The sequence below is a fragment of the Pollachius pollachius genome (assembly GCF_949987615.1).
Source record: "Pollachius pollachius genome assembly, chromosome: 5".
Taxonomy (NCBI): Eukaryota; Metazoa; Chordata; class Actinopteri; order Gadiformes; family Gadidae; genus Pollachius; species Pollachius pollachius.
The window spans coordinates 26,559,749-26,682,314 of record NC_136938.1 but is presented as its reverse complement, the minus strand read 5'-3'; the positions used below and the strand labels follow the sequence as shown (position 1 = coordinate 26,682,314).

The 122,566-nt window shown below is 49.2% G+C and overlaps 2 protein-coding genes across 5 annotated transcripts; both read left to right on the top strand.

Moving 5' to 3' along the window:
- The first annotated feature begins 1,223 nt into the window (after positions 1-1,223).
- On the top strand, positions 1,224-82,284 carry lrp4 (low density lipoprotein receptor-related protein 4). Of its 2 annotated transcripts, none has more exons than XM_079737375.1 (38): positions 1,224-1,381; positions 34,419-34,565; positions 44,040-44,156; positions 49,056-49,169; positions 49,586-49,702; positions 50,045-50,173; positions 53,814-53,933; positions 54,069-54,194; positions 55,093-55,218; positions 56,240-56,374; positions 57,382-57,507; positions 59,033-59,263; positions 59,538-59,694; positions 60,699-60,916; positions 64,689-64,865; positions 65,382-65,507; positions 66,579-66,787; positions 67,049-67,130; positions 67,346-67,451; positions 67,808-68,009; positions 68,205-68,394; positions 69,332-69,463; positions 69,910-70,050; positions 70,406-70,492; positions 71,091-71,262; positions 72,162-72,324; positions 72,803-73,028; positions 73,516-73,819; positions 74,861-75,079; positions 75,737-75,871; positions 76,174-76,282; positions 76,739-76,883; positions 77,399-77,512; positions 77,739-77,847; positions 78,039-78,103; positions 78,224-78,311; positions 78,641-78,782; positions 79,801-82,284. In XM_079737375.1, exons 1-38 carry the CDS (start codon positions 1,324-1,326, stop codon positions 80,140-80,142), a joined length of 5,706 nt encoding a protein of 1,901 aa, XP_079593501.1. In that variant the 5' UTR covers positions 1,224-1,323; the 3' UTR covers positions 80,143-82,284. The 2 variants fall into 2 exon arrangements, with proteins under 2 accessions (XP_079593501.1, XP_079593500.1); XM_079737374.1 differs by having other exon boundaries at positions 76,691-76,883.
- A 623-nt stretch (positions 82,285-82,907) lies between these two features.
- On the top strand, positions 82,908-112,390 carry LOC307076245 (cytoskeleton-associated protein 5-like). Of its 3 annotated transcripts, none has more exons than XM_079737176.1 (46): positions 82,908-83,018; positions 83,334-83,418; positions 83,714-83,907; positions 86,380-86,586; positions 86,738-86,909; positions 87,432-87,570; positions 87,684-87,781; positions 87,875-87,988; positions 88,074-88,178; positions 88,565-88,654; positions 89,081-89,245; positions 89,418-89,546; positions 89,832-89,975; positions 90,221-90,325; positions 90,629-90,739; positions 91,370-91,462; positions 91,856-92,041; positions 92,144-92,238; positions 92,346-92,403; positions 92,566-92,691; positions 92,807-92,946; positions 93,085-93,259; positions 93,857-93,970; positions 94,707-94,835; positions 95,557-95,751; positions 96,367-96,487; positions 96,634-96,737; positions 97,371-97,484; positions 97,738-97,860; positions 98,109-98,258; positions 99,116-99,319; positions 99,650-99,785; positions 100,040-100,233; positions 102,081-102,244; positions 102,685-102,864; positions 105,262-105,361; positions 105,942-106,121; positions 106,744-106,931; positions 107,347-107,419; positions 107,509-107,697; positions 109,465-109,575; positions 109,657-109,731; positions 110,127-110,262; positions 110,371-110,484; positions 110,888-110,988; positions 112,107-112,390. In XM_079737176.1, exons 2-46 carry the CDS (start codon positions 83,362-83,364, stop codon positions 112,287-112,289), a joined length of 6,081 nt encoding a protein of 2,026 aa, XP_079593302.1. In that variant the 5' UTR covers positions 82,908-83,018; positions 83,334-83,361; the 3' UTR covers positions 112,290-112,390. The 3 variants fall into 3 exon arrangements, with proteins under 3 accessions (XP_079593302.1, XP_079593304.1, XP_079593303.1); XM_079737178.1 differs by having other exon boundaries at positions 110,888-110,996; positions 112,107-112,277; XM_079737177.1 differs by lacking the exon at positions 97,371-97,484.
- The last annotated feature ends 10,176 nt before the right edge of the window (positions 112,391-122,566 follow it).

The window sequence follows — 122,566 nt, the reverse complement described above, 5'->3', positions numbered from 1 at the left end:
AAGTGTTCTTCAAGTAAGCACAACCCCACGCCTAATACCGTAGCTTAAGGGTGATGCATGGTTGATTTATTTAGTACATAATCTAAGGTAGCCGGTTTAGTGAGAGTGTCACTTGGGAAACACGAGGGAGGACGTGTTATGAATAAGCATTTTTGACACATAGAGCATTGCCATGTAATTTGCATTTTATGCCTTAATTTTAAATAATTACGCAAATCGTATACACAATAACTCCCATGCCATGCCACACAACGTCCCTGTATATCCCTGGTGCATTTCAAACACTGATTTAATGCGTGCAAGTGATCTGCTGCAACTACAAAATACATTTCAAATTTCAATACACTAAGTTTATCACTTACAATTTACACTACACTTATTACCTATTACTTATTATGGCTTATTACCACTGTCTTAGTTTCTCTTATTATTACTCACTTAATTATATTTTATTTTTTACGTATTTTCCTTTTTACTTTTCTTTATTTACCTCATCTTGTATGTTTGCTGCCATGGGACTGTTGAGGAACCAAGCCTAAGAATTATGTAATAAAAGTAATTATGTTTCTGATTCTGATTTTGATTTATCACTAACATTCTATTCCCTTTAAGAGGGTATTTCGTTGAAGGAATTTGCACAGTCAAATTATATCTAATACATGAACCTGTTCAGGAAAAAAAGGGAAAAAACATAAACACGCAAGGGAACCGGTTTCTCATGCGTCCAGATGCTAACAACTTATCCTATGATTTGCTGACCGCCGGTCTTTTAAAAGACATTGTAACTTTAGAAATGACACAACAGGAGCAGCCCCTGGGCGAGGCCAACTCTCTGTACGACAGTTGGGCGACAGTGAGTATAAAACAAAGACTGCGTAAAACACTTTTGTCACCCTTCAGAGTATACACCCATCCTTAATATATAGAAACATAAATGAACGAGGTGGCAGTGGTTCGTTTAACGCAGATTTCCTTCTTAAAACGTGTCACATTGTATTCCAGTCAACCCCCCCATGAGAGAGTTGGTACGACCCACAGCCTCTTTTGATCGCTGCAGCGCTGGAACTGGAGCACAACATGTTGAGGACTGGGGGAGGCGCGCTGCTTTCCACACTAACTTTTTAATCTCGCTTGTGGGTTCATAGTGCAACTGGAGAGCTTACACCCAGTCATGGTGTGAGGCTGTTAGCCCATAACTGGCTTATTTTTGGTTTTTTTTGGGGGGGGTGAACGTTGCATTGCTCACCAGATCACAGCGAATAGTGATCAGTGGAAGAAGGAAGGACGCACCGCGACCAGGGAGCTAGAGAACCCGGGTCCGAGATGCTGCAGCTCGCCGCGGTGTTGTGGGGCTCCCTAACTTTGTTCATCTGCTGTCCAGGTAAGAACCTCTGCTCGTTTGGATTCTCTTGATGGGAAAGCGCACGGACACTACCAAAGAGCGCGTAAAGGGAAGGCATTGTGCACCAGAGTGTATGTCCATCGGCTTTGTATTGTTAGTTATGTTCAGCAGTCGACCGCTTTGATTCGTGGTGAGTTGTCACAGATGTCTTTTGAAGGGACTTCAAAAAGCCAGCCGACGGGTTCAAGAACGGGCTTGGATGGTGCGTTCACCAGGTTCAGCTTCTGTAGACACGGAGCGTGTGTGCGTGTGCGTGTGCGTGTGTTTGTGTTGTCCTCTCTGACATTATGCACTATCGGCAGGTCTTGGAGATGCATAATACTGCCAGTGAGCGAAACAGATTGAAAATAGTGTTGCTTATTTTGCACTTCATGCCAACTTTTTTTTTTATGATGGATGATTTATGATCAGGTTTTGAACTTGAAGGTTTGAGTTTGATTGAAGTGTTGGGTTGAAAACTGTGCGTCCACAATCAGGTTTGTGTCATGCATCCTTGTGTACTTGCACGCAAGAGGACAGAAGCCGTGATTGCAGGTGGAGATGGACCGGGTCCAGTGGTTGGAGATGATTCAGCCCGAAGCAATAGTGCCTGTGTTACGCTTCAGTAAACTAAATGTGGCTATGTTTTCTCTAGCACCTTGTATTTACAACATGTTAGAACAGCCGCTGGAATGCATGCAGACCTTTATCAAGACACACACACACACAGACACACACACTCACACACACACACACACACACACACACACACACACACACACACACACACACACACACACACACACAGAGACACAGACTCAGACACACACACACATACACTAAAGTTCGCGGCACAGTCCTTAGACATGTCATGAAACGACTTATATGACACAATAGTAAAATTGGACCTGTAATTGGCTGGGTTTGGTCGTGGTGCTCCTGCCCTGATATGTGTCATGTGACAGATTCTTAAATGTCACCATGCGACTCTTAAATGTCACCAAGATGGATTCAATATTATATTGGAAAAACAAAGGGACCTTTAGATGATTCTAGACCTGTGGTTAGTTTAGGTTCCGTCGCAAAATCGACCTCCTTTATCTCTATCTGACACACACACACACACATACACACACACACACACACACACACAAACACACACACACACACACACACACACACACATTGATTATCGTAGGCATGATTTGTCATAAAGCAATTAAGTCCCTCTTGCCATTACTTGTCTGTCTTGCCTTGGACTCTGTTTTCTGTGCCATGCGAGCTTTTCCCTGGCTTTCTTTTGTACGCGTTCTTTCTGTATATATTCCACAAGATTGAATACTGTCGTTTTTATGAAAACCGTCTTGTATTGCTGTCCACTGTCCATGGCCGTGCAATGTCTGCTCAGCTGATAATACCTGGAATGTGTGTGTGTGTGTGTGTGTGTGTGTGTGTGTGTGTGTGTGTGTGTGTGTGTGTGTGTGTGTGTGTGTGTGTGCGCGCGCGCACGGTCGAGGTGCCTCCTCAGCTGAGTCTAGTGGTCTTGGAGTAATGGGCTGAGTTGGACTAATGGCTTGTTGGCGAGGGTATTATGCCCTTTAATGATGTGCTGTGGGAAAGAAGGCCGGCCCTTATTGTGCCACTAATAAAATCAACTGGCCCTGCGCATTCCCCCCCGGACCAAGCTCATTTACAAATCAACTATTGATTGCGGCCGGAGTCCTGGAAGGGAGCGGGGAGCGGCGGGTGTTTGTTCTGGATCCGTGGCCGAGGTCAGCCGCGCCGGTCGGCACAAAGGAGACGCAGGAGATCCATAAAACGGACCGCCACGATTTCAAATAAAAAGATGTCTCTCCCATAGCGGTTAGCCCCGTACCAGTTAAGAGATATTGGCAAAACACACAAAGACTCTGGGGACGTTGCATGGGGGGATGAATCTCTTTTTTTTTCCCCGCATGTCCTTGAGGTTGAAGCCTTAGGGCTCCGTTCCAGGCAGACTAATGGCAGCCAGGGTGGGGGGGGCTTAGCGCTGTAATACTAACTGTGTAGACGGGCTGGAGTCTGAACGGACTGTAGTTACAGTGCTGGGGGGTGAGGTAGGCCAGCACGCTGATGATGTTGATGATGAGAGGGAGAAGTAATAGCAGGGTTGTAAAACGAGGACGGGGTTACTGCTAAAGAACATGTGAATGGACCACACGGGCCGAGTTGGATTGTTAATAAAATAACGAAAGGTATAAAGTCGAATCTCGATCCAATCGGATGTGTTGACGTCCGTTAAACATGGCGTCCTCTGTGTTCGCGGTTTTCCGCCGCACCGACATCCATCAGTGAGTCCCGCATCAAAAGCTGGACCAGGATGGAAGTGGAGCCCGTTGTGGCCCAGCGACTCTGCCTCTGTTGGCATTCGCCGGACAATCCAAACACAAACGGCCGCAGCGGCTGTAGCCCCTCGGTGGATCCAGCTCATTGTTGTTCCGGCTAGCTGTGTCCGGCGGCGGCCATTGTTGCAGGCCCCTGCCCCTTTGTTAACCATCTCCTGTGCTGTACTCGGCTTCACCCCAGAAAAAACGACCAATGAGGGCACAGGGCCGTCCGAATGTGCGGATACTCCGAGGAAGTTGTTTACAGAAGTTAACTCAGCCCTTCTGCCCATGCAGCTCTGCCATCCACTGAATGGATTGATGGCAATGCAGACAATCTAGGGACTGTGTGTGTGTGTGTGTGTGTGTGTGTGTGTGTGTGTGTGTGTGTGTGTGTGTCCCTGGTCTAGCGGGTTAGGTTGGTGTGACTTGGCCTTTTAGCATAGCACCAGGGGAGAGATGGCCAGGCCACCTGATACCCCCAGTGGGCCCTGTGTGTGTGTGTGTGTGTGTGTGTGTGTGTGTGTGTGTGTCTCTGCAGAGGGGATGGAATTGCACCTCCAAGGTAGCAGAGAGAGGTAGCCTACCATTACTTGACTCCTAAGACACACACACACACGCACGCACGCACGCACGCGCGCGCACACACACACACACACACACACACACACACACACACACACACACACACACACACACACACACACACACACACACACACACACACACACACACACACTTAGCCCTCAGGGATGGTGTTCCCCCCCGATAAGGTCTTGGGGGGGGGGGGGTTGCATCTGATTGCAGCACCCGCCTCTCTCTCTCTTAAATCTCCCCCTTCCCTTGAATCACCTGGTCCTCTGCGGTGAGGGGCTTTTCTCAACAGTCGTGTGTGGGTGAAGGGAGTGGTGGGGGGGTGCTTGTATGTGGTTACCTAGTATAAATCCCCGGAGCCCATTTTGAGGCCATGTTCACTTGCTGACTATATTGTCACCCATGTTGTCTTTCGGACGGACACAAACAAACATGGAAGCCAACAGACCTCCGCAGCCCCCTCAATGCGGGCACACAGCCGGTTGTGTGTTTGGAGAGGATTAGTTGAAATCTGTGGCTCTCGTTGTCTCAATGGGGGACTGCTGTGGAGGACCAATATATAAGTGTTACTGTGTGTGTGTGTTACTGTGTGTGTGCTACTGTGTGTGTGTTACTGTGTGTGTGTGTGTGTGGTCTTGCTCGATGACAACTCAAGGGCACATACTTATAGATCAGAGACATATATAGATCCGTGGTAACCCAAGTCTTTGGTTGTTATGTGAATGAAAGTCATCTTTAATTTCTGTGAATTCTCGGTGATGTCAGCTGTGTCTCGTCTTCCGTCACAGCACCATATCACTGTGAGGAGAATTGCCTACTGTTCAGATGTAGCGGCCGTAAAGAAATATTACAACTGAAATATTACAATTGTTGCCCAAGGTATGTGGTTCCTTGTTGTGTGAAATGTGACGCATGTGTGATGTATTTATGTTCCCTATGGGTCAAGTTTTCTTTTCGTAAGAATCATCTTGGGAAGGAAGTGTTTGCCCTTTTGTAGGGACTTTTTATTAATGGGTAATGGGCATACCCATACTATAGCAACACAGTTGCTCGTGGGTTATTTTGGGATAGAGGGATGGTGGAGGAAGTTGGAACCGGCGTCCTAGATTAGATAAAGGGGTCCAGGGGCCATAGACAGATATTCATGGTTGGGAGACAAGGGAGACAAGTCTTGGCTCTCTGAGTCTGTATACAATCGACTGACATCAGAGTGGATAAGAGGTCAGGGTATGAAATACTCCCCTTGCCTCTGGCTTTGTGAGTCACTGTTCTGTGCGATGAGGGCTAAGGGGTTTGCATAGTACATGAGGGTGTGCATAGTACGTGCCCATGTGAGCGCACGCAGGCTGCCCGACACATGGTAGGCCAGCCTACCAAACCTCAGCGTATCTCCCCTTGCCCCGAGGCTTTGGACAGTAAAGAATAGGAGGCAAGCGATTGGTGACTCTGGGTCCAAACGGGCGCACAAACACAGGTTCTTTGGTTATTTTTGTACTTTTGTACTGAACAACTAGCTGAACATTAAACTGATGGCCATGGGACGAGATGTAAAGTGGTTATAATTGTGCACGTATGCATGCATATGCTGCTCTTGTCCCACAGAATGGGCTGTAGCAGATGGATATTCGAGAAGGTTGCATTGATTGATTCCGTGTGTACGTTTGTAGTTCTTCAATTTAAAGTATTTGAATTTCTTATTTTTTGTCAATCCATAAGTTTGTTTGAATCCTTATCAGAGCAATCTCTAAAAGATTGCTGCAGCCCCCATCTACATGCCTTTGTTTACCACAAGCACCTGTGGTTCTGGCCCTCAAATCGCCTGCAAAAGGTGGTGGGCTACATACTGTTTGAACACACACACCCACACACACCCACACACACACACACACACACACACATTCCCGCCATATACATACCATAACATCAACAGACGCGCGGATAAAAGTCCCTTCATTCAAGCTCAACACACCTGCTCACACATCTGATTCATTACTGGAATAGCCAAGGATTCGGTGACACATTATCAACCCATGGTGGATTTATGGTCACTTTTCCTTCAATCCCCTGCTCGTGTGCCCAGGCTCTGCTGCTGCCAGAACACACCTGCTCGGTATCTGGTGTCGTTTTTAGAGCCAACCTGGGGAAACCAAACGGGGCACACTATGTCGCCTGTGCTGCTGAACATTCCGTTGTTTGGTGTTGTCTGAGCACGCACTCGCCACGCTGTTGGTTTTCCGTACCGCTTGAAAAAGGAGGAAGGCGCGCTAAAGAGAGAGAGAAGCTCAGCTAGTGAACTAAACTGAAGCTTTTAAAAACGGCACACACTCGCCCCACACATTCACAGCATTTAGGCCCGAAGACGTGAGATTTCCTGCTGGCTTAAATGACCTCAGAGTTAATTTGCCCTTCTCGAATAACATCTCACTGTTGTCCTGTGAGCATGGAGGAGAGGTGATGTCACCAGGAGGGAGAGCACTGAAACCTTACTCCAGATTTAACACAATGGCCGTCTCAGGTGTAGATAATGAGGTAGTCTACATAGGACCTGTGTTGTTCCTACTAAACAGAACCTTTTTTCCTTTTTTTTTTTAAATACGTTGCATTTCCGTCAAAGATCTGTCCAACTTGTTTGCCGTCTTTGTGTTTTTTTTATGCTAATAATCGACATTATCTTACAGAAAACTACATTCAGGCCTGAGGAAGACGAGGGTGGTGATTGCTGGTGGGGTTCTTGATTAAACAAACTGGATTCTCCCATTCAGGCTGGGAGCTGAATTAAGGGAAAACGGGAGCAGGGGAAGGTCTGGCCTCCAGAGAAAGAGGGGGAGTGCTACTGAAAGTGCTGCACTCCCTAATGAACTCGAGTGGGCCATAGAAGTGGGGCCTTTTCACAGAGAGGACAAAGTGTCAAAACAAGCCCAGCCCTTCTTGCTGCTCGCCGGGGCTAAACACTGCCTTTTAACTCTGGGAGTGTGGGCGTCTGAAGTGCAGGCCGGCCGCTGCAAACAGAGGAGGGAGGCGGAATGTTCTTGCTAAAACAACGGCCTCTTAAATGAAGCCTCGCTTTTTTTTTGGGCTTTTCCTTTTTTTTTTTCTCCATTTAGCTCTCCTGTTTCCACCGGCCCCCACGCACCCCTCCCCCCGTAGCTTGTATCCCCCCCGACTTCTAATTAGAACTACTCTTGCACAGGGAGTTGAAAAGCCCATATATTTCACGAGTAGGGGCCCTCAAAAGGAGAACCCCCTCTTTGGACTGGCAACTCTGCAGCACTGTCGCCCCTGATGAAAGGGCCTTGAATGCGTCACCGCAAAAGCCCTCAATCCACCACTAAAGACTTGTGTACTCTCATGTCCTCTCCGTTCAGGCTATTCACCTCCTGTTTCTGAGGTTCCACAACGCCACCCCGCCCCCATGCCTTCCCCTCAGCTAAAACTCTTTCCTCTGTTTTTTTGACCCAAGCTCAGGCTTGCGTGGCTGCTTGGAAGAGTCTGGGAGTGGGATATTGTGCCCAGCCCTGGTCTTGTGCTGGGAATAAACGCTGCTATGGCTCATTTAGCCATGGGTGAAAAGGCAGGAACAAATATGTCTGCGGCTCAAAGTCCATCCCGGCAATTACAGCGACAGATTAAAGAGCTGGCCTGGCAACTATGTTTTTATTCTCCTAAAACCGGCTGGTTATATCATAACCCCAGCTGATAAGGCCCGTGGCTGAACTATTTATGATGCAGCGAGACTACAATGTCGAAATACCATAAACCCAATGGCTATTTCATATAAGTAGGGCAAGGACAAAATAATTTTAAATCCCAAAACGAACGGCACTACAAAAGTTGTCTTACTTTTGACCTGTTCAAGTGTCTTTTTTATGCTGGGTTAAACATTGTTTTCATTCTTTTATTGCCTCGCACATTGAGGCGTATTGCAAAAAAATATGACATTGGGTCATAAATAACACAATGGTCCATCTGTGAAGGGAATCATTCTCCGGATCCATCTGGGGGCAAGAGTTTGAATCTGCTTTGTATGTTGATGGATGGTGACCCAGCAATGGTACAAACTCATGTCTGATCAAAGACAGTTTGTCTGTCGGACGGGTCAAAGCTATTCAGAGAGAGTATCGTATCCTACTGAGAGTCTTCTGAAATGGGTCGCCATGATATTTCTACTTGTGGCTCTGGTGATGCATGGGGTTGCTATCGTAATTAGCTGCCTATTTTAGTTGTTATCTTGTGTCCGCCATTAGCGGATGTCTCCCTAGATATCAGGCAAGGTTGACTGTCATACGTTGTCCTCGTTTTAAATTTGGTCCAACTGCTGTCACGGTCCAATATGGTTCCTCTTAAAGAGTTGTTTCCGCTCCTGGGAGATTAATGCGTGTTGCTGGCTTTTAACTGGGAGGCCTCTGCTTTATGTGTGCATCTGCTTACCGTCATTGTCACCCCCAGTGGAAACACCACATGGTCATGGAGATAATTGTTTTCTTGTCAGACTGGGGGAGAGTAGCCCTACTGAACCATTTGCCGGTAGGTAATGGTCACCAAAACGTCTCTGTTTTAAGGTAGGCATGGTAAAAGGCCATTTGGAACTCAAACCTTTTTTATGGCTTGTAAAAAGTTATGGACCAAATCTATCCCACAGACCCATTTGGTTTTTCATCCGTTTAGTTTTGGCTCACTCCTGTTTCCAATTTGTGACTTGGCCGAAAAGTGCTGTCCCGTTCAGCTCTGTTTTTGCGTCTTTGTCGTGCCTAACGTTAATCCAGGCCCTCTGGTACCCAGGCATAGAAGATCTTAGCTGTTCCAGGCACCCAAGGTGCTCCCAGATCCTAGCCAGGTGTTTGCCCTCCAGGGAGAGGAAATCCTACACACAGGCTTATCAGAACCATGCGGCGCTAGGACTCGATCCTTAGTGCTGGAGCGGCACATTGTGTAACGCTGCAAAGACGTTTTATTAAGGATGAATTTATCGAAGGCTTGAGCTGCCGATATTCTTCCGCAGTCGCTCATTCTGCTTGCCAATTGCCCTTGGGTAATGGTTTGAATTTGACGAAGAAAAAACATCAGTAAAACCTAATGGAAGTTTACACTATGAGAATACAGCGACGGATCCGAACAGATCTGATACAAAGCTTTGCTGTACATGTCAGCCAACTCTGTTTGCATGCCAGTGATGCAGCAAAAAGAAAACTGCACCAAATTATTTTTAAACCGCAGCAATCGTTCTACCTCCATGATCATCCATATTAATGCACTGACAAATCACCGTCCGGGCACCGCACTTTTGATACATAGAATTTGTTCATTCCAGTGTTGTATAGGCCCTGTGAGTGAACAGTATGTCGAGTAAGCACAGGCTTTTGGACATTACGTCAGGGAGCAGTCTCCCGTCGTTGACTCCCGGACTGCCTGCAGGCCACTTTAGACAGTAGATTGATCACCATAACCTTGGCAGATGGCAGAGAGGCAGGGACGCTACTTTAGCCGGCCGTTCATAAAAGACCTACACTTCCCAAATGGCTTATTTAATGGTGGTGGCTGTGCACACAAACACCTTCTACTAAAGAACCATGAATCGCGGGGGGGCCTTAATGGCACATTTCAAGGTGTATTCTGTTGTTGATGTTGTTGTTATGTTGCCATCCGTCCCGCTCGTCCACACGGCGTTACTCTGCAGTGGCCCCGTTAGAGGAAGCCCTTGGGGTCAGGGTTAGACTCTTATTTGGACCCGGTGTGTGAGCTGTTGGTCATGGCGTAAGCTGTGCTAGCCAGCGCCATGTGGTCAGGCGTTTGTCTGATCTCTCCTAAATTACGCTAGCAGTAGCGCCAGTTGTTGTCTGAATGCCAGCGGGACTCTTTAAAAGGGAGACGGATCAGGAGTGGAGTGGAGGAAAGGGCAGGGAGAGAACAATCATGACGCCAATAAATCTGGCACGGTGTATGTTCCTGCCCGCAACCCATCCCTGCTCCAACCGCACATCTCATGCCAAAGCCCCCACAGGTGCAATAGCTTAAAGGTGTGTGTGGCTACCCGTCCCTGGGCGGTTGTCGACACCCTGTGTGTGTCGGCTGGTGTGTTTGGATTGTGTGCATGCATGTGTTTGACAGGTGTCAGGGCTCAGGCCAGTTGCTGTGCAGTCAGGGCAGCTCGCTGAATAAAGGGCCTCAGCTGGTGCCTGGCGCCCATAGTAGTCTACTCGGATATGTCTCCCTGGCAGCGCGCAACACACACAGACACAGACAGACACAGGAACAGAGACGCACGCACACACAGACACACACAGGAACAGACACACACACACACGGAGAGACGGACACACACACACACACACACACACACACACACACACACACACACACACACACACACACACACACACACACACACACACACACACACACACACACACACACACACACGCGCACAAACACGGAGACACACACACACATATGGAGACACATGGAGACAGAAACACGGATAAGACCACATTGGGAATAATGGGCACACACTCCTCTCACTGAACAGCTTTTCCTTCTTTTTCCACGCTCCCCTGTCACAGCTGAAGCCGTCCTTGCTGGCTTCACACCCCCACGTCTCCCCATCCCCCCTGTGGCTTTAGGTAGAGACAGTCATCAGGTTGAGTGGTGCCAGGCCGTGGTATAATTGGATTTAGTGTTTGGCACGCTGCCCCTTCCCAGCCAATTCCCCTTCTCCTTTATGCCCGAATGGCATTGATTTATTAGCAGCGGGGCCCCGGGACATACTGTATGCTGCGATGGGCGTCTGTTCGATCCAACGGCCACCCAGCCCCGCGGCGGACGTGTGAGTGCTGACTCCCCTGGTGGTGCCTTCGCACCTACGGTCCGTTAGGCTTGGGCCCGATAGTTCGGTAGACTCTGCCCGATAGTTCGGAGGCTTTGTCGGAGAGTTCGGTAGACTTGGTCCGATAGTTTGTCATGCTTGGTCTGATAGTTTGGTAAACTCAGTACTCTGCTCTTTACTCATTTTAATTTAAAAATATTTCAGTAATAACTGGCTGAGTATGTTTTAGAATTTCTAGTTTGCGGCAAAAGTGTACCTTCAAACCATGATGCAATGTTTTTTGGTTTGCTTCCTAAGTTTAGGACTCTAGGGTCGGATCGCATTTACACTTAAAGTGAACCGAAGCAGAGTTCACTTGGAGGCTAACCGAAAGCCTCGTTTTCCAGCAGACCATAGTTTGTTGGTTGGATCCACACCAGATTGTGAATGAGCGTTCCCACCACCCCGAATGGATCGTACTATCAGGAGAAACGCTCCAGGGTTGGATTTAAAGCGGACCAAACAGCTCTGGTGTGAAAGCACCCTTAAGCTCACCCCAGATCGATTGTGGGCCAATCTTAATCTCTAGCTGGAAAGGAAGATTCTCCACTGAAGGATGAAGTCTCAGGAAGGATAGGGTTGGAGGACTATGCCGTGGCGGTTTTGGGCTGGATTTCCTCTCCCCTGCCTTCCTCAGTGTTCTCACTGAAAGACAGAGAGTGGCTAGCCTAAAAAACTACACCCGTGCCTTTTGGTGATTTTTTTTTTTTTCAGCCCACTAAGACTGCTGTCAGCTATTTAGGTGCCCGACCGTACACCAGCCTTGGAATGCAAACAGACAAACAAAGCCCACACACACTGAGTACAATGTGTCTCAGAGAGACATTTGGTTAGGCGGGGTCATTCCGGAAAGTTCTCCAAATTAGCTTTCCCCAGTGGTAAGAACGCTCGTTGAGCGTCTCGCTCTGAGCGTTGACCTTCAAGTTGACCTTGGATGAAGTCGTCCCTCTTCTTTTCGCCCGTAGCGGTTCGCCCTTTTGGTAGTGTACTGCTGCTGAGAACATACACACATCCAGCTCGTTCAAAGAATCTCTTTGTGTGGAGTATCGTTCTTCAGTCGTGTAATCAAATTGTTTTGCCTTGGCAATTATTCGGGCGTTCAACATGATTATATTTATGATGTATCGAGTGCCACGAACATCAGAGAATCGGGGGCCCTCCCCGGCCCCAGCCCTGCCGGCCCCTGGGGCCCACATGATGCCTCCCGAAGCTCTCAGACGTTGTCTCAACAATGTCTAACTCTCATCGCCGCCGAGCGACGTCCAACCAGCGAACCCGTGCTCCGGATCAGTCGGACCTCTCTGGGCGCGTCCGTCCCTCTTCAACAGAGCAGTCATTATTCACTCTGCTGTCGCGCGCACACGCGCACACGCGCACGTAGAACACTTAATTCCACTGTGAGACACTATGGTGAGGACATGGGCGAGGGAGAGGGAGAGGTATTGAGAGAGGGGAGGCGTAGGAAGGAGAACTGACATTGGAAGGGAGGAATACTTAATATATCCATGGCATGCATACATGATGATGCCTCATGCGCTCAGAGAGAGCCGGTTGTTATTGTGGTTGCGTTGTTGATTTTATCTAAAATATATGTATTATATAAAATTAGTTTATTAAGTGGTTGAAGCAGTATCATATGAAGCAAAGTAAACGTTTCATTCGTAAACAAATCTCATTATCAATCCTTATCCTTTCGAAAATAAATTGCTGCCGAACGGCAAGCGGTCCATGCCTGGCGGCGTTCCATGGGTCAAGCTTGCTCTGAACGGTCGTTCTCCCAAGGAGAACGCTCGCTGCCGTTACAGCCATCAGCAGACTGTTTTTAAAGATCCTTAACTCCTTGCTCTCGGGGGCAGTCAATGAAGCCTGGTAAAATGGGAATAAAACCGGAGTGAGAGAATGGATTCGCTTATAAGGGCTCTTAATTGTAAGATTATGCAAACACTACACTGCTACAGAACCCAAACCTGCCCACTTCTACCAGGGTCGTCGCTCACCAGTTATAATCGCACCTACTGTAGATGAGTATTCTCGGCGGAGGAAAAAGATTAAGCACAAGCACTCCCCTGGCCTTTTTCTATTCTGCCTCTTCCCCACGACACGCACGCGCACACACACTGCTCTCCTTTGGGTGACGTTATCTTGCCGCCAGAATTTTGGATTAAATCAACATTATTTTTTTTCTTTTTCTGGCCCCAACCCTTTGCGTTGGTTCATCCACTGGTCTGCGTATCCTTTTAATCCTCCTTCTTGATCGACTGGATTTGATCTGGACAATGTGCACGAGCTGGAACCTGCTCCAGTTCTGCTTTTGACTTGGTTCCAGAGATTTGTCTGGACGGTCATTGGTGGGGGGGGGAAGCAATCTGTGACCTCGGCATGGGTACCAACACACAGTCTGCTTCTCTTTCTCCTACGTTCCACACAAAAGGTTTTTCATGAAACACAGGAGCGGCACACTGAATCTGACACATTTTGGGGAAAAGCCCAGGCGCCTTCTCTTTCGGCGGCTTAGTTTGGCTTGTGCGTTTAGTTGCTGCTTTGTCTGAAAATGTAAAGTGTTTTTTCTTTACTCTTGTTCTCAGATGTAAGTGCTCTTGTTCTGTGCTGTAGCACCCACTCTGATCTTCTACAGGCGTCGGGCAGTAGAGGTTGACCTCTCCCCAGATCTGGCCTGGACACAGTTGTGGACATTGTGCGGGCAGTTAATGATTCTGCCCTCCATTTTTTTGACCTTTTGTCTCCCTGAGTTCCGCTCGGCTTTCTTTATAGAGTCAGGCAATGGCCGCCCCCAAATGCACGTTGCTTCCAGGTCAGCGGGCGGTGGGGTGAAGGGGTCACACCGGGGGTCTGGACGACCATAAATCACGTGACAACTTTATTTGATTTTTTTGGGGCGGATTCCGAAAAAAACAAAACAAAACAACATTGCTGTCATTCAAACACTTAAATGCTTAACGCAGATGTGTTTGGCACGTGAACACAGACCAGACATATGTATCCGGACCGTGTGAAATGTATATCACTATGAAGCATTCATGACTATGAGAAATCCATACGAGTATGAAGTATGACTAGTCATAACTCATTTTTATTGTTTATTCTCTATATTCCCTAGTGTCCCGGGACTATTGTCTGGTTTATTTTCCTATATGGATTTCTTCCCCTATCCGCATGCCTCTATTATTCGTCTCTCCTGTCCATGTCCACCCTCTCCCTTCTGCTCGCCTCAGCGCTTAGCAACGGCGACAGCCGTGACCAATCGGATCTGCGATCTTTGGCCGGGAGCGCCTGATTTGACTTTCCCCGGCACACCTCCTCTCACACAACAGTGTGTGTGCGCTTAAATGCGTTTGTGTATGTACACATCCAACACATAGGAGCCAGGTCTGGCCCACTTTACAATGTATCCCCGCCTCCTTCCCTTCCTCCCACCCCCTCCCAACCGAGGTGACAGGAGGGAAGCGTCCAGCTGGATGGAACTGATGTGTTGTTGTTCTCCTGAGGCCTTTGATCCCTGAGACACACACACACACACACACACACACACACACACACACACACACACACACACACACACACACACACACACACACACACACCTCTATTGCTAGCCCAAGTTCCAGGCAGTCTTGCCAGCAGTGGGGAATTGAGTGGGGCACCGACTTGATTTAAAGCTTCTGTGTGTGTATGTCGAGGGGGGGGGGGTTTGATAGTACATTCTTGGCGTTTGACGTGCGGCGTGGCAGCTGGGGTGAGAAGGCAGCAGGGTGGGGCCCTCTTTCTTTTTTTACACCCCACAAACACGACATAAAGATTCCAACTTGCATACAAATACATCCTCCCTGCCTGGACTCACGGGGCCCCCACCCCGCTCCCCTCGGTCCCAGCGGCAGCACGGCCCCATTGTCTACCGGCCCCTCGTCTCTGGGGAGTTGTGGTGGAGCCGGGCTGGGGTGGTGGGGGAGAAGGAGGTGGTGCCCCCCCCCACCACTTGATCCTGGCCCCATTTTCTTTTTTTTAAGGGCTTTAAGGCTTGCCTGTCAGTCTCTCTCTCTCTCTCTCTCTCTCTCTCTCTCTCTCTCTCTCTCTCTCTCTCTCTCTCTCTCTCTCTCTCTCTCTCTCTCTCTCTCTCTCTCTCTCTCTCTCTCTCTCTCTCTCTCTCTCAGAGTCAATTCAGCCCGGCCCCCTCAAAGAGAGGTCCGCACTGGCCTTCTGTTTGAACAGGCCCCCACCAAAAGGACCCCTTGTGCTGCCTTTTGTGCGCCCATAAATAAGATCAGAGTTAGAGTCCCAGTGTTCTTGCGCCTGTAAGACGGACCCCTCAGGACCCCGGGGGGACTAATGCCGCTTGGCAGGACCTATCGATCACCGCCCCCACCACCTCCCTTTTCCAAGAGCCTGAGCCAATGCAGCAGTGACTAGCCCCCCCCCCCCCCCCTCCCCTGACCGCAGAATAAAACCGACTCTTTTTAATAGATGCGTCCACACATGGAGTTAATCCCGAGCATTAGACTAGCAGTCAAACACAGGAGTTTCTATAGCGACCCGACCCCTATTTAAGCTTTACACTCTCCCCCTGACACCTCTCGCAGCTGGGACCCGCTGGGCCTCATCGGAGTCATCTGGAGCCGGCCTCGCTGTCGCCGCCGCCGCTCCCTCCGACCGCCAGGAAGCGGCCTTTCCACGGCTAAATCAGGCCTAGATTTATTGCCCTGCCCGCCGCTCCAGGGATCCTCTGCTTTAACCATTGTCTGTCCGGTAACCCAAGAGGACCGATAAAGAGAAGGGGGAGACAGTGGAAGACGGCCTGTGTGTTGTTTTTTTTTTGTTTTACTGCAGCTGGCTCGGAGGAGCCAGGCCGAGAGGCCTCGCCGAGTCTAGATGGGGAAAATGGAATGGCTGCCTCGCCTGTGAAGAGACACTGCACCCCCTACTGTCATGGGTTGGGGATTGGAGGAAGTTGGCCCTCCCGAGTGCGTGAAGGTCAAGCGTTGCATTGGGACGCCGCCAATTTCTCCCCAAACCTTACTTTGCATCTATGGGCCCCTCTATCAGCATCTGCCTGAACTCCTCCGCTAGAGGGAGGGGCCTGAGAGGAAGGTTACTGCGGGCGGGGAGTGAGGGAGGGTGGGAGGGAGGGAGGTGGGAGGCTGAGCCACGGTTGAAGCACTCGGAGCTGGGGTATCAGACTTCTACAAAGGCGTTCGCAGGCTTGTCTTTCTGCATGCAACGATGCACTTTTGTATCCGTCTGCCGAACGTCAGAGAGGGAGAGAGAGCGAGCGCGAGGGAGAGAACCTCGCATGTCCCCGTCCCGGAGTCCGACCGGGCTCCAGGGGTTCTAATCCCCTCTGTCATGACGATTACACGCGCGTCTGCGGGGTCTGGAGCCCCACGCCCACCTGTTCCCATTCCTCCACCCAGGGGGAGGGCGTCGGAGCCAGGCCGACAGGCCCGACAGCGGTGCGGGCCAAGGCTGTAAGTCCAGACATTAAAAGCTCTCGCCAACTGTTGTCCGCGACCCGTCACGTCCCGAGTTATCACCCCCGCGAGGGAAGCGTTTGATTTATTGGGGATCGTTGCTACATTTTAGTTTTTTTTCTTTTGGGTGTCTGCAGACGAGCCAGGGTGAGACGCGGCCGGCGCCTGCTAGATCTTCATCTCCCTCCGGCGGAGACAATGCCTTGGAAGACTGTCTGCAGACTGGGAAGGGAAGGCCTCTTTCATTGGGCTGCCTCGTTTTGTCCTGGGAGTCAGTCACAGTCTATCTGTGACTGTTTGGGTTAGAAAGAGCGAGAGAAGGATGGAGGGAGGAAGGGAGGGAGGGAGGGAGGAGAGAAAGAGAGGGATGGACGCCACTGTCTGGTCTTTAGAGCGTGCTTTTATAAAGCACTTGAATGAAGTCATCTAAGGATGCACCGCGCGCCTTGGGAGAATTCCGTTCAGCTTTTACATTCTCCGCCTCAACGTTCGGCGTTCTTCAATCTCCAATCAATCTCCTCTCCTCAAAACATTTCTCTTTATCTCAGTCCCAGGCCTGGATGTTTTCCTCCTCCATCATCCTCTTTTCTATCTGCAGAGTTATTTTCCCCAGCCTCCCTTTCCTTCCTCCCATGCAATCGGGGTTGGAAGCGGTTGTTAGAATGGGGATTAGTCAAAATCAAGAGACCAAAAGTGTTAAGGCGGCCAGGAAGTCCCCTCCTCGCTCTCCTCTTTGTAAGCATGTAGAGCTGTGTCCCGGGCTGCCCCCCCCCCCCCATCAGGGGCTTATGTCCATGGTCTAGAGACCCCGCTGGGTATTGTTGCATTATGGGTAACCAAAAAACCAGTGAGCTCAGCCCTGACAGTGGGAGTGGCCGTATCCACTCCTTGTATTCTCTGTGCTTGCTTAGGGTTCTACTGGCCATTTTCCTTAAACTAGAGTTGTTTGTTTTCTGTCCACTGTGTTCGTTTAGGTGGAAAGCTTTAATAATCTCTCAATTCCAAGAGCCGTATTTGCATGGGAAACTGACTTGTGCAATGCCCAACCTCAAGAAGAATAAAACAATGGTGATTACAATAAGAATAGATCCAAAAGTGAAGTAAAGTTGCCTAAATACTTAGAGATATGAGCATATGTCTGCCTCGCTCTGACCCTCTCTACGCCTCTCCGTCTGTCTCCCTGTCCATCTGTCTGTGTCTCCCACGCGCACCTTCCTCGAGCTTAACCGCGCTGCTAGCTAAGCTCAAGTTCATTGTAGTTGTTGTGGGGTTCTGGGAAAAGTGTAAGCAGGGCCCCATGTTGGAGGAGGAGGAGCGTTAATTAGGGGGATTTAAAAGTAGAGGTTCCCCTACATTCGCCCGGACATTTCCCCCCCCCCCCCCTCCCATGGCTCCTGATGCCCATAATCCCAACAGGAGTAAACAAATTGGGCTTTTCAGACCGCAAGCTGGGCCTGATTGTGGGTTTGTTTGTCGGGGCGGGGGGTTTGGGGTCGGTGTTTAATGGAGTTTCATGTGTTTGCGGGGTTGTTATGCGATTGTGTGAAGTAAAAGAAACGGGTATCAGAGTGATGAATGTTCCCCGTGGGTTCCCTTGAGGCGCCGCGGTGATGGCCGCCTTGTTGCCCCGGGCAACCAGAATTGGGGCACTTTTCAAACTTTTTGTGTCTTGTCGTCACTCTAGTTGGCAACGGGTCCCATTTTTCAGATCAGAGAGTCTCCATCGCAGGGAGATTCATTACTTGGGGCTGAAAGTATGAATATCGGCGTGTGGTTCACTATTATCTGTTGATGTTATTTGTGGGGTGAAGGGTGGGAGTGAGCAGGGGAGGGAGTGGGGGGGCAGTGGTGAATGGTTTCAGCTCAGTCCTCCTGAGCTTCAAGCACCTCTCATTTCGCTGGTCGTCGGCGCAGCACTTGTTTCAAAACAAGCCACTCCGCCAACCCCCACCCCTGCCCCCGAGATCCCTTCCACTCTAAGGAGAGACAGTGATTTACTAAGAGGTCCTTTAATCATTAGAAGCCCCTGTCTCCGCCTGTCTCTGTGTGGACGGGGTTTGGGGGACGGCCGGCTGGGATTAAGTGGTCTGATGTAACGCTCGGTTTCTTTGAGCCTCGTCTCTGCCGAGTGCTATAGGTGAGACGTTTAACGGGGCTATCAGTGCAGACACACGGAAACAACGTAACAAGACATGGAGGTATAGCTTTAACAACTGTGTGTGTGTGTGTGTGTGTGTCTGTGTCTGTGTGTGTGTGTGTGTGTGTGTGTGTGTGTTAGCATTAACAAAAACGGTTGATATCCAAAATGAAACGAATTACCTTGGGCATCAACCCTTAAATTGTTGTACCCTTAAAATCTGTTCCCTTTCAAACCCACAACCCAAAATAGCCCTGAAAGAGATTTTAGTGAGGCTAAGGGGAAAAACATCTCCGGGCATCAACATCCTGCTTTGTTTTGTGTTAAGAGGTTTTTCTCCATTTCTGCTGCGCATCAGTTGGTGCTCTGCCTATCTGCAACCAATTCCATGTTAGTAAAGTATTTCATACACTACGTGAACCTTTCTTTGGTGCTGCTGGGATGGGGGTGTAATGGGGATAGGGTTGGGGGGGCAATAAAGGGGAATGAGGGGTGAGACGGGCGAAATATGCTGCAGTTTTAATCAAATGTCTGAATATTCTGTTAGAGGTGTTCGCTGCTCTGTTCCAGATAGATGTATCTTCACTTGCTATACTCTAGTCTGCCTGTCTCTTGCGTCCAAAGCATGTTTTTCTTCTTTTGGCTTCTTTTATTTCTTTGTCCATCTCCTTCTCTCTCTTCCTGCTGTCTGAAAGCTGTCTGTCTGAACGTGGAATGCTTTTGTAGATGCCGTAGAACAAGGTAACCGTGGCGCAGATACGTCAGTGGATTTCTGGAGGAGATGAGAGCACGGAGGGGAGACAGGAAATGCAGCGACAGCGAAATAGTGAATTATTCGCTCACTTTGATTTTCACACACCAATATATCAAATAGTCAGTCCACTCCTCCTCCGCCCCCCACCGCCTCAAAAGGTTGTAAGGCCGGTCAATTTTTTTTTTTTTCCGCACCACAAAAGCCAATGATTTAAACTCATTATTCACTTATATTATGGGTCATTAATGAGGGCTCTTCCCTGGTGGTTTTAAAGTGTGGTGTGTCGCACGGTGATAGAAACAGCCATGTGTTGTTATCTCTCGGCCGCTTGTCTGTCCACACCTCGACGACCGAGACGGTCTGGGGGCCTAACACGTCTCAACAGGCACCTGCGAGCTGGCATTCTGTCCCAGCGGCTCAGTGTGTGTGTGTGTGTGTGTGTGTGTGTGTGTGTGTGTGTGTGTGTGTGTGTGTGTGTGTGTGTGTGTGTGTGTGTGTGTGTGTGTGTGTGTGTGTGTGTGTGTGTGTGTGTGTGTGTGTGGGGGGGGAGGATGTACTTTGCTAGCCAGACTTACGAATAACCCAGACGGATGGACGGACCAGATTCCAAGTCTGGTGTGGCTGAAATCACACAAGTCTGCAACATCAGGTCCACAGCTGAATCGTTGTCATTCAGCTTCAGAGACGCATGAATGATGGAAGGAGAGAGAGAGAGAGAGAGAGAGAGAGAGAGAGAGAGAGAGAGAGGAGAAGATGGCATCTTATGTGCAAACAAGGTTAGCCGGAGATTTCGGGATGGAAAACCGGGTGTAGAGGAGTGACAAGTGTAAGTTATTGAGGTGTGCGTCTGTGCCCTTGTCTCTAATAATAAAATATGAGGCTGTCATTCAGTTTGTCTTGAGCGCAGTGTGGTCACGTAGGCCTGGGCGTTTCTTATGGCCACACATCAATCATCCACCCAAACAAATGCAGGTAGACGAATGATTCACCGAAGGGGAAGGAAGAATCCGTCAAACCCACAGACGCAATTAAACATCTCCTTCGTTATTTAACATTTGTCGGCATAGGAAATGTATCCACCTTTTATGTTTCGTCCCGAATGGAAACCACAGGTTATTGTCAGCGGCGGAGTCTCTGATGCGTTTTCTATTTCTATTTATTTTTTTCTGTGTTAGTTCCTTTGCTTTCAGCATGGCGCTCCTTAATTACTGTGTGATGAGCTCATCTGCGATGCTGATGGTGACAGGGGCAGGACTGATGTCTTCATATCTCATTTCCACTCATTGACTGTCTTTTGGGATCTATTTTCCTTCTATTCCAAGACGTCATCATGCGGGCTGGATCTGGGGTTTGACGTGGTGTAAGCAAATGAGGAGGATGAGATTCTCTCATCCTCCTCTCGATTTTCCCCTCAAACACCACACACCGACTCCTCTCTTCCCTTAATTAGTTTGAGTTTTTATAGTTATTCTTGGATCGTGGGGATTCATCAAGTTTACGAGGCAGGGTCTGGATATTTGCAATATTGCCAAATTAAAATCGGTTGACTGCTGTGCTGTGATCTTTTAACAGACGTAATGACACTGCAACAAAATTATTTCTCTCTAGGATTTGGGAGGGGCGAGGGGGGCAGTAAAAGGCAGGACTCCTTGAGATACTAACTATGGTAAATAGACTCCACTTTTCTAACCAGTGGCCACTCAATGTGCTTTACAATATTGCCTTACAATCACACATTCATGCACACATTCACACACTGACGACGGTGTCAACAATGCAAGGCGACGGCCAGGGAATCAAACTAGCAACCTTCCGGTTACCAGCCGACCCGCTGTGCCTCCTGAGCCACATGTTGCCTATGGACAACAGGCAGCATGGTACATGTCTTCGGCGTGCTTCTCTAAGCTAAATCAGATCGTCTGACTGAGGGCACGGTCATGGTTCACACTGCAGATCGTAAATAGACGTCCTTCTGGAATGTGGTGGGCCGACGCGAACCTGTGTGTGTGTGTGTGTGTGTGTGTGTGTGTGCCCCACTAGCTTTCATTTTTCGAACTTGGATTGATTTAGTGTCCGCCTTGAATTCTGAGAATTCGGTTGGCATAAGTGTGTCAAAAAAAGCCAAGCTCCGCACAGGTCTGAATCAGTCGGTTCCTTGCCTGGGTGTTGGGGGGAGGGGGGGCATAGCTAATACATCCCCTATATGTTGTTGCTTGTTTTTCCTAAACTCCTAATGATTCAGACGTGACAGACGGACAGTAAATGTAGCAAAGAACTGCAAGAGTATTGTGGAAGAACAAACAATTTGACAATTTTCAACCAGAGGAAAACAATTTTCCTCTGGTTGACCAGTGGCAGTCTGGCGGTGAGGAGTCAACACGCGGGTAAATGAATGACTTCTCCCCACATTGTCACACTAAGCAGGTGTCCGTCATTTCCTCCACCAACAGCCGCTACCTCCGGCTCATTCTGCCCTCTCCCTCCGCCTCGCCCGGCCCGCTCCAGCTCGACGCTCCGTGTGAAATTCCTCACTGCCTCGCTGGTCATCTCCGCGTGACTCATCCGTGGCTGTGAGGGGCAGCGCTTGCCTCCCGGCCAGCTGCTGCAGCTCTAGGTAGGGCAGCTGACTGGAAGGCCCTGAGGCCGGATGAATGCGACGGCCGTGCCACTCTGAGGGGGGAAAAAAGTGAATCTTCTAGTGAATCCCTTCATTGAAGAATCAGTGACAATGTCTCTATAGGGTCTCTGTTGGGCTGGCAAGAGGTGTGCTGTGGCGCCCCTCTCTGTGTGTGTGTGTGTGTGTGTGTGTGTGTGTGTGTGTGTGTGTGTGTGTGTGTGTAAGGGGGGGGGGCGCACACACACACACACACACACACACACACACACACACACACACACACACACACACACACACACACACACACACACACACACACTACTCTAACACTTTCACCCCCATCCTTCCTGTTTTGTAAGCATTTGACAGGTGAAATAGTGTGGGAACTGCTGGGAGCGTCGCTCTTAAAATGCTTTTTTTGTCGCGCTTGTCGGAGATGTGGAGGTGCCTGGTGAATGCTCAATAGCTCGGCTGGAGCCGGCCATGAATGGTCCCAGAGGACGGAAGAGGTTGCTTCCTGCGAGAGCCTTGCAGAGCGCTGTTGTTGATGAAGATGTTATTGATGACGACGAAGAGCAGTCAAACGGAACCTGTTTCTGTCTCCGCCTCCGTCACCTCACATACTCCAGGAGGCGGCGTTATCAAGATTTATTTTCCGCACGCAAGTTGATTGGTGATTATCCCTCAAGGTTTTTGTTTCAGGGACTCTTTGGCCATGCCCGGTCTGGAAAGGGGCACCCCCGATTAACTGATTAGACACACGTTCCACCAGAGCCCTCTGAGGCCTCCCCACATCCACCAAGCCAAACCCAAGGAGGGGAACCGGATGTGGACGGTCACGAGACAAAGCCGTGTCCGTCTCTGACATGCTATCTTCCTCGCTGCGGCCGAAGGAAATGTCATAGTTCAGGAAGACTACATGGAGTAACCTGTGTGGGCAATGTGGGCTTACGGTTCTATCTATAGTGGGTGCACCGTTAAACCCAGCGGGGGGTCGTTGTGTTCCTACTCCCGACCCCCTAGTCGGCTTCCAAGCCTCTTAAGCAACAAGGAACCAGCAGGATCCTTTACTGGAGATCTGGGCTGATGAAGGCAGGGTGGTGGTGGAGGTTGTGGAGCTGGTGGTGGTGGTGGTGGTGGTGGAGGGGAAGGACTCCTTGGTTTCAGTAAAGCCAGCCATGGAGGCGGGCGGGGGAGCATGGGGAGTCGCCCCACAGTTTCGACGATTCGTGCAATAGGCGGGGTCACAGAGGGTCCTGAGAACTCGGTAGAAAATGTGAGCACATCCTCGCCCTCCTGGCTCGTTCAGGGGAGCCGTTGTCCACAAACGCCAAGGACAACAAGCCGGCCGCAGACTAATGGACGGATGCACTGAAACGAAACCTAAAGGCTTGAGCGAGGTCGGAGAATGGCTTGATATTTGCTATAATGGTCTGCATATTTCCATTTCCAAGGTGAATTATAGAATTGCGGAAGGATATCGAGAATGCGGGGGGAGAGGGAGAAGGATTGTTTGGATCCAGCGCCCGAGCATGGCCCATTGTTCATCCTTTTCCTTTGCAGCTAAAGGAGACAGAGTTTCACACGCCACTCTCTGGACGTCCTGCTGGGCGGCCCCGGATGGGGGCTATTGCAGTCCGTAAAGGAGGAGCGACCGTAGGGATAAATTACTCTGAATGGAGGCCTCCCCGTTTTCTGTTTGCCCCTCGGTTTTCTCAAAGGAGCCCGCGAGGGGAAAGAATTTACCCCCAACCACAGGTTGTCCGCTGTGCTGCTTCGGCACATGGGTCTGCCTTCCCAGTCATCCCCTGAACACCCCCACCCCCACCCGATTCACAACATACCTCCCCCCGCGGTCTGCCTGAATGTGGTTTGTTGGGTATTATGTGGTGTGTAGGAAGCTTGTGAGATTGAATTTGAACATACAGATGTATACGCCCTAGAAATCAGTCACTAGTTGTGAGACTGCAAGAATATTCAAGGGTTGCATATGGTAAATGGTAAATGGACTGCATATTTACAGAGCTTTTCTAACCAGTGGCCCCTCAAAGCGCTTTACAATATTGCCTAACATTCACCCATTCACGCACACATTCACACACCGACGGCGGAGTCAGCCGCTCAAGGCGACAGCCAGCTCGTCAGGAGCAGTCAGGGTGAGGCGTCTTGCTCAAGGACACCTTGACACTCGGCTAGGAGGAGCCGGGAATTGAACCAGCAACCTCGGGTGCGTTCTCTGTGATTGTCTCTGCTCTCAGATGCTGTTCTGTGCGGTTCGGTTCAGTTTGGTGGTTCACTCCACAGTAGACAAATGTGGAAATCAATGTGGAGCAGTCAATGTTCTCCAATTGGCAGAAAGTGCATTTGTTTGCCCCCCAGTCCCCCCTGGTCATCACGGGCCCGGCGCCAATGTTGAGTCCGTGAGCCAATGGCGAACCGGGGAATGTTGAATATTTACACATCCACTCCGATTCTCCTCCTCGTCCAATCCCGCTCCACCCGAGGTAGGTCGGATGGAATTACATTTAGCGTTTTAATATTTCTGCATGGCCGCGTTCCCAGACCGATCAACGTATTGAACGGGGATGTTAGTCTGGCAAACGATACTGCAATCAGTGCTGTAGGTGGATGTAGTGCTACTCTGTAATGTGGAAACCATACCGATTTACCACAGAGTCTCTCGATTCATTTCACATTTCACAGGGTATCATAAGGTCTACGTTAATGTTCAGCGGGTCTCTCTGGCGACGGCCCCCTCATTAATCATTTCTGATGAGCCGTGATCCTCGGGAACAAGCAGCTCATCAAATTATGTATTTTTATACTCGGCCTCACCTCAAGTTCAGCTTGAGCTAGCGCTTGAGTGACTTTCCGTATGTCTGTCAGGGTTGAGTCTGTATCTGGCTGAAGGCCTGTGGCATCGGCTACAGCCAGTCAGGACCCATGGAGAGACCACCGTCTCTGGGGAGGCTCGGGTTGCAGGGAGGACCCGGCCTGGAAGTCTGATCCCGGACTACAGGACTTAGCAGAGACTGTAGTGGGCCGCCGTGCAGGACTGGACCTGGGCCAGACCCGATGGGTGGTAAGGCCAATAAAAGACGAGCACACACACACACACACACACACACACACACACACACACACACACACACACACACACACACACACACACACACACACACACACACACACACACACATGACCGACCCCAGACTGCCTTGTGTGTGCTGTGGAAAGGACTTGTGGAAACGGTAAGAGTTGGACATTCAATGACTATCTGGATCCACCCAATAATTTGCAAGCCCTCTGTGCCCCTCTCAATTCGAGGCCCATTTCTGGGCTGCTCTCGCCACGTAACCCTCCTTCAACCTCGCAACTTCCGCTGTTCTCTGGTATTCATCCTTAACTTCAAGCACGACGATGACAACATTCCTGTTTTGCAGTGAGATCCACCTATTTTTGTACCACAGAAACATGGTTTTCATTTGTCTGGAAGGACTTATTAAAGAGTTATGGGGATTGGCATTTTTGTTTGGACATCTTATTTTCTTTGAGTCTAGTGACATCACTCGTTTTCTCGTTTTTGTTCCCGAAACGGCTTCATTTTCCGTTGCAACTGACTCGGACCGTAAAATGGGACACAAACACGCGCACACGCAAGTGTGTGTGTGTGTGTGCGCACACAGACAGACAAACAGACAGACAGACAGACAGATCGTATTTACAACCTGCTTCTCCTGTCTCTTCACCTCCTTGCCCACATCTTGGGCGGGGTCCCTGGTGAAATCCCACTGGCTGATGTTGTCAAAGGTGGGATGGGGGGGGGGGGGGGGGGGGATGTTCAGCAAACCAAGGGAGACAATCTCTGGATTAGAGAGGGGGGGTTGGGGGCTCGCACAGGGATCGCACACTCAGCACATTGCCCAGCAGTCTAGTGTTCACAGTCAGGGGGCACAGCCCGGAGGCCTGTTTGTACTGCCACACACACACACACACACATAACACACACACACACACACACACACACACACACACACACACACACACACACACACACACACACACACACACACACACACACACACACACACACACACACACACACACACGTGTGAGTTTGTGCACGATGGCCAATCTATGTATCCAGAAATGCACAGACATACATTTTAAAAGTGAGCATCGTCGTTGCGTTTGCTGACATGGCCAACTAACATAGCAACAACCGTTTAGACAGCAAACTGCACTGCCATCGTTCTCACACTTTATGGAAATATTGTGCGATTGCGGGACTTTCCAAATATGGAAACAGGGTGGTCTTGTGACATGGAACTTGTGATCTCCGTGGTGCAAGGTTTAAAATAATTCCCCCCGGAAAATTGTAAAAGTGTGATCTGCTGCGTATTATCTTTTAAAGTCATTAGTGTCTAAGGCTAAATTTAGACGGAGACGGTCTGGACAGAAAACGCAAAAGTGGTGTTGCGTTCTCACTTTTTATTCCGTTTAGACAAGCGTCTTTGGGGGGAAACCTGCGTGCATACGGTGACGCAAAAGTGGGTGAAATTCGATGTAGTATGCACTCCAGGTGGCTAGTTGGTACTGTGAAGCGCTGCCACACAACACCACCGAGAATATAGTAGTAATATTAGATAATAAAAATAATTAATAATTAACTAATATTAATAATAATTAATTAATGATACTTAGTCCAATTGATAGTTATCAGAGCTGCTAGGGCAACTTGACCGTCCAACTGATCTGTCATGTTTGTTGTTTGAGCAGAGCACACTTTAGTGTTGTTAACCCTTTAGACGGAAACGTAACGGTGAAGCTATTTTAAGATTTCCACTCTGGAGGGTGGTATGCTTCTTTGCGTTTTTACGCCCCGAAAACGCCGCCACCGTATAATATTTTCGTTGTCCTGTAAACAGGGCCTACTATGGTCTATTAAGCCTGATGGGACCCCCCTACCCTAATTCTTACACTCAGCGCTTTATTAAAACCTTCAAGTCATTACCATCCATGCTCCATGACAGTCCCCTTAATCATCCCCACAAAACACACCGAGATCCTCCTGAGCTGCCACGAGGCCTCCCCCGAACACAGCCCTCTGCGTTGGAGTAAGTACCCCATGTTAATTGCCTCGTCGCACAGAATGTTAATTATAGGTTTGAAATAGACGCCTCCGAGTGCGTCCCTGCTATTCTTTAAGCTTGTCTCGTCCCCGAGGCGCGCAGTTTCAGTTCGGTGAGGACAGAGTTATTGAAAGGAGCTGACTAGTGGAAACTAGAATGTAGGACGGCGCGTTCCCTCGCTCGGCACACAAGGACCCCCCCCCCCCTGCGTGCCTACACTCACACAGCAATCCTGAGCACACCCGTGAAAAAACACACAACTTGGCACGGGACAACCCAGCAAAACGTGGCTCATAATGACACAACCGGGGCACGATGATTGTGTTCCTGATCTTTAAATGCATCGCTGCTGTTTCCAATGCATTTTAAAACACTCCAAAGCACACACGAGGAGAGATGCCCTCATCCCGAATACCACCAGCCCACGCCCCTCCATGCCCGCCCACGTGCCCACATGCCCGTGCAGAACCCAGCCACTGATCCCGCGCCAATTCACCCTTATCTTTGAACCCACATCAGAGAGCATGCTGATGGCCAACCACGGGTGACGATGCTGTGTGTGTGTCTGTGTCTGTGTGTCTGTCTGTCTGTGTGTGTCTGTTACTGTGTGTCTTTGTGTGTGTGTCTTTCTGTTCAGTGTGTGTGTCTTTCTGTTCAGTGTGTCTGTCTTTCGGTTCAGTGTGTCTGTCTTTCTGTTCAGTGTGGCTGTCTTTCGGTTCAGTGTGTGCGTCTTTCGGTTCTGTGTTTGTCTTTCTGTCCAGTGTGTGTGTGTATGTGTGTCTTTCTGTTCTGTGTGTGTGACGAGTGTGTATTGTGCATGTGTTGTGTGTGTGCAAATGCAGCAGCATGACTACAGTACAATCCTTTCATTTGATTTCTCCCTGTTTTGATCTGCCGGGACCTATTTATAACCTGCTGCAGTCGGGATTTATCATGAGGGACGCAATTATGCTGGCGCTTCATTGTCTAAAAACAAAACATAACTATTAAGGACATTGTATTCTTCTGAGCTACTGATTGCTCTGCAGGCCGCGATGTACGCTAGTGATAATAGCCACTGTGTGTGTGTGTGTGTGTTTGTGTGTGTGTGTGTGTGTGTGTGTGTGTGTGTGTGTGTGTGTTTGTGTGTGTGCGAGGACAGAAATAGCATACTACCCTGAACATGATGCTAGCACTGTAAGGAAGCCAGAGATAACTGGGAGGGTCAGCATGGATGACACACACACACACAGACACACACAGAACAGAAGGACACACACATACACACACACACACACACACACACACACACACACACACACACCCTCTGCCATATTGTGTGATTGAGTGCTGTGCAGCCGATAAGAGTTTTAATGAAAGTTTGTGATGAGCAGGTGGGAAGAGATGGGATCCCTGCTGAGGACCAGGTTTTGGCCAGTCGGCGGGACATTTACACGCTGGGTGTGTGTGTGCGTATGTGGGCGTGTGTGTGTGTGTGTGTGTCAGGAGGATGAGTGGGTGACGACGGGCCCTGGGCTGTTTTTTAAAAAGGGGAGACAGCAAGAGCCTGGGAGGACGGGGAAGGGGAGGGGGGGGGGAAGAGCTGAGCTGAGCCGGGGCCCAACATGTGGGTTGTGGGTTCTGTCCTGCTCCACATCAGGCTGGATCCAGAGCCGCCACAGGATGAATTAGTAGGCAGCACAGGAGAGCTGGCTGCGCTCCGGGGAAGAGGAGGCCGGCCAGAGCCGAGGATGACGGCGGAGCCAGCGGCGCGGCCGTTTAGCCCGGCACTATAAACGGGGAGCCATCGTGACCGCATGGAATCTGGTGTGTGTGTGTGAGTGTGTGTGTGTGTGTGTGTGTGTGTGTGTGTGTGTGTGTGTGTGTGTTTGAGAAGAAAGGAGGAAAGGGTGAGCGTCATTGACTTCAAACGACATTGAAAAACTGCCTGTGACTCACAAACTTTATCAACGTTGGCCAATCAAAGGCCAATCCAGCAAGCAACCACTGCTGAGAACTCATCCATGAAAACACACATTCCACCGACCCAATTAAGCTGCTCTTTTTTTAATCGCTCGGCTGTTGTGCTCTCGTAATTGTTTTAATGATTGATAGGGAACTTGCACAACTTTCCCACTAATCTGACTGCTCCCTGCCTGTCTGGAAGCCAACCTGATGGTCCTGATATGTGAGGCCAGCACTGTTGACAGTGTGCTCACCCCTCTCTCTCCCTGGCAACTCTTACTTTGAAATGAGCGACAAGCTTTCGTCAAGCCCATCCGTCATGTGATGAAACCGTCTGAGTAAATAATCCAGAGGGCAACGCATAGTATTGTTGTTGGCTGCAAACCTAATTTGATAAAGCCAACCGTAGTACATGGCATCCAAGAGATTCAGGATTAAAGGATATTTACCGCGCGTATGCTTAAGAATCCCTTTGATATTGCACTCTCAAGTCCTCCACTAGAGTGCAGAGAGTACTGGAAAAGTCCAACCGATAAGGAATTTCTCGAGCGCTTTCCACTCAATTTTTTGTTCAACCAAATGCGTCTTCCCGCCGTAGCTAGTGTGGTCTAAATTAGTCTTTCCGTGTCGTTTCTGTTCAAATATGTTTGGAATGCCACATCTCCTCACAACGTACTGAAATGAAGCTGAACCGGGGGCGTAGAGGGGGGGAAGGAGAGAGAGAGAGAGAGAGAGAGGGGGAGAGAGAGAGAGAACAACAACCAAACATAACCAAGCACTGATTGACTCCTTCATGGAGCAGTTTTTTGTTCCCTGCACATCCTCCAACCGGTGGACTTGAATCACAGATGATCAGGGCTCTATTCATGGTGGTTGAGGGGAAGGGGAAGACGGAGGGGAGGGGCTGGGGGGGGGGGCGGGGCTGCAGTCTTTCCCCTGCAGACCGTTGTTCGTTCGGGGTACCGGTTTGGGCCCGACTTTGGGGGGGGGGGGGGCACAGGCTCGCGTGACGCAGACCTCTGCGCCGCTGAATGCGATGCGGCGTCTGGTCGCAGGGGGATTGGTTAGGTTGTTGATGTGCCGCGGCCCAGCTGTCAGCCTGCACGGAGGCTTTCAGGCAGCTGCACGCGGCGAGCGGAAGGGAGAGACACGGGCGTGAAGGAGCGAAGGGGTGAGGGGTGAAGGAGTGAATGCGGGAGGAGGCATTATGCCGCGGGATCGACCCGCTCGCCAAGGGCAGCCGCCGCACACCTCCTACCATCAGATGCCCCCTATTGTCCCTTATCGCACTCTTTGTTTTTGCTTTTCGGCAAGCGCATGCACACACAAGCGCATGCACACACACACAAGTGCACACACGTTGCAAACGCACACACTGCACACAGATTACACACTGCACACACACTTCGGATGGCGCACACACTACACACTGCACACACAAACGCCAAACAGCAGAGATAATACACATACCCACACAGAAGCCTGGCAGCAGAGATAATAGCGGTACGAACTGCGTTAGCACACACACCGAGCGGAACAACACAGGGCTGCCCCCACCCCTCCAGGTAGTCTCCGGGGAGGTCTGTAGCCCAATTAACGTGGCGGCCTTTTGACATAGTGTCAGAGAGTTCGGCCACCCACTCTTCTTCTCCGGAGGCTGAGGTGTCATTGTGTGGGTCTGCTGCCTTGTTACACACCAATCCCCCCCCCAACCCCCCGTCCCTCTCTCAGCTCTAAACGCTCAGCTACGGGTAGGCGGGCGAAACAGGAAATGGAGGCCGAATGCCACCGGGTAGAACGGACGTGAGCGTGGTTTTGGAGTCGACCTACCAGCCTGTGTGTCCTCCACCACCTCCGTCCCCCACGGCGGGGCAGGCTCCTGCTTGGGTCTGGGGTGGAGGCGTGTGAGCTGTGGTGGGTTCGCTGCTGTAGGTGGGCTGGGGTTGAGGCCCTGTGGGTTATGGGATGTTTCTCCTTTTGTGGGAGGGGGTTGGGGTTTCGTCTTTGTTTTCCCTCGCTGGACCACCTCCTGGTTGGGCCCCATGGGAGCGTGTTCGGAGAGGGCTTGTAAACTTCTCCCAAGACAGGGCCACGTCCATTTGGTCGTCTGCTACTCCTTCCTTTTGGCCTGGGACACACAGACAGACAGACAGACAGACAGACAGACAGACAGACAGACAGACAGACAGACAGACAGACAGACAGACAGACAGACAGACAGACAAATAATAGTAAAGTCATAGAACAGAAGGGAACTCCTGCTTGTTGTCATGCAGACAAACATGAGTAACTGACAAAGCTCTGTAAAACTCCCTGTGTTCTCCTGATCAACCCAGCCTCGCTTGCTAAATAAACAACAACCTGCAGTGTGAACCTCTGACAGGTTGGGAGACAGTCACTCCTGTTGATTCGCTGGCGTGTGGAGAACTACTTCCAGTAACTGACAGAGCTTTGTACAACAGCCCTAAACCCGCCAATCAAAACTCACTCGCCCGCGTACACATGTGCCCACACGAAAACGCACACACGAAAACGCACGCACAGGAAAACACACACACACAAAAAGCACAGAAACACACACTGGAAAAAACACACACACACACACACACACACACACACACACACACACACACACACACACACACACACACACACACACACACACACACACACACACACGAAAAGACACAGACCCACCCCAACAGAAACACACACGCACACACACACGAAAACACACACACACACACGAAAAGACACAGACCCACCCCAACAGAAACACACACACACACACACACACACACACACACACACACACACACACACACACACACACACACACACACACACACACACACAAAGGCCCAGGTCCATCGGTAGGGCCCTTATAACACCGGTGATCATTATCTGTTAGGACTAGTCTTCCTGGCCGTCATGGTGGTGCGTCTGAAAGCCCGGGGCCTCCATGGCTGGCTGCCCTGGCTTCTTTCTGTTCCCCTCCTTATTTATGCCTCTGCCTCCTCTCCCGTCTAACATGTGATAACCACCTGGTGAGCCCGAGAGGGGCCCCTGGCCACCTCTTTGATTCCGAGGAATAACCTGCTCCATGAATGCGTCGCTTTCAAGTCGGGAAATGAAGTTTGACCTTGTTGTTTCTCCCTCTCTGGGCTAATTATCGGGGCTTTGACGTTTTACCGTGTTGGCTTCAGATGGCGTGCATTACAACAGTTTACAAAGCCTTCCCTTTGATGGATCCATTATCCATCGTGCGATCTGCGTGGCGTGCCCATGGTACCCGTGGTTAGAGGACTGTGTAGCATTTAGGCCGACCTCCTTGCACATGTACGGTGTGTTCCCGGTAAGTCCTATTGTGCCGCTGCGCCCGAGACCAAAACACAGCAGTGCGTTCAAATCTGAAACAGCGTAGACAAGTAATGAGAATGTTTGGTAGGACACCGGCAGCGCCTAGAAGAGTCCTCCAGCGGCCTCCTCCAGAGCACATCTTGCTGCCAGAAGAAGAAGAGTGTCTTCTTCTCCTCTGCTCCTTGGGGGCGGGTGTGGGGCTGTGTGTCTCTTTGGGGCCAGAGGAGACGTTTTTAAAGAGAGCATGTTTGATAAATGTTGGGGCTGTGATGTGGCTCCAGTCAGACACACGCAGGCACAAAAACAAACACACACACACTCATACGGACAGACAGAGAGCTCTGGTTAGAGCACATCAAGACACTCTCTGGAGGGGAGTACGGTGGGGGGGGGAGATATTGGAGAAAATGACTTGGATGGGGCTGTTGCCTTTTTCCACTCTGTTAAAAAATCTTTCTAGAACAAGGAGGAGGAGGAGTGTGAACTAGGGATAGCGAAAAGAGAAGAATGAGGGGAAAGAGAGAGAAGGGGTGCGAATGAAAAGAAAGGTCATTCATTTAGTGCATTGGGAGGGATCCGAAGGTTACGCGTCCTTTTGGCCGGGCCTGCGCTAGCTGAGGACTTCATGAGCAACGCAGAGACCACCCACACACACACGCACTCACACATGCATGCGCAATACAATCACATGCACGCACAGTGCAGACACACACACACACACACACACACACACACCAATGAGCTCTTAACACGTTGTCAAAGCGGGAATCTTTTTTGCAAATAATTAAAATAGTCTGAACAATTAAAACAATTATAATAATAAGGTCACGATTCAACTGTGGTGGGGACAAGGCCACTGGAAGAGGCTCATGCCGTTGTGTCTTCAGCCTACACTGCTCCGATGCAACCAGAACAGACCCAACAAAAGGAATCGGGACCCGTTTGTAGCAGTGTTAGTGTATGGTTGTTTTAATGGGTGCATCGGCCCAGTGGGGCGGCTCTGCCTGATACATGTGAGGCTGAGCACAAGGGGTTAAACATATTATAGATACTGAGAGTGTTCTTGTTTAGAAACATGAGAATGTGTAGGAGTGCATGTGAATGAGATTAAAGATAAACACCAACACACACATGGCGAGCACTTTAAGAGCTGAAGTCTTCTCGTATCTTCACACAAATCCAAGGTTTATATTGCAGAAAAAAAACCAATGCCAAACTGTGTGTGTGTGTGTGTGTTCTGTAGCTTACAGCAGTGTACTATTTGGCGGTCTCAGAAGCTGAAGGCAGCAGTAAAAAGACGACGGCAGATCAATTATGCACCCTGTTTTGGCGTCGAGCCTGCGTTTCGTCCGCTGTGTGGAGCGCGCGGTACTTCTCACCGTGCTCTGCATTTACCCAAACCAAACGGCAATTTGGGGAACTGATTGCCATGATTCTGCTGATCTATTTGGAATAAGTTATACACCTGAAACTAAACACAGGCCACATGTCTGCCTGCTCCTAACTGTAAATGAACCTTTAAGTTCTGTCATCCTGGTGGTTCCTGCAGTGGGCCCCTAAAGGTCACCGCTGTCTGTCCGTCTGTCCCGTGTGTCGAGCCCGGCTGTGGGAACGGGAAACGTATGGTGGGAAACGGAGCATAATGAGGAGCCTGCCATTGATTCTGTCTGGTGTGCCTCAGGGTCCCACTGACCTTGGGTCGTCCTGATCTCCCGTCTCCCGGCTCTTCGTCTTGATGCCTGTGTGCCGCGCTCACCTCTGCCTCTCTCTCTCTCTCCCTCTCTCTCTCTCCAGGGGCCCATGCCAGCGCCGAGTGCTCCTGCGGGAGGAACCATTTCACGTGCGCGGTCTCTGCCTTCGGAGAGTGCACGTGCATCCCGGCCCAGTGGCAGTGCGACGGAGACAACGACTGCGGGGACCACAGCGATGAGGACGGCTGCAGTAAGTCAACCCCCCCTCTCCTCTCTTTTATCTTATGACGCAGTCTTTCCCGTCTTTGGCGTGGTTATTTTGCATCGTTTCATCCAGCTGTCTGACTCTCCCAGTGACTCAGGCGCCGTCGCCTGCTCACAGTTCAAACTGTCATAGAACTATCATTTACTGTAACGACCCGCATTACGTCAGACACTTATTCATTATTTTGACGCGTGCGATCCGACCAGCGTTCAACCAGCAGCATCGTTTGTCCCGGTGTTCCTGACCCGGTCTGTGCATGGTGGAGGCTGGGGGAGGCAGTCCGTGTCGGTCTAGCCAGGGGTGAGACAGGGCTTCTGTACCCAGCCCCTGGGTTCCATGTGTGGACCAGTAACGTTGTGGTTGAGTGGCTGCCGCCAAGCTCCCCCGCTGCGCTCGTCCCCGGATCGTTCCCCCGTTGAAACGTAACCGCTGGTCAAGTGGAAAACAGCGGTGCCGCTCCGCCGCCGTACCGCCTCTCGTCAGTATCCAGGTGAAATGTTAACAGACACTTCTTAGCCCTCCACCGATAAGAGCCGGGACTCAGACCGGAGGCTAACATTAATAGCGCGGTGTATCTTACATTCACATTTAGGACAGAGCGTCTTACAATTTGTACATTTGTCAGATGAAAGAGAAGCAACAATATTTCTATGTCGGTACAGTAAGGATGTTCATAGAACCAAGTGCCAAGCACTAACAATCGCTGGGTTAACCCATTCCCCGTAGACAGCAAAGATAGCTAGGAGAAGATGCTACACAATGCTAAGTACTATTTTAAGTGCAACTGTGTATCTGTGCCGTTTTTTTCCCTTGTTTTGTTTGCCATTGCAGTGCATGCTAGGCTAGCATGCGTGTATCTTCTGTCCATCTTTGTTTCCCGAGCGCTTCTAATGCAGTGAAAAGGGTTTGAGAGGAGGGGGGAAGCTAAGTCCTATTGATTCCTGTCCGATGGAACGCTGAGACGGTTTGATCGCGGCGTATCGACCGCCGAGCGGACACACTGCGAGCCTCTGCCTGATACCAGGGTGTCCGCCCAATCCATTAGCGCTGTCTAATCGATTCAGACATTACTTTACTCTTCGCTCCAGGGCCTAGGTGTCCCCTTGGAATCCTTCCAACCAGTCCTCCAATCACTAAGCGTATTTTTGGGGGGAGGAGGAAGATTTGGGTCATCTTAAAGCGTCCCGGTATTGAGTCGTCTGTCTGTCGCTGTCTCTTCTTCTCATTAGTGCTGTAGTGTGTAGCCATGGATCCAACCCCCCACCCACACCCCCAGGCTTGTTCCTTACCCCGCTCGAAGCCTCGTCTGCGGTCTAACATTTTGTGTCACGGCGTACACTAAACTTCTTTGTTTAATCTCCGTGAGTGCGGCTGGGCATGAACCTAGCCCTGACCACGACGTACATGAACCAACAAAGCATGCAGCTAAACTAACTACCGAAGCATTTGTTTGAGTTTTGAATTGGGGAAACGAGGGCGGTCCGACAAAGAGGTCGTTAGGATTGGTCGGTTCGTCCCCTTTTCTTTCTGTTGCTTCAGTGTGGAGTAGTTAGTAGAGATTATCCGATGCCATTTTTTTCCTTCCCGATACCGATTCCGATTTCTGAAGTTTTATGAAAGTCATGTGATGTTATCTGAGCGGTTCAGGGAATTTCCAATACTGGTCCCGGTATCGGAACAACTCGAGTGTCCCGTGCTCTTTCTGTTGCGTCAGTGTACAGCAGTGAGTTTGGCCCTTGGATTCGCCTTTTCTTAGAACTACCCTCCCGTACTCGGAGAGAGTACAAGTGCCGAGCGTTGGTGTGGGACACCTGACCTGGCTTCTATTATGCTGATTGAATCAAGCCCCGGTCGCACAGTAAAAAAACCCGAGCCACAGCGCTTTACGCCCGTAATGACATTCTTAAACACACCGAGGAGTTGGATTTATTAAGGCTGTGTTTTTTATTAAATCATTGAACAGAGATGTCAGAGCTGGCTTCTGCGGAATAGCGGGAATGTTTGACAGGTGACAGGGGGTAATGTAGAGCACACAAATAGCACACACATAGCTGCTCGCTCACACACAAACGAAATACGCACGCACGCACACATACTTACAGACAAACTTAGGAATTTTTGCTGTTGTGCCAGCCAGATTTGATCGTGATGTGCTATGTCTCACATCAGGGGGAAGGCTAATTCTTATTAAATTACCAATTGTCCAAGTGCGTGATCCCACAAATACAGCCCATAGGTGAGGCAGGGCGCAGAGAAGACAGACAGAGCGTGGTGTGTCTTCACTCACAACAGAAGTAGAGTCAAAGTGGTCAGTTTCTGCCGATGAAGCATGTGGACCACAGATCTAATTAGGAAGTGGAACTCACAGGAACGTTGCGGCGGGGCAGAAAGGTGTGTGTGTGTGTGTGTGTGTGTGTGTGTGTGTGTGCGTGTACGTGTGCGTGTGTGTGTCTTTCTCGTTTCCCTAAGCCAGGTGAAGTTTCATGACAGCAGTGTGAGCTAAAGACAAAGCCAGGAGGAGATTGCAGGGGTGTTGTGGGGTTGAGCCAGAAGCAGGAGACCTGGGAGAGAGCGGTAGCAGAGGACTAGAATATCCCTGAATGACGAGGGGTCCCGTCTGTATTTATATGTCTGGGAGTAGCTGGTGGGTGTCAGGATCCTGGCCTATTAAAGGGGATGTGGGGGAGAAGATGGCAGCAGAGAGGGGACTGTGGTTGGGAGTTGGGGGCCCGGAGGAAATTGACTTAGCAGCCATCACGTCTGCCTTAACCCCTCCCCCAACCAGCCCTCCCTCTCTCTCTTTCCACACACACACACACACACACACACACGCACACACACACACACACACACACACACACACACACTAAAACACACACTCACACACTATCAAACTAACACACACTCACACACACACTCACACTAACACACACACTCACACACACAAACACACTCTCACACTAACACACACACATACACTCCCTCTCACACACATACACACACACACACACACACACACACACACACACACACACACACACACACACACACACACACACACACACACACACACACACACACACACACACACACACACACACATACACTCCCTCTCACACACACACACACACACACACACACACACACACACACACACACACACACTTGGCGTATGCTCATCTTTAAAGCCGACCACACGAGGGGAATGCGGTGGGTTGGGGAGAGGGGGCAGACTCATGGACCCCACGCTGTGACCATAAATCTGCCCGTGCTAGAAGGCATTTAAATAGTTCACCTCTCCCTTTTCCTCTCTGGTTTTTTCTCTCTCTTTCTTCCCTTTGTTCAGAACGAGTGTAAGATCGTCTCTGGGTCAGACTCTGTATGTGCGGCTGTCTGAACTGTGCGGTTTATTTTGGTTCTTTTTAACGGCCTCTTTACCTCATCGCTGGCTGACTGGGCGGCAGCGAGCAGCGTGGAGGAGCCCAGGTGGTGAGCATGCCCAGGGCGGCTCGCTAATGACCGCTGATGAAGTTTAAATGGAGGGTGTAAATCACAGGAGCTTCCACCGAAATGACGAGCTTCACTTAATCTTGATGTTGACACGTGCATGTGTATACGCACGCGCGCACATACACGTGAACACACACACACACACACACACACACACACACACACGCACACACACACGGGCATACATATGACGTATGCACATGCGCATAGATTCTGAAAAACAGAAACACTTGCGCTCAAACCTTATCAGTAGTCAGTCAGTTAAGCATTGATTTTGAAAGCCTTAGAATTGCGTAATGATCCATTCACCCGCTGCAGCTGGTTCCAATAGGAATGACAAAGTACCCTCAACTTACAGGAAGGTTTTTCTTAAGTGCTTCCCAGTAGGACAGGGGTTCTGATGGAGGAGTAAACAGGGATGTATGCGTAAGAGGACGGGGATCGATGACGGCAAAAGAGCCCATTCTTCCTTGAAGGCTTTAAAAGCATGGTTATGTTTATTTTCTGCATCTTGGAATCGGGGGGAAAAATGTCTTGAATCGAAAATCCACATCGTCTTCAACAACCCTATGCTCTGCTACCATTGACGTCCTGACAGTTACCACTGAGATAAAAGCAGCATGCATTAGCCGGCCGGGGAACAGCTGCTTGAAGGAGTTGAAGGGAGGAACATTCGATTATTGGTCTTGGTCTATCAAACGTGTAAAACACAAACGCGTACAACACCAACTGTGCAACACAAACGCGTAAAACACAAACTGCTTGACAGCTGTGAGGCCGAATCTGAGCAAATAGAGCATATAGTAGCCTGCTTTATGTCGGCTCCATCCATGTTTAATGTATGGCCATGTTCATTCACCGACCACAGCCGAGTAGACCGCTGCTAGTAAATAGAAACAGATCAGGGAATCACAGGCAGGTTCGAGGCCCTGGCCGCCAGGGCAGGCAGAACAGTTTAATATTTGATGGTATTTCTGGGCTGTTTACTGCCTTCTTCTTTCCTTCTCCTGCCTGAAAACCCGCTGTCCCTCTACTTATTTCTGGGGCTCATTTAAAAATCAGCAAAGCCAACACTTTAGACACACACACACACACACACACACACACACACACACGCTAACACACACTGACACACAATGACATACTGTGACAGATACACACACACACACACACAGGCACACACTCTGATACATACACTGTGACACACACACACACACTCTGACACACACACTCCCCCTCCCCGCTGAGATGTAAAGCTGAGGCTGTGAAACAGTAAACACTTTGGGGCTGACTGAAGTGTGTTGGGTTGTGTTTTTTGTGTGGATTGAAGTTGGGGGCTGGGGGTGTAGAAGTGGCAGTTGTAGGGCTGTAGTGGGGTGGAGAGAGAGGGGGCTGGGGTTTTAATACCTGGATCCCCGGGGCTGAAGAAATATGTCGTGAGGTCTGCTTTGCTTGAGAGCTCTCAGTCCCCCCCACCCAACTCCCTGCTGTGATGTGTGGGCACTTAAAAAGCAGACCCACCCTATCCATACCGTATTTACCCAAACTTTACACACACACACACACACACACACACACACACACACACACACACACACACACACACACACACACACACACACACACACACACACACACACACACACACACACACACACACACACCGAGGGAGAGATTAGTCACACCACATGACAGTCGCCACAAAAAAGTGAGAAAGTATCCCCCCCCCCGTCTTATTTTCCTTTGGATCTTCTGGTGTCAGCAGCACCGCCCAATCAGAGAGATGGCCGGGGTTTAGCTGACCAGCGTGAGTCTGGAGGAGATTTAAACCTCCCGAACTCCAAAGACGAACAGGAGGTGATCGCTGTCTCTCTTTCACCCAATATCTCCGTCTCTGTCTCTTTCTCTCTCTCTCTCTGTCTATGTCTCTCTGTGTCTCTGTGTTTCTGTCTCTCTCTCATGCGCCTCTGTCTTTCTGTATGTCTCTCTATCCTTCTCCTGGCGTGCTTTGTGCCTGGGTTCTTTGTGTTGTTTGTCTTCAAAGGCATTAGCATAATCCTCCTCACCTCTCTCTCACTCTCGCTCTCACTATCTTTCTCTTTATTTCTTTATTTTGGTCCTTTATCTACGTCTCTCTCTATCTCTCCGCACCCCTCCATATTGACGTTCTCCTCTTGTTCGCCCTTTCTTCTGCTAAATATTTACAAGACTCGGCTCAATAAATGACTCAAGGACACTTGTTGGGTCAGGGAGAGGCTGGTTAAGGGCTGATGCAGGGGCCCGAATCAACACAGGGAAGTGTGTGTGTGTGTGTGTGTGTGTGTGTGTGTGTGTGTGTGTGTGTGTGTGTGTGTGTGTGTGTGTCTGTGTGTGTGTGTGTGTGTGTGTGTGTGTAAACATGCCTCCCGTCCACCCTTTGACAACTGCGTCCCTTCCCCTGATGGAGACGTTTCCTTGAATTTGCCAATTCTTGTGTTTATTCACACAGCATGGACGGAATAAATTCCTCTTCAGGTGTGTGGGGGTGTGTTTGTGTGGGAAATGTTTTGCTCAAGGACAAGGCCTGTCTCATTCCCTTCTCACACAAACAGTGGCAAGACTTATTATCTTTTGTGTGTGTGTGTGTGTGTGTGTGTTTGTCCCCATGCCAAGGCACTGCTTGGTCGAGTTTTTCTCCCTTTCTACACCGATGTGATCAAATCGTGGCTCAGAACTCGTGCTCAGGGTGAGAGAATACGTCCCAGCTGCAGCTGCAGTCACCACCAGGCTTGGGAAGCAGAAGGCTAGCCTCTTATTAGCCCATCAGATAAGATATTCCCATCAGACCCAGCGGCCGCCGCTACCTCCCTCAAGGGGCCACATCTGTTTCTATCCTGTCCCCTCCATCAAACCAAGCCGCAGAGTCTACCCCCCCCGCCGCTCTTCGTCCTCGCCATCTCTCCGTCCATCTGTCTGTCCGTCGCCCGGCCGTCTGTGTGCGCTGTTAGGGAGCAGCGGTGCGGAGGCGTTGGACGTATCGGACACCGCAACACTCAGACTCGAGTCAGCGACGCTGTTAAATGGACTAAGTGGACTGCATTTATACCGCGCTTTTCTAACCAGTGGCCACTCAAAGCGCTTTAGAATATCGCCTCACATTCACCCGTTCACGCACACATTCACACACCGACGGCGGAGTCAGCCACGCAGGGCGACAGCCAGCTCGCCGGGAGCAGCCGGGGTGAGGCGTCTCGCTCAGGGACACCTCGACACTCCTCCTAGCTGATTCCTGGCTAGGAGGAGCCGGGGATCGAACTAGCAACCTTCCGGTGACCATCCAACCCGCTCTACCTCCTGAGCCGCATACTGCCCCTGTTAAGGCGCCGCCAAGGCTCCTCAAAGGAAGGCTTGACGCATTTTTTTTCGGGGGGACACGTAATAAAGAAAAAAACACTCAAAAAGTAGAAAAAACTGAGACATAGACACACCCGTACGATGTGATCCGATGTGAACCGGACTCAATTACCGCGGTCGGTATGTGCGTGTTTGTGGCGAGGAGAGGGATCAGATAGGATTGACGCCTGTGGGAACTGCCGTTGGTATGCCAGTGGGACTTTCTGGTGGTAGGAGCGCTGGGAACAGCTGGGTGTGGGTCTGTACTCGCCCTGGGAAGACCTGGCTGTTGCTCTGTAATCTGGGATATTTGCGGAACTTCTCCATCCAAGAAATTAAAGGAAAAGATGTGCCACTGTCAGTTTCGAAATATATCATTTTTGTAGTGTACAATGGATGAAATCTATTAGGAATACAGATTTGCTCTCTAAAAGTATGTAATATGTGTTTGTGTATGTGTTTGTGGTTTTGTGTGTGTCGTGTGGGTGTCCGAGACCTTTTGTGCGCAAACATTGGTTGTTTGCAAGCATTGTGCAAACATTGGTTGTTTGCATATTTGCACGTTATCTACCGTTCGATACCAATGCCCACTCTACAGGGTCAACCCTGAGTTTGTTTGTGATCGAGAGAGAGAGACGAGAACAAACTCATCTTCAGTGTTTGAAAGCAGCATTCCATACGTTTGACATCCATTCAATTCAAAGCATATATTCACATCAAGGCCCGCATAAGCGCTCCATTGAAATTGCATCATCAAACGTGATCGCAAACCACTGATGTTCACTAGCGCCGGGCTGGCGTCGTATGAAACGGTAGTTCACCCGAAACATGTGAATAATAGATCTGTCTGCGCGCCGCGATGATCTCATGTCTCATGTTCAGTTTATCGCCACAGCTTTAGTCCCTGACACAAACCTGTCCCTTCGTATCTCCGCACTGTCTGAGTGTCAGAGAGCTTTAACGTTCGGGTCAGACGCTCTGAGAGAGGGTTCACCAAGAGGTTAAGTAGAAGGTGAAGGGAGGGATGAAACAGGCGACCCATTGAGTGTCTGTTTCTGTCTGCCGTCTGTCTTGCCGTTGCTCAATAATTTAATATCAGTTTCCAGACGTAAATGGGTCAGTGGGGCTTCAGTCACCTTGGTGGGTTGGGCTACTGACACACACACAGAGACAGACACACGCACACATACATAAGGACAGACGGACACACACAAATACATAAGGACAGACAGACACAGACACACAGATAATCACAGACACACACACACACACACACACACACACACACACACACACACACACACACACAGACAGAGACAAACACACACACACACACACACACAAACTCAAGACTCTCGAGTCTTGCTGGTAAACTGCACGAGTGACATAATCAAATCACATTTTCATAATGCCTATGTTGCGCTTTCAATATTTAATCTCAGATTCCATATTGAGGGATGGATGTGTGTTGAATGTGCGTGTTTGTAAATATATGGCTTCCACTGCAATAGGTTCCATGTGTTCATCCCCGCCTTTGCTTCCTCTCACTTGACCCATCTCTCTCTCTCTCTCTCTCTCTCTCTCTCTCTCTCTCTCTCTCTCTCTCTCTCTCTCTCTCTCTCTCTCTCTCTCTCTCTCTCTCTCTCTCTCTCTCTCTCTCTCTCTCTCTCTCTTTTTTTTTTTTTCTTTTTTTTTTTCTTTCCCCCATCTCTCTTCTTTTGCCGGCCGGTAATTAAATGAGTGCTGTCTGTGGACGACAAAGGGGGGCAGTCATCCAGGCCTGGTGCTGAGGGGCTGTGGGCTGGCCAGAGGATGTGGGGTTAGGGCAGACGGGGCCTTACGGAGAGGGCCGCTAAGGGGGCAGTTAACTGCTGCTGCTGTTGTTGATGCTGCTGCTGCTCTTGTTGTTGTGGTCAGAGGGAAGCGGTCGGATCTGTGGTGGGAATGAGGACCGTGCTCATGGATTGTTATTGTACTCACTTCACTGTAGTAGCTTTCAATCGCCTTGTGTGCCCTTTGACCTATGACCTATTCAGACAAGCTACTAATGTGTGTGCGTGCGTTTCTGTTCAGTTTTTGTGTGTTTTTCTGTTCAGTGTGTGTGTGTGTGTTTCTGTTCAGTGTCAATGTGTGTGTTTCTGTTCAGTGTCTGTGTGTGTGTGTGTTTCTGTTCAGTGTATGTGTGTGCGTTTCTGTTCAATGTGTTCTCCCTCACTCAGCTAAATTAAATCAACTGCACACCCTTTTTATAACAAGAATCCAGTGTTTTACTCTCACAAGACATTTTCCATGACGGATCCAAGTGTCGGTTGAGTGAAATAATTATTTCTGTGTGTTTTAAAAAAAAAAAAAAAGAGGGATTAAAGGATTGTGTGCTGGCACCTCTATGGCTTATTTAACTTCTCCTACGCAGTAAAACGTGGTGTTTAAACGGTCCTATAAAGTGTTTTTATATGAATAAACACAATGACTGCAGACCTTATTCCTCCCTCGTTTCTTCTCTCTCTCTCCCTCTCTCTCTCTCTTTCTTCCCTGGATCGTTTCTCACCGCCCGTTCTTCTTGTCGTTTGTTCCCAGTGCTTCCCACGTGTTCCCCGCTGGACTTCCACTGCGACAACGGCAAGTGTATCCGGCGCTCCTGGGCGTGCGACGGCGACAACGACTGCGAAGACGACTCGGACGAGCAGGACTGTCGTAAGTAATGCCTGGAAGCGGTCCTCCACGCATCGACGCACAAACGCACCGCGGCCAACCCTAGTGCAAACAAAGTCTCAGAGCCATGCTAGCTGACACATGCTCTCACGTGGACACGCACAAAAACACACGCACGCACGCGCACATACACGCGTAGATATGCACACACACACGCACAAGCACACGCACATGCTCGCACACACATGTTCACACAGACACACACACACACACACACACACACACACACACACACACACACACACACCCCTCGCTACATGACTGACGTTGTGGTTGGGTGGGGGGGGGGAGGGGGGGGGCGGCCAGCCATGTTTGTTTTGTTTTTGCGCGTAGACAAATGTTACAGGAAGCCAGGCGTTTGTTTGCTTTGCGCGAGACGGAAACGGATCCGCGGCCGTCCGTGCCGGGCACAAACACGCGACCCCTCCGCGGCGAAAGGTCAGCGCTGCCATGGTAACCGTCGCTAGGTGTTCACCCCTGACCTCTGCTTAACTACCTTCTCTTGTAGCCTTGTAGAGGCCGTGTGTGTGTGTGTGTGTGTGTGCATGTGCGTGTGTGTGTGTGCGCGTAACCTGAAATGGAGTGCAGCTGCTGGGCTTAGAGTGAAGCTCAGGGTGTATAAATACACACTTTTATTTATATATCTAATGGCTATGCATTACTACTTGGAGGCGAATGACTCGTCTCACTGCAGCTGTGTGGGTGTGTGTGTATGTCGGATGTGTGTGTGTTCATGACGGAGTGTGTGTCGGAGTGTGTGTGTGTGTGTCGGATGTGTGTGTGTGTTTATGTCGGAGTGTGTGTGTGTGTGTGTGTGTATGTCGGATGTGTGTGTGTTCATGACGGAGTGTATGTCGGGGTGTGTGTGTGTGTCAGATGTGTGTGTGTGTTTATGTCGGAGTGTGTGTGTGTGTGTGTGTGCAGCACCCATAGGACACGGTTGCTTCGGGGTTGTGCTCAGACTATGGAAACTGGACAGCCTCAGAGTTGATCCAGCATGACTGCTCAGGGTGTTCTCGCCTTTCCAGTCATGTGAGTGCGGGTCTCCCAGCCCGGGCGTATCTGTTACGCTATGAGAGCGGATATGGCCCTTTAATCGAATTACTCCTCGACCTTTGATATCGGAGCTTAAGCCCTCAACATTTTTTAATAAAGACCCCAAACAGTGATTGTTTTTTTAATTTCTCCTTTTTTTTTCTGAATAATTTGACGCACCGTCTAGCAGTAGGTGTGCACTAGGACCTAGCAGATCACACCATTTAACCTGAGATGTGAACTAGGACCCAGAAAAAGACACACCATGTACCACTGGTTCACTAAGACCTAGGAGAAAACACACCACAAAGCACTAGTGCACTAGGACCTAGCAGAAATTACCATAAAGCACTAGTGCACTAGGACCTAGCAGAAATTACCATAAAGCACTAGTGCACTAGGACCTAGCAGAGAACACACCATACAGCACTAGTGCACTAGGACCTAGCAGAGAACACCATACAGCACTAGTGCACTAGGACCTAGCAGAAAACACACCATATAGCACTAGTGCACTAGGACCTAGCAGAAATTACCATAAAGCACTAGTGCACTAGGACCTAGCAGAAAACACACCATATAGCACTAGTGCACTAGAACCTAGCAGAAATTACCATATAGCACTAGTGCACTAGGACCTAGCAGAAATTACCATATAGCACTAGTGCACTAGGACCTAGCAGAAATTACCATAAAGCACTAGTGCACTAGGACCTAGCAGAAATTACCATATAGCACTAGTGCACTAGGACCTAGCAGAAATTACCATAAAGCACTAGTGCACTAGGACCTAGCAGAAATTACCATAAAGCACTAGTGCACTAGGACCTAGAAGAGAACACAACCATTTTTATCTTGTGTGTATATTGGCATTGGAGAACATCAAACATTCATGTTAGAGTATCATATTTGAATGGACATTTCCCCCTCTGTATTATTACTGACATGCACCCAAGTGGTGTCTTGGGATAGTATAGCCGTCAAATCCACAAATTCTCTGCAATATCCTGAAATATCCTCTGATGTGGAGGACGCTATCCGTTAAATCTTGCGATATTTGTCGACAGTGAAAGACTCTAACACTAGTGAGCAGATTTCTTTAGAATACATGAATTGCTGACTTCTTTCAATGGCCTTGTGAAGCTAATGTCATGAATTAGTAAATAACCGCTCATTTATTATGTGTATGAGTCTTAATGAGACTTGTAAAAAGTGAAACATTGGCCCTGTTTTACGATTTGCTGTGTCCGCAGTGTTGGGTGAAGATTAGCTTAAATTAAAAACTAATTTCTCATGAGAATGGCAGTAGCCAACTGCTGATGCCTTTGAGTAGCGTTCATAGTCTGTTAAACATTGTATGGATATTATGTTCTGATCAAACCCACTATTTTTTCAAAATGCTGGTAAGGCTTTCTTTCAAAACATTCAGCTTTCTCTCTCTTTCATTCTTCATTCTCTCTGTCTGTCTGTCTGTCTTTTCCTCCCTCTCTCTTTCTCTCATTCCCTCTCTTTTGCTATCTCTCTCTTTCCTCCCTCTCTGTCTTCCTCTTTCCCTCTCTTTTTCTCTCTCTCTTTCCTTCTTTCTTTCTTTCTCTCTTTCCCTTTCTCCTCAGTTCTCTCTCTGTCTCTGACTCTGTCTCTCTCTCTCTCTCTCTCTCTCTCTCTCTCTCTCTCTCTCTCTCTCTCTCTCTCTCTCTCTGTCTCTGTCTCTCTGTCTCCCTCTCTCCCTCTCCCTCTCTCCCTCTCCCTCTCTCCCCTCAGTTCTCTGTCCATCACTCTGCTCTGATTTCTCTGCAGTCTCCGCTGACCCACATACCAGAAAGCAGACTCATCGAATCCCTTCCTTACGGGGGGTCCGTCTGCTCGGAGCCCGCAATGAATTTTTCATCTCCATGCCCAGCAAAATCCCAGTCCCCACCCCTCCTCACCCCTCCCCACACTACTTATTATTTCATGCTATTTCTCTCTTTGTCTCGCTTTACTTTTTCGTTGCGTTCTTTCACTGAGGTCTGTCTATTCTCAGAACCACACCATTTTCTCCTGCTCTACGCTGGGATGTTTGATTATTTATTAAAGCGGTCGGGGGGAGAGAGGGAATGCTTCACGCTCCACACAACATTCGGCGGTTGTCAAAAAATCGGATAAACATGCAGGGGGGGGGGGGGGGGGGGGGGTGTGTGTGTACGTGCACAGTTTGTCTTAGGAAGCCCAATGTTAAGAATTTTTGAGGTTTCAGACACATTGGGCAGGGAGAGAGAAGGACGGTAATAATTTACCACATCATCCTGCAAGACGAACACAACCCAACCCCACACACACACACACACACACACACACACACACACACACACACACACACACACACACACACACACACACACACACACACACACACACACACACACACACACACACACACAATGTGTGCCCCGTAATGACTTGGGGTGACCTTTGCCCTCTGACCCCGGGGCTGGCGTGTGAGTGATGAGGGTCTGGAGGGGTGGGCTGACCTCCCCCCCCCCCCCCCCCCCCCCTGTTTACCTGGCTGTTAGGCGGGCAGGAGAGAATCAATTGATGCCCTCTGCATTTGATTCATTGTTTCTGACAAAAAGTGCATTATGTCGTTGGAGGGGTCACATTCGTCATGTTTTCATTGTGAAAATGTGTTTTAAAGAAAAAAAATGCAAATGTCTTCCCATGCAAGCTGTGTTTCCAGATAAGCGCTTTGAGCATTATATGCATCTTCGTGAAACACCCGCCATAATCCAGACATTACTATGTATGTATTTATCGTTTTGGTACCTCACATGTAAATTTGAGGTTTATACGGTTCGGTACCCTAACGCATGTGCGCTCGGTTTTCGCCTCGTGTGTCAAAAATAGAACATGCAAGCTTCATCAGGAGATTAGGTTTATGTTGTCACGGTGGCAGTTTTAATACCTATGCATCGACAATATGGGCTCCTATGCAAATGCAGGCGCAGCATTGGGGCCTCGCGGAGGTTCTGAATCACACGAGGGATTCCACATGCTGGAAAGTACCTGAAGCAGCAGCTAGTGTGTTGCCCCCACGCTCTGTAATGGTGTTACATCCAGAGAGTGAGTGATGGATCATCTCTCTGCGTGGATCATCCATCACAGGGCTGCGATGTTAAAACGCTTCCCTGCCTCCGGGCACACATGAGGAACTATTGATCGTCCTGGTAACACGGTAACTAGGTATTGTTTTGGAAATTACTAATAAATTGTTTTCTCTTTACCTTGACTCTTTGTTGAGTGAACGCTATGCTAATGCATAGCATTCATGCTAATACACGAATGCTAATGAATAGCATTCTGACTGAATGGCAGAGGGGTGAGAATAAAGGCCAGGTCAGTGTGCACTCCATTGCAGTTTGTAGCCAAGCGCTTTTGGGCACCAAGGTAACCAAGACAACAGCGATGTCACCTAAACGCCTTATTGTTTTTGTCATCAAAAGGATGCGGTACACAACAATGAAACTGAAAACCTGGGTCATGCCTAGAACAGCGCTTTTATAGTAGACTGCTGTGCGTACACACACACACACACACACACACACACACACACACACACACACACACACACACACACACACACACACACCACACACACACACACACACACACACACACACACACACACACACACACACACACACTAAGCCATCCTATTATGGAGAGAAAAATAACCCTGTAGGTGAGAAAAATGCCAGGGGTAAGATGCCAGAGTCCCTTGTGGCTTTGTTAGATGCTTGTACTCAGTTGATCTTGTGCGATTTAATTTACCCTGATGTGTTCTCTCTCTCCCTCCCTCTCCCTCTCCAGCTCCCAGGGAGTGTGAGGAGGATGAGTTCCACTGTCAGAACGGCTACTGTATTCGCAGCCTCTGGCACTGCGATGGAGATAATGACTGTGGTGACAACAGCGATGAGCAGTGTGGTGGGTAAAAACACACTCACTGATGAAGACACTGTTTCCTCAATAAGAAGACCCTTTTAAATCCCACGGGACTTCAGGATACCTACACTGGGGTGCCGACAGACAGACGGACACTGAACAGAAAGACACTGAACAGAAAGACATAAAAAACAGACGCACACTGAACAGAAAGACAGATACACGCTGAACAGAAAGACAGACACATGCTCAACAGAGGGACACACGCATGGAACACAAAGACAGAAAGACACACAAACACTGAACAGAGAGACAAAAGAAATGAACACACTGAACATAATGACACACACACTGAACAGAATGACGCAGACACACACTGAACAGAAAGACGCACACATAGATGGGACGCGCGGGAGTGCAGCGTGCGGTTTGTTTACGGGCGTGCGTGCGTTCCGCAGACATGCGTAAGTGTTCGGACAAGGAGTTCCGCTGCACCGACGGCAGCTGCATCGCAGAGCACTGGTACTGCGACGGAGACACAGACTGCAAGGACGGCTCGGACGAGGAGAACTGCCGTGAGTCATCGTGTGTGTGTGTGTGTGTGTGTGTGTGTGTGTGTGTGTGTGTGTGTGTGTGTGTGTGTGTGTGTGTGTGTGACTTTCTCTCTCTGTCTCTGTCTCTCTGTCTCTGTCTGTGTGTGTGTGTGTGCTCTTGCGTTGCACAGATGTTACGTAATGCCCCTTAAATAACTTTGTAAAAAATACCTTGTGAAAAACCCTGTGATCTAAGGGCTGATTAAAGCACCTTGTGTGGGCGTGTTCTCTCGTTAGAGCTTTAAAACTCTCATCCACTTTTGTTGTTCCGTGTGTGTGTGTGTGTGTGTGTGTGTGTGTGTGTGTGTGTGTGTGTGTGAGCAGCCTCGGAGGTGATGACAGCCACCTGCAGCGTGGAGGAGTTCCAGTGTGCGTACGGTCGCTGCATCCTGGACATCTACCACTGTGACGGAGACGACGACTGTGGGGACTGGTCCGATGAGTCCGACTGCTGTGAGGACACACACACACCTTTACAGACAGACACACACGAGTGCACCGACACACACACACACCTGTGAAGACACACGAACACACCTATGTATACAGGCATATACACACACACACGTGTATACACACAGACGCATGTACACGCGTGTATACACATAGATGCATGCACACACAAAGGTGTACACACACACACACACACACACACACACACACACACACACACACACACACACACACACACACACACCTGTACAGACAAACACACTAAGTATGCACACACACGAGTATGTATACACACAGGCACATGCACATGCTTACACATACAGACTGACAGACATAATCACATAATCAGATAGCACACACATAACAGACTAAGACCAGTTGTGGGAGAATCCAGTCCAACTGGTCTGGTCTGCCTGTTTCCTGCGTTGCTCCAAGAGGTGTCTGATCAAGGCGGTTAACGCCGAGCCATTCTTATCACGTCTGGAAAACAATGGACTGTAGGGTCTCCAGATAGTTAACTACTAACGCTGATTGTAAAGATCTGAAGAGTAGAGGAGCAGTGATAATGACCGCCCCTCCTCCAGAGCTCCTCCTAGCCTTCAGCCATTAAAAACGGTTAATTATTAAACTGGTTTTCCCCCACAATGACCCGTGGTTCCCAGTCCCGTTGCGCTCCACAGCCTGTTTTGTGCTGGATGTGGGTGTGGGTCCCTTCTCGCTCTCTTTTTGCTCGCTCTGTCTTTCCGTCTCTGTCTCTCCGTCTCTCCGTCTCTCCGTCTCTCTGTCTCTCTGTCTCTCTGTCTCCCTCCCTCTCCCTCTCACGCTCTCTCTCTGTCTCTCCCTCTCCCGCTCTCTGTCTCTCCGTCTCTCTCTCTCTCCGTCTCTCCGTCTCTCTGTCTCTCTGTCTCCCTCCCTCTCCCTCTCACGCTCTCTCTCTCTGTCTCTCCGTCTCTCTCTCTCTCCGTCTCTCCGTCTCTCTGTCCCTCATGCTCTCTCTCTCTCTGTCTCTCCCTCTCTCTCGCTCCGTCTCTCCGTCTCTCTCTCTCTCATGCTCTCTGTCTCTCTGTCTCTCTCCCTCTCCCTCTCACGCTCTCTCTCTGTCTCTCCCTCTCCCGCTCTCTGTCTCTCCGTCTCTCTCTCTCTCCGTCTCTCCGTCTCTCTGTCTCTCTGTCTCTCTGTCTCCCTCCCTCTCCCTCTCACGCTCTCTCTCTCTGTCTCTCCGTCTCTCTCTCTCTCCGTCTCTCCGTCTCTCTGTCTCTCATGCTCTCTCTCTCTCTGTCTCTCCCTCTCTCTCGCTCCGTCTCTCCGTCTCTCTCTCTCTCATGCTCTCTGTCTCTCTGTCTCTCTCCCTCTCCCTCTCACGCTCTATCTCTCTGTCTCTCCGTCTCGCTCTCTCTGTCTCTCTGTCTCTCTCTCTCTCTTTCTCTCCGTCTCTCTCTCTCTCCGTCTCTCTCTCTCTCTGTCTCTCTGTCTCTCTGTCTCTCTGTCTCTCTGTCTCTCTCCCTCTTCCTCTCCCGCTGTCACTCTCGCCTCAAGTGAACACAAGCTAACTGGGCGCTAGCATGTCTCCCCTATCATTTGTGTGGTGCGAGGGATGCTAATGAGTGAATACATATAGCACACATGTGGGAGCATGTAGGATCCATCCCGCTGACATTCACACGCTCACCATCCCTCATACACACACACACGCGCACGAACGCACACACACACACACACACGTGCACGGACACCAGCGTTAACGTGCACTCGGCGTCTTTTTGGAGGAGGGGGGGTGGAGCTTCGCTCTCCTTGGGACGTCTTGAACTTTTCCTCCTCCTCTGTGCGTTGAGTGACGGCCCAAGGTCCCGCGTGGCTGTTTGAGCGTTGCTGAGGTCATGTTTGGCCATTTGACTTCCCCCCCCCCCCACCCCTCACCTACCCACTTCTGCCCCCTTTTGCCGACAGCTGCCTTAATTGCTGCTTGGCTGGTGAAATATTAAGCTTCTTTTTGTTTGGATTTTCTGTGTGTGTGTGTGTGTGTGTTTGTGTGTGTGTGTGTGTGTGTGTGTGTGTGTGTGTGTGTGTGTGTGTGTGCGCGCGCGCTGGGACAGGGGAGGTGTTGTTAAATTAGAATCAAAGCCCTTGGCGGAGGCTGGTGGAGGAACAAAAAGAGGGAGAGGGACACCGAGAGGGAAGGGGAAGGAGAGAGAGAGAGAGTGGGACATTCCAGAAATGCATAAGACATGCCCTCCTCAGACCGGATTCCTTGGCGTGGACCCTGTGCTCTCTGGTCATATGAAGGGCGCTTTGTTAGAAGAGCCACTCACACCCGTGCTCTCTGTCTGTCTCGGTCTCTCTCTCACTTTTGGTCTCTGTCTCCGTCTCTCTCTCTCTGCCTGTCTCTATTTTGCTCCTTCTCTTTCTCTCTCTCAGTCTCTGTATCTCTCTCGGTTTCTGTCTGTCTATCTCTCTCTTTCTTTCGCCTCTCTCACTCTCTGTCTCTGCCTCTCGCTCTCTGACTCTGTCTCTCTCTCTCTATCTATCTCTGCCTCTGTCTCGGTCTCTCCGTCTCTTTCTCTCCCTCTCTCTCTTTCTCTCTCTCTCTCGGTCTCTCGTTCTCTCCCTCTCTCTCTCGGTCCCCGTCTCTCTTTCTCTCTCTTTCTCTCTTTCTCTCTCTTGCACCCTCATGTGCAAGAAGTCTGACAAAAACTCACACTTGCACGCCTCGTTACCGCCTGCGAGCGGATCTGCTGGTTTTGGCTGCTGAGCAGATGAAAGAGCCCAGAGTGTGTGCGTGTGTGCGTGTGTGTGTGTGTGTGTGTGTGTGTGTGTGTGTGTGTGTGTGTGTGTGTGTGTGTGTGTGTGTGTTGCTTAGATAGAGAGAAGGCCTCCTGGGTGTCCACTTGTTTCGTCTGTGTGTGTGTGTGTGTGGGCGTCTGTGTGTGTGTGTGTGTGTGTGTGTGTGTGTGTGTGTGTGTGTGTTTGTGTGTGTGTGGGCGTCTGTGTGCGTGTGTTTGGGCGTCTGCGTGTGTGTGGGCGTCTGTGTTCCCATGTTGTCCAAAGCCAATTTGTATGGTCTTTATGAAAAAAAAAAGATTGTCCCATCTCTCTTGCTCTCTCGCTCTCTCTCTCTCTCTCTCTCTCTTTCTGTCTATCTCGTTCTCCCACCCTCTCCCCTCTGTGTGTGTGTGTGGGTGTGTGTGTGGGTGTGTGCCCGCCTGAGAGGCGGCGAGAGAGAGCCACCTGGTGTTTTGATCATCCGTCAGGCCCGCTCTAGTTATCTCTCTCTCTCTCTGCGCTCCCCTGGCGTCTCAGCCCGGATGATAAGACTTCACACACCGGCTTGTTGAGAATTTACCCCCCCCCCCCCCCCCATCCCCCATCCCTCCCTCGTTACTCCCTCCTCATCACCTCCCTCCCCTCTGCCCCCCTTATCTCCTCCCTTCTCACACCCCTCCCTCCTTGCCTCCTCCCTCCTCGTCTCCTCCCTCCTCCCTCTCCTTCTCCCTCTCCTCTTCACTTACTAGTCCATGTTAATGTTATTGTTATTATATTCAGAAATGTGACGCATGGAAAAGTGAAAGTGAGAAGACGTGTTATTAATGTGTGTGTGTGTGTGTGTGTGTGTGTGTGTGTGTGTGTGTGTGCGTGCGTGCAGCGTCCCACCAGCCCTGCAGGTCGGTGGAGTTCATGTGCAGCAGCGGTATGTGCATCAACGCCGGCTGGCGGTGCGACGGGGAGTTCGACTGCGACGACCAATCGGATGAGAAGAACTGCAGTGAGTGGCCAATCACAGCGATCCTTCCCTTCCCGCAGAGTTCTGCAAGCACACACGACGTACGGCGTGTGTGTGTCCGTACCTAGCGACCACGTGCATGCCTGTTTACGTTTCTACACCCCATCCCCCTCCCAGCCACGTCCATGTGCACGGCGGACCAGTTCCGCTGCGGCACGGGCCGCTGTGTGCGGTTGTCATGGCGATGCGATGGCGAGGACGACTGCTCAGATGGGACCGACGAGGACGGCTGTGAGAAGACTGGTAAGACCAAACCCCCCGACCCCCCCTCTTCCTGTCCTCCGCGCTGTCCGTCCGTCTGCCACCCACTACTGACCGCTAAAAATACAACAACACCCCCACCCCCCACCCTCCTCCTGCTCCCTTCTCCGTGAGCTGTAACCTTGACAACCACGCAGACGGCCCCCCTGTCCAACACTGGACAGACCTCGCTCTCAATCAGGACACTGAGTGTGCACTCGATGAGACACGGCCACGGCAGATCGTTCTACTATTCTTTCCATGTCAGGATATTGGTTGTGATTTAGTGTATTAACATTGACATTTAAATTAACGTTTACATTTTGAAGACGCTTTTATCCAAAGCCACTTACAATAAGTACATTTTTCAGAAGAAAGAGGGATAATATATCGCTGTCAGTGCAGTAAGGAAGTTCATAGAAAAAAGTGCCAAGCACTAACAATCACTAGGTTAACCCATTCCCCGTGTAGAACAGTGTGCAATGTACTTATTGGTTAGGTTAACCCATTCCCAGTCTACAACTTGTACACAGTACTGATTAGTTAGGTTAACCCATTCCCAGTCTACAACTTGTACACTGTACTGATTGGTTAGGTTAACCCATTCCCAGTCTACAACTTGTACACAGTACTGATTAGTTAGGTTAACCCATTCCCAGTCTACAACTTGTACACTGTACTGATTGGTTAGGTTAACCCAGTCCCAGTCTACAACTTGTGCACTGTACTGATTGGTTAGGTTAACCCATTCCCAGTCTACAACTCGTGCACTGTACTGATTGGTTAGGTTAACCCATTCCCAGTCTACAACTTGTACACAGTACTGATTGGTTAGGTTAACCCATTCCCAGTCTACATCATTGTGCACTGTACTGATTGCTGTGTGTGTGTGTGATGACAGACAGCCCGCCCTGCGCCCCCGACCAGTTCCTGTGTGGGAACGGCCGCTGCATCGGCCAGAGGAAGGTCTGCAACGAGGTCAATGACTGCGGGGACGGGACAGACGAGCACCCGCACCAGGACTGCCGTGAGTACACACACGCGCACGCACACACACGCACATCACAGGCACATGGCACACACTCACGCATTACTCATGTTGCATCACTCGAGCAACACATGCGCAACACACACATGAATCACGTTCATACACACACACACACACATCACGCCCACACACACACACACACCCGCGCATCACGGTCACACCCACACACGCACATCACGCTCACACACTCACACACACACACACACACACACACACACACACACACACACACACACACACACACACACATCACACACACGCACATGACGCACACACGCATCCGAACGCAGAGAAAAAAAGACTTTCCTAGAGTCGATATAAAGCAGCCTTATGAATCAGTGTGAAGAGTCAATATGTTTGAGGTAAGTGAAGGAAAGCCAATACGCTCTCTCTTAGGAAATACTACATTTACTCTAATATAATAAAGGGACGGAGAAGTGATCTCATTTCTTTTACCTAATGGATTTGGCCCTTGAAGAGGAATCGATTTGTAAAACCAATCATGTACATCTGTCATCCTCAGTTTCTGTATTTAGTTTTACCTGTCTCAGTTGGGAGACACTTGTCCGGTTGGAGTGTGTGTGTGTGTGTGTGTGTGTGCGTGTGTGTGTGTGTGTGTGTGTGTGTGCGTGTGTGTATTTGTGCGTGTACACATGTGTTCTTGTGTGTATGGGTGTGTGTTTGTGTGCGTGTGTACACATGTGTGGGTGTGGGTGTGTGTGTACACACATATGTAACATGTGCAACATCTTTGCTACATTACCCGCGGAGCCCACTTGTTGACACACACACACACAAATACACACACACAAGAACACACTTGTGTGTTCTTCTGTGTGTGTGTACACACGTGTGTTCTTGTGTGTGTGTGTGTGTGTGTGTGTGTGTACACACGTATGCAATATGTGCAACGTCTTTACCACATGACCCGCGGAGCCCCCCTTGCTGCAGCCTGTTCTCCTGCTGCTCGCCCCTAACTCTGGGCCCGCCACGCCCACAGGCCCGCGGTCCAGCGAGGGCGACTGTAATCAGAACAACGGAGGCTGCTCGCAGAAGTGTCAGATGGCCCGCGCGCTGGTCCAGTGCACCTGTCACACCGGCTACAGGCTCGTGGAGGACGGCAAGGCCTGCCAGGGTGAGACACTCAGTTCTTGTGTGTGTGTGTGTGTGTGTGTGTGTGTGTGTGTGTGTGTGTGTGTGTGTGTGTGTGTGTGTGTGTGTGTGTGTGTGTGTGTGTGCTCTTGTGTGTGGGTGTTCTTATGTGTGTGTGTCTGTGGTGATCTGTGTGCTTGTGTGTGGGTGTTAAGGAATTTGTGTGTGTGTGTGTGTATGTGTGGGGGTGTTGGAATGGGTGTGTTCTTGTGGGTGTGTGTTTGTGTGTGTGTGTGTTCTTCTGTTTGTGTGTGTTTGTGTTCTTCTGTTTGTGTGTGTTTGTGTTCTTCTGTTTGTATGTGTGATCTTGTGTGTTTGTGTGTGTGTGTGTGTTCTTTTTTCCGTGTGTGTGCACTTATGTGTGTGTGTCTGTGTTCTTCTGTGTCTGTGCGTTTTGTATCAGCAGTGTTTTTCTCATGTCCCGGGACCACACAAAAAGCTGTGTGTTGGTGTCTGCGCTTGTGTGTGTTGGAGTGTGTGTGTGTGTTGGTGTCTATGCGTGTGTGTGTGTGTGTGTGTCTGTGTGTGTTCTGTATCAGCAGTGTTTTTCTAATGTCCCGGGACCACACAAAATGCTATCATGCAGGGTAAAGCGACGCTATTAATATTCATCTCTCTCTGCGGTGGCAATCCCTGGGTCCCCAGATGATCGGGCTTGTATTTTTTAAGATCTTTGAGTCACACTGTAATGCATCACACGGGACCGGCCGGACGCCCAGTGACACGCCTGAGTTTCCCGGTCTCCCTCCCAGTCCTTCAAATGACTTTGATGGGGATTAGATGACTCACCGTGTTCCTGTTCTCGTGGTTACGAGGATCTTAAAAAAAACAACAAATCCCTCAGGGGATCATTGTTTAAGCCGGACTCGCAAAGACACACGTCTTGACGGCCCCCTGACAGCGCTCTCACACACCTTCAACCTTCAGTTCCTTCGCCAATCCCCTCGACCCCCTGCCCCCATTTTGACATTTGGTTTCCCCTCCTTCCAGATGTGGATGAGTGTGCGGAGGAGGGCTACTGCAGTCAGGGCTGCACCAACACCGAGGGGGGGTTCCAGTGCTGGTGTGTGCAGGGCTACGAGCTACGACCAGACAAGCGGAGCTGCAAGGCCCTGGGTAAGACTGCTGCTAACCGCTAACGCTAACCGCTAGGCTAACGCTGAAGAGTGGAACAAAGAAGCTAAGATGTGAGGGAAGATGGAAAAAGCGCGGCAGACTATAAAGGGCTTCGTCCCGCCCGTTACATAAGATGAAATGAAGAACACAGGCGCTTCAGTGTTTGCACGTTTTGTCCTCGTCATGCGGTAACCGAATCCATGCGCCCTGCTGCGGCTCACGAGGCTGGGGGAGGAGGGGGGGGGGAGGGAGAGGAGGAGGAGGAGGAGGAGGAGGAGGAGGGAAAGAGGGAGGCGGGAGGAGAGGGAGGAGGGAGAGAGGGAGGAGGAGGAGGAGGAGGGAAAGAGGGAGGGGGAAGAGGAGGAGAGGAGGGAGGAGGAGGGGGAGGAGGAGGAGGGAAAGAGGGAGGGGGGAAGAGGAGGAGAGGAGGAGGGAGGAGAGGGAGGAGGAGGGGGAGGAGGAGGACAAGGAGGAGGAGGAGAGGGAGGAGGAGGAGGAGGAGGGAGAGGAGGAGGAGAAGGGGGAGGAAGAGGTTTGAGGAGGAGGAGGAGGAGAGGGAGGAGGAGGAAGAGGGAGGAGGAGGAGGAGAGGGAGGAGGAGGAGGAGGAGGGGGAGGAAGAGGTTTGAGGAGGAGGAGGAGGAGGAGGAGGAGGAGGAGGACAGCAGGGTTGAGGGTCTGGTGTGTGTTTAGATTGTGCGGTAACACCAGACTGCAGGGCCGCAAGGGTCAGCCCCATCAATCTGGGTCTTGATGGCTGGACCGGGGTCAGGGCAGCCCTGGGGACCCACCAGCGTCCAACACCGGCCTCCTTTACCCAGAGTTATGGTGGCTGTGATTACAAGCGACCAAAACCCTTCACACTTTTCGTCATCACCCGACTCCTTTTTCTTTATCGCTTACCTTTTTTATGGGTTACTTATTTTCTCCCTGTACCCGTTTCCGGCTCTACCTCCTTCCACCTGTCCTTCTGCACTCTCGTTTCCTCTCTGTAATAATTCTTCTCCTCTCCCCCCCCCCCTCTCTCTCTCTCTCTCTCTCTCTCTCTCCCCCTGCTCAACTTTTTGCTTCTCTCCTTTCCCCCCCACTCGCCCCGTCTCCCGCGTCCTCCACTATTCCTCTTGAGTCTTGAGTCCGCAAAAGACTCACTTGTTCAGAGTTCACATGGACTCTGCATAGCCTCCCCCCTTACAACCCCCCCCTTATACACTTATTGTATGTTGTACGTCCTGGCACTTAAGAACAGAACGAAGCATCGTGTAGCGTCTCATCCCAGCTGTCTTTGTTGTAGACGGGGAATGGGTGATTGTAAGCACCTAGCGGTTGTTAGTGCTTGCCACTTGGTTCTATGGACATCCTTACTGGACCGACAGCGAGATAATGTTGTCTGTCTTTCTTCGGACAAATGTACTTATTGTAAGTCGCTTTGGGTAAATGCATCTGCTAAATGGCCTCAATGTAAATGTGATTCGTGTCTCCTCTCTACCCAACTCACTCCCCCCCCCCCCCCCCCCCCCCCCCCCCCAGGTCCGGAGCCGGTCTTGCTCTTCGCCAACCGCATCGACATCCGCCAGGTGCTGCCGCACCGCTCTGAGTACACACTGCTGCTCAACAACCTGGAGAACGCCATCGCGCTGGACTTCCACCACAGCCACGAGCTGGTGTTCTGGTCGGACGTCACGCTGGACCGCATCATGAAGGCCAACCTCAACGGCTCCAACGTGGAGGAGGTGGTGTCCACCGGCCTGGAGAGCCCAGGTGGGTGGGAGGAGCGAGGCGTGGCCGATTCAATTACATTTTAATAATTCAAGTTAATTGTATTTTCAATTACATTATATTTTATCCTCTCCTCTTCTCTGTTCTCCTCTTCTCTCCTCTCTTCTCCTCTCCTCTCCTCTTCTCTTCTCTTCTCTTCTCTTCTCTTCTCTTCTCTTCTCTCCTCTGTTCTCCTTCTCTCTTCTCTCCTCTGTTCTCCTTCTCTATTCTCTCCTCTCCTCTCCTCTCCTCTCCTCTCTCCCCGTCCCGCTCCCAGGGGGCCTGGCCATCGACTGGATCCACGACAAGCTGTACTGGACCGACTCCGGGACGTCCCGCATCGAGGTGGCCAACCTGGACGGGACGCACCGCAAGGTCCTCCTCTGGAAGAGCATGGAGAAGCCCCGCGCCATCGCCCTGCACCCTATCGAGGGGTACGCGCACACACACACACACACACACACACACTCGGGCGCACACTTGCACGCACACTCGCACACACTCGGGCGCACACTTGCACGCACACTCGCACACACAAACTCGGGAACACAAACTCAGGCACGCACACTAGGACACTGAAACTCACGCGCACACACACAAACACACACACTTGCGCACACACACACTGGACGCACAAATACTGGCGCACGCGCACACTCACATTCGCGCACACGCATTCTCGGGCACACGAGCTTGCGCACACGCATTCGGGCACGACCACACTTGGGCACTCTCACACCACAGGACTTAATGAATTTGATCCACGGCAGATGGTTTTCAAAGGAACATAAACTCAAAGATATATCCCCTGTAGGGTTGTCCCAGTTGTAATGTGGCACACGGGCAGTGAGGGATTCAAGTGTTGCTGCCAGAGTCTCGCCTAAAGGGGAGCATCTGCCCTGAACACGTGTTTCCTAACAGCCGAGGTGGCTAACTATGTTTTCCACTCAGTCCTCGCACGCTGCGGTGGCAGGAGAAAGATTCTTAAACGATGCCCTGGAGAAATCTAGAAGCGAGAACACTCGCTCGGCTTATTAGGTAGCTCATCTCCATAAGCTAATTGAAAATATATTAAAAAACTACCTGAAATTGTCAGAACGATACAGTGTATTGAAGCTGGTTTGGAACTCACTGCAACAAAGGACTGACACACACACACACACACACACACACACACACACACACACACACATTGAGCCAGTTGTTTGAGTCAAAGAGGTCCTTCTATCATCGTATACAAAACAAGTGGCTTCATCTTGTTAGCTAACCCTCACTGTTTATCTCTGTTTGTGTTTGTATGGGTGTGTTTGTGTGTGTTTGTGTGTCCATGGTTGTGTCTGTGCGTGCGTCTGCTTCTGTGTGTGTGTGTGTGTGTGTGTGTGTGTGTGTGTCTGTGCGTGTGTGTGTGTGTGTGTGTGTGCGCGCGTCTCGTCTCCAGTAAGATCTACTGGACGGACTGGGGCACCACCCCGCGCATTGAGTACTCCAACATGGACGGCTCCAACCGCCGCATCATCGCCGACACCCACCTGTTCTGGCCCAACGGGCTGACCATCGACTACGCCGGCCACCGCATGTACTGGGTGGACGCCAAGCACCACGTCATCGAGAGAGCCGACCTGGACGGGCGCAACCGCAAGGCCGTCATCAGCCAGGGTGAGCGTCACGCACGCACGCACGCACGCACGCACGTGCACACGCACACACAAACTGGGGTGGGGGGGCGCTGGTGACAGCAGGCTGCTGTTGATCCCAGCCCCTTTCTATTTCATCGCAGGTTTTTGTACACATTTACATTTACGTTCAGGGCGTTTAGCAGACGCTTTAATGTAACAAAATATCGCTGTTGGTACAGTCAGGACGTTCATAGAAACAAGTGCCAAGCACTAACAATCGCTAGTTAACCCGTTCCCTGTATACAACAAAGATAGCTAGGATAAGATACTACACAATGCAAAGTATTATTTTTAAGTTCAAGGACGTACAACATACAGTAAGTGCGTACATTAAGTGCCAGGACGTACACCGGTACAGCTCTACATACACCCTTACGTACGGCTTTTGTACAACCTCATACTCATGTGATTGTGTTTTTGTCCTGTTGGGTGGAATGGGTGGAAATGCAGCAGGAGCGTGTTTTGATGGTTGGCTGGTTTGATGCTTGGCTGGTTGGCTGGTTGGCTGGTTGGCTGGTTGGCTGGTTGGCTGGTGCAAACCTGGAGAAACAGAACAGCCCGTTCTGTGTTTGCAGGCATCATATTAAATAGTTTTTGTGGATTTTGGTTTGAATATTAAGCCTGCTGGTGTTGATACGTAACGCTACGGGCTGCTCAGCAACACGGGTGGGTGGGTAAATGATGAAACGCTGTGTGTCCGTGCACTGTTAAAACACTGATACACTGTTTAAATACACACACATACTTATGTTAAGTGTAACCATGGTGGGGCACTTTATTATACTATGTGGAGTTAATCTATGGCATATTTCTATTTCATATTATGGCGTGTGTGTGTGTGTGTGTGTGTGTGTGTGTGTGTGTGTGTGTGAATGCATCCAATAAATGTCAACATGAATCTTCTCAGCCAAGTGGGTCTGTTTACGTTGCTCATTCCCATGGCGCAGTGTTGTTTCCATGTTGAGTGCATTTGTGCACAAAAACAGGATCTGGCATGTGCAGATGCGTTTCGTTGTGATTCCCACCTTCTGCACACACTCGCACAAATATACACACAATTACACAAATATAAACACACTAATATATACACACACACACACACACACACAGACACAAACACAGAAACACACACACACAACCACACACACACACACTCAAATGAATACACACACACACTCAAATATATACACACTCAAATATATGCACACACATAGTCACACACACACAGTCACACACACACACACAGTCAGTCACGCACGCACGCACGCACGCACGCACGCAAGCATGCATGCACGCACGCACGCACGCACGCACGCACACACGCACGCACGCAATCTGGCTTGCCTCTCAGGCCTCGTATTGCAGCGGGGAGATTTTGCGATGAGGATGAGTGCCAGGAAAGCAACAGTATTAAGTTCCCCAGCCGGGCCACACTTCCCACATCGCAGAAAGAAAACTGTAAATATATGAATAATAATCGCGCCAGACATTTACGGGCCTGGCTCCCTCCGTACCGCAGCGGGGCCCACACAACGCACGGCCCCGACGGAAGCCAAGACACACAGCAGTATTAAGAACAATGGGACTTGTGATTGAGCCACAGCGAACGCGGCCGATCTCTGAGCTGTGTTATTGAATTGATTTCTCCTTCCTCTCTCGCCAGCTAACGTTAGCTTCCCGTCTGTTTTAAACGGAGAACGTGGAGGGACGGGAGCCACCGAGGGAGAGAGCCCTTTTAGAAGGCCTCAAGAAGGAAGGGGGGTCCGGGGTGGGGGGGGGCTGTTTGATTAGAGGAGGGTGGTGTTGAGGCGGTGGGTAGGAGGGATGAGGTTAGAGGGCTGGGCCTCCTTGATGATGTGTGCTTAGAGGATAAAAGTCCGTAATTGGCCTTGTCCTTCCAACCAAAGCCTCTGTTTGCTCACACAAGGGATAGAACAAATAGGGTGTGTGTGTGTGTGTGTGTGTGTGTGTGTGTGTGTGTGTGTGTGTGTGTGTGTGTGTGTGTGTGTGTGTGTGTGTGTGTGCGTGCGTGCGTGCGCCTCAAATTTGGCAAGCGTGTGTGCGCTTAAGTTCAACGATTAGCAAATGTTTAGCTGTGTTTGTGTGTGTGTGTGTGTGTGTGTGTGTGTGCACACACACTGAGCTGAATCACAGCCTGAATTTCTAGTGCCCCTCGCCTGCCTACCCTCCTGCACGCATTGAAATAGCTTGCGGGAGGCCGAGGTATGTTTGAAGGTGAGAGAGAGAGGACAAGGGTGAATCGTGACACCCCCCCCCCCCACCCACCCGTGGATCACACCCTGGTGGCTTACAGCTGTCTCCTCAGCTGTCCCGGAACAAGTGCAAAGGACCCCTGGCACAATGCAGAGGAGAGACACACAGACACATAGACACACACACACACACATGTAAAAGCTAGCCCGAGTGTGTGTGTGCGCCCGAATGTGTGTAGCTGAGTGTGTGTGTGTGTGTGCCCATGTGTGACATGGGTGTCTTTCCATGTGTGCGATCATTAAGCGGTGCGTCTCGGCCTGGATAGGATCAGAAGGTGGTCCACCTATTGAGCATCACCTTACCCACACACACCTGGCGGTGTCAGTGGGGGGGGGGTGGGGGAAACACGCTGACGTAGACACAGCGGTGGTAAGCACAGAAGTGTTTCAGACGACACAGCTGTGGTGGAGTTAAACTCCATGCCCAGGGACCTAATGAGAAAATAACACCGTTTATAAACACACGCCCGCGCACACACGCACACTGGTCCTCATGAGTCATTAGTATTATTGTTGTTATTAGTCCCTGTCCAATTTCACTCGTTAACCACTTGACATTAAAGTAAGCTGTAAAACAGGGCCATTAAAAATAGCAGGCCTGGGTTCTCAAACAGCCCTTACTACCACGAGCTCTTTGAAGCACAGAACCCCCTGAAAGAACCCGCTGCTCGCTGCAGACGACTCCGATCTGAAGAAGAGAGGGAAGAGGACAAGTGGGGGGGGGGGGGGGGGGGGGAGGATAGGAACGACTCACCCTGGGAACATGTTCCCCCATGACGACCGAGTCCGCCCTCCAGCCCGTCCCCGTCCTGGAGACACTAATAGACGGCGGGGTATGCTTTGATCCCGGGCATGTTCCGACGGCGGGCCTTGGAAGCCCGGCCGCAGCGTAACCAGCGGCAGGGCCAATGGGAAGCGGGCTAATGGGAAGCAGCCCGCCCTGCGGCCTCCCAGTAAGGAGAGTGAGTCGTCAGCCCGACCTGGCGATTTTGTAGCGCCACCGGGCGGTACAAAATCCCGACGGCCTGCCAAACGTGGCCTTTGTTTCCCCCGCCGCCATGTGGGTCCCGTTGCAGCCTTTCATCTGGGAGCAGGAGTGACAGGGACCCTTGTGCGTCGTGCGGGCTCACTCTTGGGTCACATGCATCCCATCATACGTTGACTGGAGTGAGCTGTTTAGGGCGGCATGTGGCTCAGGAGGCAGAGCGGGTTGGCTGTTCCCCAGAAGGTTGCTCGTTCGATCCCCGGCTCCTCCTTGCGGAGTGTCCATGTGTCCCTGAGCGAGACGCCTCACCCTGACTGCTCCCGACGAGCTGGCTGTCGCCCTGCGTGGCTGACACCGCCGTCGGTGTGTGACTGTGTGCATGAATGGGTGATTGTGAGGCAATATTGTAAAGCGCTTTGAGGGGCCACTGGTTAGAAAAGCGCTGTGTAAATGCAGTTCATTCATTCAGTCTGTGGTTCTATTTTTCCCTGCAGGGCTTCCCCACCCGTTTGCCATCACGGTGTTCGAGGACAGCCTGTACTGGACGGACTGGCACACCAAGAGCATCAACAGCGCCAACAAGTTCACGGGGAAGAACCAGGAGATCATCCGCAACAAGCTGCACTTCCCCATGGACATCCACACGCTGCACCCGCAGAGGCAGCCCGCAGGTGGGGGGAGCGGCGACCGTCTGTGTCCGACTGACACAGAATAGGCGCATTGCTAATTCACTCAGATGAGCGTTGATTAGGTCTAGAGGCACGAGGGTTAGGGTTAAAGATGGACCTTTTGGATGAAGAAAAGACGAGAACATTTTGGGAGGGGAGGAGAAGGGGAAAAGTTGAGGGCGAGACGGAGCGAGTGGGGGGAGAGGAGAGATGGGAGAAGTTAAGCGGGGGGAGAGAGAGAAGGGGAGAGAGGAGAAGGGAAAGGAGTGAGTGAGACGAGTAGAGGAGGATTACTGAAAAGGGGAACCGAGCGAGAGGGGAGGAAACGAGTGTGCAGAAGGACAGGTGGAAGGCGGTAGAAAGGGATGTAGACGCTTTCTTGGCCTTGCAGCCCAGGGCCCAAGCAAGTTCGGAATTTCCGTTCCCCCTTTTACCGCTGTCTCCCTTTTTAAGCAGGGCTGCTCTGGTCTCCTTCTTTGTCTCGTCATGACGGTGTGTCTTCTCGCCACTCTCTCCCAGGTGGGCGGAACCGCTGTGGTGCCAACAACGGGGGCTGCAGCCACCTCTGTCTCCCTAGCAACAAGACGTACATGTGCGCATGCCCCACGGGCTTCAAGAAGGTCGACCACTCCAACTGTGCCAAAAGTGAGTATTCTCCTCGTTAAGAAAGGGCTGTAGCGAGTTAAATGGGTTGTAGACGTGTAGTAGACTTGATGTTGTGGATTGTTACCTTTTGATTTAATATGTTAGATTCACGGGTCAACATTTAATTAAATTCCTTTAAATTGTATTTGTGTAGCCCTTAATCAGAGGTACAGTCTCAAAAGTATTAAGGCCATATATATATATATGACACAACATTGTGATTTTAGCTTCTAGATTTGTACAAATAATACAAATGTAAAGAAAAACGTCCCCCAAAAAAGGAGGCAATTCTTATAATACTCCTAAGATGATATTAACTCAGGGAATCGTCAGAGACACCTAACACGTCTGCATTCCTTTATTAGTCCTCGGTGTCGGTTTACCGCAAATATTTGATGTTCATGGGACCTGCGCTCGTATCAGGCCTTCCCGTGCGTACCTGGGACTGAACGCCCCTATCGCTAACCGCACGTCTCCCAGGGAGGACACACTATCCTGGGCGCTTTGTGCTCCAGGATCCCTTTCATAAATAAGACTTCGGTCGGGTAGCGCGTATTCTCTGACAGGACTGGTTTAGAGGTGTAATAACAATAAAGCTGATGCGTTCAGCGCTAAGCACGAAAAAATGAGTCCCTTGTCCCTTAAGGCCATAAAGTAATAAGATACCGACGCAGCGAGACAAGCGAGGAACGTCACACTTTGTGATGATAAAGACGTAGGGAAAATTATTACTGACGTTTTTTTTTCTTGCTAAATGTAATGGATGAGGAAACTGGAGAACTGAAATAGGGAGCTAAAAATTAAGAGTTAAAAGGGGTTCCATAAAACAGGTTATCATGGGAAAACATTTGGATTTATCACAAATTCCAATAGGCAAAATCACCTTTTTTATAAAGAGAGATCAACGTGAAATGCATAGAAAAGCTAAATAACGTTGTTATTTTAGAGCAAAATGTCTAGCATTGTGTATGTTAGTGTTGTTGTTGCTGTGCTCAATGTTGACCCCCTTCCCCCCTCCCCTCCAATGGTTAAACCTAGAACACTGACAGAAGACCTTTGGTCTTTAATCAGGTCTTGACAAGTTCCTGCTTTTTGCCCGAAGGACGGACATCCGACGGATCAGCTTCGACACCGAGGACATGTCGGATGACGTCATCCCTCTGGCCGACGTGCGCAACGCTGTGGCCCTGGACTGGGACAGCAAGGAGGGCTACGTGTACTGGACGGACGTCACCACTGACTCCATCAACAGGGCCTTGTGGAACGCCACCAAGCAGGAGGTCAGTAGCCCACCGAGCACACTAGACCCCTCCCAGTCCATGCCCTGCGACATTACGAGCATGGATAAGCCATTGCACCACAGTGTTTTACAACCACAAATAAGTCAGAATTTGTCACATTTACCAAAGCATAAAACATTGTTTTCTTAATGCTACAGTGCCACCTATAGGTGAAGATGCGGAATTACAACTGTCGTCGTTCAAAGCATTGTGAGTTGGACGAATTGGTCAATCTGATGTATTTGTCTTACTCTTCATCAGGTGGTGGTGGACACCAGTCTGGAGAGTCCAGCTGGTCTGGCCATCGACTGGGTGACCGACAAGCTCTACTGGACCGATGCTGGTAAAAAAATATATACACATATATATAATGGCACTGAATGTACGCACTTATTGCGTGTTGTACGTCCGGCCCCTTTTGAATGCCATGAATGTAAATGCGTGTATGTATATACATGTATGTTTATATTCGTTTTTTGTATGCTAAATAAATATCTGACATCAGACGAAATCCCCATGGTGTTTAGTATTTGCTCTGGCTCCTGATTTGTGTCTCAGGAACGGATCGTATCGAGGTGTCCAACGCGGACGGGACCATGAGAACCGTGCTGATCTGGGAGAACCTGGACCGTCCCAGGGACATAGTGGTGGACCCCATAGGGGGGTGAGTCGACCCGTCAACAACAACCACCGGTTTATAAACCAAACACAGCAGGGCACGCAGAAAGTGAGGTACCGCTCTGGAACCGTGCATATCTAGATCGATAGAGAGATGGATAGAGGGATACTTGAACCCCTTGGGGGAACTCGGGTATCCAGCAGCTCACGAAGTCAGTCAACAGACAATTGACAAACAACAACATGTACAAACAGGAAAAGTCGATGAAGTAGGTTAATAAAAATTGAGCAATATTGCACATAATTACAATGGCACTTAAAAAAGAGGTGGGCCAGAGGTGTATGTATAAATAAATAGGTCAGGGTGTCCCCTGATGCAGCCTGATGGTTCCGACCCCTCAGGCTCATGTACTGGACCGACTGGGGAGCCAACCCCAAGATCGAGCGGGCGGGGATGGACGCGTCGGACCGCCTGGTGATCATCTCGTCCAACCTGACGTGGCCCAACGGCCTCGCCATCGACTACGAGACGCAGCGCCTCTACTGGGCCGACGCCGGCACCAAGGTCATCGAGTTCGGGAACTTCGATGGCACCGACCGACAGGTACGCGCCGTCTGTTGGATTGTCTCGATTTTCAATAACGTCAGAGCGATGACGACGAATATGATAACAACTATCAGAAGAAAAAAAAATATGATAAATAATAATGAAATTGTTTTTGGAGCCTGGATTTGATCCACTCCCTTAAACTTGTTTCGTATTTTCCCTGCTCTGTCCGTCTGACTGTGGATTGGCCAGGTGTTGATTGGCAGCCAGTTGCCCCACCCCTTCGGCCTGACGCTGCATGAGGATAGGCTGTACTGGACGGACTGGCAGTCCAAGAGCATCCAGAGTGCGGACAAGCTCACCGGCCTGGGGCGGCGCACGCTGGCCGAGAACCTGGAGAACCTCATGGACATCCACATGTTCCACCGCCACCGCGAGACAGGTTTGTTTGTGCGAGGGAGAGAGGGAGGGAAAGAGAGAGAGAGAGAGATAGAGGGAGGGGGGGAGAGAGAGAGAGAGAGAGAGAGAGAGACTCCACAACTGTGTTTGAGGTCAAACTGGAACTGTCATCGCCGTTGGAAACCCCCTTGCCTGTTTGCGATAGTAAACAGTAGATCCCGTTCCACCTCAAGATGTAAACACCTTCGGTTCGTTCAATCTCATGAAACACCGGCGTCGGGGTCGGGCCGCGCTCCAAGCGATGGGGAATCGATCAGAAGTATTCGTCCTCTGTTATATTTCACACAACGAGCAGCCATCCTATGCCCAGGGCCGGTGTGGCAGCTGACAGTAGGGGGGATTAGGGGCCAGGTAAACCGACCCCAGCAGCCCGGCTCAGAGGGCAGACGACACCCCAGGTGCTAAATACCTAGCCTCTCTCCTTTCACTGATGTATAGAAGTTCCCCCCCCCCCCCCCCCCCCAACCAGGCCCTGGAATGCTTTTGTTCAGATCCGCTCACTGCCTGCCAATCTCCTCGTCCATCCCCCTCTTATTCCACTCAGTATATCCATGTCTTTTTTACTTCGGTCAGATAGACTCAAAAAAAGATATATGCATATGTTTAATAAATCGTTTACTCATCCGCATTGTCCGCCAGTATGGATACTGGCCATATTTGAAGTTCTGTCTCACTATTGGCTTTTTTAATATCGATTTTTTTTTAACTGACCTATATAAAAATATATATCTAGATCAAAAAATCTATTTTTATATAGGTTCTATCTCTTTAGCTTGAGATACTGAAGTTAGCAACAGTGATGGCGTGAACATCACTCCACACATGCACGCAGACTGTGTCCCGGCAGGAGGAAATGCCACGGTGACAATCACACGCACATTTACACGCTGTCGCATAAACACTTGTGTCCCGTCCCGCAGCGAGTAACCCGTGTGCTGTGAGCAACGGGGGCTGCAGCCACCTATGTCTCCTCGCCCCGTCCCCGCTGACCTCCAGCTGTGCCTGTCCCACCGGCATCAACCTGCAGACAGACGGGAAGACCTGCACTCCCGGTACGACGCCAGCAGACAACTTTAACGACTCGAACCGAGTTCGGATTTTCTAGGATATAAATTGACATGTTAAGGGATTTGGTGTTAATGGTGAAATGCTGAATGGACTGCATTTATACAGCACTTTTCTTACCAGTGGCCATTCAAAGCGCTTCACAATATTGCCTCACATTGAGCCATTCATGCACAGGTTCACGCACTCTAGCTAGGAGGAGCCCGGGGATCGAACTAGCAACCTTCGGGTTACGAGCCAACCCGCGCTACCTCCTGAGCCACATGCAGTATAGTTATGTGTGTGTGTGTGTGTGTGTGTGTGTGTGTGTGTGTGTGTGTGTGTGTGTGTGTGTGTGTGTGTGTGTGTGTGTGTGTGTGTGTGTGTGTGTGTGTGTGTGTGTGTGTGTGTGTGTGTGTGTGTGTGTGTGTGTGTGTGTGTGTGTGTGTTTCAGGAATGAGCAGCTTCCTGATCTTTGCCAGGAGGACAGATATCAGGATGGTGTCTCTGGACATCCCCTACTTTGCCGACGTGGTGCTGGCCGTCAACAGCACCATGAAGAACACCATCGCCATCGGGGTCGACCCCAAGGAAGGTGTGTGTGCTCCCTCCCCCCCCCCCCCCCCCCTTTCTCTGGCCTTTGAGGGGTGCATAATGATGAGTTGCACTGTCGGTGGGGGATGCATTTGACTGCAGTGGCGGTCGCGATCCCACCCCGAGACTCCATGGGGACACACGATGTGCACAGGGGCCATCTGAACAAGCACCCCCTCTCAATCGGGCTATTTAGTTTTATTAGAGAGTGTGTGTGTGTGTGTGTGTGTGTGTTTGTGTGTGTGTGTGTTTGTGTTTGTGTATTTTCTTCTTAATTGTATTTTTTATTTGTGACATTAAAAAGGCAAGGAATTCCACTGGGTGAACTAACGTGTGCACAATGGCGCCCCCTGCAGGAAAAGTGTATTGGTCCGACAGCACGCTGAAGAAGGTCAGCCGGGCCAACATGGACGGCAGCGAGCATGAGGAAATCATCGCCACTGGTGAGCTCTGCTCCAGGTTTACAGTGTGACCAACACTAGTGTGTAGTTTCTAATTATGTACCATTTCTCTCACATTCAGCTTCTGTCAAGAGGTTCATTTAAATTCAATTGTGTTTGCATCACCCTTAATCCCAGGTACAGACTCAAAGTGCTTAACAGGCCGTAAATGTATGACACCCCCCTGACCTTAGCCCCCCAGAGGGCAAGGAAAAACTCCCTTAATTAGCAAGGAGGAATTCTTGAGAAGGAACGCAGACCTCCTTCCAGGGATGATCAGGAGTGCAATGGGGGCCATCATTTACTTACACACACACACACACACACACACACACACACACACACACACACACACACACACACACACACACACACACACACACACACACACACATACAGGCAAAACGTTTTAAACCATTTTGCGATGGGGTGCTTGCCGGTTAACCATAGAGAGGTAATTCTTTGAGTTTCATTTTCATGCATAAATGAGCATAAACTGAGGCACCCTGCAAAAAGGATGACAACATTTGCAGGTAACCTCTTCCTGCACCCACCTGCTCCCACTGTGTCCCCCGTCCTCACCGCGTCTCTGTCATCCCAGGCCTCATGACGACCGACGGCCTGGCGGTCGACGCGATCGGCCGGAAGGTCTACTGGACGGATACGGGCACCAACCGCATCGAGGTGGCCAACCTGGACGGCTCCATGCGCAGGGTCCTGATCTGGCAGAATCTGGACAGCCCGCGGGCTATCGCGCTCTACAACGAGAAGGGGTGAGCACAGAAGCCACCTTATACACATCCCGCTTTGGGTCCTACATCCACCGTCGCGCCCTACAACCAGAGCACCGAGCCACCTTGAACTGTACATCCGTGGGCTGCTGGGCTAAGGAGTTGGACCGGTAACCGGAGGGTTACAAAAAATGTGGACGGGGAGAGTAGTAGTTGGGCAGCACTCTCCTACGTCCTAATCCACGGATGAGGTGCCCTCGAGCAAGGCACCAGAAAACCCCACCTGCTCTCCGGGGTGTGGGGGGGGTGCCGGCATGTGGACCTCTGACAAGGTCACTCCTCTGTGTGTGTATTGTGTTCACCGGCCCCCGGATGGGTCAAAGGCAGAGGAAGAATTTCCCCCCGAAAAGGGACAATAGAAGATAACTTAATAACTTAACTTATACACATCCCGCTTTGGGTCGTACATCTAGGTTTTGTTAAATGGGTGATATCACTCCACCAGGTGTGAGTGTCGTCGGCCATTACAAGCCGTTTGAAAATCTGCCCTTCCCTGTGCCCGAGTGACATCACCCGTGGGCGTGTTCACCTAGATGTGTGCTTGATAGATCAGCCCACCAGCCTACCCAGTGGACTGTGGCAAATGATGCTTATCTATCCATCAGGTCTCGGGTTAGGGTCAGGGTTAGTTTGGTGGCAAAATTCCTATCGGGGGAGCTAATAAGCTACGCTTTAAGTTAAGTGCACGACTTGGCCGCCCTTTTGAATGAGTTAATGAGTCGCTAAAGTTGAGCAACGTTTCTTCTCAGAAGTGACTTACAAGCGAAAAAATCGATTAACCTGTTTCCTGCCCTCGACTTTAAAACTTTTAGACGCGTCCTAATACTAGATCAGGTGGTTCCCTCTCCACGTCTTAAATCCGCTCTGTCCCCGGCGCTCAGGTACATGTACTGGACGGACTGGGGCGAGAACGCCAAGCTGGAGCGCGCCGCCATGGACGGCACGGACCGCGCCGTGCTGATCAGCAACAACCTGGGCTGGCCCAACGGCCTCGCCATCGACAAGGCCGGCGCCCAGCTGCTGTGGGCCGACGCCCACACTGAGGTCAGCCCCCTGCCCCTTCACCCCCCCCCCCCCCCCATCCCAATACTGTACACCCCCATGAGAGCTGAATAGGTTTCAACCGGTGGTCTCACCTGTTTGTAAGACCCTTAACCTTATTCAAAGTATTTAGTTGTTGTTGGGCATATTGAGATCATTTGAATAGTTTGAGATGCAGGTTTTAAATAATGGACAATAAATATCTAATATATATATTCTAAGTACTTTTCATCGCTTAAAAATGATCTTAATAAGATGAGATTCGTCGTAGTTCTGTGATGACCGAAACCATTGGACTGCGCTGTACATAAACCATGACGAAATGGCAGCCATGTCAATCCCAGTTTCCCACCAGTGTAACCACGCACAACAATGCGACACCACGTCAACCACCCCCTCTGCGTGCTCAACGAAGAGAAGGGACACCGCTCACCCCCGTAGGCGGTGAGCGTAACCCTCTGTCCCGCTGTGCTCTCCGCAGCGCATCGAGGCGTCCGACCTCAACGGCCTGAACCGTCGCACCCTGGTGTCCCCGGTGCAGCACCCGTACGGCATGACCCTCCTGGGGCCCCACATCTACTGGACCGACTGGCAGAGCCGCAGCATCCAGCGGGCCGACAAGGCCAGCGGGGCCAACGCCATCACCGTGGTCTCCAACCTGCCGGGGCTGATGGACATCCAGGCGGTCGACCGCGCCACACCGCTGGGTATGTAACCGTCAGCCGCGAGTTCGACTCTAGGCGGGCTCTTTGGTGTTTCCTGCTCCACCCGTGGATTAAAGGACAGCTAAAGATGTGATGATATGTTACCAGGGAATTGTTGTTTTGGTTCGGAATGTCTGTTTTTATCCGTTTGGTAAATGGTAAATTGAACGTGTTTATAATTTTGCGCTTTTCTAACCAGTGGCCACTCAAAGCGCTTTACAATACTGCCTTCACCCGTTCATGCACACATTCACCCACCGACGGCGGTGTCAGCCACGCAGGGCGGCAGCCAGCGCGTCTGGAGGAGTGAGGTTTGGTTGGTGTCTTGTTCAGGTACACCTCGACACTCGTGCTAGGAGGAGCCGGGCATCGAACCAGCAACCTTCCGGTTAACAGCCAACCCGCTCTACCTCCTGAGCCACAAGGCCGCCCGAGTACTATCGCAATCCTCCTCAATCTCTCTCTCTCTCTCTCTCCCTCCCCCTCCCAGCCTTCAACAAGTGCGGGCGTATGAACGGCGGCTGCACCCACCTGTGCCTCCCGCGGCCCAACAGCACGTCCTGCGCCTGCCCCACCGGCGTGCTGCTCAAGGGCGACGGCAGGTCGTGCGACGACTCGCCCGAGACCTACCTGCTGTTCTCCAACCGGGTGAGCGTGCGGCGCATCTCGCTGGACACCAGCGACCACACGGACGTGCACGTGCCGGTGCCCGAGCTGCACAACGTCATCTCCCTGGACTACGACAGCGTGGACGGCAAGCTGTACTACACCGACGTCACGCTGGATGTCATCAGGTAGCCACGCACGCAAGTGCGCACACGCGCCAATCATATCTGCATCGAACGTCAACGCACACAATCTCCCCTCCATGACAACTAGGGTTTAATAAATACAGAAATAGTAGTTAGGATATAGATTACACGCATGCTATGTTGTTTAAAGGGCCCATGACATGCCACCAGGTGTGAGTGTGGTTAGACTCACACCTGGGGGCATGTCATGAGACCTTTAAAAAATGTTGGCGCAGAGACGCAAGAATGAGCCTCTAGCTGTGTTCGAAATCGTTCCCTATCACGGATATAGTGTACTATATAGGGTGCTCGCCATTTTGTAGTGGTGTTTGAATTTTCAGTGGTTAACTTCGTGCACTATATAGTGGACTTGAAATACCCAAAATTTGAGTGTACATACGATGTTCCCTACATGTTACTCCCGTATACCACAATGCAATGCGGTCGTGTTTTTCCGGAGAAGAAGAAGAAGCTGAATAACCGCGAAAACGAATACATTTAATGATGGAGTCTCCGGCTTTCGTTTAGAAATGTCAACAATTTATTTGGGATTTCACATAGAAAATTTAACATTCAAAATTAATAAAGAAAACCTTGATCAAGGAAATGTAACATTCAACATCAATACAACCTCCAGCTTTCCTCGTGAGTGCCCGGTTTGTTTACATGATGTGGGCGCATCTGTCTGCATCACACAAATACCCGGCGCATTAACTGACGCAAAAGACGTTTAGAAATGTTCAGCATAGTGTCCGAATTCTCATTTGTTCGTTCCCTATATAGTGCACTATATCTTGAACGCTATATAGGGAATAGTGAGTGAGTGAATAGGGAACGATTTCGAACACGGCTTTTGTCTAGGCACAGTGTGACCTCGGCTAAATCAACTCATAAAGCCTCAATCCCTCCATAACCCCTGCCCCATTACGAATAACGTGTATCATTCACTGTAAGTTAGATTGGATTGAGGCGTCTGCTTGACAGTTATTACCGCACCGTCACCAACAAACAAAATGGCCGCATCCACAAACTCTCTTTCTCCAGACGTTCCAACCTGGACGGCACGGGCATGGAGACGGTGATCAGCCAGGGCCTGAAGACCACCGACGGGCTGGCGGTGGACTGGGTGGCCCGCAACATGTACTGGACCGACACCGGACGCAACACCATCGAGGTGGCCCGCCTGGACGGGACCTGCCGCAAGGTCCTGGTCAACAACAGCCTGGACGAGCCCAGAGCCATCGCCGTCTTCCCCAGCAAAGGGTGAGACGGGGGGGGGGCAGTAGGGGGCGCTGTAGGGAGGGTGAGACAGGAGCCCAGTAGGGGGCGCTGTAGCGTGAGGGAGGGTGAGACGGGGGACAGTAGGGGGCGCTGTAGGGAGGGTGAGACGGGGGACAGTAGGGGGCGCTGTAGGGAGGGTGAGACAGGAGCCCAGTAGGGGGCGCTGTAGGGTGAGGGAGGGTGAGACGGGGGACAGTAGGGGGCGCTGTAGGGAGGGTGAGACGGGGGACAGTAGGGGGCGCTGTAGGGAGGGTGAGACAGGAGCCCAGTAGGGGGCGCTGTAGCGTGAGGGAGGGTGAGACGGGGGACAGTAGGGGGCGCTGTAGTGAGGGTGAGACGGGGGACAGTAGGGGGCGCTGTAGCGTGAGGGAGGGTGAGACGGGGGACAGTAGGGGGCGCTGTAGGGAGGGTGAGACAGGAGCCCAGTAGGGGCCGCTGTAGGGTGAGACACAGATTGAGCTCATTTGTGAAATTTGTTGTAGCAAGGGATTCAATAATAATACTGTGTTTGCAATGCTGAACCGCTATACGGAATATTATAAAAGAATTAAACATGCATCCAACTTGGAATTTGTTGCTGGTTTGACCTCATGGTCTCTTTATTGGTTTGACCACCGAGCTTCCTCTCTCCACCTCCAGGTACCTGTTCTGGACGGACTGGGGACACATCGCCAAGATCGAGCGCTCCCATCTGGACGGCTCCGACCGCAAGGTCCTCATCAACACGGACCTGGGCTGGCCCAACGGGCTCACCCTGGACTACGACACGCGCAGGTACGTGGTGTGTGTGTGTGTGTGTGTGTGTGTGTGTCTCTCTCCACTTGCACAACTGTGCTTGAGGTCAAACTGGAACTGTCGTCACCGGTGGTGATTGTGTGTGTGTGAATGTGTTTGTGTGTGCGACAAAAATGATCAAAGTAGTTTGTGAACATTAATATTTGTATTAAATTCCAGTGCTGACTTGCATGTGTTTGATCATTCTCAGGCTAGCGGGCTCAGCATGGAGAGCTCCGATCCATTCTTTGAGCGTCCACAGCGTGCGTTGACGTCGGTGGTGTTTCTGTTCTCTGTCGCAGGATTTTCTGGGTGGACGCCCACCTCGACCGGATCGAGAGCTCAGACCTGAACGGGAAGCTGCGTCAAATCCTCGTCAGCCCTGTCTCACACCCCTTTGCCCTCACGCAGGTACCCCCCCCCGTCCCCCCCGTCTCCCGGACGGGGCACCAACGCCCCCTCGGCCCAATCCTCCTCCCTCTCCTGTGCTCCCTCTCGCCCCTCACTCCTCCACTCATCCAGCCTCTGCGTTGTGACACCACTCTGTTGTGCCCACCTCGACACTCCTACTGAGAGCTCATTACAACGTAAACCATTCCTTCTCCTTTTCCATCTCTGACCTTCATTTTTCTTCCCTTCTTTTTGTCTCCAACCCCCCCCCCCACCCTGTTCTCTTTCCCTCTTTTCCTCCTTGTTCCCCCCCCCTCCCCGGCTCCTTGTCCGTCTGTGTTTCTCCTCTTTTTCCCTCCCCTTTTCCTCCTCTCTGTGTTTGTCTCTCTCTCTCTCTCTCCCCTTCTCCTCCTCTCCCGGTGTCCCCAGCCCAAGCCGGTTCCCTCCCCTCTAACCCCTTTCTCCCGACTCTCGCAGCAAGACCGCTGGATCTACTGGACGGACTGGCAGACCAAGTCCATCCAGCGCGTGGACAAACACGCCGGCCGCAGCAAGGAAACGGTCCTGGCCAACGTGGAGGGCCTCATGGACATCATAGTGGTGTCCCCTAACCGCCAGTCAGGTGAGGAGATGGTGGACGTCCGTCGACCCCCCCCCCGGTCTTAAAACGACTCCAAATCATCAGGACGGATGACGTCATCCGCCAAGTTCAGGCTCCGCCCCATCCCGGCTAATGACCATGCCGGGATACGAGGCCCAAGGAGTTATGTGTGTGTGTGTGTGTGCGTGTGTGTGCGTTTGTGTGTGGTAGTGAGCTGGTGTGTGTTAGTGAGTGGGTGGGTGTGGTCGTGTGTGGTAGTGGTCCTGTGTGTGTGCGTGTGTCTGGTAGTGTTGATGGTGATGTGTGCGTGTTAATGTATGGGTGTGTGCGCGTGTGGGTGTATGCATGTGATAGTTGGTCTCCCTAGTTGGTGTGTGCCACGTGTGTGTGTGTGTGTGTGTGTGTGTGTGTGTGCGCTTGCTTTGAAAAAGGGCACCGAGTCCGAACGGTTGTTTGCAGACGCTGTGATAGGTCTGAGCTGTGGTTGGTCCACCGGTTGAGAGGCACGTCACTGAACGGCTGCCGTCTGTCCCCAGGTTCCAACCTCTGCAGCGCCAACAACGGAGGCTGCACACACCTCTGCTTCGCCAAGACCAACAACTTTGTGTGCTCCTGCCCTGATGAGCCCGACGGCAGACCCTGCTCCACCAGTGAGTGGCTGCTTTGTGCGTTTGTGTGTGTGTGTCTATGCTTGTGTTTGTGTGTCCGTCTGTCGGTCTGTCTGTCTGTCTGCGTTGGTGTGTGTGTGTGTGTGTTCGCTGTGTCTGTCTGTGATTGCGTGGGTGTATGTGTGTGCGTGCAATAAATGTGATCAAGGTAGTTTGAACAATAATATTTGTATTGAATTCCAATGCTGACTTGCATGCGTTTGATCAGTCTCAGGCTACGTTCCCGCTCCGCCCACTAGAGGGAGCCCCGTCACCCCGGCTTCCAAACTCCCCAAGGCAGCCTCCGACGCTCCGCTGAACGGGCCGGCGCTTCACAAGTAGGTTTCGTCTCCAACCAAATTCATTCCAACAGATGTTGGCTGTTTGCTCTGTTACGATTCTGGTGATGCTCCACTAAACAAAGCCCTCAGTGTGTACGCTTTGTTCATGCTTTACATCTCATCCAACACGTTGTTATTCAAAGTCGGCAGTTGTCATTTTTATTCGTTGTGGATTCTGTGTTCTGCAGCTGCACCGACAAGAACCTGAACGTTGAAGGATGCCTGCAGAGCAATGTGATTTCAGCTCCTCACGGTGAGTGACGGATCCGAGCCCCTGTTTCCATCACCAGCCTTAATCTGCATATGCTAATGTCTTGTTGGCAATCAACCTGCGGGACGACCCTGTAACAAGCATCTGTGTCGTCTCTCCCAGGGGAAGGGCTTCACATCAGCTACGTGATTGGTGGAGTGTTGACCATCCTGGCTATTCTCATCCTCATCGCAGCCTTCATTATCTACAGGTGATTGCACCTCATCACCCCATTCCTCGTCTCCCTCTCTCCATGAACAGTGGTTACCACTGCTTACATCTGTTCAGAATTACAATCTGAATATTTGATTACATCTTATTGTACAAGTACACAAGAGTGCTATTTGTAGGCTTGGTTCCTTAACAGCCACATAGCAGCAACAATACTAGATAAAGTAAATAAAGATAAGTTCAAATAAAAATATGTAAAAATGAGTTATAGTTTGGGATAGGTTTGTTACAGGGTTATAAGTTTGCTATAGGGTTTGGATGTTATTTAAATTTTTCATTTTCCTACCGTTCACATTCTCGATCTGTCAGGCATAAGAAATCAAAGTTTGCCGACCCGGGGGTGAGCAACCTGACGTACAGCAACCCCTCGTACAGAACCTCCACTCAGGAGGTGAAGATCGAGGCCTCGCAGAAGCCTCCCATCTACAACCAGCTGCGATATAAGAAGGAGGTAACTAAACCGAAAGCGATGAATGAAAAATGAAAGCAAAGACTCCTGCTCTTTTTCTTGGAATTCATTTGAAATAAATGAGACCAGGGTGATGAATCGTTTACAGTTTCTTAACCTCGCCTCGTGGAGTAGCTGCAGTCGGTCGTCTCTGAGACCGTTTGTGTCTCTGTGATGCTCTGTGATGTGTGATATGACGCCGGCATCCGAAGTCGACTCTCATCTGTACCTTCTCTTCCCCCCCCCCCCCCGCCCACCTCTCTCCCCCACCACAGCTCTCTCATCCTTACAATTCCCTCTCTCCCTTTATCTTTTGACCGACCTGTCCCGTGGAGAGGTAGCTACGCTGCATGGAGGAACTTAAGGCCTTTCTGAACTCAGTTCCGCCTCACTCACGCGTTCTCTGCTGCAGTGCTTGTTAGCGCTGTGTGATTCTCTAAACGCATGTTGAAAGTTGCCGTTCGTTGAAAATGACGGATTTCGATCGTGTGCAACATTAACACATTGTGTGGAAATATTGCACTTCTAGGTGATCGCTTGCCTTACACAACAAAATACTTTTGAAACTGTAATGGCGTGACAAATGTGTGACGTTACTGCTACTGTTTAACATGTAAAGGCCCAACTTCGCCAGTGGTCTGCGTCCTTTGTTGTTTCCACCAAGTGACCTAACCTTACATTTGTCACAATGACAGCAAAACATTCCTTAACTTGAATGGCGTCTCGTGACGTAAACACAAATGCTGCGATCAGTAAATGAGGCCGCTATTCAGTTTTTTCAAAAACGCCTCAAAATGATCCTGGCCTTGTGACCTCAAGCTGGGGCCTCAACCCCCAGGTTAGGACCAACTGGACTGAACTAACCCCAGGGGACAGCGATGCTAAGCCTTTATTAAACTGCAGTGCATGGGTTGGCGTGTGAGGCTGGCACTTCAAGAGTGGTTTGCTGTCCGTCAGTGTGTCAGTCCGTTATCTTCTGCGTTGTGTCCACCGGCTCACCTCCGACACCCCTGCCCCGTAGGGCGGCGTGGACGGCGGCTACACCAAGGAGAAGATCCGCATCGTGGAGGGCGTGTGCCTGCTGTCCACCGACGACCTCTACTGGGACGACCTCAAGCAGATCAAGCCGTCGCGCGGCGGCCTGCACACCTGCATGCGCACCGACACGGTGTCCCTGCAGGCCAGCAGCGCCTCGCTGGACGACGGCGAGACGGAGCAGCTGCTGCAGGAGGAGACGTCCGAGTGCTCGTCCATCAGCACGCTGACCCCGTCCACCGTCACCCCGCAGCGCCACACTCAGCACAGCCTGCCCGACACCGGCTGGGCCTCCGCCCGCAAGCCCTCCACCGAGAGCCAAGTGTGAGGCGGCGGCGGCGGTGGTTTTAGTGGTGCCGTTCCGCTTGCTCTCTCTCTCTCTCTTTCTCTCTCTCTCGCTCTCTCTCTTTCTTTCGCTCTCTCTCTCTCTCTCTCTCTCTCTCTCTCTCTCTCTCTCTCTCTCGCTCCCTCAACCCACTCCCCCCACCCCTCGTCCCTTCGACTTCATGTGCTTTTTTTTTTACAAATCTCTTGCCGCATACCTAGGAAACAGACAAACACGAACAAGCGCACACATATTTATATTCGGTACAACTTATACCTGCAAAGATTTATATAGACGTTAGGTACAACCGCATAGGTACACCGGATCCTAGGTAGTCGCATTCTGATGCTATGTAGGAAACGTAGTCCATTTGATCCTGAGTAATAATATAGTTCACATCAAGGCAAAACCTCTGAAGAATGGACTCCGTCCCGCCTGCACACTTGCTAATAAATGCGTACATTTATGGACAAAATGCAAATCCATACACTCAGAACTATTTATGGCAAAATTGACAACTAATAAAGACAATAAATGACTATGCTGGAATGGAGTGCGCAAGACTCTTGCAGATGGAGCGGAAAAGTGCATCCAGGGATTCCTGGAGCCTTTGTTTTTTAAAGATGCAAAAGTTTCAAAGCGAGGGACGCTGTTTTTGTGTAGAATTACATTTTTGTGAACTTTTTTTTTTTTTTTTACAATGCTAAACAAAATCTGCTTGAATATGTAACAAAACGCCCTCCCTCATGCCACTGGTCAGTCGTCAAGTCTCTATGAACTATTTATGAACATTTTATATCTCAGAGTGGGTTTGTTGATATTTTTTTGGGAAATGGCCTGATTGTTGTGTTCAAGCTGTTCGCATTCTCAGATATTCAAAAGTGATATTTATGGACAGTGCCAAAGGGGAGAGCCTCTCACATATCTGCCCTCATTTCCTCCTGCTACAGTACACTACAAATGAATGTTTTGTTTTTCCTGAAAACTGGATCTTCACTCCACCCTACTTCTATGGACTGGACCGTTTTCCCCTCAGTGCTCAGAGCCCGGCCGTGGATGTCATCTGGGCTCTCCGGTCAGAGTCCTTTCATCCTAAATGAAACCGGCAAAGAAAAGACTGCAAGAACCTTTTATGTTTCAGGAAAATCGCTGATTTGCTCCTTCTCCTGAACAGCAGAAGACGCCATGATGAAGTATAGCCTAAGTGCCAAACTTTCCCCCCCACTTTTCTTCTCATCCAGTTCTATTTATATTACTCTGGGGTTGTTTAAATGCACGTCAGGTTCTATGGTAGCATTTTTGTGAATAGTACATCTCATCAACTCTGTAAATCTGTAATGGAGTGTCGTTCCACGCTCCCAGTATAACACATGAGACCCCACCTCTCTGTATATTATGTGTATAACACTGTGCATATCCGGAACCATTGAGCATCGGGGTTATAGTTTAGAAATATATCACTGACAACTTAATAACGTTAATTAAATCCAAGCAAAAGTAAAGACGCATTGTTTTAACATGTATTGCCGTTTTACCGTTAAAGATGAAAGGACACGACCATCGACGATTACCAGACATTTCAGACCATGCATTTTGAAGTGTGTTCTACTCCTTCAGCGACGTGCCGATTCGCTGCTAGACATCGCACTGAGGCCGACAGCAAAAAGGGGTCTTGGCAGCTATAACCTGTAGTCTTTGGACGGTGTATCGGTAGTGGGCCTACAGCGCATCAAAACTAATTCAATTAGCCTAACCCCAAAATACAGCCTCACACATTCTGCGGATGAGATGCCGACTGTACAGGTTTAACCTGGCCGATTAAAGCAAACCTGGGGTGAGACGTTGTGTTTATTATGTTGCCTTTGTATAAAGGGATTTAATGCTTTTTTTGACCTGTATTAATTTTACTCACTGGAGAAGAACGTTTTTATTTTGCTGGATTATTTTAACCACTGTATCCAAGCGTTGTAAATGATAGGGATGCCCGTTATTTAATAGTGTTCTTTTGTTATGAAATATTGGTCGAGTATAGTTGTTGTAAAGGTAACAAAAAGAGGTATTTATGGTTTCTTTGTATGGTTGTCACTTAATGTGTAAATATGAACAGACTGTATATGTATTTCCATGGCAGTACTAACAAGCTGTGTTGTGTGGTATAGTGAATTATCTCTTTGGTATCTTTTAATATAAAACAGCATTTGCATTTCAATTATATGCGTGGGCCATTTTTTTTATGAACATGTTGAATCATGAGAGAACATCCTAGCATGATCTTATAGATTTTGAGTTTATTTAATAATCACAAGAGAAATTATTCATTGTGAGAATAATTGGCACACAAACAAATACACACGTTATATAAATCAAAGTGCATGATATGTATCATGAACAATTCATTATATCTATAAGACTTCAAGTCGTATTTAATAACTTCACACGTCGTTAAGTGTAGAAAATGTGTCCTAATAATAATTATATAAAACTGATTCGAGGTCTGCAAGTAACTGTAAGAAAAGGCCCAGGACAACGCCGCATTTATATATCTTAAATAATGTAAATATTTTTTAATTCACTTTATTTATATAGTTATGTATTTATTTATTTAACGCGTTTACAGCTGCGTAATTTGAGATCCCCTCGATAGGACTGCCTGAAGTCACGTGATCAATCGCGCCTTCTCTCATTGGTTGTTTAACTCAGACGAATTTGAACTTTCCAGCCGAGCGATGCCATTGGCCGTGCTGCTCCACTAATCAGCGACCCGCGTTCGGACCGCAATCGTTTAAACTGCGCTGCGATCACAACACTTCAATAAACGAGCCACCCCTGCCATTATTGACACGCTGACAATACCTAAAGTGGAAATACCTGACGATTTGGTAAGTTGACAATCATTGAACATTACGAGCGAATAAACTAGTCTGCTTCCGATGTTTAAATGAGTCTAAACGTTGTTTCTGAAGTCAATGTAACGTAATAGCGAGCGAATGCTAAGCTAATGTAGCTAGGAACAGTGGCTACGCTACATGAAGCTTTGTTTTGTCTCATAACGCGAGTTAAAGGAGAGCTAATCTATTAAAGAGTTGTATTCTTTCCTGAACAAGCAGTGCTTATCTGTGTGCAGCCCTGTGTTTATTCTGGAAATGGTCATCCTAGCCTGAGTGCCTTCATCTATCACCTCTCTGTTCTTACAGTGAAAAGAGACTCGATAAACTTCAGATCATGGAGGATGACAGCGAGTGGATGAAGCTGCCTGTCGACCAGAAGTGTGAACACAAGGTGAACTTTCAACATGTTAGATGACAGCACGAACTGCTGCACCTTGAATGCAGTAATGTAAATGACTACCAGTCATTTACATATGTCCTCAGTTATGAATATGAAGGCGTGTTTTTAACATACTTTTTTAAAGCAATTATAAATGATTAAGTGACATAAGGAACTCAAACACATGCAAACAAATGAACCAAGCAAACCATACAATTTGCACAGAAAGACAACACTTTAATGCACAAGTTCAAGTTACATTTAAACACATGCAGAGTTAAGTGACTGATTCAACCGTGTTGTGCAGGCATGGAAAGCGAGGTTAACTGGCTACGAGGAAGCTCTGAAAGTCTTCCAGAGGATCGACGACGAGAAGAGCTCAGAATGGGTGAAGTTCCTGGGACTAATCAAGAAGTTTGTGACAGAGTCTAACGCCGTGGCCCAGCTGAAGGGACTGGAGGCCGCCCTGGCCTTTGTACAGAATGCACATATAGCGAATAGGTATGATTATATGACGCTCTCATTTCATTTTTCAATTTTATATGTATAGCCCTTAATCACAGGTGCAGTTTCAAAGGGCTTAACGGGCCATATATTTATGACCCCCTCCCCCCGCCCCGTCTGACCCTAGCCCCCCGGAGGGCAAGAAAAAGAAATAAATGTAATAAGCAAGGTATAAATCTTGAGATGGAACGTAGAGAGGGGGATCCCTCCATCCAGGGATCATTAGGAGTGCACTGGGTGTCATAATTGTGATTTATATACACACGAAACATTTAAAATCCGGGATGGGGTGCTGGCTCCTTAACCATAAGAGAGTTAGTTGAAGTCACTGCGATAGGCCACGCATTCAGTCAAAGTCACTGCAACACGCTAGAACACACAGGGGTTGACACTAAGGTTTCAAAAGCACTTGCCCATCGGGCAAGTACAGGTCATGTTCGACTTGCCCGAATGTAATGTACACTTGCCCAAATTGTTTAAAAAATAACAAACTTATTTTTTTACTTATTTACCAAATGGTCACATCGTGCCATGAAGTGGTTTCAGTCCACCGTTGCATCCTTTTAAAGCTATCGCCCAGTTATGTCAGTCCCTCCAGAAAAATGCGGCGTTTTTTTGTGATTGTTGCGGCCAAAAATACGTCACTTCATAACGTTCCCATGGCAACAGGGGGAAATGGCTGCTCTTGTGTGAAGTAAACGCAACATTTTTCAATGTTTCATGTGACTTTTTTGCAACGAAAATGCGGGGATTATGAAATCATGCAAGCCCCGAATATTTTGCGTGGAAATCGGCAATTAGTGTGGTGAAAGTGCGGCATATTTGAAAAAATGCGCCCCCCGCATGAATATACGGACTTTGGCTGATTATGCGTTGAATTATGCGATCGCATAATCGCGTTTTTCTGGAGGGACTGATATGTAGACCTGCATGCTTTCATCTGGATTTTATGCAAATGTAAATAACTAAAGTTCCAAGGTAGTATCAAAGATATGTATTTTTTTTTAACTTTCACGTTTCTTGTAAGTCTAACTAAACAATCGCGTTAGTAGTGTTGTCACGATACTGGATTTTCTAACTTCGATACTATACCTGGAAAAATATTGATATTCTATCCCATTTTCGATACCTTGGGAAAAAAGTTATTTCCAGGAAAGAATGTAACCAAAGTAAATAGAGTATATCTCCAAAACTGCTAGGTCGATAATATTACATCTTGGTGCCAATAGAAAGATTGTTGTGCAAGGGAAATATTCAATGTGGATACTATTTTACGGCATAAGTCGAAGATTACATTTCCACCTGAAATAATTATCAGTTGGTATCACTGTCGTACTATGAGACACAAACAGGTAGATATCTTGCCATTTTGACACTTCACACCTCTATTTAAAGTTCAGGGCAAATATAATTGAATGACACCAAGCCAAACTTTCGTAAATACACATATGGCCACTAGATTGCGCTGAAGAACATGTGTTCTGATTGAAGGCGATTTTACCAAATTTATTGTTAACACCATGTTTAGTTGCAAATTTTGGCCGCTGGATTATCTGTTTATGGTGGTTTAATGAGATCAGATTCAACTTTGTGGACAAATATCACAAAGTTAAAATTTCATTGTTGGTTGTTAAAAGAAAATGGGAAGTTTCTTCTTAAGTTGTTATTTGCGAGTTTTAGGCCCAGAATGATATGGTTTAGATTGTCGGAATTGGTGGATGCTCAGCTTTCATTTAATATATAGTTTGTGCAGGTCCAATTTCGTCAAAAATATCGCTATTGCTGTGCATGTGCACAGTTATGAAACCCAAAACCTTGTTATTGCATTTGCATATGACTTTAAATTATGCTTTTGACTTTCCTTGGTAATCTGCTTTAATCTAAAGTACTTCCAAACCGCAGTCCTCCATCACTACTCCGTCCACCTTCTCTACCTAAACCGGTCCTGGCGGCGCTGCACTGAGATGCTAGCTGTGTTAACTAACCTTTAGTTAACACCGTCACACAGAGCATTGAGACTAGTGCCGAATCACTGCCAGAGACCGCACTGCGAGTGAGTGAAAGGAGGCGGGGCTATGTTTGCGCTGTGTGTCTGTTAACACGCTGTCCAAGAGAAGACAGCGCACTGATCAATTGCAAATATATCTAATTGGTGTGATTTTGCGGAAAAAAATGGTTGTTCTGCAGTTTTTAGAAACTCTTAAATAAATATCCATTTCAACAAACCCTTAAAAATGCACTTGCCCTTTCGGGCAACCAGAATTTTTTTTTTTTTCTATTATTTTTAGTTGCCCCGGGCAAGCGGGCAACCGTTAGTGTCAACCCCTGACACACAGAATAATGAATTAGAAGGGAAAAGTGCATACAAGAAATGAAGACTAAGGCTAATTATTCCATCAACTCTGATAACTATGTGCTCCGATTGCCTTTTCTGTGGTGACGATATGGTTGATTACATTTTTCCTGTAGGATGGCGGGTGAGGTTGTGAGTGGTGTGGTGATGAAGGTTTTTAACCAGGCCAAGGTCCGGGCCAGAGAGCTGGGCTTTGAGATCTGCCTCATGTTCATCGAGATAGAAAAGGCGGACGCTGTCCAGGAGGAGCTCATCAAGGGCATCGACAACAAGAACCCAAAGACCGTCCTGGCCTGCGTAGAAACCCTTCGGAAGTCACTCTGGTGAGCCTGAGGGGCCTCTTGATTTTGAGCAGTGAATTATATTTCAGTCAAACTATTAAATGCCAACATCTTGAAGGGATTTTTCTGTATGTATGTATTCGTGTTTTTTTTTTTTTTTATGGACCTGTGATCTTTATCTGTTTAACCCTAGTGAATTTGGAGGCAAAACGGTGACGTTGAAGCCCATAGTCAAGGTCTTGCCGAAGCTGTTTGCGTCCAGAGACAAGGCCGTGCGAGATGAAGCGAGGCTGTTGGCTGTAGAAGTCTACAGATGGATCAGAGACGCATTAAGGCCTTCCCTTCAGACCCTGACTCCTGTACAGGTCAGCCCTTTTTGTATGTAAACCATTACATGTGTGTTGGCTGGTTTAAGCTTGGACTCTGGGCCTGGGTGAGGCTGCAGACCTTTAATAAGTGTGCAAAGGTTAAGCCAGTCATCACCCCACACGCACTCGGAGCGAGACCTATATGGCAACATAGAGAACCATTGCATGAATCACCTTCTGCAAACACAATAAACCGACATGAACAACCTGCGTCCCCAACATCAGATTTCCCAAAACATTGTTTTGAGACTGCTTTCGCCATTTCTATAAATGGGGGTGTTTTTTTTTTTTTTTTTTTTTTTTATAGAAATGGTTAATGGCTGCTTTTATTTCAAACCGTGACAAAACAAGTAAACATCAAGGCAATGCCCAGCCTATGAATGGATTTCCTGTGCCCAGTAGTTGGAATGCGAACATACATTTTGTCCTGTGTGTAGCATGCCCATTTCTACATGGATTAAGTTGGGTTAGGGTCACCTGTGGCCCAGACGTGTGACGGTTCGGTCTCTACCCCCTCAGCTGAAGGAGCTGGAGGAGGAGTGGGGTAAGGTCGCCCCCGGAGCCCCCAGGCCGAGCCGTTTCCTCCGCTCCCAGCAGCAGCATCAGCAGAAACACGTGGAAGCCGCGGTAGACGAGGTGGAGGATGTGCACGGAAACAGTAAGTTATATTTTTATCATCATAATCAATGCTATAACTGACATCTTGAGCTAAATGTGACTGAACCCAAGCTTTGCTAAACCATCTGCATCCTCTGATGTGCTCCGTTTCAGGTGACGTTGAGGACTCTGTCCCACATATGGATCCCTACGAACTCCTGGATCCAGTGGACATCCTCTCCAAACTCCCCAAAGACTTCTATGAAAAACTTGTAAGCTGCTGTTACCCTGCGGAGATGCGTTTGATCTTTACCTTTATCGGTGTCGCTGAGGCTTCTGTATCAACCTCTTGTGTTTAACGACAGGAATCCAAAAAGTGGCAGGAAAGGAAAGAATCCCTGGATGCTCTGGAGACGCTCGCTAAGAATCCCAAGCTGGAAGCGGGGGATTATGGGGATGTAATCCGCGCGCTGAAGAAGGTACTACCCGTGTGTAACGTACTAATCGTGCGCTGAGGTGTTGTTACTCCCATGGCCGTTATAAACCAACGTTTCCCTTTTGTAGGTCATAGCTAAAGACGCCAATGTGATGTTGGTGTCTCTGGCTGCTAAGTGCCTCGCTGGAATCGCAACTGGTCTCAGGAAGAAGTTTGGGACGTATGCTGGTCTTGTAAGTTCTCATGAATAATCAGGCACTCGATAAGGACCCTTTATTCAGAAGTAGAGGATGTGCTGCACGATTGGTCCTTTAGCAAGATGAGCAACGTATGAGGTTTCCTTTACATGTTCAATGGCAAATTAAGAATTAAAGCCCATCCTAAAAGTCACAGATGTTTGTACTAGACCTATAAAGCAAATGCATGTCACCCTATTTCTATTTATAAAGATTCCACATGACATGCAGCCTTTAATGCAGTTTAAGCATTTCCTTTAGGGTTAACAAAAATAAGAATTACATTTAATGAATATTTGTGGCTGCAAGCTGTGCCCTATTTTATTACTGCCAGTTTGACGGTACAACCGGCTGACAGTGATTATTCTGCTCTCCCCTTCCAGGTGGTGTCCGCGTTATTGGAGAAGTTTAAGGAGAAGAAGCCTCACGTTGTCCAGACTCTACAGGAAGCCATCGACGCAGTGTTTCTCACAGTAAGGCCGACCCGACCCTCATGCCAACTTCTTTGTCCATTCTATCCAATTGCTCAAAGTAATTTGTTGCAATCTGTAGATATCGATCTAAAGCATCTTGCTATTAGGGTGCTAACAACCCTGTTCCTTCTGGTGCACCTATCGCCCAGTCCATGCATTGTTTTAAAGAAATCAATTGTCCTCCAAAATGCCTTTTCTAAGGGACGTAATTTACCCGATATAAACTCATTCTCAACCCTTAAACTTAAGCCTGCTCTAACGGATCGTTGGCAATTCTTGCATAACTTTATTGTAAAGGCCCATTTTCAGAATTACTTGTGAAGCTTTATATCAGGAAAGGATTCCCCAGTCTACTGCGGATGACTTCAAGTGCAGGCATTCTGTTAGTTTCTGCATTCATTTTGCATCACACTTGTGGATTTACAGACCACGCTCCAAAGCATGAGTGAAGATGTTCTCGCGATGATGGACAACAAGAACCCCTCCATCAAGCAGCAGGTCTCGTTGTTCCTGGCCAGGAGCGTCCGTCTCTCTGCCCCCGGGAGCCTGCCCAAGACCCTGGTGAAACCCCTCTGCATCGCCCTGCTCAAGGTTAACCACCAACGCCTCCATCGCTGTGTCGCTCTTTAAAAAAGCACTAAAGGGGTTTAGGAAAAAAAGCCATTCGACTTTGGCTAGTTGTGATGTCGTAAAAGGGTTTCCGAGTACCCTCTGGGGAATCGGTGGGAACTGATGTGGATCTGTCTCCTCTCTCTCCCGGCAGCAAGTGAATGACTCGGCTCCTGAAGTGCGAGACGCTGCCTTTGAAGTCCTGGCGACGTTGATGAAAGTCGTGGGAGAGCGCGCCGTCAACCCCTTCCTGGCTGACGTCGACAAAGCCAAGCTCGAGAAGGTATCTTTTATGTTAAAAAACATGTCGGCTTCTGAGCAGCTTTCATTTACTGACCTAGTCTCTTCTGAAACTTTTAAAGACTTTCACCCAAACCCTAATGTGTTGCATACTTTGCTCTTTACGTTCCACTCACACCTCTTCTAGTTTCCTCTCCACCTTGTTACTGTATTCTCCTGGTGCATTCCTGTTTTATTCAATTGATCTTTAGATTCAAACGCTCTGTGCCTTTTTTATGACCCGAGCTCAACTCCTTTTTTTTTTTCTTTTTTTTTCTTTCTCCTTCAGATAAAAGAGTTCGCCGACAAGCTCCAACCGGCTGGGTCGAAGAAGGCGGGAGAAGTGAAGGAGAAGTCTGTCGCTGCTCCACCGCCAACTCCGCAGCCTCCTGCCAAGCCTGCTGGACCCACAAAAAAGCCCCCATCGGCCAGGGTAAACAACCTTCCCGATAGTGGAACCTCCATCCCCAACAGAGCTTATTGGTGTCAATCATGTTTGCACAATGTGAAATCGTCACAGTAATTGTTTCTCAAACCTCAAGCAAACAATTATTATTTTTTTAATGTTTCTAAGGGATAGCATTTGCGCCCATTTAAACTTGTTCTCAATCCTTACACTCAAGCCTCCTGTACTACTGACATTCATTATTTTATATTTTTATGAATTGCCCTTCCTAGGCAGCTGGGGCTTCTAAGAAGACCAAACCTGCGGCCGGTGGGAAACGTCCCGACGGAGGGAAGAGCAAGAAGGCGGAGCCCAAGGCCGTGGAGACTGAGCTCTCTGTGAGTGGGGGGGCCTACGACCCCGGGCAGATGGGCTTCAGATAGGGCTGCTCGATTATGGGGGAAAAAAAATCATAATCGCGATCATTTTGGTCAATATTACTCAAACTATTTTTGAGTTTGAAAACATGATGTATCTGTTAAGAATGTCTCTCCCTAAAAAACACTTTGTACCTGAGAACGTTGAAATTTCGCCCCCAAAAAATACACAAAATGGTCAAATAGAAAAATGTTCAAATCTAAAATAATTATGAATCGCCCACCCAGATGGCCGGTCGTGACTCTGCTGTGTTTCTCCACCAGGTGGAGGTGTGTGAGGAGAGGGCTGCAGCTGTCCTCCCCACCACCTGCATGCAGCAGCTGGACAGTGGCAACTGGAAGGAGAGGCTGGCCAGCATGGAGGAGTTCCTCAAGGTCAGTTGTCAGACAAGGTTTTGTGTGTGTGGAATGTCAAAGTGGGGCAACTTTCAGCATATTATCATAATTGTAAGAGATGGGTCAGTACTTAATCGTGTCATGGGAAATGAAATATGTATAATGCATAACGGTGAGCGGTTCAGAACGCATCTAAACGTTTGTATTTACAACATAAATGTATCTAAGGTGGCCACACTGCTGTAACCATGCCCACATCATGACTTCATTGCTTGTTCTCATAGTTGCCCCCTGGTATCCATGGAGAAGGAACCTTTTCTCTGTCCAGTTTGTGCTTTCTTGGGACATCAATGGGGAAACAAAGCATTTTTTTTTTTTTTGTAATTATTTTACGTTTATTTGACAGGGACAATGCGCAATATATACACAACATACAATGAGTGGGGACAATGACTAGAGTAATAAATTGCGCAATGAGAAAAACATGAAATAAGATAAAAATCAATGACGAGCAACGTTGGTGTGCTTTCAACCATTTCTCAAGGCCTAATTTAAAGGTGGTGAGTGTGGCGCTTTGTCTGATACTAACAGGAATGCTATTCCACAACCCTGATGTTTTCACTGAGAAAGTGGTATGTATAACCTGACCGTGACCCGTTTGACCTCCAGGCCGTGGAGAGTATGGATAGTGACGAGATGCCCTGCCAGGCTCTGGTCCGAATGCTGGCCAAGAAACCAGGATGGAAAGAGACCAACTTTCAGGTAATAAAATGTGTAGCCCCTATTAGAATTGGGAAATGGCAGTAGCTCAACAAAGATGGGAATCTGTTCAAAAAAAAATCATGACATCCCTGTGAAAGTCTGAAAAGTTTCCTCCTGTAACTAGTGGAACAGAACTATTTCCATCGACTGATTACTCATATTCAGCCTATTCGTCCACATCCCTTCCTTTTAAAATAATCACGCATGAGAAATGCTTTCTTCCCATCATTCTTCTGATTTTGTTTTTTAATTTGACGCCATTACAGCCGCTTGACATTCGTCTTTAGTCAAGACGTACGCACAAAGCTGTGACGAAACGCCTCTTTTAAAGCGGGGTGTCAGATGGGCCGGATGGTTTAACCAGCGTGACCCTCTCCTCCTCTCCCCTCCCAGGTGATGGGACTGAAGCTGCAGGTGGTGGCGGCGGCGGCCCACAGGGGCCGCTTCTCCAAGACCTCGGCCCTTGTGGTCCTCGAGGCTCTGGTGGACAAGGTCTCCGACGTCAAGTGCGGCGGGAAGGCCAAGGACGCGCTCACGGCCATCGGCGAGGCCTGCTCCCTCCCCTGGACCGCTGAGCAGGTAGCGTCACGCGGCGAACCCGCCCGTATCGGCCGCGAGTGCGCTTCACGGAGGGTCACATTCCCTACTGTAACGCTGCTCTCGTTCCGAACGTTTCCGTAGGTCGTCTCGATGGCCTTTGCCCAGAAGAATCCGAAGAACCAAGCAGAGGCTCTCAACTGGCTGACCAATGCTATAAAAGAGTTTGGATTCAAAGGGTAAAAGTTCCACTATTTCTTTACCATCGGGATGGTATCTCTACCATCTGGTTTCTGTTTCTATCGCTCGTTTGTGATTTCATACAAATCCTCTCTCGTCTCCTTAGAGTCAACGTCAAGGCTTTCATCACCAACGTCAAGACTGCTTTGGGAGCCACGAATCCTGTGAGTTTTTTTTTTTTGTTTCTTTCTTTTTATCCATTTCGGGTATCAAGTCAATCACACAGTCCTATAGTTACTGCAGTCTCACAACGGTATCTAGGGTCACTTTACTCTACCACGAACATGCTGTTGACCTATGTGGTGTCATACACCCCCCCACCACAGGCGGTCCGTACGGCCGCCGTCTCCCTGCTGGGCGTGATGTTCCTGTACTTGGGCACGGCGCTGCGCGTCTTCTTTGAGGACGAGAAGGCTGCCCTGCTGTCTCAGATAGACACAGAGTTCCAGAGGGTAGGTGCTGCAATAGATGGAAATGCCTCCCAACGATTAAAAGGAAAGCGAGTGAGAGAACCGGGGTTACTGTTTGAAATGTATTTTTATGCATGCCCGCCCACTCCCCCCTCAGATGCAAGGTCAGAGCGCGCCAGCCCCCATCAGAGGCTTTAGCAAGAACGAGGACGAGGAGAAGGAAGGGGAGGCAAACGAGGAGGGAGTCGACGAGGCCGTGTCCGACGTCGTGGATCTGCTTCCCCGCACAGACATCAGGTGACCTGTCGACTTCCCCGCTCCTGTTGTCTGTCTTCCCCATCAGGAAACCCTTAGTGTTTTGTTTTTTTTATGTCGTTGTTAGTGGTTGTTGTTGTTTGAACCTTTCTGGGGGGGATCTCTATGGGGTTCACACAGTGAGAAGATCACTGGGGACCTGATGGCGAAGATCTCGGACAAGAACTGGAAGATCCGGAAGGAGGGGCTGGACGAGGTGGCGGCCATCATATCGGAGGCCAAGTATATCAAGCCTGCGCTGGGAGACCTTCCGCTGGCGCTCAAGGCCCGTCTGGCAGACTCCAACAAGATCCTGGTACGTACCGAGCAGCAAGTGTCTGTCTGTCTGTCTGTCTGTCTGTCTGTCTGTCTGTCTGTCTGTCTGTCTGTCTGTCTGTCTGTCTGTCTGTCTGTCTGTCTGTCTGTCTGTCTGTCTGTCTGTCTGTCTGTCTGTCTGTCTGTCTGTCTGTCTGTCTGTCTGTCTGTCTGTCTGTCTGTCTGTCTGTCTGTCTGTCTGTCTGTCTGTCTGTCTGTCTGTCTGTCTGTCTGTCTGTCTGTCTGTCTGTCTGTCTGTCTGTCTGTCTGTCTGTCTGTCTGTCTGTCTGTCTGTCTGTCTGTCTGTCTGTCTGTCTGTCTGTCTGTCTGTCTGTCTGTGTCTCTCTCTCTCTCTCTCTCTCTCTCCTGGGTTTAAGAATGATGGGCTCAAACACACAGGGACCTGTGGAGTCCAGGAAAGTGTGGATTAAAATAATCATGTTGGGGAATTGTCCCCTGAAGCCAAAGGGCAGGGAGCTGGTAGTTTCCGGCTTTTAGAATGCAGTCCACGCTGTAGGCCGGTTAAACCATAGCTGAGCTTTCTTGGTTGTGCCGTCACCCGCTCATATTCATACACTAATCAGTCTTATTCGACCAGGTCCAGCAGACGCTGGGCATCATGCAGCAGCTGGCCACGGCCATGGGCCCCGGCCTGAAGCAGCACGTCAAGGCCCTGGGCCTACCGGTCATCACCGTCCTGGGGGACGGCAAGGTACAGCCAGCCAGCCATCAGGGGTGGGACGCAAAGGGTACCTTACGATACGTCATGCATGGCCCACGATACCGATAATATCGCGATAATCTGTATAGTGTTGGACAATCCTATCCAACAATGCATCACGATATATCTGTGAATATAACGTCACTGTGAAGTTCTGGAATCCGCTATTTATTCATGGTCCGAACTGAGTTTTTCTGTTGTGCACTTAATTTATTAGTATTAATTTATTAATTTTTATTTATTAAAATAACCTGCACCGTCAAAGTCGGAATTTATGTCACTTGTGAAAACACGCACAAAGAAGGGCGACTATTTATCGCCCTATCAATGTTTTGTCCCACCTCTAAAATCAATACACAACACTGCTCTTAAAGGTCCCATGACATGCCACCAGGTGTGAGTGTGATTAGCCACTACAGGCCGTTTTGAAAATCTGCCCCATATCACCTCCCAGGTGGGCGTGTCCACCTAGGTGTGTGCTGGATAGATCAGCCTACCGAGTGGACTGTAGCAAACGTTGCTCATCTATCGGTCACATCACAAATGGACGCGCCCCACTTGTGATGTCATAAGGGACGGATTTTCCAAACGGCCTGTGATCACTCACACCTGGTGGCACGTTGTGGGACTTTTAACCACACCGACCCGGGGAGGGCGTAGTTAGCCCCAGGCTAAGTGTCGCGGCGCCCCTAGTAGCTGACCTCCTCGGTGTGCCGCCGTTCTCCAGAACCTGGTCCGCGCCGCCGCCCTGAACACGATGAACGCCTGGGCGGAGCAGACGGGTATGAAGGAGTGGCTGGAGGGCGAGGAGTTGTCGGAGGAGCTAAAGAAGGAGAACCACTTCCTCAAGCAGGAGGTGAGCGCCTCCGTCCGCCCAGTTTGGTTTTGACGGCGGTCCAAAAAAGTTCTGTTGCTCCTGTCAAATGTGTTTATTTATTTTTTGTTTTTTCACTGCACGATTTCTTTATAAAGATGTATAGCTAACAAATATTCGCCGAAAGTGAATAGTGAGCCTGAGGTGAATTATTGTTAGTGTATGCTACATTTGTTTTTATTAGCGTGACGAGACGGGCGTAACAATATCCCGAGTTTGAGATCTCAATCATGGGATATTGCCCGAGATGGCGAACTAATCAAATTGTGCCATCTTAGGAGGTTCGTGTGTAGCGTATACTAAATGTAAATATAGGGAATTGCATTGCAAACTTCTCATTGACGGGAGAAACGTGTATGAGTTACAAAATAGAACTGTGTTCGGCAACTGTAGAATAAGTAAATGTATATTACGAAATGCCCCAACCTGTAATGCACCATTTAGTTTTGAGCTCTTTTCAATAGAAGGTCTATGTTGGCAATTATATTCTCTTTTTTATATATATATATATACACACACACACACACACACACACACACACACACACACACACACACACACACACACACACACACACACACACACACACACACACACACACACACACACACACACACACACACACACACACACACACACACACTTCATTCATTCAAACTCGACCATCTTGACTACTTTACGGAATATAGTCTTCACCCTCCAGCTGCTGGGCTGGCTGACGGAGCGCCTGGCCACGCTGCGCGCGGGGCCGTCGGACCTCCTGCTGTGCCTGGCCCCCCTGTACGCCTGTCTGGAGGACCGCAACGGAGAGGTGCGCAAGAAGGCCCAGGACGCCCTGCCCCTCTTCATGACCCACCTGGGCTTCGACAAGATGAACAAGGCCGTGGGGAAACTCAAGGTAGGGCAGACGGGAATCCAGCCATCCTGTAGTCGATCACTTGTTCAACGCCTCTGGGATTCATCGACCCTGTACGCTCACATGTGATTAGAGAAATCACCACGTACAACTCGACCGCGCTTCCTTTTAATAACCTGGTTTGCAGACTTTCGTTGTTGGTCTTTACGTTGAGGGCATTTAGCAGACGCTTTATTTCATTGTGTCAGAAGAAAGTCAAACTACACTATATATAGCACTGTGGTTACAGTTAGGATGTTCACAGAAACTAGTGCCAAGAACTTACCATTGCTAGGTTAACCCATTCCCTGTACACAAAGATAGCTAAGATAAGATGCCACACAATGCCCAGTACTATTTAATATATATATATTTTTTCTTTAAGTGCAAGGACCTAAAATATGCAATAAGTGTGTACATGAAGTGCCAGGATGTCCAACATACAATAAGTGTGTAAGAGGGGGGTGGGTAAGGGGGAAGCTAGGCAGACTCTAGGTGAACTCTGAACAAGTGAGTCTTTTGCGGAAGCTGCTGAGCGACTCTGGCTGTGCTGACATCGGCAATGATGCAAGTCAAAGTTAGCCCGCCGCCCGGTCTGACTACTCTGCCTCCGTTTAGCCGGCGTCCAAGGACCAGGTGGCGTCCCTGCTGGATAAAGCCAGGGCCGCCATGCCAGCCAAGCCGGCGCCCCTCGCCAAAGCAGCTGCCAGCGCTCCCTCCGTCAGCCGGCAGGCCGCAGGTATGTTGCCTCTTCCGCCGCTCCCGTTTTGCCAGCAAAGCGACGGGACGTGCCAAATTTACACCCGGACCCAAAGTGATTTGTCCCAGCCGCCAGCTTGGAGGTTTGACCGTTTTTTTTTCTTTTTCCTCTTTCTCTGCTGCCAGCCGCCGCTGAAGTGGCGTCGACAGCCTGTTCAGGTTCTGACGTCACAGAGGACAGAGTCGACGTAAAGATCTCTAAGGCGGCGTCCGCACCCAAAGGAGGGAAGGTGAGTTTGTCTGTCAGCAAAGTTCATGTACTAGAGGTAAATCTGTTTTTATTTCAAGGGAAGATCATTTGGGGAGTCAAAGTTTGAGTTGTGCCGATACCAGTAAAATTCCTCCGATACTGCCTAAAATGCAGTATCAGGGAGTACGCAAGTCTATGCAACGATCAAATGCCATCACGTGACTAGCTCATTTACTACACAGGCAAAGAACATCACAAACACTACGGTGTTATGCTGTGTTAGTTAGTGGTCGGAGGTGGAACGGCGGAATGGGAACGCGTCATCTCCGATCTACGTGTGATCGAGCTACCAAGTTGAAAAAAAAAAAACATGGGTTTTACAAACAAATGTAGTATTGTAAATAATTGAGTTCTGATAAAAAGTAAGTAAGTAACCGACTATACATTGCTGTCATCGTAAGAGAACCCATCAATACGAACAAGTAGATGCTGTATCGTGGATATACTCTGTACTGGCCGATACCCATTCAGGAATCTGAATCGGTATCGTGGGAAAATAAATAAATGGTATCAGAACATCTCTAGTGAACGTGTGGGTGGAATCGAGGGGGGTGTAGCTTTGCAGCCCCAGGGTATCTGCTCACTGTTTGAGCCTTGCCGTTGTCTCGGTCAGCGGAGGTCTCAGGAGCTGAACTCCAGCGATGGCAGCATCTTGAACTCCAGCTTGGAGAAAGAGTCGACCGGCAGCAAAACTCCCGGATGCTCCCTAGCAAAGAAACGCAAACGGGTACCTTTTAAGCATTACACAACCTGTTCCGGGGGAGGCTCTGGTGTTGAGCACTCTGTGTATCGCTCATTTCTTCTAAGGACACACGGGGGTGCTAGGGCTTCACTCACTGCTGGTGTGCCTTCTGATAAACGGTGGAGGGTGTGTAGAAATGCGTTGCAATGAATTCCCTCTTGCTGCAACCTGGCGATTCATAGTCACCGTTAGGGGTTTGCTCGTCTCAACCTTTCCTTGTGTCCGTGTCCTTTTGTAGTGCGCCACGGTGGGGAAGAAGCCCCCCGCCAAGGTGAAAGAGGAGGACGACCACTCGGGGCCGCTCTTCATCCTGGTCCCCAACAGGAAGGAGCAGCGTGCCAAGGACGAGAAGAGCTTAAAGGTGTGTGTGTGTGTGCGCGTAAATTATCTTTTGAGTTGCGTTCTTCCTTTCATGGACATGTGGATGTGCTTTTATGGTGTGTTCTGCTTTTGTTGACCACCGTGTGTGTGTGTGTGTGTGTGTGTGTGTGTGTGTGTTTTATTTTACAATTATTGAGGTAAAATCTGTCTGTTTCCTGTTCTTGTAGAATCTAAAGCGTCTGTATACTAACCGTTCCGCCCTGCCACGCCGGCCCCCCCCCTCCCCAGGTGCTGAAGTGGAACTTCCCGTCCCCTCGGGACGAGTACGTGGAGCAGCTCCGCGGCCAGATGGCGCCCTGCGTGGCCAAGTGGCTGCAGGACGAGCTCTTCCACGCCGACTTCCAGCGCCACATCAAGGCCATCAACGCCATGACGGAGGTGAGAGCCCGGCCGCCAACGAGTGCTGTCTGGTCCTGGAGGGAAGGGGCGTGGGGGTGATGAGTTGCACTGCTGTAGCGGGGCGCTGGCTGCAGTGGCGGCCGCGCCCCCCGCCGACCCCCCGCTGGGGACACCCCACGTGCACAGGGGCCACCTGACTCGCGCTCCTTCCCAAGTGTAGCTCTCTGTTGTTGTTGTTGTTGTTATCACACCACTTTATTTAAAGGTTGTATCAGCGGTTCTAGGCCGAGACACAAGTGATCACGTTCAACTGGTCTTTCCTCACGATCCGCTAGCTGCCCGTCCCGTGAGCAGGCCGTCAAAGAAACGTGTTTCTGTAGGCGGCCTGTGCTCCGAGATGGTACACAAAAACAAATCAGCAACCACTCAAAAACAAAAAACATTCAACCAATCGCCGACATGGTGTTGTGGGGTTTCGCGCTGGGTTCATGATGGTTTTTACTGGATGCATGAAACGCTGAAGGGAGGGGCGAGCGGGCTCTCTTTGTTTGGTATCTCGCTTCAAATGCAAACAGCAGTGACGTCACCCAACATCGCTGACACAACCTTTTAATGTGTATTATCGTTTATCTTTGGATAACTGTTTAGACACTTCTCGGAATGTGTTCATGACTTTTTTTATAAAAACATGTTTTCATTTGGCTTGCTTTGAGTGATGTGTAGCCGAGAAAAAACAACTATAAAAGTACCCATGAAGTTAGTTTATAGTTTAAATTGTCATTGATATGTATTTTGGACATCCTGTAATTGTTAATTAATTCTCCAGCATTCTTGACCGTGAATTTGTCTGACCTAATCCCCCCCCCCCCCCCCCGTGGGCGCCTTTTACTTTGAAGCATCTGGAGGCGGAGATGGCCTCGATGGTGTCCTGCCTGGACCTGGTCCTCAAGTGGTTCACGCTGCGCTTCTTCGACACCAACACCAGCGTGCTGATGAAGGCCTTGGAGTTCCTGAAGCTCCTCTTCCCCTTGCTCAGCCAGCAGGACTACCGCCTCAGCGAGCTGGAGGCCACCGCCTTCATCCCCTACCTCATCCTCAAGGTCGGCGCGCTCCCCCTCTCTGGCCTTTGATCCCGATGGACCCAACTTATCGTCTTCTTCTTATCGTCTGTGTGTGTGTGTGTGTGTTTTGGCTGGGGGTGCATAATGATGAGTTGCACTGTCGGTGGGGGTTGCATTTGACTGCAGTGGCGGTCGCAAGCCCCTCCCCGAGTCTCCATGGTGACACACGATGTGCACAGGGGCCATCTGAAAAGCACCCTCCCCCCCCCACACACTCAATCGGGCTATTTAGTTTCCCTCGTTCATCTCTGAAACGATGCGTCTGCCTAACTTCTGTGTCTCTCTGTCTCGTTCTGTCGGGGCCTGAAGATGGGAGAGTCGAAGGACGTGGTACGGAAGGACGTCCGCTTCATCATGGCCAACCTGGCTAAGGTGTACCCAGCCAGCCGGCTCTTCCCCCTCATCATGGAAGGAGCCAAGTCCAAGAACTCCAAGCAGCGTTCCGGTGAGAGGAGAGAGGAGTATAATTGGAGGGGACGGCGAGTTGAATGAAAGAAAACCCTGGGGCCGACAGGTTGACGGTCTCTTTATCTAAGGCACTTGATCTCTTAATTTCCCCCGTGTGCGTCGCTTGATGGGTCCTTCTCTCCTGCCGGGGTTCACATTTGTGGCCATTAAAGGTGACAAACTCCCGTCCCCCGCTCCACCCCTCTCAATATCTCCGTTCATCTCCGCTCTGTGTGTGTGTGTGTCCCACAGAGTGTCTGGAGGAGCTGGGCTGTCTCATCTCGCTGTTCGGTTTGTCGGTCTGCCAGCCGACGCCGGCCAAGGCGCTGAAGGAGATCGCCGTGCACATCGGCGACCGGGACACGCTGGTCCGCAACGCGGCACTCAACACCATCGTGGTGGTCTACAACATGGTCGGAGAGCAGACCTACAAGCTCATCGGGAACGTAAGCCCAGCGTTGTCCATAGAGTGGTGACTACGCCTAGACTGGGTGCCCCCAGCCCGTTCTGCCGGCGATTTGAATTCGCCCTGCAGAAGGGTCTGGAGAAGAGAAATGCATTTCTTTCTGCCTCCGATACGTTTCTGCGGGAGCCAATCACCTAGCTTACTTCTCCCCCTGGCGCGCTATTGGCTTGTTTAACAAAATAACATACAGGGAAGCAGCCAATCGCGTACAGAGTCAATTGAACTAGGCCCGTTGATCACGACTTTTGTGCTGAAGAAAATGACAGCAGCCTCCCCAGACCAACGTGTAATCTACGATTGTGCTTGGTCTGGCAATAGCCAGGCGAGACTATACCGGTATCGCGAATCAGAAATCGGAGAGTACGTAAGTCTATTTTCCGATACATCACGTGACGACCTCATTAACTACACAGGCAAAGAACATCACAAACGCGTGTGTTAATGGTTGGAGGTGGAAAGTTGTAATGGAAAACGTGCCATCTTCGAGCTAACCAAATCCGAAAAACATGGATGCAGGGACACTTGCAAGAATGGAAATATCTTATTATAAATGTAAATTATGTAGTTCTGAAGAGATATTTTCAGTAAGGGTCGATGGCAAGGGAACCGCCTATACATTGATATCATCTTCAATAAGAAATCCTATTGGTAGCTAGATGCTGAATCGGTGTATATACTATGTATCAGCCGATATTGAAGTTCAGGTATTGGAAAGGAAAGAATGGTTGTGAACGGGCTTCTTTCGCCTTCAGCAGACTTCCCTCGCATGACCGTAGAAAGTATTGGTTCTTAATGTCGCCGTCTGTGTGGAAGCCAAAAAAGCAATTTGCGCTTCTTATTGAAAGTGCAAAAAAAGCCACATCAAATGCCTATGCAATAATTGAGTTTAATTTGCGTTGGCAGCAATTCTCTGGCCAGTGAAAAAGGTGTTCGTTCAACACCAGTGTGTTGCCGTTCTAAGAAAAACTGCAGGGTTAATTAAATAGGCCTACAGAGCACTTGATACCACAAATTATAAACTCAATCTTAAAAAGAAAAGGTAACTTTCTGCAAAGGTCTAGAGGACTTTCGCGTGTGGGAGACGAAAGTGTGCACTAAAGAAATAATTTAAGGAACTTGTTTTGAACGGCCTTTCGGCGACGCCTTTAAACCCTCTTCACCCTCTTCTAAGGACCAATTATCAGCCGTTCTCTCGAGTGGTCTTCACCCTTCTCCAAAAGGCTCTCTGGTGAAGCGACAGATAAATATAAAGAGACGGAGGCAACGCATTCTAGGGCGACTGTGGCTCAGGTAGATGAGGTTGACTTGTAACCAGAAGGTTGCTAGTTCAATCCTCGTCTCCTCCTAGCTTAAAGGGGACATATTATACCACCAGGTGTGAGTGTGATTTGCTATTACAAGCTGTGTGATCTGTGACATGATGTGTGCTAGATAGATCAGCCTACCCAGTGGACTGAAGCAAACGTTGCTCATCTATCCGTCACACATCTAGTAGGACACGCCCACCTGTGATGTCAAACTGCACATTTTCAAAACGGCTTGTAATGGCTAATCACACTCGCACCTGGTGGTACAATATGTCCCCTTTGAGTGTGTAGGTGTTCCTGAGCAATACACCTCACCTTGACTGTTCCCGACAAGCTGGCTGTCGCCCTGCGTGATTGGTGACGGTGTGCATGAATGTGACGGTGTGCATGAATGTTAGGCGATATTGTAAAGCGCTTTGAGGGGTGGCCACTGGTTAGAAAAGCGCTGTATAACCGCAGTTCATTGACCATTTACGCATTGTAAATACCAAGCCTCACGCTCTGCTCCCGTCCCTCCCAGCTATCGGAGAAGGATCTCAGCATGCTGGAGGAGAGAATCAAGCGCTCGGCCAAAGAGACAGCCAAGCCCATCGAGGACAGCAAACCCTGCAGGACGGCGCCTTCCCACGCCAACGCCAGCGTGCTGCGCAGGCCGGCTGACGACCACGCGGCCGCAAAGCCACGGTAGGCCGCCGTCGACGTCGCCGTCGCCCCCCCAAAACAAGCGAGCAAGCCGTCAGACAGACGCCATGCCTTTTGCAGGCATGGTCTTGAGTTTCCTGGAAAAGGGACTCTACTTCTGAGCAGACACTATAAAGCAAATAATAACGCGTCCTTCAGAGAAATCGTTTTTACGAACGATAAATGAATCAGCTAGATGGTACGGTTGGTGTTGTGAAGCACCTTGAAAGATGTTTGCTTTGAGAACCTGCTCTGGAGTAAAACACAGTAAGTCACCGTGTTAAATTGCCGTCGGTCTTTGAAAATAGTTTTCTCTTTCTCGTTTTTTGTATTTGATTCATTCCCATCTCCTGGAATGACCCCCCCCCCCCCCCCCCCCCCCCCCGCTCTGTCCACGGCGCTGTCGTCTGATCTCTCACCGACCTACCCGTCTCTCACCGCAGTCCACCGCGCTCCCAGGGTGCAGCGGGGCCCCAGGACCAGGAGGCCCCCCCGTTCAAGGTGCAGTTGGACCTGGACTTTGCGCAGTTCGAGGTCGGCTGGTCGCCGGTCACGAGCCCCGTCCTGCTAGAGCACAACCTGGACGACCTGCAGCCCGAGGGCCAGCCCCTGCCCCAGCCCAGGTAGGACAAGATTATGTTTGCTGTATCAGGATAACTTGTTCACAACGCAGATCGAGACGTTGATATCCATTTGAACTCTGATTTACTCACGCCAGAACAATGTTACACTCAACAGAGCGCCCCCTACGGCATGGGAATAACGATGCATACGGTTGACTATCATTGCATGCTTGAAGATGAACTGAACTGAAATGATCAACATCGATAACGTGGTAGTTATAACTAAAAAAAAAAAATGACACTAAAAAGAATATTAAAAAAATCAATGTATACCTTTTTTTTAGCAACAAAAGAAAATGCGTCTTTTAGTATTAGAGCGTCGATGACGTCACTGGCATGGTAGGACTAGGTCGTTTCTGTAGACACGCGAACGTCTTCTACACTTCACGGCGGAAAATAGTGTTTTTAATATGGCTGGTTACGCGTTCGAGCCTGTGAGGGACATGCCTGTAGTGTCCGACTGCCACCCGGTGGAGAGGGATCAATTTCAGGCTCCAGCTCCACCTTCGTATCGTGTGGGTGTGGCTGGTGTGCGTGTGGGTGCTGCCGGATCGTGGACACTGCCGTTGAATCGGTCTGCTGCCGAGAGGTCCCGATCGACCTTGACCATCTAATGGTGGGATTAGGTTGCATAACCATGCATAGGGCATTTCGGATGCTGTGCGGCGAGAGAGAGGTTTTGGAAGTGGCCATGCTCTCTCTAAGGAACGTCCGAGCGGAGACACTAGAGCGCCCCATAAATAGCAACCAAGTAACAAGACGAAAACTATCTTTCCCTCTCCGTTTTCCTTTGATGCGATTCAGGAATATCTCCTTAAAGACGGACTCATTGCAGAAACGCAACGAGCTGTACAAACGCTGTAGTACCTACATATTCAAGGTGCTGGTTCTCCACAAAAAAAAGTGGATCGCATCCAACCTGCGCGCATCCAGCCTGCGCGCTGTATCAAAACATTCAAGTCGAGGAGGAGATAGTAATTGTTTAACCTTTTTAGATTGAATAGAAATACTTTTTTAATGTACATTTAGTAATTAAATTGATTAAAGCTACAAAAATAATGCAAAAAAAAACCCAACTTTCAACGCAACTCTAACGTCGCTTCAGGCGTCCACACGAATCCTAAAACAAAACCGCATAAGTCTGGTTTTATTTGAAACCACCCGGACTATGGAACATGGTTTATTATCTGCCTAATAACATGGTTATTAAAGACATGGTTTCACCAAAAAATCGGCTCCGAGTGGACGGGACCTGAAAGACATGTTAGATGCACTTTGGGAGATACACCCGCGGATGAGCATAGATGCGAGGAGGATTCACAAGTGTCACGTTTACTTTAAGTGGATGTTGGAGGTTTACTTTCTGGTGGATGTTGATGGATATTGCACAGATGGATATTGCACAGATACATCTTACTATGAAACTACTTCTTCGAGTTTAACTCCCTCTGCATCAGCAATCGGCCACTCTGCGAACATCAGGGTGATTAGAAAGGCACATTTGTGGAACTTCTGTTTACAGACCCGCCGTGGTTTAATTAGCAGCTTGGAAACATAGGTCTGTGATATCGTCAGAGTAATAGCTTATACACTTTATGGTCGGAGTGCTAGCTTGTGGAGATTGACATGACAGGGGCTGGGTCAGCCAGTTTTAAGGCTGCCAGCCATGTATTAAGGGCTGGTTTCCTATTCAAAGGTAGCCTGTGGAAATGTATGATTACCCCAGCTGCCTTGGCCCTCTATAATTCATTACTGCAGCCAGGGGCAATGCAATAAGATGATCCTCCTGTAGACCTGGTTGTTTGCTTTTCCGTAGCCATTTCAGCGAGCCTCAGAGCCTGACTCATTCCCTGCTGTGGCTGCTAGAGCCACAAAGCAGGAGTAGGTTACCATGCCAGTGACGTAGCTGATTGGTGAAATCCAACATGGCGGCGCCCTGTAACACTTTCACCGTACAATTTAATCCCTTTTAGCAAGTTCAGCCATTTTTAGTTATTGTACCAATGAGAAGGCAGACAATACATCTGTTATATCAACTAAACTTCAAATTTCAGTTCAGTTCATCTTTAACAGATTTAACGGCACCATTTGTCACAGAGCGTGTTGTCCGTGAAACTGTGCTTCAGTTGGATCATAAAATGGTTTCAAAAACTTTTTGTAACGGCATTGGGATTTATTCACGCTCTTTATACCCTCTTTTAGTATGCTGCTTTTATTTTTGTTCCGAATATGCTTTTATAGGGCACAAGGGAGTTTCAAAAGAAACGACCGTGAAACGTGTCGACATTTGCACTTTATGGTTCGGAATACATTTGTGAGCGGTTGATGCTTTGATACTTTTTTTTTGTGTAGGCTTTTTAATATTTACTATTTTAATTATCTTTTTGTTTTTTATAGGCCACGAACACACCAGCCAAGTCCTGCCGCCGCCATCAACATGGTCATCTTCAAGGTGGCCTCTGGAGAGATCAACACCAGCATGCTGGGCTTCACCCAGGTATTAAGAGCACACGGCCTACATTGGTGCACTGGTGTCTCGTTTGGGACATTATGCACATGTTTGGATGATGGGGCTTATAATGTGGTTGTGTATTGATTTGGTAACGACCATGATGTAATGGAAAGCCGAATCAGTCAAACATGGTGATTTATTTTGTCTCTCCATGGCTGTAAAGAGGGGGAGGGAGCATAAGGTGTTTGAAATGAAGCTCCAAAAAACAATCCAATCTCAGCTCTCTCCCGCTATCCCTAAGAGTCGCCCCCCCCGAACCCGAATCAGTGGAGTGATGCCCTGATTGGTCAGAAATAAGCCAGAGGCGGGCTAAAAGCAGAGGCCCATTTCTATTGGCTCTATATTCCTATTCATGGACAGGACTATTGATGGACACAGGACAGTGGGTTGAAGAAGAGGGGGAGTGACACGTGTCATGCGACCACAGCTGGGAATCGAACCAGTGTCTCTTTGGAGGAACACTACCCACGCGGTTAGCGTACGAGTGGGTCGATCCACCGTGCTGCTTTAGACCCGCTCTTAACGGCGTGGCACTAATGGAGCCCACACTCCCTCCCTGTTCCAGATGGACGAGGTGCTGCAGCAGCGCGAGCGCGCCCAGGTGATGGTGGGCAACGTGAACCAGTTCCTGAGCGCCACGGTGCAGCAGCTGAGACTCACCCACAGGGTCCACCTGGCGGACCAGCGCGTGGCCACGGAGGAGGTCCCCAAGTTGTACAGCTGCGTCATCGGAAGCGTCATAACGGTGAGTCCCGCCGGCCGGGCCGGTCTGACGGAGTGGAACCCCTTTGGACTCATTCAGTCCCCCGTTTCAAATCACAACTTTAAACTGGCTATTCCACCTGATGCCAATTAACAAGTCCCCTACTGTTATGATTTAAAACTAAACAATAAGACGAGAGAAAAAAAATAATGAATTTTTTGGGTACCTTTTGTAAGGTGTGCCGAGAAAGGCGCTTTCAAATACAATTTATTATTAAACCACACGACGGGTGTCTTGTACGCTTGTCTTGAGTAATGAGCTCCAATGAGTGTGTTGATGGAGGCCTGGCGTTTGGTTTTTAGCTGCCAAGGCCCGGTTACAAAACTGCGATTCTTTTTAGACAGGATTCTTTTTCAGGTTTCTGTAAAAGGGTAAAAACAAAAAACTAGGCTAAGCAATCCGGCCTGAAGTTACAAAAGTAAAAAATGGACAACTGAACAATACCCTCGTCTCGTCGTGGTTGAGTTTCACATTGCGAGGAGTCCCATCTTCCAGAGGAAACGGAGCTCTAGTGTGTTAGTTTTCCATACCCCGTCCCTCAAAGTCCTCGTGCTGTGATGACGCCTTTTACCAAAACACTGCACCAACATCCCGCTCCCTTCAGCTGCTGGGCGTGGAATTCCTGGCCCCGGAGATGTCGTCGGGCGTGCTGAAGGACCTAGTGGAGGCCCTGCTCACCGCCATGCTGGACCCCCGGGTGGCGGCGCTGGGGCAGGGGTCCAAGGTCATCAGCTCCATCAACTTCCTGTTCGGGCACCTCTTCAAGAAGGCCGACCAGACCAACATCCTCAGGTGTGTGTGTGTCTGTGTGTCTGGATCCCTCAGTATCATCCCCTCTGCAATTCGACTCCTAAATGCTCCGTAGTTGTGTATTTGTTGTTTGTATGTTACTGTATGTACAACAAGCTGCTCAAACAAATTGCCCCTAGTGGGATTAATAAAGTTGTATTGTATCATAAGCACTGTGTGCTCCGAACTCCAGTCAGACGATTTCCTCTGCATTTTTCAAACGTACTGATGATCAAAAGAAGCAGACATGGCGTGTATTAACGTAGGTATTGTTTCGAGAAGACCTGTTATTCCGTAGCCCTCTTGCTCTCCTGCTGCGACCCACCGTTTGGAAACCCTATTTAGGGCCTTTTACAAAACGATGCCGACTATCGGTGACTAGTGGGGTGAGTTGTAACTCACCTGTCTCCCTCTGCAGCGCCCTGCTGGTTCTGCTCCAGGAAGGCCTGGCCTCCTCCGTGCCCTCCAACTTCTCGGACTACGTCATGAAGGTAACCTCGTGGCGAGTGAAGCGGCTCGCTTCTGGGCGCAAAACGAAGGGATCCGTTCAACGGTCGTCCTTTTTGTTTTCTCCGCCCAGTGTCTGTGGAGGATCAACCGGTTCCTACCGCAGAACATCTCCAAGGTGAACCTGGACCGCATCCTGCTGGACATCCACAACTTCAAGAAGATGCTGACTAAGGAGAAGCGGCAGCGGCCGCCCAACGACATGACCCAGCGCACGCTGAAGACCCTGTTGCACACGCTGTGCCGGCTCACCGGCCCCAAGGTCAGCACGCTCGACGCGCTCATACACAGCCCTACGGGCAACTCACCTCTACTCCTCAAGTTAATAACACTAGCTGCACCCAAGTGACTGGTTTTTGATCAGCCAACTAGTTCAAATAAACACCATTAAATTATACTTGCAAGTGTAAAAATAACTGTTTTTCTTGCTGCATTTTAATGATCTATTTGTTTTGCTAAAATGATATTTTGTTTGTATATTTTATTTATTTATATTTTGGTGGAACTTGTATCATGCAGTATTTGTGTTTAACTGTTAGTCTAATATAAGTCAAAACGGTTGCGAGGGTACCATCAGTCAGACCGGGACATGATTTATACTGTCCCTGACCCAGTCTACGACTGTAGTTGAATGGGGGCAGCCGACTGCAGTAGGTCAATTCTGGTTGAGGAGACGGAAAGATGCTTACAGGACACGAGTCAGCTCAGATAATCCAGCCAGTTCTAAAGCCACGAATGTTTCTACATGGTTTTACATTGGGCCGTAGCTTAAGACAAACCCTCCCCCCCCCCCTTTCTCCATTGAGCTGTATTTGCAGGCACTGCTTGGTAATGTGGAGCGTTTCACCATCAGCAGATTTGCTTCCAAGTTCACCCGGGATCCCATGGGATCAGCAGCAGTATTGCTTTTTTTGTGTTTTCAGGACATGCATAATCCTGATGAATTATCTTGGTATCAAAGCAGTTCCACTGGTCATTAAAAATGATTTTTACCTATGAATAAGCCTTCAAGGACACAGCAACAGACATCGTTGGCTGGTTGGAAGCCCACTCAGCACAATTATTAAACAATACATTATTATCGCACAAAGGTTATTTAATTCATTTTACTGATGTAGAGATCTCAATATATTCAGAGTAGTTTTACCGAAGTAAAATTGCTCGTTATTAGACCGGGCTCATTGTTCAGGGATTGGTTCTTGTGGTGTGCTTTTTTGTACATCAATACAGAAGAAAAGAAATATGTGGATTTCTTTTTTTAAATTCATGCTTTATTGAAGAGTGCGATGTAAGATGTTAAACTTCGACCAAAAATCCTCATTTGCATATATCTGCAGTCCTAGGTCTTCCAAGGTCCCATTTTGAATGACCAACACAGACCACCGCCCCCTTCTGCTACAGAGAGTTATTGCACGTGCGTGCTATTTGGCTGTAGTCTTCGCGCGTGTGGCGCAGCTTTTTGGCCAAGAGGCAGGCAAAGCAGCAGCCGGCCTACGTCACCGCTCTCTCTTTGACTTACGTTTGGTGTGTCAGGGCCTTAACTGATGCCAGTCCAGACATCAGGCGTCCCTGTCCACTGAGTATCCTCAGTGTTAGTCTAACTGTATTATGAACGAGGGAATTGGTACAGAGCACAAAAACTATCCCACTTCAGGTTTATATTGCTATTGATGGCGGGAAGATTGATTCTTTCTATGTTATGTAGATAAATGTATTGATGTGGTTCATGCAGCTTTTGGTTGATAAATTCGTGCTATGCAAACTTATTTTTACGTCCATAAAAAATAGTACTTAGCATTGTGTAGCCTCTTATCCTAGCTAGCTTTGTTGTACACGGGCAACGGGTTAACCTAGCGAAGGTTAGTGCTTGCCACTTGGATCTATGAACATCCTTACTGTACCGACAGCGACGTATTATTGTTTCTCTTTCTTCTGAGGAATGTACTTTGTCGCTTTGGTTGAGAGCGTCTGGCTAAATGCCCTAAAGGTCAACGTGAAGTGTTATTAAGAAGAGGCTTGGTTTGTGTAGATCCTGGAGCACCTGACCCTGGTGGACCGCAGTGAGTCGGACCTGGAGGCCCAGCTGAAGAAAGCCCTCAAGTCGCCCGCCAATAAGACGGGGCAGACTCAGGAACCCGCGGTACGTACTCCCCACACCGCCTTTAACCGGCGCGACGCGCCACGGCGTCGGCCTGAGTAAACGCCTCGTCCTCCGCAACAGGGTCAGAAGAGCAAGGAGGACCTGGACCTGGGCCAGATCCTCAAGAAGATCTGCTCCAAAAAAGCCGCCCAAGAAGTGAGTGGGCCTTTCTTTACATCAGCATGAACGTCGCGTTGTGTTAATATCGCTCGACAACATTGTGACCACCGAGACCGTTCTCCGCTGCGGTGACCCTGGTCCGCTGTGACTGTACTCTGCTGTGAGCGACCGTCGGCTTGGCTTAGGAGGTAAAGCAGTTGCCATGCAACCGAAAGGTTGCTAGTTCGATCCCCGGCTCCTCCTAGCTGAGTGTTGATGTGTCCCTGAGTGAGACACCTAACCCTTAACTGCTCCCGACGAGCTGGCTGTCACCTTGCGTGGTTGACTCTGCCGTCGGTGTGTCAATGTGTGTGTTAACCGATGTAAGTCGCTTTGGATAAAAGCGTCTGCTGAATGCCCTGATTGTGATTGTGCCCCACTGCGCTCTGCAGGGCCTCGTGGAGCTGTGGGAGCACAAGCAGACGCACCCCGACGTGGACCTGAGCTCCCTGCCGCCGGCGTGGCAGAGCTTCATTGAGAGTGGCCTGGCCAAGATCTCCGCCGAGAGGCGGGCGGACACCACCACAGGTAGGCCCGCGCCGAGCCTTGGCTCTGGGGTCATACCTGAGCTGGCGTTTTGACCACGCTCGCGTCCCAAGTCCCACGTCCTGTTGTCCTCATGGTGTGTTTCTCTAGGCGTGTCCAAGCAGTGCGGCACGGAAGAGCAGCCGGCGTCAAACTACGGGGAGAGGATGAGAGCCATCCTGCGGGTCGCCAGCTCGTATAACGAGGAAACCCTTCCCTGCTCAGGTGTGTGTGTGTGTGTGTGTGTGTGTGTGTGTGTGTGTGTGTGTGTGTGTGTGTGCCATTCAAATGAAGAGGGCAAAATCCCACATTACATTTAGCAGAAGCTCCAAAACGACTTACAATAAGTACATTTGTCATAAGAAGTGAGACAATATATCGCTGTTGGTACAGTAAAGATGTTCATAGAACCAAGTGCAAGGACTAACAGTTAGGCTAACCCATTCCCCGTGTACGGCAGTGATGGTAGCTACTGCAGATGCTACACAATTAAGTACTATGAATAGTTACAATGTAAATTAAGTGCGTACATTAATGTCTGATTAAATGCTTTGATTTTTATCTGTAATGCGTTTTTCAAAATGGAAAATGTCCAACAAGTAACCATTGCTTCTCTGCCTCCTTTAAGGTGTTAAAATCAGCGTTGACCAACCGGACCTCAGGCTGTCGGACTACATGGAGAAATTCAGGAGACTCTGCCAAAGGCCAGGAATCGAGAACCGGATGACGGTACAGCCGTGTGGGAACACCTTATCCGTCTAACTTCCACCCTTTTAGAGTCAGGGGACAAACTAGTATCGGTATCTATATTTATCGGTAAACTATATTTATATACCCGTACTACAAATGCCCAGTCCCTACGAATGTTCTCGCCCAACCATAACGGGCGTGTGAGTGTCCATTGCAGAGACGTAATGGTTACTGGTAGCTAGCCGGTTAGTCGTTTGGGTATGACCGCTCTGCTGCGTTGAAATTAGCTCATCTCAGAAATGTTGTAATTGATGCACGACGACCGCAATCTTCTTCTTGTGTGGCGTGGCATTGAGAAACTAATTCAAATGGCCTTTCTTTGGTCGCTCCAGGGAGGAAGGCTCTGTTTCATTAATACGTTTTACTATCCGCATAACGGGCCTGTTCCTAAAAGCAAATCATTTTTGTATTTGAAAAGAGTTTTTTTTTTTTTTTTTTTTTTTTTTTTTTTTATCGCGTCGTCGTGATTTCGATGTCTCGTCACGCGTGGCGAAGCGGGGGTCGTGATTTCTGCCTGCCGCCCGACGTGCCTTTAGGGTTCAGGCTCCATTAAATGACGAGGAACTCTACGACCGGTCATAACCAGTAACACGGGGGCACTCACTCGTCAGCGCGGCGGGAAGCCTGATTGGTAAACGTGAGACGCTCTGCGATGCGAAGATATTCAAAAATCCTTTTTATGTGTATTGGACCACCTTAATGATTTTAATCTAGCATCACAAACACATGAGGAATTAAAAGAAGCGGCACTTAACAGGTTTTTGGTTGTTTTTATACCAGTTATTTCACTATATTTGTTTGAACTAGTTGTTAAATTTTCTATTAACAATTTTGAATGAATGCCCCCCCACCAGAAAACCACCTTTCAGGCTCAGAAGTTGTGCTCGCTTTCAGCCCTGTAATATAAAGTAGTCCGTAGCCAAACCAGTGCATAAAACAACTAAAAGATAGATTGGTTGTTATTCAACCCGACTTAAAGAAGTTGTCCTTCAGAAAAAGGCCCTTTTTTTAAAAGTAGTGGCCACTCCGTAAGTAAACGAGCATCCATTCCCAAACTCAGCAATCCGAATCTCCGTTCTCTGCTCCTCCCCACACAGGAAGAGCCCAGGAGCGGGCCGGTGAAGTCCCCAGCCCGCTGCGCGTCTTCGCTGTCCTCCAACGCGGCGTTCAGCGAGTCCTCTCGGGCCCCGAGGAGCACCGCCCGGCCCTCCGCCCCGGTCCCCAGCAGCAGCCTGGACGACATCCGCCGGAGGCTGGAGAGGATGAAGAACAACCGCTGAGTCCGGCCTCGCCGCCGTTCCCCCTGCCTTGTTTGCACAGTTGTTGTTGCACTGTATCTTTGTCTTAATTTCAATGCATTACGCTTTCTTAATATACTTTGTCTTGCATAACAAATAAAATAGGATTTTTATGTTGACTACATATGGTGTCCTCGTTAATACAATGATGCTCAAACTATGGTATGATCAAGGTATCAGGTTGGGCCAGTTTAATGTAAATGAAGGGTTGAACAATGCCACAACATATCAACTACTGTAGTTGCGTCCCGTGGATGATGCTCAACAGAGCTACTTGGTTCATATGATTTGTAAATTGTTAATGTTAAATTACTCTTTTGGTAGAAAATCACTTTCATATTCTCATGGACTCTCTCGTGTCAGATTATCGTGGAGTACTCTAGGCCTCTATAATGAGCTCCGAAAAATGAACAACCTGCACACCACTCGCATCCATGAAGAGTACATTCAGTGAGACTGCGGCTCTCAGAAAGAGAATAGCTGTTCAAGGCGTTTGAGTCCTGAGTTAGTGCGGAGTGCTTCTGCTCATGCGAAATCATATAGTTATTCCCTTGTTGCCATGACCTGGGGGCAAAACAGATGAAGAAAAGACAGCAGCTTGAATCAAGGCTAGTAGACTACTGGGAAAATGGTGACAGCGAGGCATCCATTAGGATACATGTGGCTAGAGTTAAGGGCTTTAATATTGGGATGGGTTCCTTTTTTTGACATTTTGATGTGATCTTGTCTACCCCAGTGATTATGGATGAGCTCAAAGCCCCACACATTATTTTTTCCTCCACTCAATCTTGTTTGGCATTTTGATGGTGAGACCTTTGGCACAGTGCCATTTCAGACGGACACGGTTGTCTGTCAAGCCCTGACACTGGAGGGGCTACAGTGATGAATGTCATTAATCTGATGTGCCTCGATTTACTCTGGCTCACTAAATAGTGGGAAGTTTGTGGGTTTAAATAATTGACCAACAGCAGAGCCTACAACCTGTAAACAAGACTTTTCCAGGATCTACTTTCTGAGGTTGCATCCTCTTCAATCTATATTTGTTTGATCAAACTATTAAAAAGACATCATTCACGTGCATGAAGTTACCGGTTGTTTCCTGGAGCAGTAGCCTCGGTCAAACAGGAAGTGGACGTTTTTGTTACTTCAGTATCATCCAAGTAAAGGCTTCAGTATATCCTAACATGTTTAAATAACTGTAGGTGCCGTTGTCCCATGACCTAAATTCTTACCCTGTCATAAATCGAGGGCCTTTTGAGAATATACCTGTACAAATAAAACTGAATTGATTTTAATTGAATAACTAGGTTGGTTATATAAATGCGACATTGCGTGTGGGGTTTTCTGATAACAAGACCATTGTTGACCAATCCAAAGTGAGCCCTTGCCTCGGACAGGTCAGTATGGCCTTGGCACAACACCCTGGTGTACCCCTACCCCTGGGGTACAACTGTACCCCTACCCCTGGGGTACAGCTGTGCCAGCCATCAGCCCGCCCCTGGTGTTTTCTGACTTGTCTTCATCATGCTGTTGCCCTGTGCCCCTCCTGCAAAACATACCAACGTCCACCAGGGGGCAGTTCAATATCAATCTTTATTAGTCACCAGGAAACGGGTTACACTTTAAAGGAAATACCAGCACCCCATCCCACCCCCTCTTCATACTGAAATTCACCACAAAATAAACTTCCTCAAAGGCATAAGTTACTCCTGAGAAAGGTTTTTGATGACATAGGATCCAAAACAGCGTGTCTCAGCAATTTCGTTTAAGGCAGAAAGGAATTGCATTTCAGATGCTCATCCTGAGAACACATGTTGTTGTTAAACATATACACTAAAAGGGAAATTTGTTTATTTTTGTAAATGTTCATCCCATTGAAAAAGCAGAAGAACTCCTTCCAGTCATTTAGAATAAAAAATGACCTGAATCTGAATTAATTTAGAATGTATTTATCTGTAAAATGATTACACATTCCCCACACATATTCCAATTCTTCAACTATCTGCCTCAAAAAATCCTTTGAACTGTGAAACCAACATGTGCCGCACAAAAAAACAACAACACTTGAGTATTACAAACACAAACATTTCAGAATATAAACTGCAATTCGAGGAATCCATTCATCAAAGCTTTTCAGCACTGGCTATGCAGCAAAAAATGCTGACTGTTTTTCTTATTGGCAATATACACCTTGCTTGTAACCGGTTCTTTTGTCTGTCGCAAAACAAACTGTTATGAGTGTAGCCTACTTCAAGAATTGCAGCAACTTGTGATATGGTTCTGCTGCATTCCTTCTCAAAGGAACGACACGGGCTGAGGGTTTCATTTCATTTGATTCATGCCTTCACATCGTTGATTGTTGGATCGGAGTGAAATCGTACTTATAACCACAAGCGTTGCAGGAATCAGTGGAAATTGTCGTTCACCCAACAGTAAAATTTCACTCACAAAGACGTTAGCCCAGCACAATGAAACTGATGTTGACAGCTTCAGTACTGTACAGAACAGTGCATTCATTCGCAGTTTCCTAACAGTAGATTGTGAAACTGAGCAGCGGCGGCGGCCAGGGGAGAAATGTCCGACATCAGCTGCCTACACGCGTTCCCCCTGTCAAACTGATCCCACCTCTGCATAACTGCCTGCACTCTGGCCCCACATATTTACCAAGAGGCATAAAGTTCTGGGAAGGCACAAGGGCTCCGTCGACCATGACAAGGCTACAGAGGCGCAGAGCTTTGTTTTAAAGTTGTTCTGAGGCGCCTGGACTTTGATTCAAGCTGTTCCTCAGTATTGTGATCTATGGCTTTGTTTGTCTGGGGAGCCTGAGAAGCCATCTCTCAGTCCTTCTCCTTCTGGCTGTTAGACGCTGCCTCCCCGAGACACACGCACGCACGCACACACACACACACACACACACACACACACACACACACACACACACACACACACACACAGTGCGACTCCATCTCCAGGAGTTGCAGCATCCAACTCCAGGTTAAATGCAATTCTGTGGTCGAGGGCAGGGCAGTATGACTAGCAAGAGGGCGGGTGTGTCTGTGTATACGTGTCTGTATACCACGTAGGCCTACCTTGCGCAGTATAAAACGCAGGTCCGTTCAAAATGCATTGGGGTTTGCTGTTTCATACCAAGTGTGAACTTGTGAACACATGTGCACTTCACTAATGCTCTGTACTTCACACCGTGGTACGTTCTGTGCGGTTCTCCATCCTCTCCCCTTTGAGAGCTCCTTTTTCCTGTGTGGGACGAGCGTCTGTGATTGACAGCAGCGCTCAGATTGATGGTAGCGGTTCGTGAACGAAGGCCCCTCTCACGGTCAGCTTTAAACACAAGCCCCGCCCCCGTCCCCTCCGAGGCTCGGCCCAGCGGGAGGGAGGGATGCTTCTGGAACGGGATAACAGAGATGTATGTAGAGCTCGCGGTGGCGGTCCCAGGAGCCGCGGTCCCTAACGGATCCTATTTGTTGCGCCCTGCAACAACACCCCCCACACTCGGGATGTTGTGCCAATATAGGCAAGAACTGTCATCAAAATACATCAAGCTCCCGCCAGATCTAAAGCCACATTTACATTTACATTTAGGGCATTTAGCAGAAGAAAGAGGATTGACAAACATTCCATGCACAAAAAGTGTAATAAAAAACGGGTAGCGGATAATATTACAAGCACCGCATATTGTCAACATGTGTAAATTAGGGAATCAAGCGATTTGGAAAACTAAGTGCTTAATTTTCCGCTTACATTTACATCTTACATTTAGGCGTTTAGCAGACGCTTTTATCCAAAGCGACTTACAATGAGTAAATATGTCAGGAGAAGGAGAAACAATATATCGCTGTCGGTACAGAAAGGATGTTCATAGAACCAAGTGCCAAGCACTAATATTGGCTAGGTTAACCCATTCCTCGTAAACAACAAAGATAGCTAGGATAAGATGCTACACAATGCTAAGTAGGCCTACTATTTTTAAGTGCAAGCACGTACGACATACAATAAGTGCATCCACACACCTACGTTTCCCATACTCGGGCTGTACTGCCAATAGAGACAAGATCTGCCCCTAAAATACCTCAAGCTCCCCCCTAATCTTATGTTCATATTCTTCTCTCCAACGATGGAAGTTTTCAGCATGCTGAAATCTCGGGGTTTCATGTGATCCGACTTGTCAGGCTGCTGAAAACGGGATGAAATTCGGGAGCGGCTGAGGCCGGCTATGGGCATGAATATGCAGACGTATTGATTGTACGTGGTCACAGCGCTGCCGGGGGTAATTGAAGGGGACAGCTCTGCGGTGCTCGTTTTTTGTAAACACAAAGGGATGCTCCTCATCTCCATGAACGCAGCGGTGACTCAAGTCTGGAAACGGATCAACGCTTATTAGCTTTACTACCTGTGACGCCGAGGTTTATGACTCAAGAGGAGCAATATTAAAATTCAAAGTGGCCGTATAAGCTGTTGAATATCAAACATCTTACATTGTGGTCTTATTTACATGTGGTAAATTTACTGCATTTATTTTGCACTTTTCTAGCCAGTGGCCACTCAAAGCGTTTTACCATATCGCCTAACAATCACCCATTCATGCACACATTCACACACCGACAGTGGTCGGTCAGCCAGCTCGTCTGGAGCATTCATGGTTAGGCGTCTTGGTCAGGAACCCCTCAACACACAACTAGGAGGAGCCGGGGATCAAACCAGCATCCTTCTGGTTAACAGCCAACCTGCTCTGCATCCTGAGCCACATGCCGCCTATAATAATTGAACCTGCCTTCAGATTTAATACACATGTTTTTTTCCCTCACCAGTCAATTGCCAGCATTCCCCTTTGCATTGACTGCAATGTCATCATGTTGTGTGCAAATCCATGGCACACAAACAGAAATGCTTGCCACATGACATCCCTCTATATACATGTAAATGCAGGGAAATAAAAATATGAAGACATTTAAATGTTAATGTCTCTTGTTGTCTGTAAGCCAGTCAAACAGACCGGTAAACACGTCTTTCATGGGAAACATTGCGCCTTTGGTATTAACGAGTTGCCCAGGGGACAAAGACCCAGCAAAGCGGATGCAACAGAGAGAGGGGATAAAAAATGATGTGATTTAGAAAAGAAACAAACACAACACATGCAAATAAAATCCATTGGCTCGTCGAGGTGTGGCACCAAGCGAGTGGGGACAGGAACATCTCTCACTGCGGGATAGGAGACACACAACACAAGTGGATGAACGCAAAGCCTCACTTCTTAATAGATTTTTCCTTTCCCCCGTTTGTGTGTGTACACGTCACCAAGAAAAGCAGCGGGGGACGAGTTCAACTGCATTAAAAAGCATTGAAATAATCAGTTGTGATGCCTTCAGCGTCAAGTGCCGCTTTTTTCTAATAAAAGCAGCATGCGTGTATTGTAGTGTTGAGGAGTAGCCTTTCAAAGGCCGCCACATAGCACACACATGAATAGAGAGCGTTTGTTAATTCCACCTCAGGAAAATTCTCAGAAAATTAGCCAACAGATTATGCTCTGCCACTATTCCTGCTTCAAAGACACTGCTTTAATTCTCTTTTTTTTTATTTGTACTTCCTTCCAGCGAACACATCTCTCTGGGCAAAACCTGAGTGATACAGTCTCTTCTCCCCACGCTGTAGAAAAACTGGTTTTATTCCGGAAACAGCGCAACACCTCGCCACTCGGAGAATCATGCCATGCGTGACGCATTTTTATAGAGACGTCTTTCAAAGGATTTTTCCCCACTCTGGATCAGAGTTTTATATTCATGCCCTGCTGGTGAATACATCCTGTGACCTCTGCATCGGGCAGGTATTGGCTCCCGGTTAGATTTGCTTGAGGGAGATGAGCGATCATGCTTTTCTGTCTGTCAGCATCGTGGTGCCAGGCCGTACTAAACGCCGTACGGGGGAGGGTGCCAAATGGCGGCTAAAGCTGCTCCGTTAATTGGAGCCGTGTGAGGCCAGATTGCATGGCAAAGTGTGGATCATTATTCTTTCTTTGCCGCGCCGAGGGTTCAGTCACCTCTCTCCTCTCGCCCTCTGCTCGGTCTGAGACGCGAGCAGCGGTGTGCAGGCAAGGATGTCCCTTTCAGCATCACAAAGCTGCTGAAAGAGAGAGCAGCGAAATGTCTGGTTCAATGTCCAGCACATGCTTGGGGTCACACATTCTGCCACAGTTTAAAAAACAAGCATTTTCATTATCTCTAAAAATCCCTCTTTTGTGTCCAGAGTCTTATCCTTAGGTTGCTATTATCAAGTACTGAAAGCCATGTTGACTTCCCCTCGGATATAATTCCAAAATCCAAACAGATAAACTTTTCTGTGTCAGGGGGATATTTCACACTGGCATTTAGCTGTCCTCCTAACCCAGAATGCTACTTGAACAGAGACGCCCCTCGTGTGCTCTCTGAAGAAGCCTCTGTATTGTGTGTCAGGGCTGAGCCCATCTAATGTCTTTTACGGGCGTCTGTGGAGGACGGCAGAGGAGAGCAGCTGTACCCCTCTTGTCATGGGAGATTTGTTGGTGAATAGATGAGGGCCTCAATCGGAGCCAGAAGCATATTAACCTTCCCTGTTGTCCCCTAGCCTTCTCTCAGGTCCAGCCGTGATGGATAACCATGCGCTCGCTCCCTTTCTCTATAGCTCACTTTCTCTGGACACGAATCTCCTGCTCATACACTCGGCCATCTCCTCTTATACTCATTAAATTCATCCTCTCTCTCTGTCTCACACTCTCCCTCTTTCTCTCTGTCTCTCACTCTGTCCCTTCATCTCTCTCTCTCTCTCTCTCTCTCTCTCTCTCTCTCTCTCCCACTTTAACATATCCACACTTTCATACACATGTTCTGTGTGTACGTGTGTGAGTTCGCTTGTGTGCCCATGAATCACATATCCTTATAAAAGGATTAGGAGACTAGTAATGGAAGCTCAGAGTTGGATAATCTCCTCCCTGATACCTTTCGCCTCCTCTGATCAATCTCTCTTCAGAAGGCCGAGAGGAGCAGCCATTTGAAATGCCACGCCACGGTCAGTGTCCCGTTCGTCGGTCTAGCTTGTTGGGCGTGAATGGATGTCCCCGTGCCGGTCAGAGAGGGGCCAGGTGAGACAGCCATCGCTTATTATCTGCGATGGTGTCTGCTGAGGATTCCACCACACTGTCTCCGTCGCTGCCATCGTGCCCTATAGCGGGAGGGCGCAATCTTCATGCCTTCTTTATTGCTTAAAGCGTGACTCAATTTGTAGTTTCCCGACCCCCCCCCATTTTTATCCTCGCTTCCACACTTTCTGGCTACTAAATTGTTCTCGCTGCTTCTTCTGCCTCTGCCATCTCCACCTCTCACCCCCTCACGCTCGTACCTCTGAACACCCGGTGTGCCAAGGGATTCAGAGATTCCACTGTCTCCCCGCTGCAACCTTCTGATGCATTAAACAGTATGCTTAGCCAACCTGCTACCAAACCCCAGGCACGGCCTGGGGTTTATCTGATTCAAACCCTTCTTACGCACTTATTGTAGGTTGTACGTCCTGGCACTTAATGTATGCACTTAATATATGTTGTACGCCCTGGCACTTAAAAATAGTACTTGTAATCATTGTGTAGCGTCTTATCCTAGCTATCTTCGTTATACAGGAAATGGGTTAACCTAGCGATTGTTGGTGCTTGGGACTTGTTTCTATGAACATCCTTACTGTACCAACAGAGATATATTGTTGTTTCTCTTTCTTCTGACAAATGTACTTATTGTAAGTCGCTTTGGATAAAAGTGTCTGCTAAATGTAGATGAAATGTAATTTCACTCGCCCTTTATGATTGGCTGATGGGGAAACCTTTAGATGTCAGCTGAAGTCACTATTGGACGAGCCTGGAGACCATCCTGATCACATGACCTCACGTTCTGTCCTCGCATAATGGCTTAGCTTTGACCTCTGGCCTCCCGTAACGATTTCCTGAAATTAAAATGTAATCTGAGCCAATCAGGGACTGTCGCGTGGGTGGTGACATAACCGGGCCAATCAGGGATGGCCACGTAGTTGATTGATGGTGGTTGCTGATCCCCTGAAGCAATGAGCGATAGCCGTGACATATTAACAGTAAACACAACCATAAGTGCAGTTATTGAACAAATAGACTCAATAACAAATATTAAACAAGAGTATTCACGAGTTTCTCGGCAAAAATTGTGACGTCAGATGTTATGTTTCGCTGATTGGCTGAAAGTATTTGTTCGTCAAGGCAAGCCCTCCCTCCCATTGAACTTGATGGGGGCTGGAGCAAAACAGGATGTGAGGTCACTCGCAGGCTACCAGTGTGCTGTCGTTTCAAGACTTCAATATCAGCTTCCATGATCTATTATAATATAGGACAACATAACGCTATAAATAGGACACTCTGCCCGATTGCAAATATTATTCCAGCTCGGTATGTAAATCACCTGGATATACCGGCAGTGCCTGTGAAATTGAGTCCCTGCTGGTCTCGATTTCACTGTTGCATCCGAAAGTAGTATTTACTTTAGAGATGAGGAAAGAGGAATCCTCATGATGGGGGCTGCAAATCATCTCATGTTCCCCCTCTCTCTCTCTCTCTCTCTCTTGAGAGAGACTATCTGGACAGTCTCTTTGTCAAAATGATGATCTCAGCCTGCCTTCTCTCTCTCTGCCTTCTCTCTCTCTCTCTCTCTCTCTCTCTCTCTCTCTCAATCTCTCTCTCTCTCTCTCTCTCTCAATCTCTCTCTCTCTCTGTCTCGCTCTCTCTCTCTCTCTCAACTACACCATAGATCAGAGCAGCCGGGCTGCCCTGTGACTTTGGCTCTCCTGGTAGAGATTCAATTACCCTGCCGTCTCGCTTGGCAGACCACAGACCCCCCCCCCAGGGCAAAGTCAAAACCCCCCCACCGACCCCCTACCCGGACCTTCAACTCCACCTCTTACCACAACAAGAACCGCCCTCTACCCCTTCACACATCACATCAAGCGATCACACCTTCAAACGAAATGTCGACGAGTAGAGAGTTGGGAGAGAATGTCCGTCGACACCTCCACTCTTCTGGAAGGACCCTCCCACCACCATGTTGCAGCGGGGATGTACACCCGACCTGCTCCATGTTGCTGCTGTCCACCATAAGTGATCTCTTCCTCCTTCACTACCATAGGTCAGGAGCAGGGGGCGATGTTTCTGGGTTGTGAGGGCGGGCCGTGTTGGGGGACGATTGGTTAGTGGTGCACTTGTATTGACCCGCTGGTTTTTGTCAATGGCCTTCCTTGCGTGCAAAGGATTTTGAAAAATATTGTACAGTTTTTGCTTGCACATTCTCCTTTAATATTGTTTTATACATATAAGTTATATATTATTTTCATGACCATATCTACTATATTACATAATATATAGATGTTTGAAGTATTGGATTATGCTAAAGGTTCTCGATGATCTTTGGCACATACATATAGTGAAGGGGATTTTAAGAATCAAGTGTTTTCAATTTCCAATCAGTGTTTAGTCGCCCGGCACTTTGGAACATCTTTCTAAAACAAGGCATGCTGGGACGCTGCCTTCCTCAGACTAGTAGATCAGACACCTGCTTCCAGTGAAGCTGTACTTTCTCTGTGTGCAACCTGCAAGACCTGCCATTCCCTCTGATTTCAGTCCAAAGGAAAGCAGCGTTTTCTTATTCCTCGCGGCGCACGCAAAGTTAAGTAAAATTAATATAATACTTTATTCGTTTTGCCCCGTCGTATCGAGAGATTGATGGGTGTGATGCCCTTTCCCCGCTAGGGAGTTCCACTTTACAACTCTCCTCTTTGTTGTGTAACCTGATGAAATCCTGAATCAATTTGTGGTTTATGCAGTGCTGCCCCGTATCTCTTTAAGAGCAGCGCTGGTGGTGCATGCTGTTTAGTGCCACTTCATTTAGAGAAGTGGGAACGGGGTCAGTGTGACCCAGAACATTAAAGAGGAAGGGGAGCTTAGCCATCCTGTGGGATCTGCACCGCCTCTCTCTGCTCTTGAACCCCCTTCCATCCCACCAACCACCTCCCATCCACCTCCCCCTCACCCACCCGTGACCTCACTCCTTCAGAGGGAGGCCCGACGCTAGCCCTCCTCTGATCCTGCTAATCAGAGCCCAGCGGGGGGGCCGCGGCGAGCAGGAGCATCACAGACACAAGAGGACGTTGGCGCGGTATGGCCCGCGTAAAGAGCACCGACAGGGATTCAAAACGCACCATTTGAA

Excerpts from the sequence above, each read along its gene's own strand:
- LOC307076245 (XM_079737176.1), top strand. The coding sequence starts at position 83,362 with ATGGAGGATGACAGCGAGTGGATGAAGCTGCCTGTCGACCAGAAGTGT. Across the intron at positions 87,989-88,073 it reads TAATCCGCGCGCTGAAGAAG|GTCATAGCTAAAGACGCCAA; the intron begins GTACTACCCGTG and ends TCCCTTTTGTAG. Across the intron at positions 99,320-99,649 it reads TCCCCTACCTCATCCTCAAG|ATGGGAGAGTCGAAGGACGT; the intron begins GTCGGCGCGCTC and ends CGGGGCCTGAAG.
- lrp4 (XM_079737374.1), top strand. The coding sequence starts at position 1,324 with ATGCTGCAGCTCGCCGCGGTGTTGTGGGGCTCCCTAACTTTGTTCATC. Across the intron at positions 49,170-49,585 it reads CAACAGCGATGAGCAGTGTG|ACATGCGTAAGTGTTCGGAC; the intron begins GTGGGTAAAAAC and ends TGCGTTCCGCAG. Across the intron at positions 60,917-64,688 it reads CAAGGCCGTCATCAGCCAGG|GGCTTCCCCACCCGTTTGCC; the intron begins GTGAGCGTCACG and ends TTTTCCCTGCAG.